The sequence below is a fragment of the Cervus elaphus genome, chromosome 27 (genome assembly GCF_910594005.1).
Source record: "Cervus elaphus chromosome 27, mCerEla1.1, whole genome shotgun sequence".
Classification (NCBI taxonomy): Eukaryota; Metazoa; Chordata; class Mammalia; order Artiodactyla; family Cervidae; genus Cervus; species Cervus elaphus.
This window is the reverse complement of record NC_057841.1, coordinates 57,418,310-57,540,205: the sequence shown is the minus strand read 5'-3', so window position 1 is coordinate 57,540,205 and position 121,896 is coordinate 57,418,310. Positions and strand designations below refer to the sequence as shown.

Genomic DNA, 121,896 nt, shown 5'->3' with positions numbered 1-121,896 from the left:
ATTTAAAAAAAAAGTAAAATGCAGCCTCTTCCAGCCCAAAGGGCACAGATTAATTTTATGGCGAGTACAGTTTCAAAGGGGACCCTTCCACTCTCTTGATGACTTTTTCCAATGAAATGGTGTGAACTCCCTCTCAGGAGATGAATCAATTTGTAATTATTACGTATTTTGCATAAACTGCTATAAATCAACCTAGTCAGCAAGGCCTTACATGCAAAAGTTTCCCCTTCTCTATTTTCTTCCCAAGTTTCAGAAACCAAAGGAATGGAACATGAATGAAAAAAAAATATTCATGCTGTAATTTTTTTTTAATTGCTATACAGGCAAAACAGGTGCTGAAATGTGAAACCCTTTGGAGGAATTTTCTCCATATAACAAATCAGGGCTCACACTAACCTAACATGAAGTTGGCTTTAATGTGGAATGTTGTACAAAAGCAGTGCCTAGTGACATAAGATCCATAGATGACTGTCCCAAAAAGACAAAAAAAAAAAAGTATACTGTCACTTTAAGAAAAAATAAACTAAAATATGAACTACCAAAAACCCTGCCATTTCCAGCCTGGGCTTGATTAATGATTTTTCTATCTAATAAAAGGTTCACAAACCATCTGTTTTTCTCCCTAATGCCTTGCCCAAAGGTTTTTCGTTCCTATTTCAGGCTCGGGGCCAAATGACATTCCACTCTCTTTTTTTTTCCCAGCCTTGTAAACAAACCCTTCTCTCTTTTTAATCTTCCAGTGCTGTTTCCTACCCATCGTTATGCATATTCATTGCGAGTAAACATTTTTAGTGTCTACACTTAATCTCTTCCACTGGCAATTACTGTTCTATGCTGTTTTGTAATGCAGAAGGGCCAACGCTTTCCGTTCTAATAACAGCTGGGCCGCAGATGGGGCCTGCAGTCATTCTAGAAAATAAAAATTTACAAGATGCCAGTGGAATTTATTTCAGTTTTATGGAGTCACAGGAGGAACCTTTCTGTTATCCGCCTTCAGTGAAATCTGTAGGCACAAGGCAAGCTTTTGACATTTAATCAAAGGGGGGTTCAGGTAGGGTCTGGAACAACGGAGGGAAGAAAGCAGGTGGATCGTATTAGGCAGTGCCATGGTTAATTTATTTAGAAGTGATTGGCTTAGATGTGTGCAGCCAATATTTGACATCATGTATATATCTTGTTTAGCATCATGCCTCTAAATTGTTACCACCGGAGAGACAGTGAACTGTCACTGTGGACCGAACCAGGTGTTTGGTCGGGTTGCTACTTAAGAGGTGCTGATGGAGACAGGGCTGTACTTACCAAAGACGGAGCGTTCTGTGTGGTTTCTAAAAGTTGATTCATTTTTACTTCACGGCACCGGTCTCTGAACTGCTGTAAGTGCTTCTTCGGGTATACAAATGGGCTTTTGAATACGGGTGGCAACGTTTAATGGAACGCTGTGGTTTAACTGGGAGCTTTCTGCTCTGTGACTTGAGGATGTGAAAGTGGCTCTATCTGAAAGACATAAAGGTCCAATGGACAGGGTTAGGCTGATGCGAGGCGGGATTCAAATGGTGCCTGGGAGGTACCAACCAGGCAGCCCAAGGGGTTTAGAGCTAACTGCGACCCTCGAGATGGAAAATAAATTGTCACACACGCACACCCCAAACCTGCAACCCAAGTCAAGCACAGGGCTTTTTCGGGAAACGTTCACTATGGTTCTTGAGCCCATTCCGCTGGATCCTCCACTCTATCCCTTCCTGACCCTCAATCCTATCCCCAAAAATGCAAAAAGGGAAGCCATCAAAGTGACCCAAGGATATCCCACCATTAATTAGATAATTGAGCTTGGGCTTCTAGACTAGGTGAAACCTATGCCAAAGGTGCTTATGCTTTTACATTTGGGGTCCTCTCTTGCCACACACCTTCAGCTGGTTGCCTAGCAACCAGGAGAGACCCACTGAGCATGCTCACTGAGAAACCTAATTGCTATCACAATTTACTTTTGTTGTTGTTTTTTTTAAGCCCATTAACCAAAACAGGATGTTTTCCTTTTTGAAGGACAAGTAGAGTCTGCATGAATTTGAATGGCAAGAGAGTATATTTCGATACCAAAACAATTCATTAAATGCCGATGCCAGACATGTACGCGAGTACACATAACAAACATAAAATTTGGAGCAGATTGGCATTAAATAAAGTATAAATTCCTATTTATTCAGATTTTTATAGACTCATTTCTTTTATTCGCTTTATCTTTTTTGGTTGTGTTTTTTTTCCCCTAAGAAACTCCTTGAGTAAGGAGGTGTATATTTAAATTGTATGCCATATGATCAAGTATATTAGGAAACTTCATTAAAAATTTAGACTGATTTATACATTAGACAGGGCGCTTCTATTCCATGCTTTTCTTTCCTTCCTTCCTTTTCTTCTTCTTCTTTTTTAAAATCTCCTAATGGCTCCAAGTCTGAAGCTAAGACTTAACTCTGTTAATCTTTCCACAAAGGGCGAAAACTTATTTTGTGTACCTCAGAGAAAAAGGCAGTTTTTCCTGACTTCAAGACAAAAACACACTTTATGTTAGGTTAACGTAATCCATCCATTTATGGAAACCTTCCATAGTTGCCTGATTTTTCCTAATGTCTAGATTTGTAGCTAAAATATACTTAGAAGTTTAAGTAGCTGTTGAACCAGTTTTATTACTAAATGGAATGTGTTTTTAAATAAAAATTTATATATTATACATTTTCAAAATTCTCCCTAAATTTTTTCTATTAAATTTTCTAACTCATTTTGAAAAATCAACTCAGCAGTTTTCACTTGATGCATTTTGAATAAATAACCATATATTCCCGTGAATCGAGCGATTCTAAGAAGCAGACACATCTTTTAACTAATTCCATGACCCAGTCTCAAGCCCAGTTCCACATGTGGAAAGAAATGTGACCAATTTATTTGTACCAAATTGCGCTCATGCTGGGGGACACTCACAGGATAAAGCACCGCCCCCTTCCGCCTCCCCTTTAGAAACTAGCAGATAGCAGCAAGCAGAGGAGATGAAATAAACTCACGAGGTGGGACTTGTATGCTTCTAACCAAGCCTCGGCTCTAACATAGCTGGCATCTCCTCCTCCAGCCCCCTGGCCCCCACCCCTACCCCAGGCTTTTATACCCCGGGGATCATGGCACTCTGGGTAGAAAATGTTATGCAGATGGTGCTTCTGTGGTCGAAAGGGTACAGAACTAACTCTCATTTCACTGGTACTGTTTTTCTAGGGGTGTGTGTGGGGGTGTGTATGTGCACCTTCCCAAACAGTCCTTGTTTCCGTGTGAGCCAGTGATCTTCCCGTCCCCTCGGAGAAGCCAGCAGAGGGAGCACAGTGGAGCAGATGAGCAGCATTCCCTGACGCCCTCACGTCAGAAGGAAGTCTGGAGGACATACTGTATAAGCAATGAACAGAACCAGAAGATTTCATCTCATTACGATTAACCCTATTATGCATGGAAGCAGGTCAAGCAATGGGGGTAATGAAAAGCTAAACAAGGCTAATTGGTGGAGTCAGGAGGCTTGGGGCCAGGGGCTGCACATTCGATGATATCACTGGTGAAACAACGCTGATTTCCTTTTCCTTACCAAAAAACGATAACAATAAAACGCAGCCACAAGCACACATACACAGGTATACAGAGTAGTGTGTGTGTGGGTTTAATTACACAGCTAGAAATACTTAGGTTCCATTTATATAGTTTTACATATGTTCCTTAATATGTGAATATATGGATGTTCCTAAGGGAACTCTTTCTTCAATTTCACTCATCATAACAACTTTCTTCTCTCTCTCCTCTCTCCTACTCATCCGTTTCATTGGTCTCTCTCTCCTCTCTCTCTTTTTCTCTCTCTTTCACACACCATACACACACACACACACACACACACACACACACACACACAGACTCTGCAACACTTTGAGTCCTTGATGCTTTGAAGTTACCAACACGTTCTGAGCGGAAGGTAATTTTTTTTCTGCTTTACCACCCAGCCTCACAGGTGACTGGCCTAAAGGGAGTTTGTTCTCCGTCCCCTGCTTAATGTGGCTGGCTTACCACAGCCCGAGCTTCTCGGAATTTAAATCCCATCCGGACATGTGGGAGGAGTGAGAGCTTTCACGAATGGAAAGAACTGAAGCCATTGTCTCGTCTTCCTCCTCTGCCTCTCAAAGTGGGCTCAGAATTGATTGTTTCTTCTCACCTGTAGTCATTTTCTTATTTTAGTGCATTGATAATATCTAGACCCATGTTGTGTTCAAGTTTTCTCAACCTTAATCCCTAGAAATCCTGTAGAGTGTGTCAAATTAGAACTCCATTCCCGCAAACACTTCACGTTGCTGTGCAGTGAATTCAATACATTCCTTAGAATTTAAGGCTCTTAAACATTTTTGCTGAACTGGATCGATTTCCTCCTTGCCCCCCGCTTTTGGCTTTCCTCTGCTTCTTCCTTCCCACCCCACTCTCCTGATATATTTCAAATCCTTATACTCTACATTCCCCCAAATTCTATTGGTTTCAATTTATGAAAGATCTCTGTAACATGACCCCCCTGGAGAAGGAAATGGCAACCCACTCCAGTGTTCTTGCCTGAGAAATCCCACGAACAGAGGAGCCTGGCGGGCTATAGTCCATGGAGTCACAAAGAGTTGGACACGACTCAGCGACCAAAACAACAACAATGACAACAATAACATGGCTACCCTCTTTTATACAAAACCTGATGTTTTGGCTTTGGATGCTGTAAAACTTGGACACCACGAAGTATGCAGAAATCCAAAGTCTAACAAAAAAAAGTTACTAGATGTTGGTATATAGTATGCTCTTCTGTTGGTTATGAAAGAAAATTATTTCCTTTTCTTTGCAGATTCTACCCAAAATAGCACAGATAGCAAACAATGTGAAATGATCAAATTTCCACATACGTAGGTATGTTTCTGACTGCATGCAGGCAAATTAAGTCAGAATTTCTTAATTAATGCTTTGTTTTTGAAATCTCCAAATACAGCAAGCAGCTTTTCTTACCAAAGTGCATTTGAGCCAGTCCTAAGACTGTCTAGCACCCTTATTCATAGAAACCCCAAAATCTCTAAATAATTGGCAAACATTTCCTTTTACTAAAAAGGGAAATATGTATGCATGCCTACTGGTTTATGACAACTGACATTCCTTGAGGATATGGAAGGCATGTAATAAATATGGTTGTATAATCATCAAAGCCACAGTTCTAAGAATCTCCTACCGACATGATGGATAACACGGATTTTCAAAGATTTGGGTAAAAAGCTGCATGTATTTTCTTTCTGTAGGAACAAACATCTACATGCAAATTTCGCTAAAATAGAAAGAAGAGAGCTTAAGCTGGGAGAGATGGAGTCGGATGGCTTCTTTTTTTATTATTATTATGGTTTTGAACGCTATAGAATTGTTTACCAGATCAGTTTGGGGGTTTCTTTAGTAGGAAAAAACCCACAAAATATTTTAAATAATGCATACCTAACGTTTATTTTCTTATTAGTAATTGTTATGAAACCAGAATGCTTTGCCAGCCTATCTGACTGCACCTGTTACTAGACATTTCCAAGAGACTTACACACCAATTTTGCCTGAGTGCACTGGGTATATTTCCCGTTTTTTTGATGTTTCAGTCAGGGCACAGGCAGTTTGCATTCAAACAAGAGGGCACATTTTATTCAAAGAGGGAAAGTGATGTCCTTGGAACTTCAACCTCCACAAAACATTTTTCAAAAGGACATACTGATTGGAATGGGGAAAGAGCCAAAGAGAGGCGGCCAGAGAGAGGCGGGGGGGAGAGAGAAGAAAGGAAAATGGATTAGATCAGCAAACCAAAACGATAGGCTCCCAAGAGACTTCTAAAAAATCTGTATGAAGTCATTACAGGCACACAGCATAATCTTGCGGAATAGATGCACACTCTGGAGTGCAAAAGAAAGTTTGCCCTCCAAGCTGAGTTTCTGCAGAATGAATTCTAAATATTCCCTGCAGTCTTCAGAGTTGCTCAGTCCCAAATTGCTCAAATGATGATGAGTTGAAGTTCCTCTGACTAATTTTGGCAGAAGTAACATTTCTAGCGGGTTGATTTGGGCAACAAAACGCACCAGTGTCTTCGGACATCTGTACTATAGAGACACCCTTCTGCTACAAACCCGACTCCCAGCACTCCCCTTGCAAAAATAGCACATTTCCGTTCATGCAGAACGGTGATTAGACTTTCCCAACACAACTCATACTTTTTAAAAGGCGCGTCAGAATTTTAAAGTGCATTAAATAAAGGGCATTGGCACATTAATGCAGCTCTGTTTGAAGAAAAGATGCCGTATAATTTCCGCTGAACCGGCACACAAACCTTCCATAAAGAAAAGTTCTTGAGAAAGGGAAAAAAAAAAAATACACACAGGCACACATTCTCGATGGGGAGAAGAGTGTCCTTGGGAATTAAACAACTTACATGTATATAAAACTCAGCCCTTTTAAGGTGCTTTGTTTAACATACTTAAGGCGGAGCCAGGGCCCCCAGGGGGCTGCTGTTTTGCTAACTTATTTAAAATATTCTGTTTTCTCCGCAGCTGTTGCCTGCATGGTAGGACAACAGGGGATATGCTACTCCGTGATTTTTTTTTTTTTTTTTGGAAAATAGATGTCACTTTCCCTGACATCTAAACATGCATTTATAAGAAACAAACGGTTTACTGTACAAAGGGCTTTCGAAATGACCCTGATGCTGTCGACAGGCGGGAGAGTGGCAGGAGCAGTGTGACAGGTGGATTTGTTCCCTCTTCGCTTTGGCTCTTGCCCGCTTATCTCTGGCAGAGGTGCTGGTGGAGTTTATGCCACGGAAGATGAGGGTTTTGTGCATACAGCGTACCGGCGTGATGTGGGAGACACGGTATAGAGCTCTATGCCATGATCCACATGTCTGCTAAAAGCGACCATGAAAATACAAAACGGGGTGGCGCGCAAACCCAGCCCCAAAGCAGGCAGCTTTTCAAGGCTGGAAGAGACTTAATTGAATGGCTGCAAAACCATCCTGAGCAGCTGGAGAGACTTGTTCGGTAGTTTTCACTCCGTGGTGGAGCATATTTCCAAGTTTAAATTCTTCAGAAAAAAAAGAAAAAAGAAACTTAGAAGATAGGAAAAACAATTCCTTTGGAGGTGGGGGGAGAATTGTGGCAACCAAGCACCTTAAGAGATTTCAGAGCCGGTCTGGATCGGAAAGAAGTATCTGCTTGGGTCCTACATCTTTTTCCTATTTCCTAAGCTGATGTCAGTTACACTTACTGTCAGTTTGGAACACGGAGAAGACAAAACAAAAGAACTTCGCTGTGAGCAGCGTTAATAACGACACTGGCCTTCTGGACGGTGGATCTGCTCCCAGCAGAAAGATCTGGTAGCTAAGCCTGCCCAGATGATTAAGCTGGAAGTTACTGAAGTTCATAGTTTAAGTAATGGCTTTCACCTGTAGGCCTTGAGCCACAATCAATAATTTTGCCAAGAGAAACTCACAAAGTGCTCAACGGCACAGAAGTAAGCCTCCTTCCTAAATCACAGGTGGTACCATCATGCCTGGCCACTGATGTGCTTTTATGCCAGATACTTTCACTGGCTTCTTGCTCTTGCGAGCTGCCACCTCTTCGCTCTCCTCCTGTTTATCCCATTTCACTCGTCCACTATAACTGATCCCGATTTTCCACTAAACTCGCAAACTGCCCCCAAACTAGACCAACCAAGATAGGGTGAGAACAGATGAGGTCACCAGAAATATTTACCAGGCCACTAATAGTTTCCAGTCCCGGTTTTGTTTTTTGTTTTTTTTTTTTTTAAGTCAAAAATTTTTTTCTAGTCAAAATTCAGGCATCAAAGACCAAAACTGTTTAACCTCTCAGGGAACAGGCATCTCCCCTCACCACTGAGGCATTGAACAAAAGCAATGTGGAAGAGCTTTTCTTGTCATAAAACATGGCAATTTATAAATAAACAGAGGCTATGTAGGCCTCACGTGCTGAGGTGATGTGCAGAATTTGGTCGGTATTGAATTCACAACATCACAAAAGAAAGGACTATATCTATTTTTCAGCATGTTCCAATGAAAAGGAGATGTATTTAAAAAAATAAAAAATAAAACATACTACTCAAATACTTACCACCAGAAAGAGATTCTTGGGAGCAAGTCCTTAGAGAGGTCAGAGACCAAGGCTCAGTTTTCCTTCCATGAGAAAATGAACTGTGCATTTATCTCAAGGGACAGAGAACAGATGATAAAATCCTGGTAGAACAACTATAGCACAGCCTCAGCGCCCCACATGCATATGTTACTGTGTAGGGGGAAATGAGATGTATAAGTCCCATTAATAATAGCAGTTGCATGCTTAATTTCACGTGCACTGCACTGAAAAATTACTTCTTACTATCTAAAATAAGATTCAGGAAGAGCCTGGGAAATCAGGAGCTCTTCCAACATACCTTTGAGGTCCCTATGTGAAATGGGAGCTGGTGACTCAAGTCATTTAGCAGACAAATAGTGAAAGCATCACTAATGATATATCCTCAGGGCGGAATTGATGGGAACAACCCTAAGATCAAGACCCTTCCCCCAACAAAGGGAGAAAAGTATTATCCAAAAAGGATACAAATGAACTTATTTACCAAACAGAAATAGACTCACAGACAGAAATAAATTTACCCCTACCAAAGGAGAAAGGAGAGGGTTACATTTAGGAGTTTGGGATTAACAGATACACATTATCGTATATAAAATAAACAAGGACCTACTGTATAGCACAGGATACTATATTCAATATCTTGTGATCTCCTATAATAGAAAAGATTCTGAAAAAGAATATATGCATATATATTCTGCATCCCTTTTCGCATCTGAAACTAACACAACTTTGAAAATCAACTATACTTCAAGTAAAAAAAAAAAAAAAAACAACTTGCATTTTTTTATACCCAAGCAAAGGGAACCCTGTGGTTTTACAGAACTTTCTGACTGTGAAATACACAAGGCAGGAGGCTACCAATATGTTGGTCTCCAAAATGAACTCTTTCCTTGTGGCCTTCACAAGCACATATGATTTCCACATGGTACATATGATTAGTTAAGGACTGGTTAGTGATCTTGGCTGGATACATAGATTCATAGAATTTTAGATCTGAAAGGTATTGTTGAGCTAATTGTCCTACTTTCAGACTTTATAAATCTAAATCTTGTGTTAACTAGCCCTAAATCAACTTTTAGTAGTCATTTAAATTTAATAATTACTTTACTGGTATATTTAGATAAATAAATCTCTGGAAAAGAAAATGGCAACCCACTCCAGTATTCTTTCCTGGAGAATTCCATGGACAGAGGAGCCTGGTGGGCTACAGTCCATGAGAGTAGCAAAGAGTCGGACATGACTGAGAGTCTAACACATTTAGATAAAATATGAACTATTTTAATTTTATAAAAGCAAAACCTGTTTCTCCTTTAAGTGACCAACTCTTGTAGGAACTTTTGACTGGGAATGTCTTGGTCTTGGGATTCCCAGGTGACTCAGAATGGTAAAGAATCTGCCAGCAATGCAGGAGACGCAAGAAACATGGGTTCGACCCCTGGGTCAGGAAGATCACCTTGAGTAGGAAATGGCAACGCACTCCAGTATTCTTATCTGGAAAATTTCATGGACAGAGAGGCCTGGCAGGCTACAGTCCATGGAGTCACAAAGAGTTGGACACAACTGAGCCAGCAGAGCAGCAGACGTCTTGGTCTTAGTGATGAAGTCCTGGCTTCTGGGAAACCCCTCCATGCCAGGCAAACCGGGATGGTTGATCACCCTCTATCACCCCCTGAATCTTCCACTTCTATCAATGGCACTAGATTATCTCGGGACTCCAAATCTCAAAACTGGCCTCCTGTCCAAACTCATCCAAACACTCAAGAGTTTCTGTCTCTTATTTCTGAAGATGCTCTTTCCTCTACCTGCTCCTTCTCACTGCCCAGGGACAGCTCAAGCCCCCTTGATCGCACCACTCTGAACTGCCAGGAGCCCCTCCCTTTTCCCGTCAGTCCCATCTCTCCTTCAGCCCCTGGTCCACCAGCAAACCTCTGGAAACAAAGTCACTGCATGGAAAGCCTGTCACTCTGTGACTCAGTTTAGTGACTCAGTCTGGCATTCAGCCCCTCACCATACCTCTCCAATCTATTTTGTAGCTTTTTATAATATAGAAAATATAGAAAGCTGCAAGGAGAAGAGAGAAAAACTGGGTCCCGGTTCACCACTCTCCATCACTGGCCAATAAAAGCATGCCACTTAACCCCTCTTGGCTTCAGTCAACCCAGCTGTGCAATACTGTCATCTTCTTAAAGGAGAAGGCTAGGCTAAGTGATCTGGTCAAGTTCTGATTTGAAAAGCTGTGATTCTATGGCCCACTCTCTCCTGGTTTGTAGACTTGGTGGATAGTTGGGTAGCATCTCATTCTAGGAATAAGCCCTGAGTTTTCTCAGCTGAGTGCATTTTTTGTATGCAGTTCTGTCTGTCCTTAAACCTCCCCTCATCTGTCTAGGGACCCCTCCTGGTGATGGCCTATCCATTGCACCTCCTTCCCCAGCCTCAGTTAAATCTGTTCACCTTCTCAGAATTTCCATGGCTCAATGTTGTTTTCACCATCTTTTGTGACACTGATCAGATTATTCTAGTCTGTATGGTTGCTATTGCTCATGCACATGCCTTATTTCCTATGTTCCTGTGAGCTTCCAGAGACAAAGATTGCATCTCTCTTATAAGAAGTCACCATGATGGGACTTTCCCAGTGGTCCAGTGGCTAAGGTTCCATGCTCCCAATGCAGGGGGCCTGAGTTCAATCCCTGGTCAGGGAACTAGATCCCACATGCCACAACTAAAAGTTTGCATGGTGCAACTAAAGATCCCACATGCCACAGCTAAGACCCAGAACAGCTAAGTAAACAAACAAATAATATTTTAAAAGGAAAAAGATGACACTATGGCTTGGTGGTTAAGAGTCATTATGGGTTGAATTGTGTCTCCCGAAAGAGACTGTATTGAAGTCCTAACCCCCAATACCTGCAATGTGACCTTCCTTGTCCATGGGGTCACTGCAGATACGGTCAATTTCAATGAGGAGTAGGGTGGTGCTGTGCGTTGCGCTCAGTTGATCAGTCGTGTCTGACTCTTTGTAACCCTACGAACTGTAGCCCTCCAGGCTCATCTGTCTATGGGATTCTCCAAGCAAGAATACTAGAGTGGGCAGCCATCCCCTTCTCCAGGGGATCGTCCTGACCCAGGGACTGAACCCACATCTCTTATGTCTCCTGCACTGGCAGGCAGGTTCTTTACCCACTGAGCCACCTGGAAAGCAGAAGGAATAGGGTGGTGCTGTAATCCAATATGAGCTTCCCAGCTGGTGCTAATGGTAAAGAACTCAGCTGCCAGTGTGGGAGAGGCAAGAGATGCAGGTTCGATTCCTGGGTTAGGAAAATCCCCTTGAGTAGGAAATGGCATCCCACTCCAATACTTTTTGCCAGGAAAATCCCAAGAACAGAGGAACCTGGTGGGCTATAGTCCATGGGTTCACAAAGAGACACGACTGACAAAATCCGCACACATGAATGCATGATCCAATAGAGCTAGTCTGCTTACAAGAAGATAGCCCGGTAAGACAGGAACACACAGGGAGGAGGTTTTGTGATGAAGACGGCAGAGACTGGAGTGTGAAGCAGCTGGGAGTGAAGGAATGCTAAGGATTGCCAGATGCCACCAGGAGCTAGAGAGAGGTAAGGAGGGACCCTGCTATCGGCTTCAGAGGGAACATGTCTCTGCTGACACCCGACTTCTGGCCTCCAGAGCAGGGAGACAATCAACTTCATTTTGTTTTAAGCCACACTGTTTGTGGTTCTTTGTTATGGCAGCCTTGGAAACAATTAGAGAGTCAAAATGCCTGGATTTAACACCTTGTTCTTTTTTTTTTTTTTTCATTTACTTTTATTAGTCGGAGGCTAATTACTTTACAATATTAAAGTGGGTTTTGTCATACATTGACATGAATCAGCCATGGAGTTACATGTATTTCCCATCCCAATCCCCCCTCCCACCGCCCTCTCCACCCGATTCTTGCTTACAGATCTGTGTGAGCTTCAGCAATTTACTTAAACCTCTGATGCCTCCATTTCCATCTATGATATGATCATAATCATAAAACCAATATCCTAGCATTATTGCAAGGATTCGAGGAATTCATTCAAGGAATTAATACATATGACAATAAATGTAGACTTTTTTTTACCTTTTCATTTTTAATCCTTCAATATTATACATATAGTTGGTATTCAATAACTGGTTTTATTGAATGAAAGAAATACATAAGTTTATTAAGGAAAATGTGAATCTATCCAGATATTTAGGTTACTTTTGATGACTTGATAAAATGATTCAACATGGCAAAATGCTTTGCTTGTTATTCCCTTTATGTGAAAGTACTAAGAGTGTGGGTTTGAAGCCAGGTCCAGACACGAGATCTTCAGCTTCTTAGATGGATCACTTTGTATAAGTTCACTTGGAATCGATGACTTTCAGTTTTCTCCACTTTGAAATGGGGGAATCCTAGAGTTTTCATGAAGATTAAGAGGACGCCTAAGAAGCTTGACTTTCATAAAAATCCAGTTACTACTATTATTTCATTTTTATTTATTTTAAAGTACCTTTCTTTCAGTGTTTTTCTGAAGTTTTAAATCAGTATTATAAGTGACTTGCATGTTTCAAAGGTGCTAATAGAGCAGCATATAGAAGGAATTAACTCTAGTTGGCTGGGTCACAATTTCTCGATCTCTGTGACAGTACTTTCATTTAGGGGCAAATTTGACAACCCCTTGCCCACAGGGGCCTTTTGGCTTTTAATAGTCATGATCACATGGGGTGGGGTGGAGATGGACATTTACTACTGGTATCCGGTGGATGAGCCTGGTAGGTTGCTGCCAGTCAACTGCAATACACAGAACAGGCCCCAGCAACAACAAATTATCTAGCCCAAAATGTCAATACAGTGCCAAAATTGAGAAACCCAGCTCTAAAACGAAGTGATTGGGCCAAGTGATGAGACCAAGTGAACTTTTCCACTCCTTCTAGTTCAAAAATTTCCTAAGTCTCTTATTTCCATAATGCATGATAAATGCCATGCTCTCGGGTTGTTCAATTATTTTTTATCACTGTCTATGTTTTTTAAGCTACATCCCCCCCTCCCCCAAACATCAAGACAGTAATTATTTAAGATAATCTAAGCTCTCTTAGACTTTAACCCAATTCTCACTGCTGCACCTTCTGGATTGCTTAATCCAAATGTTTCTATAAAAGCTCTTGGTTCACTGTTTTAGTTAGAATACAGGCTTAGCACATGTGACAGGAATCCAAAATAACAGTGGCTTGAGCAAGATAAAAGATGATCTTTCTTTCCCATTTATTTCTCTCTCCCATCCTTGTGACGAGGTGGTTCTGCTCTGGGAGACTGCCAGAACCAACAGCTGTCACAAGGCTACACAGAGTCGGGTCCCCAGGTCCCTTCTTTCCTGCTGTGTGGTCATCATTAAGACTTTGCCCTCAACTGAAGCACTCAGAATGAGGCTTCACAGTGTCTACCTTCCAGCCTACAGAATAGGAGGAAGGGAGAGCATGACTCAGAGCGTGTCCACCCAAGATCCATTCGAGCCCCAGAGACCAAAACCTACATGGTCACACCTAGCTGTCAAGAAGACTTGAAAATATAGTCTTTATGTTCTATGTCTGGGCACTCAGCAAAACAACAAAAACAAAAGCAAACGCTTACTAGATAACGGAGATGGTACCTTCTGTTATTGTCTCCAAGGTTGCTTCTGCTGCTGCTGCTGCTGCTAAGTCGCTTCAGTCATGTCCGACTCTGTGCGACCCCATAGACCGCAGCCCACCAGGCTCCCCCATCCCTGGGATTCTCCAGGCAAGAACACTGGAGCGGGTTGCCATTTCCTTCTCCAATGCATGAAAGTGAAAATGAAGTCGCTCAGTCATGTCCGACTCTTAGCGACCCCATGGACTGCAGCCTACCAGGCTCCTCCGTCCATGGGATTTTCCAGGCAAGAGGACTGGAGTGGGGTGCCATTGCCTTCTCCATCTCCAAGGTTAAAACATCAAAATACTGAGATCATGTTCGAAGACAGCCATCTACTATCATATTCCTGGTTCATATCAAAAAGTAGATAGGGGCCTCCCTGGGTGGTCCAGGGGTTAAGAATCTGCCTTGCAATCCAGGGGACATCGATTTGATCCCTGGTCTGGGAAGATCCCACATGCCACAGAGCAAGGAAACCCGAGTGCCAGAACGACTGGGTCCGTGTGCACAACTGCTGAAGCCCACCACCACGGAGGCCGTGCCCTACAGCAAGCCACTGCAATGAGAAGCCCTCACCGCCAGCAGAGGAGGCCCGTGTGCAGCAATGAAGACCGAGCGCAGCCAAAAATAAAATAAATAAGTAAACACTTTCTTAAAGTAGATAGGAATGAGACAAGGTATTGGGATGATGACTCTAGACAAAGCTGTCTGATTTGCCCACTTCACAGGGGCTGAACCTAAGCTTTGCTGGAGAATCAAAGCACGTGAAGAAGATACAGATCCAAGACTGACGTTCAGTACAGAAAGACCAGGTTGCCGCCCTCGTGGGCAGGTGCTGGGGAGAATCCATTAATGCACGGGTCAGCTTCTACCCTTGCACGGATCTACCCTTGCATGGACGTCTGTTGTTCTAGGATCCCGGCAGCTGACGCCTCTTATGGAAACAGAACTCTTGCCTCCGCCGGGATTGGCCACTTTCTTGCACCACATGGTTTCTTCTGCCTTAAGCACAAGTCTGCTGCCCTCACAGCACAGGTAGAGACGATGCCACAAGAGCAGGAGGATGTCCGCGTCCGATGGCGACATGGGACACAGGGGGAGGAGCAGAGTGTTAGGAGTGTTGATAACGGAATGCTGTTTTTTAATCAAGGTGTAGTTGATTTGCAATACTGTGTTATTTCGGTGTACAGCAAAATGATTCAGTTACATATGCTTTTTCAGATTATTTTCCATTATAGATTATTACAAGGCATTGAATATAAGTCCCTGTGCTATACAGGAAAGCCGTGTCACTCATCCATTTTATGTATAGTAGTGTGCATCTTTTAATCCTCTACTATTTTATCCCTCCCCTCTATTTACCCTTTGCTAACCATAAGTTTACTTTCTAAGTCTGTAAGTCAGCTACTCTTTTGTAAATAGATTTATTTATATTATTTTTTTAGATTCCACGTATAAGTGATATTATATAATATTTGTCATTTTCTGTCTGATTTTGCCTAATATGGTATTCTCTAGTTTAATTCTCTTTCAGGCTGAGTAGTAGTCCATTGTCTGTGTGTGTGTGTGTGTATACACATCTTCTTAAACCAATCGTCTGTTGATAGGCACTTGAGTCACTTCCAGGTCTTGGCTGTTGCAAACAGTGCTGCCGTGAACATTGGGGTGCATGTATCTTTTTGAATTAGAGTTTTCTCCAGATATATGCCCAGGAGTGAGATTGCTGGATCATATAGCAACTTTATTTTTCATTTTTAAAAGGAACATCCATACTGTTTTCCAGAGCGGCCACACCAATTTACATTCCCTCCAACAGTACGGGAGCATTCTGATAAGGTAATGGTGTTAATGATAGATCAGGGAATCAAAGTTTGGGATCAGTCACTGGAAAGGGCTCTGATTGGCCTTCCTGAGTCAAATCTCCTCCTCCCCTCTCCTCCCCCTGCCCTTGGACATCCAAACTGCATCCCTATCTGATCATTCCTCCCCATCTCTCAGCTACTAAGCCAGCCTGAGCCTAATAACTAAGCATTAAGAGTGATGGAGGCCTGAAGTAGCTGGAAGCTGTCCTTGACAAAATGTGGAGCAACACTATCTAAGCAAAATCCAACACGGAAGAAATAAGATTTCAGAGAGGGAGCAAGAGAGCCTGAGCCTTCAAAGGCATTGTTTGCACCCCCAAACCCAGAAAAGCTCAGGGATACCCAGTCCTCAAACTTCCTAGTAGAGCCAATAAATTCCCTTTTTGTCTCAAGCTGGTTTAAATTGCATCTCTGTCACTTGCACCCAGAGCTTTCAGATAATTCTCATCCTAATGGTGGCATCCAAATGGTGGAACCAACTGGTTGAAAACTGGGAAAGAAGTATGTCAAGGCTGTATATTGTCACCTTGCTTTTTTAAACTTTTATGCAGAGTCCATCATACTAAATGCCATCACAAGCTGGAATCAAGATTGCCGGGAGAAATATCAACAACCTCAGACAGGCAGATGATACCACCCTTATGGCAGAAAGCAAAGAGGAACTAAAGAGCCTCTTGATGAGGGTGAAAGAGGAGAGTGAAAAAGCTGGCTTAAAACTCAACATTCAGAAAACTAAGATCATGGTAGACAGTCCCATCACTTCATGGCAAATCGATGGAGAAAAGTGGAAACAGTGGCAGATTTAATTTTCTTAGGATCCAAAATCACTGCAGACGGTAACTGCAGCCACAAAATTAAAAGATTCTCCAAGGAAGAAAAGCTATGACAAACCTAGACAACGTATTAAAAAGCAGAGACATCACCCTTGGCTGGCAAAGGTCCATTTAATCAAAGTTATGGTTTTTCCAGTAGTCACGTACGGATGTGCGAGTTGGACCATAAAGAAGGCTTAGCCTCAAAGAACTGATGCAGAACTGATGAAGAATTATTAACTGTCAACCAATTCTACATAAGGCCAGGCCCCTCTTTTCCATTACTGAGCCAGAAAACAAACATTTTCAGGGGAAAAAAATGGTAGACTTTCTGTCCTTTTAAGAAAACTAAACATTCAACTTTGCTTCATACACTGATAATAGATACTAATGCTAGCATAAATAGATGCTAATATTGGTATCCAACATGTCATAGGCTAATCTGTTTTCAAATTCTTTGAAATTTCCATTTTTAAATGAAACGGGTCGAGATGACTTTCCTTTTGTTTAAGAAAACTGATTAAATTTCAGAAAGAAAATATCTTTCTTGCAACTAAGATGCATGAAAGGACCATGTCCGTTGCATTCTTGGATGGCCTTGAATCAAAGGTGACTCCATCAAGGCAGAATTAATGCAGCTAAGGTTGTTCTGAATACCTCATTTAAGGCTTCTGCTTTAGTGCCAAGGGCAGAATTCCACAGCCTTAGGCCTTGGCTCAAGAATGTCTTCTTTTCCGGGTGAGCCAAGACCAGCTTAGGTGCTTGAAGAAGAACTTTCTGAAAACAGACAGTACGTTTCAGGTTTAGGGCCTGGACAACTCAAGGCCTTGTTCACACTTGAAAGTGGATACAGTGCTAAGTCTTCAGCTGGTTTGAAAGGGCTTATCAGAGTCCATGAGAGGAATTTTGGACCCAGTACAGATGCTAAATTTTGGGTCCATGAGCATGGAAGACTGAGCTGGCCTGCGGAAAATCATCAGACCAGTCTTGCCAATGCGAAAGCACTCAAGGGCGGCGCCAGGACCTCTGGGCTGGCGGAAACGTCCCTGGCCATCCCCTCGTGCTGGCTCCTCCCGAGCGGAGCGTGCCACGACTGTGATGTTCAGCTGTAAGCCTGCGGGCAGCCTGCTGGGCCAGCCACAAGCTGGAGCCTACGTAAACAGTTTCCCTTTCCAAACCCATACGCCATGCTCCACAGCAGTTGACTGCCCACCCCTCCAAGCTGGGACCTGGGGGTCTTCCGCAGAGTTTCCCTGCCCTTTTTCCTCTCTGTCCAATTTATCAGCATACACAGCACCCCATCCCCCCTCCCAGTAACACACCTCACATCTGACCTCCCTCCCTCCCTCCTCTGTCCATTTTCCAGCCATCTGCTAGGGCCGGGGAAACAGTTCCTTTGCTGTATTTGCTGCCAGGGTGGGTTTGATGCATTGAGGGAATCCAAGGCTACCCCTTTGCAGTCTGATTTGAAGGATGCACCCACGCTTGCAGGAAGCCAGTCTACTATCATCGCCGCTCAGCCAGGCCTGATGTTTTTGCCAACACTACTAATAACAACTTGCATAAACATTTACTACAAGTCTGGTGCTATTCTAAGAGGTGGGGTGCAAATTCACTCACTTAACCCTTGCATGGCAAAATTAGAGGTGAGGTGTAAAGGGTCAAAATGATTGGGAGAGGTTCTCCTGGCTTAAGTTCATACTACAGTGTCCATGGCTAACAGCAAACGGGTTCTCAGGTGGCACTAGCAGTAAAGAACCCACCCGCCAATGCAAGAGACTTAAGAGACAAGGGTTTGATCCTTGGCCGGGAAGACCTCCAGTAGGAGGGCGTGGCAACCCGTGCAGTATTCTTGCCTGGAGAATCCCATGGACTTAGGAGCCAGGCAGGCAACAGTCCATGGGCTCACAAAGATTGACGTGACTCAGCACTCAGGCACACGTAAAGGGTCGAAATGATTGACAGAGGTCATCCTGGCCTAAGTTCACACTAAAGTACTTATGACTGATGGCAAGTGGGTTCCTGTTAGAACCTTTTCTGAAAGTGCAGAAAAGATGAACTGAGAAAGATGAAGATAAAGGCATGTCAAAGGGAAGTTGTGTGGCCCTGTGGGGAGAAGAGGGCTGAGAAAGGGGAGACTTGGCCCAGAAACAATAGTCAACAGAGGGCATCACCCACCATGTTCCAGGCCTGCTCTCCGTCACTTACAGGTCTGAGTAAGTTAAAAAGACTGCTTTGGGGCCTGTTAGAATCCCCTTTCCATTCTCTCTTCCCATCTTCCTGTAATGGTTTCCCATGAACCCTAGAAATAATCGACACTTTCACCAACTTCCGGCAGCCTGGTGTGAATTTCTCTTTTCTCATGTGCTCTTACCTTCCTGAACTTATTTTATTCATCTGCACTTATTTTCTTCATCTTTCCTGCTTGCCAACCCATGCAAAACAGAAACCAGAAAGTGGTTTCAGGCAGCAAACCCTATGCCTGATATAGAGTTCACCGAACAAAAAATAAATATAATGTGTAAGTTAAAAATGCATTACCTCTATACAGAAGACAAATATTAACTTGATATTACACCACTGTCTTCAGGATGCTTTATAGGAATTAATTACATGATGTCTGCAAAGCAGTTTGAGAACATCCGGGAAAGGTGCTATATAAATACAAGGTATGATTATTTTTAGGAGCTTCCACTGCTGACATTCAGCATAGCATGAAAGAATGAAAAATTATCTCCATGTTCCCCGTCGTGGTAACAACTTCAGCTTGAGGTTTAGAAAACCCATTTATAGAAACTGCTAAAATTAAAAAAAAAAATGCATTCCTTACATGAGCTCATCCATGGAGCTTCATCTATGAGAGAAGAAATCTTTCTAGGCACAAACTGCTTTTCACTTTAAAGACGATGACTCTGTAGACCTAAGTCAGAAATTTAGAAGTGTAAAATCTTTCACTAAGGTTCTCGGGCCTCCTGGCTCCAGTCCAATTCCTGGCCTCCACGAAGACTCTATGTTTGGATGAATGTCGACTTGGTCACTCCTAAAGCTCTCCAGGGAAGAGAGTTCTCAGTCAACTTTAGCCACCTGCTTCTCCTTAACAACCATGCTCTTGGGAAGTTCTTCCTGGTATCTTACTTAAACCCCTGCCCTGGAAATGGCTCAGGTTTCCTCCTACTTATCCTCAGGGAACCCGGAGCACCGCCAGTCAGGATACCTCTATGTCATTAACTTGTAGTCTTCCTATTATAATCCTTCATGTTTGCTGATAACTCTGCCACCCTTTCCAACTCCAGGAAGAAATGATTCTGCTCTCAGCATCATTTCCTCTAAAGGTCACTCTTCATTACTAGTTCCTCCACATATATTCTTTTTTATTTTTTAAGATTCTCTGATGCGGACAATTTTTAAAGTCTTTATTGACTTTGTTACAATATTGTTTCTGTTTTATGCTTTGGGCTTTTGGCCATGAGACATGTGGGATCTTAGCTGCCCAACCTGGGACTGAACTTGAATCCCCTGCACTGGAAGGTGAAATTGTAACCACTGGACCACCAGGGAAGGCTCATCCTCTACGTGTATTTTTATGAACCTACTGATCTCATGGAATAAAAGCTCCATGAAGGCAGGGACTTTTTTTCCGCCCCGTTTCCTGTTAGATGCCCTTTGTGCAGACCAGTGCCTGGAACAGAGGACACAGTCTTTAGCATCCACCAAGTAAACGAATCCAGTTGTTATGATGGTTAATTGAAGTACTGACAGCTTAGCACTTAAGCACGGGATGTGTGAGGCCTGGCTGGATACTGACTTGTTTCCAAGTCCCCGACTATACTGTTTACTTAGTATCCTGACCCTGGGAATCGTGCCCCAAAGGTCCTATAACGGCATCTCTTGACCCTTACACTTAGATGATCATTTCTAAGCTCCTACCATGTTTTAAAATTTTAAATAGTTTGCAAAAGTTTTGAAAGTGGAATCTTGTACTTAAAACACAGATTTCTGTTCCCTCCTGAAAACTCAGAAGACCTGGCGATAAGAAGAGCCCTGTCCCCCATGAGCAGAGTGGCCTGGGGCTCAGCATCAGCGTGCTCCTTAAGGGGGACACTGCTGTCCATCTCTACCAGCTCTGCCGCCTCACACGCTCCACTCACCTGAGCCTGCAGGTGGGTGAGGCGAGAGCGCGGGTGGGGATAAAACAACCGGATGATCAACTGAGAGGTCCATTTCTTGGCCAGATATGGTACCATTTAGGCACACCTACTATCAGCTCATCTAATCCTCCCAGCACCTCTAGAAGATAGGCACCATCATCATCATCACGTCACAGATAATTAAAGGACATGCAGACATAAACTGAAGTTCACACAAGCGCCCTGTAGGGAACCTTCCCAGTCTTCGAACTCCCTCTGCAGAGGTCAGCAAATTAGACTTAGGGGCCAAACCTTCCCACCCTCCCCAGTGGTATTGCACGTGGCCATGCCCACTCATTTCCATATTGTCTGCTGCTGCTACCGCTGCTTCTGAACTATCCATTGTAGAACCGCCTAGCTGTGTGACAGACTATGCAGCCTGTTAAGACTGAAATACTTATTAGCTGGCTCTTTACAGGAAAAGTTTGCCAACCCCTGGCCTGAGCCTTTGTACACTTGAATATTTGAAAGGGGCTTTAACATGCCATCCACCATCTCCTCCTCCTAGAAAGGATGAAATATAAACAATACCACACTGATCGTTATCCAGTGAATTCAGAAGCATGCTGTCATCAGGAAACTTTACCCTAGCATACAGTGTGACCATGTTGTGATTCTAGTAATTCTATAAACGACAAACTCAGAATAGATGCAGGATTTAGCCTAAGGAATCCGATCTAAACTGGGACACAGAAAAAAAAAAAAATATATATATATATATATACATGTGTCACACATACACACACACACATACAGTATGTGTATATACATTACATGAATACAAAAATTAGACTGAATAAATCTAAAAGGGCGGGAAAAGATTGGCAGAGAAAGACTGGGATTAGGGAACTCCTTCTAAAGAACGTGATGCCTTTCAGCTGTGTGTGTGTGTGTGTGTGTGTGTGTGTGTGAGTGTGTATGCACATGTGCATGTGTGTATAAGTAAATCTATCTTGGTATGTGGGATGATCTCCTAGATGGCACTAGTGTTAAAAAACCTGCCTGCCAATGCAGGAGACTTAAGAGATGCAGGTTCAATCCCTGGGTCAGGAAGGAGGAGGGCATGGCAACCCACTCCAGTATTCTTGCCTGGAGAATCCCTGTCCCGTGGACAGAGGAGCCTGGCGGGCTACAGCCCATAGGGTCTCAAAAGAGTCAGACGTGACTGAAGCGACTTAGCACACATACACACATGTGGGATGGCAAATACCAGGTACATGAGTTGCCACAGACAACTCTACTTATCCTCTTGTCTACAACAGGATAGCTAATCCAGTTACTGCCCTTTTGACAGCTGAGCCTTAATGTGGCTGCAGAATCCTACTTAACACAGTTCTCCAGTCAACTGTGTTCCACCCACTAAGCAGAGCTGCCACACTAAATAAAACCTTTAATACATCTTGAGGATAGAGACTAGTTAGCAATGGGAAGCAAGACATTTCTTTCCCATCTCAATATTATTTTTAGAACCTAAGTCATTTAGACTATTTTTATCCCATGCTAGAGTGTGGGTAAAAGGAGAACAAAATAGTTACTGAGTTCTTGATATGTTAAACATATTGAAAATTGTACAGTATTATTTTCATGGTGTAGTACTTAATGATCATCAAATTGAGAGAAATAAAACATCAGATGCTACAGAAGAAAGGCTATCCCCAAATAAATAAAAACTTAGGTGGACATTTCCCAGAATGAATACCTGTTATAGATTTGAACCATTATATTTTTCTGATTCAAAAAAACAAAAAAGTAACTGCTTGGGTTCAAGAAAACGGTAAAGTCAGGCACTGGAGGAAGATGAGGCTATTGGTGAGGTTGAATTTAAACTCTCTAGAGTTCATTCAAGACACATTTATAGAACACTTACCACTGGGAAGATACACAATGCCTATTGCTTTTGAAAATACAATGATGTATAAAGAGGCATTGGCGGTCAAAACCTTTTTTGAAATAAAGTGGTATGATGGTATGAGTTTGGAATTGAGTTCAGCAGCTGGCTAGACTGCAATACAGTGGATTAAACACACAAGAGTGTATTTTTGTTATGTAACTAAAGGTCTGTGTCAACAATTTTAATGTTAGTTCAGTTAATGGTTCAAAGTGTCAGGGTCAAAGGCCCTCTGATTTTCTTGACCTTTCTCTTATGATCCCAAAACAGCTGCTATAGCTCCAGCCAATACATTCAAATTCAGGCAAGATGAAATAAAAAGAGGAAATGAAAAATACCTGCCTGCCACCTGAGTTAAGGAACTTTCCCAGAAGTTCTACCCAATAACTCCAACTTTTTTCATGGCTTCATCGTCTACAAGAATGTCTGGGAAATAGAGTGTCTTTGGTTTTTAAAAAAGTTTTTTAAACTGGGATTATTGCTGTCTAATAGCATTCTTTATTGAGAAGGAAGGGGAGAATGGATACTCAGTAGTAATTAGCAATCGCAACCACTCATGCAAATTAACTTAAAATACAATGCTAGTTGTTGCAGGACATTGATCTTTCTTTCAAAGAGCTCCACTCTAATAGGAGAAATAAGATATACACAACTTAGAACAATAGAAACCAATTTATCATCTAGATAAACTGCAAACTATCCAAAGGATACAAAACTGTATTGCATACACATCAAACTGTCACCAGCGCTTTTCACTAGGTAAAGGCACGGCAGTTAATTTTTATTTCCTTCCATATAATTTTTGAGGGGTTTCCAAATGTCCCACAACGAATATTTGCTGAGGTATTGAGAGGAGGCACTCTAAAGGAGGGATGGCATGAATCTGTTTCACATCTATTACTTCATTTTATCATTGTAACTGTGGCGTTTAGAAAAATGGGGGGCATAATTAGACATAATGAACACTTTGATAATGAACCCACATGAACTCAGGGTTTTGGAAAAGAGGTTATAAGAGCTGAATGCGTCAACTGTGTGCTGGGCTCAACTGTGATGATAATTCTCTGCACCCCAAACATACAGAATCATACAATGTCATGTGGGCTCTGAAAAGCAATGACAGTCGTGGGCTGTCATTCATGCTTCTGAGTCCAGTTCGTTTCCCATTTTCTAAAGAAAGTCATTAGTAGAATAATGCCAGAAACTGATTAACAGCGAGAGAAGGTGAGGATCCGGCACAACCTAAGTAAGCTTTGTCATTCCAAGACTCTGGGTGCCAGCTCCTACCCAGGGCCCCATGACGTCCGTCCATGGAACAGCTTCAAATACCACAGTCTGACCTGTCCAAATGGCTAATCTGCACGAACTCACACAACTGTAAGTTACGGTTCTCTTGGGTTTCCTGGTACTTTAAAAAATACATGGGGAGTAGCAAGGAGAGTGTTGGGGACAAAGGTCCCTGGGAATCCTATTCTCAAGTGCCTCAGCTTCCTGAAAGCATCGGGGGATTACACACGCTGTCAGGGAGAACTACTTTTCTTAATTTTTTGGATATGAACCATTTTTAAAGTCTTTATTGAATATATTACAGTATTCTTTTGGTTTTGGTTTGGGGACTGCAAAGCCTGTGTGATCTTTGCTCCCTGACGGGGGATCAAACCCCTGCATTGGAAGGCAGAGTCTTAACCCCGGGATGGCCAGGGAGGTCCCGAGAACTCCCTCCGGTGGAGATGAAATGTCCCAAGAGGTGAGCCACTTCCGTTTCTCTCCTTGATGACATTACCTCTGGTTTTTTGGTCCCCTTTTGGCACCCCACCCAGCTGGCAGAGCATCATCCTCTTGATTGTGAAACAACAGAGCCTCCAACGACTGCTGCCCTCCTTCTCCTTTTCCTGCGAGCTCTGTCCTGCAGCTCATCATTATGGCTATGCACTGGGAGATCTGATGCCTGAAGACTCCGATGCCCATTTCTGTTGGAAGAAGCCTCCCTATGTCATCATCCTTCCTCATTTGACCTACCTACACTGGTGCTATGCAGGCTGAAAAAATGACAAAAATAAATAAATAAAGGGCCAGCAATATATATTATTAGTGAAAAAGAGGAAAAAGTTTAGAAGTCACCATGAAATGCCCTCAACGTGAGCACAGAATTTTAAAAGTGAATTTATATGGCAAAAGAACTAAAATATCCCCCAAACCAGAGCCTAATTATCCTTCATTCACACAATGACAAGCCACTTAGACAAAATGTGGAAGGCTCAGTAAGTGGCTATCCATACACATGACATGGAATATCCAGTGTCTTCCCAAGATTCAGTCCATAAGAATACTCCCCATCTCCCAACTTCATCCTCTTAATTTCTGGCTCCAATGTTTGACCTCTCCTCTCCTGAATTCCCAATGCATGTTACATCTGAAGAAACATGTTAATAATACCGATACACTGTCTTAAACACTTTTGTTTTCTTCTTTAACCTTCAGTTCAGTTCAGTCGCTCAGTCGTGTCCAACTCTTTGCAACCCTGTGAATCGCAGCACGACAGGCCTCCCTGTCCATCACCAACTCCCGGCATTTACTCAAACTTATGTCCGTCAAGTCGGTGATGCCATCCAGCCATCTCATCCTCTGTCGTCCCCTTCTCCTCCTGCCCCCTATCCCTCCCAGCATCATTAGCCTTACTTCCTCTTAAATATGGCAAGCTCATGAAAACAGGATCTACCTCTGATTCCCTCACTGTGAAAACTGTATTTTCATGTAACATTCCAAGAAAACAAAATTATAATTGCTTCCACTAGCAAAAGAAAGAAGCAAGGACTAAAATAATAATGTTATAGAAATTGAACCTTTCTCCATAAATCCATAGATGTGCTTAAATTCATCAACTTTCAGAGGCATTTCAGGATTAAGAATCATCAGTAGTATCAAATGATGGCAGTAACCTAGGGTGCATGCATCCATGCTAAGTCACTTCAGTTGTGTCTGACTCTTTGAGACCCCACAGACTGTAGTCCACCAGGCTCTTCTGTTCATGGGATTCTCCAGGCAAGAATACTGGACTAGGTTGCCATGCCCTTCTCCAAGGGGTTTTCTCAACCCAGGGATTTAATCCAGGTCTTTTGCATTGTGGGCCAATTCTTTACCATCTGAGCCACAAGGGAAGCTCAGTTACTACTGGGATGACATGTATCAGACACCCAAGTGGGGCATCCACTGTCGCGTGGGTACATGAGCTTAGGAAAGAGTCTGCACTGGGGCTCTAAGAACCTAGCTCATTGTCGGGTTCAGTTCAGTCGCTCAGTCGTGTCCAATTCCTTTCAACCCCATGGACTGCAGCATGCCAGGCCTCCCTGTCCATCACCAACTCCCAGAGCTTACTCAAGCTCATGTCCATTGAGTCGATGATGCCATCCAACCATCTCATCCTCTGTTGTCCCCTTCTTCTCCCGCCTTCAATCTTTCCCAGCATCAGGGTCTTTTCCAATGAGTCAGTTTTTCGCATCAGGTGGCCAAAGTACTGGAGTTTCAGCTTCAGCATCAGTCCTTCCAATGAATATTCAGGACTGATTTCCTTTAGGATGGACTTCTTGGATCTCTTTGCAGTCCAAGGGACTCTCAAGAGTCTTCTCCAACACCACAGTTCAAAAGCATCAGTTCTTCAGTGCTCAGCTTTCTTTATAGTCCAACTCTCACATCCATACATGACTACTGAAAAAACCATAACTTTGACTAGATGGACCTTTGTTGGCAAAGTAATGTCTCTGCTTTTTAATATGCTCTCTAGGTTGGTCATAATTTTTCTTCCAAAGAGCAAGCGTCTTTTCATTTCATGGCTACAGTCACCATCTACAGTGATTTTGGAGCCCAAAAAAATAGTCTGTCACTGTTTCCACTGTTCCCCATCTATTTGCCATGAAGTGATGGGACAGATGCCATGATCTTAGTTTTCTGAATGTTGAGTTTTAAGCTAACTTTTTCACTCTCCTCTTCCACTTTCATCAAGAGGCTCTTTAGTTCTTCTTCACTTTCTGCCATAGGGTGGTGTCATCTGCATATCTGAGGTTATTGCTATTTCTCCCAGAAATCTTGATTCCAGCTTGTGCTTCATCCAGCCCAGCAATTCTCAAGATGTACTCTGCATATAAGTTAAATAAGCAGGGTGACAATATACAGCTTTAATGTACTCCTTTCTCAATTTGGAAGCAGTCTGTTGTTCCATGTCCAGTTATAATTGTTGCTTCCTGATCTGCATACAGATTTCTCAGGAGGCAGGTCAGGTGGTCTGGCATTCCCATCTCTTGAAGAATTTTCCAGCTTGTGATCCACACAGTCAAAGGCTTCGGCTAGTTGTCAGAACTGCCAAATGGAGACTACTTTGTGCTTGGTCGCTCAGTCGTGTCCGACTCTTTGCGACCCCATGGACGAGCCCACCAGGCTCCTCTGTCCATGGGGATTCTCCAGGCAAGAACAGTGGAGTGGGTTGCCATTTCCTCCTCCAGGGGATCTTCCCAACCCAGGGACTGAACCCAGGTCTCCGGCATTATAGGTGACTTCTTTACCGTCTGAGCCACCAGGGAAACCCTTACCTAACAAATGTTTTACAAAGGATGTTTCTTTTCTTTCTTTGGTTCCCATTAATCTATGTTATCAGATAGACTGTGTCATTTAGATTTTTATAAACCTTTATTTGAATTTTCAGGAAAAGACTTGGGTCACACCTGATGATCCTGAAGAAATGGTTCTAAAGATTATTCCTGAGACATAACCAGGAATAAGGAAGTGAGAGTATTACCGTTAGCTACTATTATGATTGTCATCATCTGTGTAGAAAAATTGAAAAAAAGGATATTATCATTAGTTGGCTGAGCATTGGGAAACTGACAAGGTAAAATATGACACACATGAGAAATCCTGAATAATTACATTTTAAATTATCCAAGGAGGAAATTTTGCATTAACTTTCCCTGGGCTTTTTCACATAAGCATCAAATAAGGTTAAGCTCTGATGGAACTGAGTTTTATTTTGTAGAAATAACATCCTACCCAAATGCAGCGTCCTTTCCAAGTTTTAATTATTATACTAATACAATGTGTCCCACAATATAATTCATCAAGAACTAACTCTAGAAACATCGATGGCAAAGAAGAGGACAATGCTACAAAGAGAAGAAATCTATGAATCTTATTTACTATCATCTACTAAAGGCTGGTAGCTGCAAACTATGAGCTGTGAGTTGAATCCAGCCACCCCCTGTTTTTGGAAATAAAGTTTTATTGGAAAACAACCATGCTCACTCACTTATGTATTGTCTACGGCTGTTTTCATGTTTTTACTGTCATTACAGTGAAAACCCAACCGTGGAAATAAGTACTTTTGAGAGAGACCAGTTGGCCTGCAAAAGTATAAACTATTTACTCTTTGATCCTTTAAAGAAAAGGTTGGCCAACCCATGATCTAATGTAAAGAGCTCAGAGGATGCAATGAATCTTTACTGTTTCCGCAAAGTAGATCAAAGTGGGGAAAACTTCACATCAGACTCACCCTACTTTATGTGCAGTAGATTGCTATGTGACTTTCTAAGGACAGGAAAAAGAGACTTTTATATGCTCCTTCCTTGTCCTTCTGCCCCAGGCAGCTACTCTCCTATTGAGCAACAGTCAGGAAGGGGCTGTAATAATTCCATATCCTCCAGAGACTGAAATTGGCAATGGAAAGAGAAGAGAGGTAACTGCCCTTCTTTCAATGGCTGGGTGTCTTGGAAGACCCACAGCTGTCACATGGACCATGCGCCCTCATCACTGAAGGAGGTGAGGAAAGAGAAGTCTTAGCAGAAAACCTCAAACCTGTTCTGTACCATTGCTCCCATGGTATATCCACAGGGCTTTAGCCCTGAAAGCCAAGGGAAAGCAAAACTGCTCAAACGCTCTGGTTAAACTATGTTCCAGGCTTATAAAATTCTATACAGGTTTTGAATGTTACTGTAGTGAAATGGTAATTAGAGGTAATGAGAAGCCTCCTGGGGAAACAGTAAAAATGACATTTTGTGAACCATCAGGTATTTCTACAACCCCAAATCCCTGCATTTATTATAACAAAGGTGGTTAAGCCTAAACTCCACTTCCCAGCATGTCTCATCCTCAGTTCCAGGATGAGGAGGACCAGGGTGATGGATGCCCTAATGTGCCCTGGACAATGGACAGCAAGCTGATTCGATTCACCACCCACCTGATTTGGAGAGATTTTCCCAAAGATCTCCCAGCTTTGAGGATCCACTGAAATGTCCTGGAGGAGAAAATAACAGCACATCTTATTTTAAGGAGTCCCCAAAGGGGTCCAGAGAGAGGTCAGTGAGCCTGCCTTGCCAATTTCATTGTTCAAAGCACGCCTTAAACTATACTGGGCACACTCTGAGTTTGCTTTCAGCTTTTCAGGAGCACTTCAGCCAATTTCCAGTCCTAACAGACTTGGGAGTTTTTCATGATCCCTGTAAAAATATTCCATCATTGCCAATCATTTCTTTGTCATAAATATGTCTTGCCAATTGGTTTAAAATGTAATAGAGGGCTTCCCTGGTGGCTCAGTAGTTAAAAAAAAATCCACTTGCCAATGCAAGGAACGTATATTGGCCCCTGATCAATCCCTGATCCGGGAAGATCCCACACCCCGCAGAGCAACTAAGCCCCTGTGCCACAGCGATTGAGCCTGTGCGCTGGAGCCCAGGGACCACAACTATTGAGCCCACAGGCTGAAACCACTGAAGCCCACGCACCCTACAGGCCATGCTAGGCAACAGGAGAAGCCTCCGCAATGAGAAGCCCCCGCACCACAACTAGAGAGCAGCTCCCCCGGCCGCTCCTAGAGAAAAGCCTGTATAGCAATGAAGACCCAGCGCAGCCAAAAATAAATAAATTATTTTTTTAATGTGGTGTGTGTGTGGAATATTACTCAGCCAGTTGCAGCAAAATGAATGGACCAGAGAATATTATACTTATCAAAGTAAAACAAAGATAAATACTAAACACTTATACATGGAATCAAAAATATAATATGAACAAATCTATCTTCAAAACAGAATTATAGCCATTGAAAAACAAACTTATGGTTAGCAAGGAAGAAAGGGACAAATTACAATGGGATTAACAGACACAAACTACTACACACAAGATAGATAAGCAACAAGGATTTAGCGTGGAACAGAAGGGATTATGCTCGCTATCTTCTAAGAACCTAATGTGGAATATAGTCAGGAAAATATAATCAGAATATAATCAGAATCCCCTGGTGGTCCAGTGGGTAGGACTTGTGTTCACTGCCGCGGCCCAGGTTCACTCCCTGGTTAGGAATCTAAAATCCTGCAAGCCACACAGCACGAACAGTATTTAAAAGAAATAAAGTGTACAACGTTTTGACATAAGGATACACCCATGACATCACCTCCAATACCAGATAATGAAAACACCCATCACCTCCCCCAAATTTTTTTATACTTTCTAAGAATCCATCTCAATAACGTCAGATATGCAGATGACACCACCCTTATGGCAGAAAGTGAAGAAGAACTAAAGAGCCTCTTGATGAAAGTGAAAGAGGAGAGTGAAAAAGTTGGGTTAAGCTCAACATTCAGAAAACTAAGATCATGGCATCTGGTCCCATCACTTCATTGAAGATAGATGGGGAAACAGTGGAAACAGTGGCTGACTTTATTTTTCTGGGTTCCAAAATCACTGCAGATGGTGATTGCAACAATGAAATTAAAAGATGCTTGCTCCTTGGAAGGAAAGTTATGACCAACCTAGAGAGCATATTAAAAAGCAGAGACATTACTTTGCCAACAAAGGTCCATCTAGTCAAGGCTATGGTTTTTCCAGTGGTCACGTATGGATGTGAGAGTTGGACTATAAAGAAAGCTGAGCACCAAAGAATTGATGCTTTTGAACTGTGGTGTTGGAGAAGACTCTGGAGAGTCCTTTGGACTGCAAGGAGATCCAACCAGTCCATCCTGAAGATCAGTCGTGGGTGTTCATTGGAAGGACTGATGCTGAAGCTGAAACTCCAGTACTTTGGCCACCTGATGCGAAAAACTGACTCATTGGAAAAGACCCTGATGCTGGGAAAGATTGAGGGCAGGAGGAAAGGGGGCGACAGAGGATGAGACGGTTGGATGGCATCACTGAGTCGATAGACATGGGTTTGGGTGGACGCTGGGAGTTGGTGATGGACAGGGAGGCCTGGCGTGCTGCAGTTCATGAGGTTGCAAAGAGTCGGACATGACTGAGTGACTGAACCGAACTGAAGAATCCATCCCTCCACCTCTTACTATAGATTGGCTCGAATTTTCTATACTTTTACATAAACTGATTCTTGCAGGGTTATGGGATGAATCTTGTTTCTCCAAGCGTTCTCACCCCAAGTACCTCAGAATGAGACCGTATTCAAATCCTTAAAGAGATCATTAAATTAAAATGAGGTCATTAGGGTGGGCCCCAATCCTACATGATTGGTGTCTTTCTAAAAAGAGGGGATTTGGACACAGACATAGAGGGAGGACAGAGGGAGAAGACGGCCACCTGCAAGCCAAGGAGAGGGGCTCAGAAGAAAACAACTGTGCCGACACCTAGAGATCAGCTTTCTAAACTCCAGATCTGCGGGAAAATAAATTTCTATGGTTTAAGTAGCTCAGCCTGTGGTGCCCACCTTAGCAAACCAATATATACAGTATGTACTCTTGGTTTTGTTTTTTGGTTTCTTTCATTCAGTATAACTATGACATGGTAAACATCCATATTCTTTTTCATTGCTGTGTTTCATCAGATGGGCTTCCCTGGTGGCTCAGTGGTAAAGAATCCACCTGTCAATGCAGGAGACTCGGGTTCAATCCCTGGGTCAGAAAGAGCCCGTGAAGAAGGAAATGGCAACCCACTCTAGTATTCTTGCCTGGAAAATCCCATGGACAGAGGAACCTGGTGGGCTATAGTCCACGGGGTTACAAAGAGTCTGAGCACACATGTTCAACTATTTTAAATGGACCTTTTAGATCAGGATAAAGAGTTGGATTTTTATTCTATTTGCAGAAGGAAACCACTGGTAGATTTTGAGCACCAGAGTAACATGGTAAGAGTTCATGGTAAAATTTCTTTCTAGATCACCTTCACAGCAGTGGTTAACAGAAGTGAGAGTGGGTCGAGGGGTCAGTTAAGGAGGGCAGTGTAAATGAGGGCAGATGAGAACTAGGGAAAAGGTGGAGATGGCAGAGACAGGGCAGAGTGAGGGTCCAGTTCCAAAGGTATTTGCAAGGAGAGTCAGGACTTGGTGACTAACAGACTCACCAGTTGGTGCGGGGTGAGAGAGAAAGAGGGGTTAGGATGGCCCTGTGGGTTTCTGGCTTGGGTAGTAATAAGCAGTCTGATAGGAGTGGGTCATTCCCAGGGAATTTAGGACAGGGATTAATCACACTGGTGGTGCCAACTCCAAGATTTTGACTGAGTCAAAGCAAGGGCATGTGCAGAAGATGGCTAAAACGTTGGTGAAAGGAAGAGCTAAGTAACCCCATTTTTTTTTTTTTTAGACCTACCACCCTCTTCTCATCACTTGCCAATTTCATGAGTCACTGTCTTCCCACCAGCCTGGCTGAGCTAAAGGCCCCTCCTTGGAGTCAAGGTCTTCTCAGGCAAGGCTCTGTCCCTCTGGTTAATACTTTATATCAAACTTTTTGTTTCCCACACTAAGCAGTGAGCATCTCAAGGTCAAGAACCCAGTGTTTTTTTGTCTCCTCTCAATGTGCGGCAATGTCCCTGGCAATGGGCAGACACTCAGCTGACTGTGTTGATGTAAATTAAAGACGGATCTCCCTGGTGGTGCAGTGGTTAATGGAGAAGGCAATGGCAACCCACTCCAGTGTTCTTTCCTGGAGAATCCCAGGGATGGAGGAGCCTGATGGGCTGCCGTCTATGGGGTCGCATAGAGTCGGACACAACTGAAGTGACTTAGCAGCAGCAGCAGCAGCAGCAGTGGTTAAGAAATCACCTGCCACTGCAGGGACATGGGTTCGATCCCTGGTCCAGGAAGACCCCCACCTGCTGTGGAGCAGCTACAACCCCTCCCGCCCACCACAACTAGAGAATCCTTGCACCACAGTTAAAGGTCCCATGTGATGCCCCAAAGACCCCATGTGCCACAACTAAGCCCTGATGCAGTCAAGTAAGTAAATATTTTAAAAATCAATTAATTAATGGACGTGCAGTAAGGGAACCACACAATGAACAGTGACTAACCTTTCCTAACTCATACTGTGTTATGGAGACCCAGCCACCATCCCAGCTGCCCGTGGTGGGGGGCAGTTTTGAGGAAACGGCGCAAAGCTGAAGAGTTAACAGACTGCTTCAGCTTTCCTCCACCCCCAGGAGAAAATCAGAGGCCCACCACCCACCAGCCGCCTGCGGATCTGAGTCATGGACCGCTCCCCCTGCCAGGAACCAGCCCCACACGGCCAGAGACGTGTCCGGGGCTTCCCAATGCCCCCTGTAGCCCAGTTCTCCGGCCTTCTCATCTCTCAGCTCATCCTTGGTCTTAGAGCAGTTCATTCAGAGGCAGCGAGGAGCCAGCGTGGGCCCTGGCAGGCCCTGCGGCATTTCTGGCTCCTGGGGCCAGCGTTCAGGCCTCGCGCCATGCTGTGGTGAGCGGGAGCGCTCACCAGTGTCTGCCGGGACGCTGGAGGCTGACTTCTGTTCCAGACTGGTGGGCTGGGGAGACAAGACGGAACTAAGTGACACAACTCCAGCAGAATACTGCTAACAGTTTCCAGCCCCTTTTCCCTCCCCCTTCTTTGCAGAGCTTCAAGAAAACTCCTTCCTCTTGCGTCCTCCTCCTATGCTCTCATCCATCCATGAGATCTCAGGAGTGTGTCTTGCTTTTGGAGCTGGAGAGTGTGGAGAGGTATCTGCAAAGTGGCCGTGACGTCCCAAGTTCTCACTCTCTTCATGATCTCTTCTAATCTTCCAAAGACCCTCCTCTCCCTTCCAACCTTTCTGTCTGGATTTCCATCTCATGATTTAAAACATATATTCTATCTCGCTCACCCCACATCCCTTTCCTCCCCATAGACAAAGCATAGATGGACGGTAGGCTTAGTGACATCAAAAGGGATTTTTCATTTCAGAATACACATTTTTCCTTGGAAGAGAAAGTCAAAAATTTACTGGCAAAATAACATGGATGATGTGGATGCTCATTTCCAGTAATTACGGTGCCACTGTCCTTGTTCCCTAATTAAGGCAAAAACTAGTACTCTTTGGGGGGCCCTAATTTCTTCCCTTTCTCATGTTGTCAAAAAGGAGTCCACCAACAGCTCCTTTTGAACCGAAAATTATTAAGCTTTAGTCTCAAGCCAAAAAAAAATTTATTTTGGAAAGTTTGAATCAAATTTTCTGAGTTACTCATGAAAGAAAAGGTCATGAAAATGCAATATTTCTGACTTTTTTTTTTAACTTCCTCAGCTTTTGGAATTCTCTCCATTCAAAAATCTTTTTTTTTTTTTTTTTCAAATAAACCTGAACTTTTTATGCCCTCAGATTCTCATAACAAACTAGTCACAAGTTGTACTTGAAAGAGTGATATTTAAAATGTTAAAGTACATGAATAAGCTCTCTGCTTAGGTACCAATGAATTCCTAATACTAATTGGCCATCTCTTAGATATGCATATGATTGTCTGGGGATGCAAATAATATAAAGAGTGGGAGGTTCCACAGTCCTGTTTATTCTTGGAGTATCTTAACTTCTAGAAATTTATAATTCTTCAAAAAAATGATGGGGCCATGTTACAAAAATGAGCTCCATAATGCATTTCATCATTTTCTAAATATTCTACGTTAGGAATAAATTAATGGACCTTATTTAAAAGCTGACTCAAGGAATACAGTAAAAGCACCCCCTTGCTGTCTGTATTTCTGTCTTCTACACTATTGCACTGACTGCATGATGGAAATGAGCAGAAGAGACAAATTATGAACCAGACATGTGCTTTAGTAATCTAGCAGTATTTGTAATTCCACATTCCCTAAGGTTGCAGGAACTAATTAAGTGTTTTCGCTTAAAAGGCCACCTGGGGGCTGCATGGGGTCCAGAAGTAAATTGTGAATAGAGCCATCAAATGACATGATTGGATTGTTTAATTCTATCAAAAAAGAATTTAAAATATGCATCACTGAAGGTAATTCGCCATGAGAAAAATCTACTTAGAGAAAATCAAAAATAGGTTTGCCCAGCTCTGTCTCTCTATAAATCTTGATGTCTGTGTCACTCAGTTTGACTTTAAGAGCTGCCCCAGGCACCCAGGGGAGGCAGACGTGGCCCGGTGAGAGGCTCGGAACCAGGATGGCTCGCTCCTACTTCCAAAGCTGCCTGAGGACATGTACCTCCCACCCGGAGCACTTCCTCCCAGACCGTCCCAGCTCTGCGACCGCCGGCAACACACCCGTCTCCTCCTAAAACGAAGCGGTTAAAGGATGACTGAAGTAGAAACACAGTCTCTAGCTGAAAACCTCCAATTCTCCAAGCAGAGAATTAGGCTGAAAGACTAGCTGATGATGGACTGGCTTGGTTCTTCTTTTCTTTTCTAACGCGTATTTCATTTGATTGAGGAGCCAGTGAGTTTAAAGAGTTTTGAATTTTACTGAAGAACGTTGACGGTTTCTACACTCTGAGAGAATCTTTTTGCCTCAGAACCACCCCCTTGAATAATTACTCTAAATGACTGTTGATACACCCGAAATCGGAATTGCTCTTGAATACATGTTAAGGCCGAGCCAGTTCTTTAACGAGTTCTCCCTGGGACTCCCCTGCAATCCAAGGGTTAAGACTCTGCACTTCCAATGCAAGGGGCTTGGGTTGGCTTCCTGGTTGGGGAGCTGGGTTCCTGCACACCATGCCGTGCAGCGAAAAATTTAAAAAAAAAATAAACAAAACCAGTAAGTTCTCCCCAAATGATGTAGCCCGCAACAAAAATTCTTTCCTCCGAACCCCTACACCACGTACCATCTGTAACACTTGTTTGGCACATACATGCTGCTGTATATTATTACTGCTCATTAACACATGTGTCCCAGTTTCTCAGCTAAATCATAATTACCCTGAAGGCCAGAACCATTACAAGATAGATTCTTACTTGGAAGACACTTTAAAAGTATGATGGGGAAATTAAACTTCTTTATATCCCACAAGGTCTTCACTGATGTTTCTAACCTATGTGCCAGTTTACTAAGTCATTCTGGCGTTGTTTATATGGACTGTGGCATTCTATATTTAACACCTTGTGATACCACTGCCTATAACAAGGGATATTTGAATACAGACCACTGACTGACTCTATCCTTCACTGAGTCCTCATTTTCAACAAGGAGTAAGCTAAAGTCCTTACCTTCTCCAGGAAAGCTGAGCACCAAAGAATTGATGCTTTTGAACTGTGGTGTTGGCAAAGACTCTTGAGAGTCTCTTGGACTGCAAGGAGATCCAACCAGTCCATCCTAAAGGAGATCAGTCCTGAGTATTCATGGGAAGGACTGATGCTGAAGCTGAAACTCCAATACTTTGGCCACCTCATGCAAAGAAGTGACTCATTGGAAAAGACCCTGATGCTGGGAAAGATTGAAGATGGGAGGAGAAGGGGATGTCAGAGGATAGATGGCTGGATGGCATCACCAACTCAATGGACATGAGTGTGAACAAGCTCCAGGAGCTGATGATGGACACGGAGGCCTGGCATGCTGCAGTCCAAGGGGCTGCAAAGAGTTGGACACGACTGAGTGACTAAACTGAACTCTCCAAGGGAAATGGTGAGTGGGCGAGTATTTCCCAGATCCAATCCCACAGATCAAGCCAACCAAAAACCAGGATGTTTCTGGAATCACTGGCTCCGTTCTGAATGGACTGACCAGTCACAGAAAGCCAAAGTCAAGCCCACTGATATTTAAGTCAGAGCAGACTAGAGCAATCAGGTGCAGCAAAGCATAGCAGGGCAGAGAGGAATTCACCCAGAACCACCCCCAGACGCCCTGTATCTGACTGCACGCCAGTCCAGGCGCTTGTGTAAATCCCACAGTCACAGCCTGGCATTTCATAGGCATGCATAACCCCATCATGACAAGATGAATAAACGACCTAGAAGAGTTACAAGCTCGGAAGACCAACGAGACTGACCAGGTAACAAAAAACAAGAGAAACGGGCCCATCCTAAGGCAGGCAACAGGGGGCGGTGGGGCCTGGATCAGCCGGAAGACACGCACCCCACCTAAAGGAAGCAGTTGGTTCTTGTTCCTGCCAGCTGACACCTTGCAGAAGCTCAGGCCCAATGCTGCCAGAATCTTCTTTTTCCAAAGAACTTAAAAAAAAAAAAAAAAAAAAAGATCTTAATTTTAATGTGAATGCTCCAAGTTTTACATGTTGGTAGCCAATAGGAATTTTTTTGGAAGAGTGGGTAAATCAAAGAAAACACAACTGTATACCAGATGTGGCTCAAGGGCCAACAGTCTGCAGTGTCCAATTTATATAATTCATTGTAACTAAATATAGCCTATGTTCCCCAATACACCAAATATTATTTTTAATCTGTTTTTACAAGAGAGCTCAAGGTTTTTATTTTCCTGCCTCAACTAAACATTATTTCTGTTTTTCTTCATGTTGCCCTCCCAAGTCTAGTTCCAAGTTTTTAATTTGTGGGTTTTGATCCTCCGTTCTTGGTTACATCCTCTTAGCAGTTGGAAGAGTGCTTCTTACTGTTTTACAACATAGTCTTCCACTTTTAAAAACAACAAAAATATTTTTTACTCCTTGTTTTTCCTGGGTTTAAGGTAAAAAAAAAAAAACAAAAAAAAAAAACCCTCTTCATTTTCTTTCCTGACAATGACCAGCATCATGACTGATGTCAAAAGAGCCGAGGGGCGGGGCGGGGCGGGGTGGGGGGGGGGGCGGGATTAAACTAAATTTATTTTGATGCTTAGTCTTTTTACAGAGAGAATATTCTGAAAAATGTAAAGTCGTTCAAAAAAATACAGAAAGAATGTTGTTGTTGGTTCAACACCAGGCGCTTTGGTGAAACGATAAGATTTTTAAAAAGCAAAGCTTTTCACCAGGTGTATGACACCATTTCACATAGCCATTTGGGTTTAAATGGAATGAAACTGGGAAAAGAATGCATTTTGCATTTGTAATTCAGTTAAATAGCTACAACACATGAATTGGTCTGCTGGTAGTTCCCCGTATGTTCTTTTAGTTATTTCAACATTTTCTCCACAACCACTAAAAATGATCCCTTTTCTAGGAGGCATAACTTCTTATTCTTAAATCTAATAGTGAGGTTTTGTTTTTTTTTTTTTTTTGGCCTTTGGATCAATCATTACTATTACCAGGGTAGGTATAAACACCATTCTGAAAATCAATGATCAAGTACTCATCATCATTAAATAATACTCATATGCACCTGGGGGTATATTACTCTCCCATGACAGCACCCAAAATCTTACATACCATGCAAATTTTCATTTAAGAAAGAGAAAGGCAACTTCTTCTTTCTGAGATACACACTAAACTCTAATAATGATGTTGTTTCTTACTCAGATCACCAAGTCATGAAGGAAAAATGACTATTCCTGAGGAGAATCTCTTTTATCTTTTATTTCAATCATGTATGGCTTTATTTGAAAAGCTCAGTTATTGATATTATGATAAGATATCTAACTTATTACCTATTATATTTTTCAACACAGTTATATATCAGACACAATCTCATAAATGTCAACATTACTTCTGGCCCTTGGACCTACTTTCTCAGAACCTAAAAAAACAAAACAAAACAAAAACAAGTAATTCCATTGGAACAGTCAGCCAAGATTCATTATATAGCTAGTATTTCAGTTCCATGTGTTTGGAACTCACATGAGTTCCAATCAGTTCCATGTAATTGGTCTTCCCAATCACAAAGTTGAACACCTTGAAGTTAAAGATTCAAATCTTCTCTTCCTTACTTCCCACACCCAACCAGCGGCCAAAAGTACCAACTCTACTTTCACAGTATTTGATGCATGTATATCTCCTGCCTTCCTCCATTAACTTTTCAGCCCACTAATCCAGAATTCCAGTTACCAGTTAAGGATGGAATCTGTGAGTATAAGGTCATTGGCTATGTCTGGATACAATCAGGAGCCCGAAGCCAGGTTCTAACCTCAAGTCAAGACTAAGTGCTAGGGATCGGAGTCATTATCAAGGCATCTCCAGGCTGAGAGTCAGATAATGATCCGAAAACTCCTCAAGGCACTCTGGAGTGGCTGTCAGTCTTAAGGAATGTCTGAATAAGAAATTTCATTTTCACCGAGACCTGCCCTGGATGACCTCATCCTCTAAGAGGATCAAACAGGCTTAGACCAACTACTAGAGTACGACAGGGATAATTTTCATCTGAATTCCCTGGGGGCAGGTTCTGGCAAATTGAAGAGAGTATCAAGGGCAGGGCATTTTGTCCTGAACCCCATTTCAGACTACCTGTAGTGAAATCAACCTGTGGATCCAACATGTATGATGCCCAGAAGTTTCTGAAGCTCTTCCAAATGGGGTTGAAAGCTTGGTGTAGAAGAGTGGAACGCCCAGGGACCAGCCATGATGAGATAGAAATTGACTTTGCAGTGGAGGCTGGGAGTGACTACCAATCAGAAACCAAAAGCAAGATATGGCAGAGACACAATGGATCTTGGTATCATTGAGACCCAAAGGATGACCATACCAGCAAGCTGGGATTGTAGACGCCTAGCTAGGCTGAGGCACACTGAACCACAGATTAAGTCAACCACCAATTCCATTCCCGGGGTTTCCTTCATAGCTCAGTTGGTAAAGAATCCACCTGCAATGCAGGAGACCCCAGTTTGATTCCTGGGTCAGGAAGATCTGCTGGAGAAGAGATAGGCTACCCACTCCAGTATTCTTGGGCTTCCCTTGTGGCTCAGCTCGTAAAGAATCTGCCTGCAACATGGGTGACCTGGGTTCAATCCCTGGGTTGGGAAGATCCCCTGGAGAAGGGAAAGGCTACCCACACAACTGAGCAACTTTCACTTTCACTTTCAATTCCATTCCCAGCTTAGGGATAAACAGACATCATCCCAAAGACCAAGAAGAGCAGTAAGACTCCCACAACTCCCCCCCACCAGTAAAGAGTGAACCAAACACTTTCTCCACTAGTATCCCATGCCATTTTGAAAAAGAGTCAAGGACAGAGCAGAAATAATAATATGAATATGAGGTAATACTTTCTGAGAACTTAACAAAGCCAGGTCCCATTCTAAGTACTTACGCTAATTCACTGAATTCTCTCAACAACCTTCGAAGATTTTATTAAATATTATTATCTCACATTAGTAGAAATTGAGAAAGAGTAAATAACTTGTGTAAGGACACAGTTACTAAGTGGCAGAAAACAGACCGCTTGACTCTATAGCCCTCACATCACCTCTATGACAATGTTTCTCTTTAAGAAAGAAGAAATCCCTGCCCCGTGGAAACTTACAAGATGGTACAGGAAATAAAACTTTTAAAAAACTAATAACCAGGAAGTGAAGTAAACCTACTCTTCTGCAGTAGACCCAGCTGCCATTTTGAAGAAGCGTTAGGAAAGGAGAGAAGCATAGAAATAATGGTGCTGATAGATATATTGACCCTTTTCTACAGGCCGGGCATGGTTTTAAGCACTTTAGATCTATTAACTCATTTACTCCTCATTACAACCCTTCAACATGGCTTCCCTGGTGGCGCCGTCGTCAAGAATCCGCCTGTCAACGCAGGAGACACGGGTTCAGTCCCTGGGTCGGGAAGATTCCCCTGGAGAAGGAAATGGCAACCCACTCCAGTATTCTTGCCTGGGAAATCCCATGGAAAAAGGAGCGTGGCGGGCTACAGTCCATGGGGTTGCAAAAGAGTAGGGCACAACAACAACAACCCTTTGATATAGAATGGAACTTTATGCTAGAAACATTCTACTTTCTCTTCTCCAATACAGTAGCCACTAACTAGATGTTGTCCATTAAGCCTTTGAAATGTGGCTGGTACAAATGAAGAAATAAATTGTTACCCTCACTTAATTTTAATTAAATTTAAATTATCATACAGGGCTAGTGTACACTGAATTGGATGGCACAGAAGTAGATATTTTTCCTAGTTTACACATGAGGACACTGAGGCAGAGTAGCTACGTAATTTGTCCAAAGTCACTGAGCAAAGTCATTGTTTGAACCCAGGAAGTATAACTCTGGAGCACAGATTTTTAACTCTTAACATTTCCCTGACAAATTCTGAACAATTATCCCAGAACACTGAGCACTGGATGAAACCTTTTTTTTTTTTTTTTTCCCCTAAACAGTTGGGGCCGGATCTATAACTTGACAAAATAAAGACATTAATTTTCTCCTTAGAGTTTCTCAAGTGCGCCGTCTGTTCTCCGGTAAATATAGTGTGTTTCAGTGTGGCTGAGGCCGTCCCATTTGGCTTGGTTGCACCTGAATCCCTTGCATCCAGACAACTGCCCAATTATGGTTACCAGAAAAGGTCTAAACCAAGAAGGGCATGGCAAGCATAGTGGAGAGCCGAGCCCGTCAAATCAAGGCTGCCAGGATGGCAGCTCACAGGTGCAAGGACCCTGCGGTCAAGAGGAACAGATGAGGGTGAGGGGTCATTGTCAGTAATAACAGTAAGGGTGCTACGCAACTGTAAACCAGAGCCATGAGGCCAGGGAGAAACACTAATTTAGAGAGTTGAATTGGAAGGACTTTCTTAAACCAGAGGCATATCCTTAAAATCGGCAAATGCTCAGAACAGATACACCATAAACTTCATAGTCTGCTCAGCCCCCAGTGACATCTTGATTGAGTTCAAGAAAAGTTTAGGACTTCCAGGGTGGTCGAATGGTTAGGACTCTGGCACTTCCAGTGCAGGGGGCATGAGTTTGATCCCTGGTCATGGAACTAGGATCCCACATGCTACGCAGCATGGCCAATAAATAAATAAAATTTAATTAAAAAAAGAGAAAAGTTTACCTCTCCCTAGTTTAACGTTCATCTGTGATCCACTGACAATAACATCCCTCCCCTCATTCTAAAGTTTTTAAAGACCTCATTTTTGTTTTTAAAGAGCTCTTAGCTACCCGTGAAGGAAACACTGAAAGATATACCAAGAAGCACTTTTATTGGAATTAAGCACTCTTATACTTTTTTAGATGCTATAATTCATGCACAAAAAGAATGAAACGTGCCCAGTTTTTCTCTGAATTCAACTCCCTGTGTCTCACTCTGATTTCAGGGTGGTGAATCTGAGAGACTGGTTTCTGTGGGTTCCATCTTGAAAAATGGTTTTTGCTGGAAATTAAATCAGGGAATCTTTGTCTGAGGGAACAGTTGGGCTTGAAATAAAGCTGCTTTCTCTTTGGAATAAAAGATCACATTAAATTTTTGAGAAAGGGAAAATCATCAGAACACCCTGGAAACCAAGGACTTTTAAGTGCAAGTTTTATCAAAGCAAAAGCAAGTCTACCCACTAAAATGCCCCCGTAGGAAGAACGATGGTTAAAGATTTATTGTGAAGAACAAAAACCTGGGGAAAACTGTGTGCCAAGGGGGTGAATTTTGCAATTGAAAATGTGTGTGTGTGCGGGTGTGTGTGACATTTGTGAAATTTCACAAAATGTTTCCGCTTTGCCAGGCAGTGTTCACAAAGCCAAACCTTGGAGCTCTACACAGCACCTAGGCCAAAAGCAATCAGCAGCCGGAGCCCACACAACAGCACATTAGCAAACATGCCAGCTTCCCTCACATCACGCAGTCAGAGGATGGAAATCGCAGTGCTGAATTGCACAACTCCCAGAACATGAGAGAAAAACAAGACTGAAAAAAGGAAATAATTTAAAGAGCAAGTGATTATTAACAACAGTACAAGACGGAGAGGTAAGCTTCCACACTTTCTGTATAACACACAGGCCAACCGAGTTTCCGAACTTGTTATTAATCTCATCAGCCACCCTAAGGAAGTCAAGATTTGGTGTTTTAACCTACCTTCATGGTCGTGGAGGTGTACTAACAGAAGCGCTGATTCATGCTGACGCGTGTTCTAGACCAGAGTCAGAAAATGTTCTCTGTAAAGAGCCAGACAGTAAATATTTCAGACTTCGGAAGACTCGTAATCTTTGTTGCAAATACTCAATTCTGCCACCATATTATGAAAGCAGCCACAGACAGCACAGAAATCAATGAACATAGCTGTTGCAATGAACATAGCTGTCGCAATATATTTATTTCCTCGATTCTATGCAGTTCTAATCTAGTCCAGATTTATCTAATCAAATTCCATGTAACATTTTTATACAAGAACCAGAATATGGACTAGATAAGATTATAAATTCTCTAACAAAAATGTTTGCTTCCGTGTCACTATCCAGTGTAAATGTGTCCCCTGCAAAAGAAATTATTTTAAGCAAATTCAGTTACTTGATTCCTCTTCTTTCCACAGACAATCACTTATAGATCAGTATTACCTTCTCTAAATTTCTGTAGCCTAATATTGTGCCTAAAACATAAGAGTAGATGCAGGACTAAACAACTGACTGGACAGCTTTTCATTCTTTCACTTGAAAAATAATCAAAAGCGGAATCCTAAAATATAGTGGAAAAATATCTTCAAAGTTAGAAGGAAAAAAATTGGGGCTATTGATTCTTAAGCCGAATAACTCAATAAAGCCATTTACAGATATTCCATAAATCAGTACCACCCACAAAGCCTTTTTTAAAAAGTTACTCAAGAGTTTTGTGTCAGAAAAATTAAAAACAAATCCAAGGAGAAGAAAGATGTGAGCTTCAAGAAGTGATGATTAAGTTAAGGACCACAAAAAATTTCCAACTACAGCAAAATAATTTTTCATAATGGTGTTTTGAAGCTTAATTCAATTATTAGGAAATAATCCTTACAAAATAAAGGCAAAATTTAAAGACAAACATGAAAATGAAATGGTATTCTTATCAAATTAGAGGAGGAACTAAAGAAGAAAAGAGGTAAGAGGCCAAGCTTCACACTTTTATCTTGTTTAAGGAGGAGGTGAGAGACACTAACTCATGTTAGAAAATGACAAAATGGAATATGTTCAAACATGTTATTAAGAAATAAGCATAAGCCCTAGATAACAGTGGTAGTATGTGTATCTTTCAAACCAGTAAACAAAAAAATAACAGTAAAGAAAATGAAATCACTCCAGGAAAAAGTAAAAACACTAATTTACATAAAAATAGGAAACCAACCAGGGATATCAGAGTGAGACCAAATGTTTCCATTTTCCTGGTAAATGGCGACAGATAAATTTCCCAATTCAAAGACAAAATTTCAGATTAGGTTTTTAAGCAAAACCCAGGTATATCTGTTTCCAAGAGATATGCCTAGAACAAAACGATTCAGAAAGATCAAATATAAAGTGATCGACAAAGATATAGTAGGCAAATACTAACAATATAAAGCAGGAGGAGTAACAATTTAGTTAGTCAAGGCAAGCAGCAGTAAATAAGACAAATGCAGTCCACTCCACAAGGGAAAGTCAGTACATCTAACAGCTAACTATCAAACTACATTTAAAAAAAAAATCTGTCTGAATACAAAAAGCAATTGACAAATGTAATATCATAATGGAAAATTTAATACTTCTCAGAAACTGATAGGAAAAAACACACCAAAAAAGAGAGAGAATTTGAATAGCACAATTAACATGATTGATTTAGTAAATATATGGAAAATTTTGTAATAAAGGAAGCAGACTAAACATCCTTTCCAAACACCATTTATAACACTGATGATATATTTGGCCACAAAAATATTCTCAGAAGAGTTTTTAATAGTAGAAATCACGCAAACCATATCCCACAGCTATGATGCAACAAAGCTAAACATTAAAAACAAAAAAAACGGTCAAATTAAAGTCTATCCACTAGAAATTTTTTAATGTTTTCTAATTAGTCATGGATTAAAAAGAAATTGATGATTTATATTGCAGACTATTTATAAAGTGGTAATACTGAGAGCACCACACATCAAAATTTAGGGGTTCATAGAATCTTATGGAAAACAAGAAAGGACTGAAAATAAGTGAACTAAAGCACTCATACTAACAGCTAAATAAAGAACAAATGAGCCTCCCCACATGCACAAAAAAGGATAAAAACCAGATGTGAGTATATAAATAGAAATAGAGATATAAAATAGAAAAGAAAATAATTAGTTTACTTGGTCAATAAAAGCAAAGAAGTGTTGCTTAAAGAGTAAGCAGGGCAAATATAATCAGGAAAAAATGAAAATACAAACAGCAGTAGAAATAAGAGGTACTTAGCTATAGAAATAATAAATGTTAAAACCTTAGGAAAACACTTTATAAAATTTATGCACACATACTTGAAAATGTAGGTGAAATGGATAATTTTCTAAGACAGTGTGAATGCTCAAACTTGAGTCAAGAAAGACTAAAAAAAAAAAAAACCTGACTAAATCAATAACCAAAAAATAAATGGAAAATTTAGTCAAAGATTAATCCTCCTCCAGTTTTGTTGTTCAAACTTTAAAAACTAGATGATTTCTGTTATTTAATACTCACATGTGCTAAGTCACTTTAGTTGTATTCAACTCTTTGTGACTCTATCGACTATAGCCCACCGGGTTCCTATGTCCAAGAGATTCTCCAGGCAAGAATACTGGAGAGAACTGCCATGCCCTTCTCTGGGGGATCCTCCTGACCCAGGGAAAACATCCACACCTTTTGTCTCCTGCATTGGCAGGTGGGTTCTTTAACACTAGCACCACTGGGAAGCTAAAAATGAAAGTATTAAAACATATCACAAGGTAAGAAACTCCCAGTATCAAAATTAAGAAAGAAAACTAGACATCAGTTAACTCATGAATATAAATGAAAAAGTTCTAAACAGCACATTGCTAAATTGAACCTAACAAGGTATTAAAACAGAAAACAAAGTATACCTAGAAAGGTTTATCCCAGAAGCATGAGGATAATTCAAAATTAAGACAATGAGAACATAATTTAGCATCTTAATAAATTAAAAATAAATAATGATTATTTCAATCTATGCCAATACATTATATACTAAAGTTCAATATCTTTTTCCAAATGTAGAAAAACACTTCCTTAACTTATGAAGGTGATCAATCAGAAACCTATAGCTGTTATTACTCTTGATAATAAATATTAGACACACTGGCATTCAAAAATAAAACAAAAATATTTGCCATGACTACTATCACAGAATACAATGCACTGGGCACCAGAAGACAATAAGATATAAAAGCAACAAATGATACAAATAATAGAATATTGAAAAAGTAAAATTTCATTACTTGTGGACAATATGATTATCTAACCTACCGAGAGAGAGAGAGAGAGAGAGAGAGAGAGAAACAATGGAATAATATTAAAACAAGTAAGAGAGTTCAATTATCAGATAAAACAACAAAATTCAAAAATAATCTGTTCTCAAAAAAAAAAAAATCTGTTCTCAACACTAACAATAACCAATAAAAAAATGTAATGGAAAAAATTCCATTAAAAACCAACAGAACTAAGAAAGATAAAATTAAGACGAACTCATACATGAAATAAAACTAATAAGAAATATGCAAGACAAGGATGCAAATTAAAATTTTTATTCAGAGCCAAAAAATAATCTCACTAAAAGGAGAAACTACCATAATTGTGAATGGTAAAAACCAATATTGTAAAACTAAAACTCTGTTATTTTCAAATTAGTCTACACATTAATGCTCAAAATATCAATTGAGACAGTACTCCACACTTCAATCTGAAGGGAAAGTGAGCAAGAAAAGGCATGATACTTTTGGAAAATAAATAAATTTTAATAACAAGATAAAAACTTACTGTAAAGCTATGGTAATCAAAACTGAGTGGCACTGGCATAAAGATAGACATGCAGACCAATGGAATGGAATACAGAGCCCAGAAATAAATACTCACAGATATGGTCAAATGATTTTTTATAAGGTGCCAAGATTGAACCTGGGTCTCTCACATTGCAGGCAGACTCTTTATTATCTGAACCACCACAGAAGCCCATGGGCATCATGCTAAGTGAGTAAGCCAGTCACTAAAGGACAAATACTGTATGAGTTCATTTATGTGAGTTCATTTATATGAGTTCCTTAGAATAGTAAGGTTTCCCTGGTGGCTCAGTGGCAGAGAATCCGCTTGCAGTGCAGGAGACCCAGGTTTGATCCCTGAGTTGGGAAGATCCCCTGGAGAAGGAAATGGCAACCCACTCCAGTATTCTTGCCTGGAGAATCCCATGGACAGAGGACTTTGGAGGGCTGCAGTCCATGGGGTCACAAAGAGTTGGACACAACCGAGTGACTAAATAACAGCAACAAGAGTAGTCAAATTATTTTATAGAGAAAGAAAGCAGAATGACAGCTGCCAACGGCTGGGGGGAGGGGGAAATCGGGGAGTTAGTGATTAATGAGGACAGAGTTTCAGTTGGGAAAGATGAGAAAGTTCTGGCAATGAACAGTGGTGATGGTTGCACAACAATGTGAATGTCTTAAGGCTACTGAACTTTACAATTAAAAATGTAAAATGATCGATTTTGTATTATGTGCATTTTGAAGCAATAGAAGAAAAGAGCAACTTGTTTTACTAGATATAGAAATTTATTATAAAGCTATAAGAGTTAAACAGTGTGGTAACACTCAGTGTGGTAACGGCAGAGGTGAAAATAACCAGTGTAATATAATTAAATGATCAGAAACAAACACTGCTATTATGGAAATAAAGTATGTGATAAAGATCATATTTAAATCTATGGGAACATGATCGGTTATACAATAGTTTGTGCCAACTGGTTTTCCATTTGAAGAAAATAGAATTAGGCTTTTATTTCACATCATACATAAAGTCTAGACTAAAGATATATGTATATATATGTGAGTATATATATATATATATATATATACAAATATAACACAAAAAACTATAGTGACTATTTTATGATATTAGGATATCTTTGCACATATATGATGTTAGCATAGTGCTGCCGCTGCTGCTAAGTCACTTCAGTCGTGTCCGACTCTGTGAGACCCCATAGACGGCAGCCCACCAGGTTCTCCCCCGTCCCTGGAATTCTCCAGGCAAGAACACTGGAGTGGGTTGCCATTTCCTTCTCCAATGCATTAAAGTGAGAAGTGAAAGTGAAGTCGCTCCGTCGTGTCCGACTCTTATCGACCCCATGGACTGCAGCCTACCAGGCTCCTCCGTCCATGGGATTTTCCAGGCAAGAACTCTGGACTGGGGTGCCATCGCCTTCTCCGTTAGCGTACTAGATCCTATTAAATAATTAAGATGATTACTAACAACTTTTACTGGCAAAATCATGGGGAAATAAGCACTCATACCTCGTTGATGTCACATTATTAAAACATCTAAAGAAATACAGCAGCAATTTTTAGATTAAAAAATATTTTACCTTTCTCTTAGCCATCCCATTTTGAATCCAACAGAAATAAGAATACTATTAAGTAAATAAGAGTACAGTTGGCTCTCTGTATCCTTGGGTTTTACACTCAGGGATTCAACCAAACATGGATTGGAAATATGAAAAAAACAATTTCAGAAAATTCCAAAATGCAAAACTTGAATTTGCCATTGGTGGCAAATATTTACACAGCATGTATATTGTATTAGATGTTATAAATACTCTAGAGATGATTTAAAGGAGACAGGAGGATGTGAGGAGGTTACATGTAAATACTATGTAACATTTTATATAAGGATTTCAACATTCACAGGTTTATCTGAGAAGAGGTGGATACCAAGTGGTGAGTATACAAGTACTGAAGCTATATGTACACAGGTGTTCACTGTCGCACTGTTTGCCATGACAAAAAGTTAGAAACAATAGGAATGTTGATCAAAAGAGGGGGAGGAAAGGTTGGATGAATAATTACACAGCCAATTTTAAAAATTACAAGGTCAATTCAAATGAGTTAAGTTCCAAAAGCATCTACCACATCTTTGTTAAATGAAAAAAAAAAAAAAAAATCGGAGTAATGCATTACTTGGGGGCAGAGTGTAAAGTAAAATTCCACTCACGAATCTACAGTTTCTACAGAATCTACAGCTGATGTAACGTGACATCAGCAAAGCGGGGTCTTGATTGAAGACGGGGGAGAAGAAGTTGTCTTACTGTAGACACTTTCATATTATTAATATTTAAATGGCTACCATTTAGCTTATATTTTATACATTAAACAAGTGTTATAACAAGTTAGAAAAAAACAAGGGAGTGGGCAATGGAGATGCTCTGCAAATGACACAAATATCCTTCATCGGTTCTGCTGCTTAGTGATTTCTGGGAGAAAGGGAAAAACAACACGGAGGTCTGGGGTACTCCCTGGGGTTGGTCCCCGAGTCTCCCCCTGCATAAGCGTCTCCTCTGGTGCCTTGAAGAAGCATTCTCTTTCTTGTATGATGATGGGCTAGGACCTGGCATGTGAAGATAGCAATCTTCAAATTAATCTCTCACACCCTCTTTAACTCTTCACCTTTAACCCCATGTTTACCCCAGCATCACTTTTCTCCCCCAGAACTTCTCAGCCTCAGCACTGCTGACATTTAATGAGTGAATTCTTCGTTGTGAGAGCCATGCTGCGGGACACTCAGTGGTCTCCCTTGCCTCTTCCCACCAGATGGAGGAGCGTCCTCTGCCAATATTATCACAAATGAACCACACTGCCGAGTGTCCCCCTGGGATCAGGGGAGCAAAACTACCCCAGCAGAGGCCACCAGGCTCAATCAGCAGGACCAGGGATCTCAACCAGGTAAACTAGTGATTCTAGTTAACAGGCTTCCATTCAAGGACCTAATGTGTATGCTGCGCTCAGTCACTCAGCCATGGCTTGACTCTGGGTGACCCCACGGACTACAGCCCGCCAGGCCCTCTGTCCATGGGATTTTCCCGGCAAGAATATTGGAGTGCCATTTCCTCCTCCAGGGGATCTTCCCGACCCAGGGATCGAATCCCCGTCTCCTGCATCTCCTGCACGGGCAGGTAGATCCTTTACCACTGAGTCACCTGTCAAGTGGAGAAGGCAGTGGCCCCCACTCCAGTCCTCTCACCTGGAGAACCCCATGGACGGAGGAGCCTGGTGGGCTGCAGTCCATGGGGTCGCAAAGAGTCGGACACGACTGAGCGACTTCACTTTCACTTTTCACTTTCATGCATTGGAGAAGGAGATGGCACCCCACTCCAGTCCTCTTGCCTGGAGAATCCCAGGGACGGGGGAGCCTGGTGGGCTGCCGTCTATGGGGTCACACAGAGTCGGACACGACTGAAGTGACTTAGCAGCAGCAGCAGCACCTGTGGCATCCCAACTATCTATTGAGTATTAAGCTATGAAAGAGTCCCTGGACACGTATCAAATCCCATAATGTGTAAAAATGTTCTGGATTCTCTTTTTCCACCATTTCACATATTATCTTTTTTTTTTTTTACTTTTGACTGTTACAGATTTTTTTTGGCTGTGCCATGCGGCATGTAGGGGTCTTCACTGCCCAACTAGGGATCAAACACGTACACCCTACACCGCAAGCATGGAGTCTTAACCACTAGACTTCCAGGGAAGTCCCTCCCATTTTATCTTCAGAAATAAAATTGTAAAAAATAAGTAAATAAGTAAAATCTTAAAGGAGATAAACTGCATTATTTGTGTTAGAAGTGAGAGGAGAAATCCATCACCCCTTTGGATGTCACCAACCTGCTCCCACGGCACAAGAAGGACTTGCTGAAGGGAAAACTTTTGAATCTACTGCAGCGGAAAAAAGGAAATCTGCTGTGGCTAAGAAAGAGAACACATATAAAGGCCTGAAAACTCAGAGGTAATATTTATTACATGCATCGGCTTTGTAGATTGCTTCCTGTCCTGGGTCAAATCTTTAGGAAATCACAGAAGAATTTAGAAGGTAAAGTCCAAGCTGTTGTGACTTACAACATATAACAAACACATAGAAACAAAGAGTCACACGCATTTTTCTAAAGCCCCTCTGAGTACCGAAGTGTTTTAAAGAGTTGGTTTTCTGTTGTTTTTGGTTTTGTTTTTTAATCACAAAGCAGAGTGTGCCTTCTTCCCCAGACAGCAGTACGTGCTCCAGCTTCAGAACCCCCTCTAAAGATCTAGGACAAGTTGTTTATTTATTTCTTAAAACCAACGCAACGTATTCTGAAAAACAGAGAGAAGTGCTATGAACTTTACAGGGCTATAGACCAAAGTCGGGGTGGTGCGGAGGGGATGAGGGTAACATTTCTCAGTATTAGAGAATGGTGATAAGGTCACTCAGACTTACGGGAAGTCACAAGTTGTTTTTAAGCCCCAAATGGCAGCTGTTTTGGTTTTAGGGGTTTATTGAAAGTGGACATTATTTACACCATGTTCATACAAAAACACAAGCAGTGTTTCCCCAGCACCTGTGGCAGATGTTTAAGGGGAAAAATTGAACTCACATAGCCTCAAGAATCATAAACATGCCAACCTTTCCCAAAATAATACCTCTCTTTATGGCAGGTCCAGCCTCCCATTTCATGCAGGGCTCTTATCATGATTTGAACTTTGATGAACTGCCTTTTAACCCACCTTTTGGCTATGAAACTGTCAGGACTTGTGAGCTAAATAGGTTCCATCCTCGTCAGCGCCCCAGTGGACATGCTCCAAAGAAAATCACAGCGTTGTCTTACAAAGCAGTGGCTCAGAAAGAGGCCTGTGAGCCTCTGTTCTGGTTCAGAACCCAAGTTTCTGGCTTCTGGAAGAAGACGTTACAAAGCAGAGCTGCAGGTGGCCCTGTCTGGGCAAATACCTTGCTTTCAGCGGAGAGTTCTCCAAGCATTAATACATTCCTAAGGATTCTCGAGATAACATGCAGATTCTTGACATCTTGGGTTTTGTAATATGTCAGTGCCTCTAGTTTGGTTCCTGGCCTGAAATGATGATTTACCTGCTGAATCCTTCTTCACTCTCTCTCTTTTTAAACATCGTTTTCTTTTCATTTACTTAAAGGAATTTGGTCTTGGTCTGATTGATTGCATTAGATGATTGTACTCGGGTGATTAGGAGTCAAGACCGGGAGAGGGAATTCTATGGGTCTTGAAGGAGCAAGGGGGTGCTGTGGAGGGTGGCTTGGATGAGCTGAGGTGGTCTGCAGGTCAACACATGTGAAGGTCATTTCTTGAAGGCAGCAGAACAATGACATTCATAGGGTGAAAGCACCGAAGGGTCGTCCTGTGGCCTGTGAGACCCTTCTTATATGATACAATGTAACGTGCCTTCCACCATGTAGGAGCACCATGATGGTATCATGGTACCGATACATTCCTCTTCTAGGCTCTATTCTGTTTTTAAGATTTTTTTTTAACATGGACCATTTTTTGAAGACTTTATTGAATTTTTTACAATAGTGCCTCTTGGTTTTTTTCCTATGTTTTGATTTTTTTTTGGGGGGGTGGGCCACAAGGCATGTAGGATCTTAGCTTCCCGACCACAGGCTGAGCCCATACCCCCTGCATATTGGAAGGTGGAGTTTTTTTAATATGTAATTTATTTGTTTGTTTGGCAGTGGTGGGTCTTCTCTAGTCACGGTGCGCGGGTCTCTCGCCGTGGTGGTGTCTCTTGTTGTGCGGCATGGGCTCTAGGGTGCTCGGGCTCAGTCGTTGTGGCATGTGGACTCAGTAGTTGTGACACAAGAGCTTAGTTGCTCCACAGCACGTGGATTCTCCCGGACCAGGGATCGAACCCATGTCTCCTGCAGTGGCAGGGAGATTCTATACCACTGAGCCACCAGGGAAGCCCCAGAAGGTGAAGCCTTAACCCCTGGACCGCCAGGGAAGTCCCTTCTAGGCTCTATACTTCAGTAAAACCCCGCTCCCTAGATTTCCCTCCTCAGAATTCTTTGGTCTCTACAGGCCCACATCTGGGCACAGAAACTATTCCCTTGGTCCACATTAAAAGGAACACATTTTCTTCCACTGAAAAGGGGGAGCTCCCCTCTGGCCGTTTTAGGATACGTCTGACTGCAATTCAGGAAACACTCGCCTCGAACAAGAGGAGACTGAAGTTGGAAGGGATTCTAGAATCAGCTGATGCCTAAGGAAGCTGGAGGGTGGACGGGCCAACTTCACAAGCTAACTGGTGTTGGAGCCAAGGTGAGAATTTCCCCTCGCCTGGCTCCCAGAGCGGTTGCTAACTGCATCCTATCTGGAGGATGCTCATGAAGGAAACACACTTTCCAGTCCACCTTTCTCCATCACAGACATGTGAAGGCCGGTAAGGAAGGCTTTATGCACTAGTCTTACTAAAGGTTTAGTGCCCTTGATATAAACGTCTTTCTAAATGATTATTTCTCCTCTGATTTATCCCTTAGTGGAGGTTATTCCCTTCCTGCAGGCCTTGGGGAGTATTCTTCCCTCTATGTGTTTGTGGTGGAGGCTGAAATGGAGAGGAATGGCCTGGCAGTCACCCTCTCAGAATCCTGCATGCATGCTAAGTCACTTCAGTGGTGTTCCACTCTTTGCAACCCTACAAACTGTACACTGCCAGGCTCCTCTGTCCACGGTATTCTCTAGGCAAGAATACTGGGAGTGGGTTGCCATGCCCCACTCCAGGGGATCTTCCCAACCCAGGGATCGAGCCCAAGTCTCTTACATCTGTGGCATCGGCAGGCAGGTTTTTTTTACCACAGGCACCACCTGGGAAGCCCCTCTCAGAAGCCTACTTCAACACAACTCATGCTAGAAAGGAAAAACATCTGTGGACTCAAACTGCATGTAATGGATAGGTTATCTCTAAACAATGTCTAAAGAAACATCAAAAACAAATCAAAGAAACAAAATAATCAAGCACCTCATTAGAGTTTGACAATCACTAAAAGAAAGAAAGCTGAGCACTGAAGAATTGATGCTTTTGATCTGTGGGGTTGGAGAAGACGCTTGAGAGTCCCCTGGACTGCAAGGAGATTCAACCAGTCCCTCCTATGGGAGATGAGTCCTGGGTGTTCATTGGAAGGACTGATGCTGAAGCTGAAACTTCAAACTTTGGCCACCTCATGTGAAGAAGAGATTCATTGGGAAAGACCCTGATGCTGGAAAAGATTGAGGGCAGGAGGAGAAGGGAACAACACAGAACAAGATGGTTGGATGGCATCACTGACTCAGTGGACATGACTTTGAGCAAACTCCAGGAGATGGTGAAGGACAGGGAGGCCTGGTGTGCTGCAGTCCATGGGGTCACAAAGAGTTGGACACAACTGAGCAACTGAACTGACTAAACCACTAAAACTGAAAAAAATATATTTAGATTCCTAATAACTTAAGTGAAATTAAGGAAAGTAGCCAAGAATTATTCTCAAAGGAAGCTGGTGGCTGAGAAGAAGGTGGCCTTGGCAACTCTAAAGCTTGGTGAAGCCCCCAGTCACACTAAGGAGAATGGTTGCACTCTCCCTTCACATTTTCCCCATTTCCCCTTCAAGGCTGCCCCTGGTCTTCTCTGGGACCTGATTTTGCCTTAATATAATTGCCAAGGGAAGAAGGGTAGAGCCCTTCACAGTCCCTAGAGATGGCCTTGGGCATCACAGTTCAAGTTAGTAATGTACAATTAATCCTTTGCCATGGTCTGCTTGCCAAGGTAGGAGACTCAAGAGATTACGGGGCTTCGATCCTGGGTCGGAAAGATCCCCTGGAGTAGGCAACAGCAACCCCCTCCTGTATTCTTGCCTGGAAAATCCCATGGACAGAGGAGCCTGGCCGGCTACAGTCCATGGGGTCACAACAGTCAGACTTGACTGAACAACTGAGCACATCAGTTGCAATGATGTGGGGCAATGGCCCTAAGTCACTAGCTTTTTAACTTTTTTGGTCTCACTTTAAACTTCTCGCCTAATTACGCTTGATTTGCTGGAAAGGAAGTCAGAGGCAGAGACCTCTGCCACTAAAGAACAAGAACCAATGGGCACCATCTGAGAGCAGCCCTCCTCCTCTTCTTTTTCATCATCTTTCTCAAAGGGAGTAGGTGGTAACTCTGAAGGCCTTCATGACTGTGCACAAGAAGGCACAAGATTCCCTCTGATCTATCACACACATTTTCATCAGCTGATCTGAATTTACTTTCCAGTTGGCCCCAGAGCTGAACTGCAAACTATAAGGAACTGCTACCTGAAGGAGAAAACAGTTACATGGGGAAAAAAGGCAGATCCACAGACCTCAAAGGCCAGTGAAATATCGAGTCAAATTACACCCCATGAATTATTTACAGTATTCCTCGCTACTAAATCTAAGCAAACATTCCACTTGCATCAAATCTACTCCAGGAGTTTTAACTGTTTATTGTAAAATCAAGTGCACACTAGTTCTTTCATTAAACATTTAGCTATATCTTTAGCGCTAACAAATATCACACACATATTATGAATGCTTCCTTATTATAAAGCTAAACATTCCGCGCGTGAAACTTTAAGCTCTGTATTCCAAATCATTATGAACAAGATGTTTCCTCTTAGGCAATTTATTCTGGTGATGTGGAATCTTTGAATAAATAGTGACGCTAGTATTTTTAATAGCTGTTTCCCATCACATCTTGCAAAGGAAACATTAACAAGGGCTGAATTCATAACTCAGCATTGTACACGTCCCAGATTTCACAACATTCATGGTGAACTATAAATTATTTTATATGCGAATGTTCTGCCACTTGGCTAATTTCACTTGGCTACATGTTCTGCACCTTATCATTTTGAACAGAAACGATATCCTGTCTATGAAACATCCTCGAGAACTACAGGATATTCTAATAGAACCACTTCAGAGGATGGGATGGCACATGTCTGTAATCATTTTACCAAGCCCTTTTTTTTCCCCTTTGATAAAATGTGTTTCTGAGATAACGGTGGCAATGAGGCTCCAGTAAATATTCATTCTCCCCCTTCTTCCCTTTCTATTCCCTTTGATATGCTTGACTTCCAGTCTAGCAAGAACCCATTCTTGTTTCATGCTTTTCTCCAAATATTTTTTAATACTCTGAAGGAGTATTTGTCCTTCTGATTATCTTTTTCTGATAGTCTGATCTCAACAAAGTCTTCCAACAAAGGAGATCATTAAATTTTACCATTTTTCTTTCAACGGTGGAAATAAATTGTACTTTATAAAATCTCTGTACGTTAGCTATGAAGTCCTGAACTGCAAACATATATTTTTTTAAATTAATTCCTGTAGTGCACGTTTGCCCTCACAAAATGTTTGTTACTTTCTTATCTGAGGATATCAATACAGTAGAGACTGTCAAGGTCCAGTGAGTCTCAGCCAGGGAAAGCTTTTTAAAATACACGTGCTAGTTTCTTGCCCATAGACTCAGGCTTAGCTCTGTGTGTGTGTGTGTGTGTGTGTGTGTGTGTGTGTGTGCGTGCGCGCACGTGCCTGGCAGGTTGGGGGGGCGAGTAGTGGAAGATCAGGAATCTAATTTTTCTTCTGTTTAAAAATCTAGTCTTGGAACTTCCCTGGTGGTCCAGCGGTTAAGAGGAGACTTGGGTTCCATCCCTGATCCAGGAACTAAAATCCTACATGCCATGGGGCACAGCCACCCCACCAAAAAAAAAAAAATCTAGTCTTGAGGGATGCCTTTCTGAGCGAGTCACAAAAGTCTGAAATATAAGAGAAATTTGGTATCATTTGGTGCCATAGAAATTAGCAATTAATATGAACAAAGACATCAGCATAAAGTCAAAAGAAAAAACGATAAACTGGAGAGAATGTTTGCAAAAGCCTTTGCACACAACAGATAAAAAGCTCTTACAAATCAGTAACAAAGTGAATTTCCACCTGAACTTATTCACAAGAGTTGTTCATGAAAACAGTAAAATGATACATATCTCATTAGCAAAGACTGAGAAGTGGCAGTTCCCATCTGCAGTCTCCTTCACTGCAACGCATGTTCGTGCTACCACTTTGGAAGATGATTCCCAATATCTGCAATGGAGAGCATTTTTATATAAATGGCACTGCCAGACTAAAGGATCCCCACACACATATCTAACAAAATGAGCAATAAGAACTCTCAAAACAAAGATTAAAAAAAAAGTATCATTAGCAAACAGCCAAGGAAATGGAATAAGGACTTCATACCATAATCTTCAAAACGTTGTGGCCAACGAAGTAAATAAACGTCGCTGATGCTGCCCTCACCACTTATCACCACTCTTTCAAGGCCCAGAAATGAAACTAGGGGAAAATGCTAGAGGACAAAAATTTTTTTTAATCTCATGAATATTTCCCAGTTTAGAGAGAAACATATTGAGGGGGTGGGTAAGCAGACTGGGGAAACAGTGAGAACAAAACCCCATGATAACAAAAGCTCCTCTGCTTTCCAATGGAATTCCAGTAATGGAAAGATAGGCACCATCTCTAGTAAGTAGAATGAACTGGGGTATTTGAATTTAATAAAAGACATTTAAAATTCCTTGTGGGGAAAAAACCACAATGAGATGAAGAAGAAAACTCAATAAGAATATGAATTAATTTCAACAAGAGTGAAAAGGAAAAATATAACAAAACATACAAAATGAAGAGTAAGGGGAATGTACATAGTTGGGGGAAAAACCTGAGAACCAAAAAGCAGCATTACAGATTTAATAGAAATATTAGAAACAGCAAGAGAAAAATCTACATGCCTGAAAAATCAAATTGCTGGTGATAAAAACTACAGACAAACTGCACAGGAAACAGAGATTAGAGAGAAGACAGTAGATGCGAAGGACCAAAAAATGAGTCAACATAATTATGTTAAATTAGAAAATTTTTACCAATGAAAGAGAAAAGTATTGCAAAATACAATGTAAGAAAAGCTTCCCTGGAATGAAGGAAGAAGTAGATGTGCAAATCTTCCAGGTACATCAAATTCTCAGAAAATTTCACAGAAGAAAAATTACATCAAGACATATTCAAAGTTTTAAATTTTAGTGTGGAAAAAAAAAAAAAGCTCAGGTATGTACACAGAAAAAGCAAGTCATTTTCATGGTAAAGAGTAAAGGGGAAGTCAGACCATTTCCACTGCAACCCTCTAGTCTGTAAGAGAGTAATGCCCAGAAAATTCTGAGGGAAAATGAGGAACGTAAGAATAATACACTTGGCCAATTTGTCCTGTGTTTATAAAAACAACTCAGTCATGTTCTCAAACATTCAAGCACCTAGAAAAATAGTAATTTGACTCCTTCTTGAAAAAGTAATAATGCCAATTAAATCCAGGTAATCAAGAAATAAATCAAAAAAGAAAACCCCAAAATAGAAAAGCCATGGTTTTTAAAAATATGAGTTCTGAACCCATTAAATATAAAAATATGACCAAAAGTGAGGTAATGATTATTACAGACTAGACTGTGAAGTTACAGAACTCAACAAAATTTTTTTAAACAACAAATTCTGGAGCCAGGTGCCTCTGAGGAAGCAAAATGGAATACCATGTTCAGAGTCGAGTCCATCCGCAGTGTTTCTGGAATCTTCCTTTTTAACTTTAGGGAGAATTTTAAGAAACTAATATCTCTCGTGGTAATGAAACAATTATCTAATATGTAGAAATTCCTTCAGTTTTACCTCACTTTTATTTTATTCTGTTAGATTCAAATAAAAACTGCAGGCAACACATTTTTAAAGTTAGCACATATATCATGGTCCTTTTCAATTAAATTTTATCTATCTAGCTTTCTACATAAACATTAATAAATATCTGTTATTCAACTAATGTAAAAAACAGTAATTTCTAAATGGTTGTGAATTAGAACAACTTGTTTTCTTATTTTATTCTTGTTTATTTGAATTTTTATAAATTTGTGAATTTTTTTCAAAAGAGGTTATTATGTTTAAAAAAATCTGTTGTGTAATATCCTACCATCATTTTTTGAAAGAATTTGAACCAGTAATTTTATTTCTAGAAGTCCATTTTATGTATCCTTTTGCCTTTGTAATCTTGCAGTATCATATATAGAAGAATGCCCACTGTGGCAAACTTAAATGTCCATCAGTAGAAAACTAATTAAATAAATCAAGGCATATCCACAAAGACATAGTATGCAATCACTAAAAGTAACAGAATATATCTAAATATGATGATATGGAAATATCTTCAAGACGTATGCCATTTTACAAAATTGGGATGAACCGTGAGTACAGTATATTCCCATTTGAGATTAAAAAGAGAAAAAAACAGTGCAGAGCACACACATATGACTATACGCCATATGTGTATATATTTGTATAGGCATAGAAAATATGCATCAACACACTCACAATCTGTTAATAGTGGTTGCATCAAAAAAGGGCTAGGAGACCAGACTGGAAGAATTATTTTTTTATCGTGTTTCTTCTGTATGATTTAAATTTTTTTTTCATTACATTATTACCTTTTCCCTTGGGGGAAAAAATAATTTAAAAATGGAAACTTCCTTTGGTGATGCTGTTGTTCAATTTCTTTATTTTGTGGAAGAAAAAGCCAAGATTAGGAATCGAGGGTTAAGTGACTTGACTGAGTTCACGTAACTACTTTGAAATTATAATTTATATTTTCTAGAGCTGATTCCAGTAATTCCTAGGCAGTGCTTCACTCTTAAAGTTGTCACTAAGACAAGAGCAACCCTAAGTATCATCATAGCGCACAATGTTATAGCCTCTCAGTGGGATGCTTACAGACTTAATAATTCCAAAAGGAGCAACTCACAACCCAGCTAAGCAAAACTCCCTGGGGAAACCTGTGGCTTGTTTGATGAAACTAAATTGCCGGGAGTGGAAATGAATGTGATCACAGTCTCCACTACTGTCACCCAAACCTAACACGCTTGCGGGTGATGGTAAATGCACAGATGGTTTCCACCTAGCTGAATTCTCAGCTGGATTTTAAGATCAATTTGTCACTGCCTTTCCCAATTGGGAAATCGGGAAAGGAGTATGTCAAAGTAGTATATTGTCACCCTGCTTATTTAACTTATATGCAGATTACATCATGAGAAATGCTGGGCTGGATGAAGCACAAGCTGGAATCAAGATTGCTGGGAGAAATAGCAATAACCTCAGATATGCAGATGACACCACCCTTATGGCAGAAAGTGAAGAAGAACTAAAGAGCCTCTTGATGAAAGTGGAAGAGGAGAGTGAAAAAGTTGGCTTAAAACTCAACATTCAGACAACTAAGATCAGGGCATCTGGTCCCATCACTTCATGGGAAATAGATGGGGAAACAATGGAAACAGTGACAGACTTTATTTTCTTGGGCTCCAAAATCACTGCAGATGGTGATTGCAGCCATGAAATTAAAAGACGTTTGCTCCTTGGAAGAAAAGTTATGACCAACCTAGACAGCATATTAAAAAGCAGAGACATTACTTTGCCAAAAAGGTCTATCTAGTCAAGCTATTTTTTTTCCAGTAGTCATATATGGATGTGAGAGTTGGACTATAAAGAAAGCTGAGTACTGAAGAATTAATGCTTTTGAACTGTGGTGTTAGAGAAGACTCTGAGAGTCCCTAGGACTGCAAGAAGATCCAACCAGTCAATGCTAAAGGAAATCAGTCCTGGGTGTTCATTGGAAGGACTGATGCTGAAGCTGAAACTCCAATACTTTGGCCACCTGATGCAAAGAACTGACTCATTGGAAAAGACCCTGATGCTGGGAAAGATTGAAGGCAGGAGGAGAAGGGGACAACAGAGGATGAGATGGTTAGATGGCATCACCAACTCAATGGACAAGAGTTTGAGTAAACACCAGGAGTTGGTGATGGACAGGGAGGCCTGGTGTGCTGCAGTTCATGGGGTCACAAAGAGTCGGACACAACTGAGCGACTGAACTGACTGAACTGATCACTGTCTTTAAAAAAAAATCAAGAGCCCACATAGAGAGAAATAATTTCACAACGTGATTTCAGAATGCTTCCCTTTGAAGTCTATCTTTACATGTCAGCAAATCTGGAGACATCACGAAACTCTAGCATGGAGTGTGTTCAAGTGTCATGTTCTGAGAAGCATTTTAACACATGGACTTCACCCACACTACTAAATAAACCAATTTTTTTTTAAGTTCACAACTTTCTAGATTCCTGTGAATTTCCTGCAAAATCTTTGCTTGAAAATAAACAACAGAGTATCATTAAAATCAATAACCAAAAGAGGATGGTTTTATTGAATTCTGGCTCTGCCATTTCCTAATTAAACAATCTTGGGCATGTTGGTTTATCGCCATCAGTTTTTCATCTTTAGAATAAGAACTCCAGCTTCCCAATATTAGACACAGAATCAAATGAGATAATATGTGTCAAGTGCCAAAAACAGTCTGTGTCAAAAGGAGATACAAAATGAGTGTTAATTTCTTTTCTCCTTCCCTAGACAAAAACAAGTTTAAAGGAATGTGGACATGTATGCTTAAGGAAAAATTATGTATATTGATTCAAATTGGAAAGAAATCATCCTGAAATGGAAATGAACACGAATTATGAATGTGGTCATTCAGCAGATTGAAATTAAATACACTTCATCAGTGCTATCAACAGAGAGAAGGAAAAAATGCATGACTGCACTGCTCATGTACTTCTTGTTCTTATATTTGCTTCTTTGCTTATAATTATCAAATACTAATGAGGAAAAGTGATTTGGAGTTGTGTAATTAAAACGAAAAACAAGGTAATTTTAGGCAAAGTATGCAGAAAATGTTTTCATAATGAGGTTGAGAGAAACAAGCATTTTCTAGAGAAAATTGAATTCTTTTAATTCGAGAAACAAAAATTAAAGGATCTCTATCAGATGTAGGCTATACGTATTAGAACTAATATTCTGATATTATTTTCTAACATGAAGCAGGTAACAGTCAGTGAGACCTTAGCATTTTTACATTCAAATTTTGTATATAATTTCACACATATCGGGCACTAGCTAAAATCATATACACATCACATTGTTAATATGTGATGGTCCATGCTCACTCAGTAAACCAAAGTGTGAAAGCGTGCATGTCTCAGAAAATAGAGTTCTTATAATTTTATTGTATTATTTCTAATTGTATATACAAAACACTGTACTAAAGGGCTAATAAAAGCCTTACTTCTGTAGAGCTGACAATCTAGTGAGAAATACACACATCTCACAGCATAAATATGGACAGAAATAAAAGTAAGGAAGGAGTTTCCCTGATGGCTCAATTGGTAAAGAATCCACTTGCAATGTAGGAGATGTGAGTTCAATCCACAGGTCAGAAAGATCCCCTGGAGAAGGTAATGGCAACTCACTCCAGTATTCTTGCCTGGGAAATCCCATGGACAGAAGAGCCTGGTGGGCTACAGTCCATGGGGTCACAAAAGAGGTGGACACAACTTAGGACACAAAAGAGGTGGAAAGAACAACAACATATCAAATTAGTGATGTGATACATGATATGTGACACCAAATGGTAATATAGAGATAACACAGACTATGCCACATAAGGCTTGTTTTCAATCTTAGCTGAAAGGTCAACACTAGACTTTGGTTCTGAAGTCGAAGAACCCAGCTGGAAGGAAAGAGGACTTTTCAATGACAAGATGTTAAGTCAGGCAGTAATATCTTCAGCAACACTTTATTTGGCATTAAGTCAAGGAAATTCACTTTTATCACTTGTTATAAGACAGAAAATGGCAGGGGGGAAGGGGGGAATCACAGTAAACAATACTTGATGCCCACAGCACTAAGTCATAAAGAGCTATGATAGAGGTGGACAAAGTCAAAAGTTTCATGAGAGGTATGAACAAATTACTCTCAGAATTCAGAGAAGGATGGGGATACTTTATAAAACGAGATCCAGCAGGGCATCAGGAAAGACATTCAGTTTTGTCTTGATCACAAAGATAGGAAGATTGTTACTATGTAACTAGAGAAAATCTAGTAGAAAAAGTTATATAAAGAGGTAAACGAAGGGAAGTAATGGCAGATGAAAGCAAAAGAGCAGAGCATAAAGTCGCTTTAACACCAACATTAAAAAAAAAAACTGCCTAATTACTCTGCTACCAAGTAGAGTCACTGAAGATTTTAAATGAGATTTAAAAATCACAATTAGAAGAGTTCCAAGAAGATCATTCTGGCAAAGGGAGTGACAGTGGGATTGGGAGATGGAGTCCAGAAGTAGGAAGACGAGGTAAAGATTTTTTTGATTACTGAGGAAGCAAGTACCTGTGGACTGAAGCAATAGGAAGGAGGTGGCTGGTGGGAGGAATTGCAGTGATATGACTTGGGAGGGAATACAAACAACACAGATGTGGAGGTAAGAGAAAAAAAAAAATCAAAGATGACACAGAACTTTTAAGTTCCAACCATAAGAAGGTCAGAGGGTCCAGATTTACTGTCCTGCCATAAACAACCAGAACATTGAAAAAAATATGAGACAGCTGTCTGAGGACACCAGCTAAGTGGCAGCAGAGGACTGTGACCCCTGGGGGCAGGGGGGAGAGAAAATAAGGTGGGTCTTTCAACTACTCGGAAAGTGTGAAAGTCGCTCAGTCGTGTCTGACTCTTTGCGACCCCATGGACTATTCATTCCATGGAATTCTCCAGGCCAGAATACTGGAGTGGGTAGCCTTTCCCTTCTCCAGGGGATCTTTTGAACCCAGGTCTCCCGCATTGCAGGCGGATTCTTTACCGGCTGAGCCACAAGGGAAGCCCAGGAACACTGGAGTGGGCACCTGGAGGTAATTTGTAACCCTGAAGTCCAGAGAGTGAGAGCTCAAGAAGAGCTTCGTAGCATTGCTGAGTTGGAGAGAGTTCAGAGTCACAGATCAGCTAAAATTTTCAAGGGAGGAAATCAGAGAAAAGAAAGCTACACAGAGAAAGGGCTCCAGACATATGAATAGGTGTCTTGAGCCTTTAGCTGAATGCTAACCATTTGTATATATGATAAAACTCCACAATTTGGGGGAGGAACAACATGTGGAGAAATAAACAGTTACCAGGGAGTTGTAAGATTAAAAAATTCCCAGTGCTCACAAAGGGCCAGGACTAATTTTTCCCCTCATTGGTTACAGTGGAAACATGTCATTGAATATCAGTAAAGACTCAAGAAGGGTGTCCTAGGTGGCACTAGTGGTAAAGAACCTGCCTGCTAATGCAGGAGATGCAAGAGACGTGGGTTCAATCCCTGGGTCAGGAAGATTTCCTGAAGGAGAGCATGGCAACCCACTCCAGTATTCTTGCCTGGAGAATCCCTCAGACAGAGGAGCCTGAAGGCTACAGTCCGTGGGGTCGTAAGAGTCAGACACAACTTAGCAACTAAACCACCACCACCCACAATGAAAATGATAAATTTGTTGGGAAATATAAAGAACTATTTTTTCCTGATTTAAAAAAAAATTAAAAAAACTTTAAAGCAGAAACAACAAAAACTCATGATGGAGTTTAGAACAATGAAGAAATATTAAGTATGATAACAGTAGCACAAAGGATAAGTGATAGGGGACAGAAATATATCGTTGTAAAATCGTTGCATTATATGATGAACCTAGTAGAGAATGAACCTGTGGACACAGTGTGGGAAGGTGAGGGTGGGACAAATTGAGAAAGTGGCACTGACATATACACACTCTCACGTGTAAAATAGCGGGAAGTTGCTAAATAACACTGGGAGCCCAGCCTGGTGATCTGTGAAGACCTACAGGGGTGGGGTGGTGGGGAGTGGAAAGAGGCTCAGGAGAGAAGGAATAAATATATATAACTATGACTGATTCACGCTGCTGTAAGGCAGAAGCCAACACGAAACTGTAAAGCAATTCTCCACCAATTAAAAAATACATAAAAAATTTTTTTAAAAACAAATATAAGGTTATATAATATATACTATATTATATATAGTATAATATAATAATCAATATTATTATTTACAGGATAAAAATGAAAACATAGCTATTTCAGTAGATGCAGTTAAGTTTTTCACAAAATTCATGACAAATACTTTCAAAAACTATAAATACAAAAGAAGCTCCTCAGGACTTGCCTGGTGGTCTAGTGGCTAAGACTCCATGCTCCCAAAGCAGGGCACGCAGGTTTGATCCCGCCTTGGGGAACTAGATCCCACGTGCTGCAACTAAAGAGTTTGCATGTGGCAACTAAAGTCCCTCGTGTTGCAACTAAGACTGGCACAGCCAAATAAATAAATAAATATAAATAATATTTTTTTTTAAAAAGAAAAGGAAAAAAAAGAAGCTCCTTGATCTGATGATAGACATCCACACAAAACCTAAAGCGAATATCATAACATCATTAACAACGAAAGATTAAGGGCTGTCTTCACTTCTAGTGTTAGAACCCAACATGTGTGGGGTTTGACCAATGGCAGAAGTGAAGTGAAGTCGCTCAGTCGTGTCCGACTCTCTGCGACCCCATGGACTGTAGCCTACCACACTCCTCCGTCCATGGGATTTTCCAGGCAAGAGTACTGGAGTGGGTTGCCATTTCCTTCTCCAGAGGATCTTCCCGACCCAGGGATTGAACCCAGGTCTCCCGCATTGTAGGCAGATGCTCTATCATCTGAGCCACCAGGGAAGCCCTTGACCGATGGGAGGCATTGGCAAAAGACTGGACAACAGGAAAAGAGTAAGGTCAGGGCATTGCCTCATCCTAGTTTCCATCCTTCTAGAACACGGGTCTGCTCCATCTTCTACCCAAGACCACAGCTGCTCCAGAGCAGCTCCTTCCTGAGATAAAGTCACTTCCGCTGGCTAGTGACTGTTCACCCTTTACTCCCTTAGGACGAGGCTCCTCCGTGCCCCTTCACCCCCAGTTAGGTTTCACATAATACCGCCGAAATATCTGTAAACTCCTTTGATAAACTCAGGTCAATTTCCTGGGTGGAAGCGTGCCATCCAGCTCCCACCAAGCCCTTGAATGACCCATGTCCTCACTTGACATCCACCACCATATTAAACAAACTCTTCTTTAACAGAAAGTTTATATCACTTTCACTTTGACCTTATTTTTACATTTTATTTAATTTCTCCTGGAATTGTATCTTAACGAAGATGCTTGAAAGTCTTTTACTGGTCGTTGACTCACACTTCTCTGCAACAAGAATATGCATTTATCAATACATATTTCATATGAATATGAAAAATTTAAATTGTTCTTGTTTCATGAAAGAAAAATTGTTGTTGCTGTTTGGTTGCAACCCCAGGGACTGCAACTTGCCAGGTGTCCCTGTTCTTCACCATCTCCTGGAGTTGGCACAAACTCATGTCCATCGAGTCAGTGATGCCATCCACCCATCTCATCCTCTGTCATCCCCTTCTCCTCCCGCCTTCAATCTTTCCCAGCATCAGGGCCTTTTCCAATGAGTCAGTTCTTCGCATCAGGGGGCCAAAGTATTGGAGCTTCAGTTTCAGCATCAGTCTTTCCAATTGAATATTCAGGACTGATTTCCTTTAGAACTGACTGGTTTGATCTCCTTGCTTTCCAAGGAACTCTCAAGAGTCTTCTCCAACACCACAGTTTGAAAACATCAATTCTTTGGCATCCAGCCTTCCTTATAGTCCAAATCTCAGATTATTACCAAAATTTTTTCTGGATTGAATTAATTATCATTAGAGTTAGTAAGCCACAATTGTTCAAATAATGTAACTATATCTTACATTTTGATGTTAAAATTACTGAATGTAACAAATAAACTTCTCATTGGAAATGCATCTTTTAATGACAATAGAGTTTTTCTCCCAATTAGCTTATATTTCCATGGATGAATATAATTTATGGCTAGAATGATATTGGGTTCAGAGGACATCATAATACAGAGCTCAGAGGAAAAAATAAAAAATGATTGGGGCCACAGGACGTTCAGAGCTTACAAAAGGTGCATTAATTCCTGTTGTTAATTTTCTTAAGAGTGGCACTTACAAGCCATTCCTGTAATAAGCACACGGCAAAAATAAATGAGCAGAAAAGAGTTTACCAGTGAGCAAGACATTTGTGTTTACGTTTAACACAGACAATATATAATCATCTGGCAAAAGTTAATGAAAATTTTTTTTTCTGCAACTCTGAATAAATGGTCAAGGAATATAAACACTAACTTAGCTAAAATACAACACTAAATACCAGGTTCATTTCCAGAAAATGTAATACTGCTATTATGGAAGTAAACATGAAGTTTTCACCTCTTGGAAAATGTGTGAAACAGGCAGCTGGGACACAGAGGGAAGGCCTGGTTTCAGTGGGCTTCCAAGGTGGCGCTAACAGAACCGGCCTGCTGATGCAGGAGATGTAAGAGTTGTGGGTTCAACCCCTGGGTGGGCATGGCAGCCCACTCCAGTACTCTTGTCTGTAGAATCCCATGGACAGAGGAGCCTGCTGCACTGCAGTCTGTGGGGTCCCAAAGACTCGGAAATGACTGAAGCTACAGCACTGCAAGATCCCAACAATCCTTTTCTTTAAAGTGCTGGGGGGTGGGGGGCGGGCGGTCTTCATGCCCTGCAGCTGCGTTCTTCAGTGAGGTAATGATGAGTAAGAGGTAAGATTTTCTTTTACAAATGGAAGGAGGGCTTAAGAATGGAGTGATATCCAAGGAGAACCAGACCCGTTCTTAGAACAGTCAGCTTCAGAAAAGAATGGATATTGAAAGCTGATGATCTGCAGGGCCCTTCCCACTCTGTAAGCCCCAATTCCTGCGCCCCAGGCCCCCTGACAAACCTTTGCTGGCTCCCAGGAAGAGATCTCAAAGTGTGACAAAATTAAGCACAGTATTGTCGGAGAAAGGAGAGAAAGGTCACCCCTTGAACAAATCATTCAGATTGACACGGTTCTACTTTGCCTCAGACATGACTTCTTTGTCAAAGCTGCTAACACCAAATAGCTAAAGAAGCATGAGACACAGCTCAGAACATGAAACTGGATCTTTTGTATATTCTAAGATTGAGTCTACACAAGAGCGAAGTGTCGGATGTTTTGTCTCCACGTTGCCAGACATATGGATTGAATGAAGATTCAGCTAAACGGACTTGATGTTCGTCTTGTTCCCTGTCTTGAGGTTGGCTGGGACTCCTCCTGGCTGTGAAAGCACCCTTTGATATTAGGAGCAGATCTGAGCATGAAATCAACGGTCTGCACAGAAGAACAGAAAGGAAGCTTTGCTCATTCTTTCCATGAATATCCTTTCTTCTTTCCTTTCCTTTCTTCATCTAAGCCCTCTCAGAGACTGTGAGGCACAGGCCACGTTGCTCCAAATTAATCCATCCGAAAAGGACAAGGAAGGTGGCCCCTATGTCTGCCGCTTGATATAGGTCTCCAGTTCCCACTTGGGTGCATCCTCTTTCCTGCTCACTCTTCTTCCTCGAGATGGCAGAGCCCCACTCTGGGTAATGTCTTGACCCCTGTGGTCTCTCCCTTAGTTAAAGGAAAGCAGGCTCTGTCTATCTCCGAGCAACAAAGCAACATAATGAGCTGCGTCTTGTTGAGGGCTCTCCAGGTCCCCTAAAATCTTTCTCAAATGTGATTGTTTATAAAATGTTTGATAAAAATAAATGATGCTTTCAATTTAAACAAAATTTCACACTGTTACTGGTTTTAATAACAGTTTTGACAGATGAGATTTTCATCATCTGTTTTTTCTTTGTGAAGCCTTCTTCAATAAACTAAAAATGCTTTAAACTAACAGATGTGACTATAAAGTAAGGCTTGAGTGTGAGACATCAGGAACGGAGGCTTGTCAAATGTTTCAACATAGAAATTTATTCCTCGAGCAAGCATCTCCTGGGTATCAGGAAAGTCACCAACCTAATGATTGCCGGCTAACGTGTGAAGCTTGTTTCAGCAGCGAGATGCCGCTATCCTGGACTGGGAACGCATCTTTGCCGACTCCTCCCCTTTTAGCAATTTCCACCGCTCCAGCTTTCAGAAACCTATTGAAAAGTCAACCCAGGTTTGTTTGAGCTGATGTTGATGTTTGACAAACTGATGATTTGCAATTCTTTTTTTCTATCAGCTCAAAAATTTGCATTTTCAATGATGCTCTGTTGACGATAAATAAGTTATTTTTGCCTACTTTAAAAAATATATATGTATATATTCGAATTTTTTTTAACAGACTTGAAGGCTGGAAATAAAGACTGCAGTACTCTGATTTCAAAAAAGCTGACCATTTTTCTCCAAAATATAAGTTTGAAGGGTTTCCCCTCCTTATCTGTGATATCTCTATATATTTTAGTTATTCTTGCAGAGAGAAATACAACCTTATGAGGCAAATTGACAAATCAGTTTAACAACAAAGTCATCTAAAATGTTTTGTTAAATTAAGGAGTGATATTATATAAAGAACATTTTTTAAACCTTGTCATATTTCAAGTGAAATATCTTCTCACACCAGAAAGTCTACTATGTCAGAATTTATTAATGTGATCTGGGGATTAACGTAAGAGATGGAGAAATACTGATTTCCTTTTCCAACTCATCCACTAACACTATATATATACATATTCTATCAAGTCATTGAACCCACAGTTTTACACTTTCCTGTGAAGCGGGCACAGAGCTTTTGGCTTCTTTAATGAATCGGTCCATGTCGAGTCTTATCCCACTGGACTTCCTTTAGTCCTCAGGGTGAAACCTGCAAATGGCCGTATAGTAGGTCCAGGATCTGGGCTAGCCCCAGCAGAAGCAGGAACTCCTTCCTCCCTTCTGAAGTGCATCCAAAGGAAGTTTTTCTGCCGAAAGAGGTATTCACGAGCATCATGGCAGTACAGGGCCTGTGGTAGAGCATGGCGGGAGGGGCTGTCTTGAGCCCCTTTTGACCTGAATCTTGCCAGCAGACCTTGAAACAAGATATTACACGAAAGGGGGTAGCTGCCAGGAGGAAGGGAGAAGAAGATCTGAGCCAACACCAAGAGCAGCCCCCAAGGAAGGGGTCAGCTAGTTCAAGGTGTGTGCAAAGGCCATGGCGAGAAGAGGTGTGGCTGGGGCAGCCGTGGGAACCACGTGGTAATGGGCCAAAGGCCAGAGGAGGAAACGGGGTCTAGCTATGGCTGCTGGGGCGGAGGCAAGATTGAAGCTCATGGGAGACTGGAAAAAACCAAGGAGAGCTTCAGAGCTCCCCTCCTTCCTAGAGTTTGGGGTTCCACTGAAGGGCCCAGACAAGGGCAGCCTAGGTGGAAAAGGAGGCAGTCAATCCAATGTCTTGGGTTGAGATGGCTCAGGAGAGGGTAGGAAGGGGTCAGAAATGCTATGTCTCATGTGTCAACATTGACACGGCCACATGGCCCCTAAATATACATTCAGGAGTTTGGTTCCCCTGCTAGGCTGAGAACTCCTTTTTTATCGATCTTCGGTACCCACAAAGCATCTCTTTGAGGGCTTAATTTATGCCTCTGAATGAGTGAATGAACGAACCAGAGTGAAAAATTAGTGAATGAATAAATGGGAACTTGCTTGAAGGTGTGTGTGTATGTGTTAGTCATGTTCAACTCTGCAACCCCATGGACTGTAGCCCGCTAGGCTTCTCTGTCCATGGGATTTACCAGGGAAGAGTATCGCAGTGGACTGACATTCCCTTCTCCAGGGATCACACTTGGGTCTCCTGTACCGCAGGCAGATTCTCTACCAGCATCTGTGTGCTATGTCGCTTCAGTCGTGTCCGACTCTTTGCGACCCTGTGGACTGTACCCTGCCAGGCTAGGAACACACACTTATACCTGGCATTTGGAACATGCTCTCACAGCAAATTCTGTTCTCAGAGGATAAACAGAATGATATGAGGATGCCAGTAACATGCTTTTATAAATATGAATACAGAAACACTTAAAATATGACCCCACGACTTTATCTTTTATAGACTCTTAGACCATCTTGATAATTCTTAACTGTCAACGCTACTAGACAAACATTATGGCCAGAACTAGAACTATGAAGCAGATAAGTTTAGTGTTACCTATGGCTATTAAAGAAAAAAAAAATGTTAAACCCAACGTATCAGAGGCTCACCATTTATCATCTCATCCCTTTTACCAGGCTCCAAAAGAACTTGGATTTATCTATAATCCTTCTTCTCCCAGTCACTCTCAGCTCTGTTCAAATAATCATCCTTGCCTCTTTAAGCATCTTCAAAGAGTCAGACAGGACTGAGCAACTAACACACACACCAGTCTCCCCTCTCTCTTTCTCTGTCTCTCTGATTTCTTTTGATGTCTACTTCTAAACATTTTTCTCTTATTTTATCCATCAATCAGCCATTCACTCATTTACTCATTCAACAAACATGAATCAAGCTCTGTGCCAAGAATTATTTCACGTATCAAGTATGCAGAGGTTAAAAAAAAGAGAGACGATCTTTGCCCTCAAGGATTTACCAGTAGAGCGGAGAAGACGAGTTCATGAACACCTACACTGCAGGGCAGTGGGCTCAACACGTCTTTCATTTTGTGGAAGATGTCCATCCAGTTCCAACTAATGGCACCGGGAAAGAAGGAGGAGGTCCCTCTGCCTGTTACTGCCACTTGAGGTCCCACCACGTAGGCTTATAATCAATCAGATGAGGCCTGGAAAAAACTTTGAGGAACACACCAACCAACTCTGCAGCAGTACCTTCCCAAAGAGGCCCTCCCCGGTTGGCAGTGAGGACCACTGGGTGCTGAGTGGACCTCCGTGCCCCCCAGCGGAGAGGGGGGACAGAGAGCTCCTGCCCCAGTGGAGACCTGGGGCTTCTTCACCTCCTGCTCTCCTTTTCCCTGGTACCTTCTCCCCCTGCCCTGACCTGCCCTTGGGAATCTAGAATCAAAGTTCTGAACTAGATTAAGTCTCTGAAGACAGAAAAACTTGCTCAACAAGCACGTATCCAAATCTTTCTGACTTACACTAAGACCGGAGGATTTTCAAGTATGTTCAGCCTTTGTTTGGGGTGATTCACTGTCTGGCTGTCTATTTCCGTGGGAGGGTGGCGGTGGGGACGAGGAGAGGAAGGCTGCAGAGAGCAGGAGATGGGGGCGGCATCCTCAGAGAACAAGTGAGAAAATGTACTTACCTCGGGACCCAGAAACATCTTCAATGTGTTAAATATATTAATATATTAAAATACAATGCCTCTAGCTTTTTAACATAAACTGCCAAGTAACATACTGCGTTAAATAAGAGAGAGAGGAACTGGGGTTGGAAGACACAGAGGTTGAACCTTTGGTCCAGTCTAGTGGGAGAAGGTGCCTCGATCCTGCCAAAAGTTCTACTTCCATTTCTTTCCATAGTCCCACTTCTGCATTGCCTGCATTGTCGGCACTCTCTCCTTACCCATTCCTTCCTTAATCCCTGCAACTCAGCTTCCATATTCACTGTGGAACTGGAGCAACGCTCTTGGCAAGATCACCATTCCTTTCTAGCCGGCAAATCCAAGGAACATTCAACAGTCCTCACTTTCCTTTGTGTCTCTGAAGCTCTAATCACTATGTCACATGGGCACTGGTACCACCCACCACAGTTGTTTACTCACTAACTGAGAAAATTCTCAACAGAATTTTCAAAGAAAATTTCAAAGAATTTTCTTTGAAAATTCTGTTTGGCAGTTTGATCATGAAAACAATAGGTACTTAGAATGATCTAACTATGACTTTTCAAGCTATGTTCTCATCCCCCTCGTTATGATCTGCCATTCTGGTGGGGGCAGAGGGATGGGAAAGTTGCTTCCCTATCTGAGGATCAGTGGTCTGCCGAAAAAAAATTCCTGGAGCCTGAAGACCTGTATTCTAATCTTGGATCTCTTATCTGCTAGTCCACAAAGCCTGGGCAAATTACTCAGCGGTTTCATTTTTAAGAAAGAGGTGTTCATGGAGATGAATAGATGGAGCCTACGTGGGTGGTGCTCAGCAGGCCTGACGCACCCATGCACTGCACCAGGGCATCTGGACTAGGGGGAGCCCAACAACCGTCTCCGGGATAAGCCACACCAGCCAAGGACAAACCAACACACGGCACGCCCGAGTGCCTTAGGGGCCGCGATGATGACTCTTCACTGGATACCACGAGGCACCCAAGGAAAGGCTGGCGATCGGAACAAAAGGAGAAGCCGGAAATGAAGAGGCAGGCCTGGTGGGGCAGCACCCTCCACGGAGACTTCAGTCTCCTGTGACATCCACTGCGGTCTGTGAGAGCGAGCTGGCAGCGTGAAAGGGCAGCGTCTATGGTCCCCGGGACGATACAGGTTCCCCACATGAAGGCTTGAGAAACCTCCACTGGCAGGACAGAGGCTTCACTTTCAATTCTTGGGTAAACTCGCTTCCACCACTGCAGAAATCACGGCATGGCCCGATTTTTCCCAATACTTTTCTCCTTAATTAAACAGACCCACTCCTCTGGCTCACCAAGAAGAAAAAGGACTCCTTCTGAGCTGAACACAGCTGACTCACTGAAAGCTTCCATTGGGGTTCATTTTTTGTATTAACCCATCAGTGAACATATGAGGAAATAATTTCACAAAAATCCAAAGCACTTGAAAGTGAAAGTCTCCCAGTTGTGTCCAACTTTGCGACCCCATGGACAATACAGTCCATGGAATTCTCCAGGCCAGAATACTGGAGTGGGTAGCCATTTCCATCTCCAGCGGATCTTCCCAACTGAGGGATCGAACCCAGGTCTCCCATATTGCAGGTGGATTCTTTACCAGCTGAGCCACCAGGGAAGCCCAAGAATACTGGAGTGGGTGGCCTATCACTTCTCCAGGGGATCTTCCTGACCCAGGAATCGAACCAGGGTCTCCTGCATTACAGACAGATTCTTTACCAACTGAGCCACCAGGGAAGCCCACCAAAAGCACTTAGATGTTCCTAATAACCAACAAATGTCAACTCGTTTGCCTTCCATTGCATATAAATTTTTTCTTTCTTGACTACCACTTCTCATTTTGCCTCCTGAGCTGTAACAAGAATATCCCACAAGTCTAATTCAGTGCTCAGAGTTTTCCTGTCTGTGCTCAGCAGTGCAGTCCCCTCCTGCTCAGAACTTGTGGTCCGACCTGCACAATGTTGGGGGCGGGGGAGGCATCCAAGACACTCACCCTTATCACCCAATGACACCCCAGTCTTTGGAGCCCAGGACATTCAGGACTCCATGACTTCACTTGAGTCGAGGCTCTCATTTAATTCAGCTCCGTAGGAGGAGGAAGGAAACGGAAAGGAGCGTCAGGAAATGGTCTGCCCTGGACCAGAGTCTGTGCTGATGTTCACATATGCTAATCCTCGCCACAATCCATCTGGAAAGACATCCTCATCCCCATTTTTCAAGTGACAGAACTGAGGCACAGAACAATGACCTTACCAAAGATCCCCCAGCTAATCATGTACGAAGAACCTGTGTGGCCATATTACTCCCTGGGATGTGACTGGGATGTGATGCGATCTGACTCCCTTACCCACAAAATTTTCCACCATGCTACTTCCCTTGCAAATTAAGCTTAAGATCCTTTCTTGGTTTTCACTCAAAAAATGGGATCTATTTCTTTGCCTTAAATTCAAAGCTCACATTTTTTTTAAATAATTAAAAGAGTTTGAAAACTTGCTGATTGATGTCCAAGACTAACTTGCAATTTTAGTGGAAATGTTTTGAGCACTTACCCAGTATTGTTAGCGATTACAGGTCCTAGCTGGCAAAAATAATCTAGCATACCTCTAGTCATCAAAGAGATTATCATCTTTTTCCTGATTCCAAGCTCTCCAACACATAGTCTGCACCACTAAAATTTGATTTTTATATTAAATAAACTTTTTTATGCACCTACTGTGTGCCGTGATGTGTGACCTAGACTTGAGCTAGCAAAGACAGTTAGCCACCTCTAACCTCAAGGAACTCACATTCAACTTGTTCCCTGGTATAAAAACCATCACTGGCTACCGGATATAAACCTATTTCAAACCCAAGGCTCATCCGTGGCTCAGCAGTAAAGAACCTGCCTACGATACAGAAGACACAGGAGACACAGGTTGGATGCTTGGCTTGGGAAGATTCCCTGGAGGAAGGTATGCAACCCACTCCAGTATTCTTGCCTGGAGAATCCCATGGACACAGGAGCCTGGGGTTGCAAAGAGTCGGACATGACTAAAGTAACTTAGCACACACGCACACACACAGCTCAAAACCAACCTTCTCCACACAGCACTTACTCTGATGCTCCATCATCTTTCTCTACTGTAAGCTTACAGACTAGAAGCGCCATATTGTTTAGTTGGTCTAATGGTCTCTTACGTCTTCATTTTATCTTGGCAATGACACTATAATCTACTTAAGAGCAGGGATCACTGCTCACAATCACTCTTTTTGGTCACCCCCGAGACAGGGGATTACTTCTTAGGCTTTAAATTCAAAGAGGTCTTTCATCTTGTGATGATTTAAAGGACTTTAAATGACTTGTTGATTGATTTCAAGGATTAAATCCAACACCAGAGAATTTTCCTCTTAGTTAAAAATTCCACTTAGCTCTTTAATACAAAAATCATCACTGAGATTAATGATAAAAATTGAGTTTTAAGAAAGATGTGTGAGTGGAAAGAGGAGAGAAAACATCTTTAGTCACACGGCATCTGAAGTTTAATCTCGGCTCTTCTTAATCATCAGCTATCATTTTTATTTTTCTTTCACCCAGTTGCATCTGTCATTTTGCCAATCAGGCCAAGATTGTGTTCCCATTATCTTGCTACTTTCGAGAAATGTAAGGCCAAACCCTTGTGCAACTCTCTTATAAAACTATATTCTATGGTCATATTACTTACCTTTTGAGTATGAAAGAAAGGAAGTGTCTCACTTTTGGCAAGGCTGTAGAGTAGGGAGGTAGTTTTTCCTGCCACATGGCCAAACATGAATCATCAACATGCAGTAAACGGAGCCGACTGAGAAGACCCAGGACTAGACCGGTGCCTGTCCACCGGGGCAGGGAGGCAGCCAGTGATAAGCTGAGTGACTGAGAAGCTCAATACGTCCTGCAGAATACAGATCTGATGGGGAAGACAATGAATCCCACACTGGCAGGAAGAGACAGTATCTACTTTCTAACACACAGTCACGGATGAACTGAACTAATAGATGGTCTAGGAACTGATGAAAATAGAATTTCAGAGAGGTATCTGGCCAGTTGGTGGGCAGGACCTAGTCCCTGGGCTACTGGTTTAAAGACTTGGAAGTATAAGACACACCTTCAGTCCTAAGTGGTCTGGAAAACCAGTGAGTCACCAGATCAGCCGAGACTGACCCACAGGAACATGCTAAAAAAGTCCAATTAAACAAAACAAGGACTGCATGAAGAGTAATTTGGGGCTCCAATAATCCCTGGAAGATGAAGCAAGGCTGTCCTGTAGATAAGGCTAAGGGGCCTTCAGAAATCCAGGCAGATACGGACTCCAGCTTCACTCTAGGTATTTCTAATTCACACTGAAACAATAATAGGGACTTAAGAGTTAATTCAAGACTCCACTCCACAAGTATATTACGTTCTAAGAGGAGCCTTCCAAAATCTCCAACAACGATGTTTAGGGTCAAGTGCCAAGGTTGGAGGTAGTTTCTAAGGCCCTTAGTTCACATTGGTTTTGCCTTCTCAGAGGATTCACCGAGGATGGAGACCTAAAGCTAGCTGCACTTAGTGGGTTTTCTTTGCACTGAGGAGGCTGGCAGAATAGCTCAGTGCAGGAGTCAGCAAATTACAGACATAGGAGAAATCTGGCCTACCACCTGTTTTTTTCAAACAAAGCTTTATCGGAATGGAGCCACACAATTCATTTACATATTATGTAGAACTGCTTCTGCACAACAGCAGATGTGAGTAGCTGTGATAGACAATGTATGCCCTGCAAAGCCTAAGGTCCATTAATTGGCCCCTTAAAGATAGTGGATAGCAGGGTTGTACTACTGCAATTCAGTCCCTACCTTCACTATTTACCAAGCAGGTGCTGTGGTCTGATGTTCCAGAATTCATATGTTGAAACCTAACCCCAATGTGATGGTATCAGGAGGTGAGGATCTTTGGAAGGGGACAGGTCATGAGGGTGGAGCCCTCAACAATGAGATTAGTGCCCTTATAAAAGCAGCTGAGACAGTACCCTTCGTTGTAAATTCCACCATGTGATGTTATAACCAGCAAATACTGTTTGCAAACCAGAATGAGGGCTCTCACCAGACACGGAATCTGTCGGCGCCTTGATCTTGGACTTCCCAGCCTCCAGAACTGTGAGGAATAAACTTCTGTTGTTTACAAGCTGTCCAGTCTATGGTATTTTGTGACAGCAGTCCGAAGAGATTAAGACAGCAGGAAACTTTGGGAAAATCACTTTTAACTCTGTATGCCTCAACTTTCTTCATCCTTTTTTTTTTTTTTTTTTAGTGATGCTTAGTGTTAGTCGCTCAGTCGTGTCTGACTCTTTGCAACCCCATGGACTGTAGTCCGCCAGGCTCCCTCTGTGCATGGGATTCTCCAGGCAAGAATACTGGAGTGGGTAGCCACTTCCTTCTCCAGGGGATCTTCCCAACCCAGGGACTGAACCCAAGTCGCCTACATTGCAGGCAGATTCTTCACCTTCTGAGCCACCAGAAGAGTGGTAATCATGTATCTTCCTCATATAGTAGCTATAAAATTCTAGTGTAATGATCAATGGAATAAACCCAGTGCAGTGTCTGGTACGTAATAATCATGCAGTGGTCATGTACGGATGTGAAAAGCTGGACTGTGAAGAATGCTGAGCGCCGAAAAATTGATGCTTTTGAGCTGTGTGTGTTGGAGAAGACTCTTGAGAGTCCCTTGGACTGCAAGGAGATCCAACCAGTCCATCCTAAAGGAGATCAGTCGTGGGTGTTCATTGGAAGGACTGATGCTGAAGCTGAAACTCCAATTCTCGGGCCACCTCAAGTGACTTATTGGAAAAGACCCTGATGCTGGGAGGGGTTGGGGGCAGGAGGAGAAGGGGACGACAGAGGGTGAGATGGCTGGATGGCGTCACCGACTTGATGGACATGGGTTTGAGTAAACTCCTGGAGTTGGTGATGGACAGGGAGGCCTGGCGTGCTGCAGTCCATGGGGTTGCAAAGAGTCAGACACGACTGAGCAACTGAACTGAACTGAAATATTATGCTGTCCATCAAGTAAGAGAACTGTATTCAAGTAAAATTTGTTTCTAATACAGAGCCTATAAAGTAAAAGGGCACTCTTGATAAAGGTACCAGTACAGACACCAGCCAAAACCAGCTCAATCCGGATAAGGCACTTGGTTTAATATTGTCAATATAAAAATTTTTAACAAGATCACTAATCATTCTTTATTGCTGGGAATCTCTACAATATCTTGTAAATTGCTTTAAACGGGTACTTAAAGGATCCTGTAGGACTCTGTTACATCCAGATAAGGGCCGTGAAGGAATAATTTACATTTCATCGGTATTAACAATTTATTAAAACTCATGAAAATGTACATTATTGTACTTTTTGAGTGATGTTTTATGTTACAATCTCTGGAACATACTTGGAAAAAACTCATTCCATTGTTGCAGCTTAAATCTTAAAACATCTCGAATTCTCTCTTCAACTCAGAATGCCATTCATTAAATTTCTTCTTCTAAGGAACCATAAATGCGGTAATCTAGACCCTGATAAAGGCTTTAAAGTTGTCCCTCTGGGTACTCAGGGTGGAGAAAGATGGAACATTAGTGTCAAAGAAGCATATTATTTGATTCTCAATATAATTAATAAACTCTTTCTCTCCCCCACAGGAATCTGCTAAATCTCCAATTCTTACTTGTGTTGAAGCAAAAGATTTAGTTACCTACCTAATAGAAAAGGGGGAAAAAAAAGATCTGAAAAAAAGGCTTTAGGTATTTAGTAGTTTAAACCCTGTATAAATTGGAGATTTGAATAAAAAATCAGCCCTGGTATTTTTCTATGAAAATGGTGAACAGAAGGAATATATGTGCTCAGAGGAATAGCGTTTTATGCCAAACATCAATCAACCCGGCTTTAGAAGCCTATTTATAATACTGTGGGAGACCTGGACAGTGCGCTTGACACTGTGAGGACCAATCCATGGCATTAGATAGTGAACAATCAAAGTCTTCACAAATAATTAAAACTCTGTTTGAAAATGGAGATGTTTGCCACAGCTTTTCCGTGTATGCACGACATCATCGATATTCAAGAGTGTAAATATTGACTAGTTATTGCTGGTAGCCAGAAGGAGCAAAATCCCCCTTGAAATAATAATGTGGAGTGTGTGTATATAACATATACATATGTATGCACACACATATGCATAGAGATGTTAAATATATAGTCATATAGGGAGAGAAAATATAGATTTCACTTTATATGACAGTTGAATAGCTATACTTTAAACAACCCATGTTCACTGCCAGTACAGTTCTCGTGTGAGTGTGTATGTGTGTGTGTGTGCTATGCAAAGAAGACGCAAAAATATTTCTGAAATGTTGTATCTGTGATTTTTTTTTCCTTAACATGAAAATGAGAGATATTAGAAAGTGCACCTTTTACCTTAAAAAAAAAAATTTCTCCATTGTTTAAATTGGGACCCAGGACTATGTGATTTTAGAGCTTGCAGGGACAGAATTAATAATCTTGTCTAGTTTTCCTAATATTTTAAGCCCACCTTAAATCCTTTTGGGGTGGAGGCAAAGCACAACTAATACATAAATTAAAATCCTGGAAATGGCTCCTTAATTTGACAATTTTTCATGTAAGAGACATGGGATTTAAGAATTTTTTAAGATTAAAAAAAATCCCTCAGGATTATTATTTCACTTTACTCATTGAACAGAGCACTCCTTAAATAAATCGGCGCCCTTGGGTAGCGTGATGATACAGAAGAAACAAGAGCCATTACCATCCGGTTCAGGGCCAGGAGTAACATACACCGGAGGTTTTGGAGACCAGGGAAGGGGCTGTCCGCAAGAGGAGCTCATTTCGGGGTGCAAACAAAAAGTGCAGAAAGAGTTAGGAGAGCAATTTGTGCAGGTGAGAACTGTCAGGAAAGAGGTGCGCCTCACTCTAAAGTAGACACTGGGAATTCCGCTGGAGGTCCAGTGGCTAAGACTCCGTGCTCCCAACTCAGGGGGCCCCAGTTCAATCCCTGGCTGGGGAACTAGATCCCACAAGCCGAAACTAAGCATTCGCATACAGCATCTAAAGATCCTGCATGCTGCAACTGAGACCAGCACAGCCAAACAGATAAATAAGTACTTTTTAAAATGCAGGCACTGGATGGCTTGGAGGCAGGGCGGAGGAAAGCAGCCAAACAAGAGGAAGAGCCCAGCAAAGGGGAGTGAGCCTGGTGCGTTGGGAGAAATAAAAGCCAGAGAGGAGAATGCATTTAAGATCATAAAGAATTGATAGATCAATAAAAGCTTGCCACCGTCTTCTGAGTTGGGCTTCAGGGCTCCGTGATTAAGCTCGGAATAAAGGAGAAGCCCAGGAGCCGCCAGGAGAGCTGGGGTCTTCAGGTCCATTTTCGGCTTGGTAAGACCCTCATGCAGCCAGAATCACACACAGAAAACTAAATGCACCCAAAGCTCTGCCTTGACTTACGAGGTCAATGAATCTTAATAATCTATTTTCATGAACTCTGAAGTTTGTCCCTTAGCTAATCTAACCAGTTCTCAGTAGGGATTATATTCCTACATCTTTTATACTCCCCATAAGTAGAAGTGTTAGTCGCTCAGTTGTGTTTGATTCTTTGCGAACCCCTGGACTATATAGCCTGCCAGGCTCCTCTGTCCATGGAATTCTCCAGGCAAGAATACCAAAGTAGGCAGTCATTCCCTTCTCCAGGGGATCTTCCCAACCCAGGGATTGAACCCAGGTCTCCCGCATTGCAGGTGGATTCTTTACCATCTGAGCCAGCAGGGAAGCCTTATACTCCCCATCAGTTCAGTCAGTCAGTTCAGTCGCTCAGTCGTGTCTGACTCTGCAACCCCATGAATCGAAGCACGCCAGGCCTCCCTGTCCATTCCCAACTCCCAGAGTCTACTCAGACTCACGTCCATTGAGTCGGTGATGCCATCCAGCCATCTCATCCTCTGTCGTCCCCTTCTCCTCCTGCCCCCAACCCCTCCCAGCATCAGGGTCTTTTCCAGTGAGTCAACTCTTCACATGAGGTGGCCAAAATATTGGAGTTTCAGCCTCAGCATCAGTCCTTCCAATGAACACCCACGACTGATTTCCCTTAGGATGGACTGGTTGGATCTCCTTGCAGTCCAAGGGACTCTCAAGAGTCTTCTCCAGCACCATAGTTCAAAAGCATCAATTCTTAGGCGCTCAGCTTTCTTCACAGTCCAACTCTCACATCCATACGTGACCACTGGAAAAACCATAGCCTTGACTAGATGCACTTTGTTGGCAAAGTAATGTCTCTGCTTTTTAATATGCTGTCTAGGTTGGTCATAACTTTCCTTCCAAGGAGTAAGTGTCTTTAAATTTCTTGGCTGCAATCACCATCTGCAGTGATTTTGGAGCCCCCCAAAATTAAGTCTGCCACTGTTTCCACTGTTTCCCCATCTATTTCCCATGAGGTGATGGGACCAGATGCCATGATCTTAGTTTTCTGAATGTTGAGCTTCAAGCCAACTTTTCCACTCTCCTCTTTCACTTTCATCAAGAGGCTTTTTAGTTTCTCTTCACTTTCTGCCATAAGGGTGGTGTCATCGGCGTATCTGAGGTTATTGATATTTCTCCCCGAAATCTTGATTCCAGCTTGTGCTTCTTCCAGCCCAGTGTTTCTCATACTCCCCATAGTGTGGACCAAATGCAGGACTAATTAAACACACGTTGACAAATTGTTGAAGGCCACTGTGATGGATTTATCCAGTAGACCGCATGGAACTGCCTCCACCACCTTTACTGGCAACCAGAGCCCTCGGAGGTCTCTGACTTCAGGTGCTTAAAAAGTTCTTAAAAGTAAGGACATTACTGGGATTGGAGACATGGTCTAGAATTAAAGGACTTACTGATCAAGGTGGTTTGCACCAGAGCCCCATGATATCTTTGTGATATCTACTTGCGTGCACAAACACACACACAAATTAATGTGTGAAAATTATTCATCCAAAAAGAGAACAATCCTGGACAAAAAAGTAATCCAATTTGATTCCAAGAGCAATCCCATCTACAGCTGCCAAATTCCCACTTCAAGTTGTGCTATGACAAGGCATGGATTCTCTTCCAACTCTTGACAGAAATGACATTACCTAACAAAGGCAGGTCTACAAGGACAGTGTGACATAAAGGGTCTAAGAGAATCCAAGCCTGGAGACCTTGATGTAGACTCTGAAATGTTCGGCCAGTGAGCGGGGAAGCGGGCCACTTACAAAGAAATAACCCAGATCATTGACTTTTCCTTCTGCTTGTGTAGACGGGTGCTCCTGACAATTCTTTTCAATCCGCCTGAATACAGACGAGCACCAGGGGGAGCTCACACATCTTCCTTCTTTTCCTCCCCCTCTCAGAAGGTTGCCCTGGCATCCTAGGGAAACGGTGGGTCGGAACAACATACACGAAATAATTCAGTCACGCACACACACAGGTGATTTATCCTGTAGCAAATAGTCTAGCTTCTTTCGGAGGGCTCTGCAGTCCATTCCTCATACTGGCTCCCCTAAAGTCAGCGTTCAGTCGTCTCAGCTGCCTTTGAGAGGTGGCTTCTTAAAAACTCTCCAGTCAGAAAAACATCCCTAAGCTGCTCCCATGTCTCCCTTAAAAGAGAGAGAGAGAGAAAGAGGCAAAGAAGGTGGGGGAGAAGGAGAGAAAGAGATTCTGCTTCCTTGCAATCTGAAATGACATTTTTTTTTAAAGAACACTTCAATTTTAATCACAGTGGAGGGTAATGGAACGGATTTGGGCCTTTGGTTTTCCACATTGATCAATGCGATTGATTTTTTTTTTTTTTTTTTTTTGGTATTTTAAAGATGAGAACTAGTTGCCTTTCTCTCCCCCTCTCTCTCTTTTTCAGTCTCCCTCCCTCCAGGACTGAAAACATGAAAGGAGGAGAAGTTCAAAATACACAAAAGACACAATTAAATATTCTACTATCAGTATGAGCGGAGAGAATCAATGGCACAAAGGATCTTACAGGACTAACCTGTAATCCTTGCAGGACAGACCTGTCATCCTCAGGTCTGACTCCCCGATTCCGTGTTTGTGACACAGGCAGACACTGAGTGTGGAGAGCCCCATGCCCCAGCTGGTGAGAGGGAGAGAGAAAGACGCCCTGCTTCTGACACTTAACTGCACAGAAAATGCTCTTTACTCACCGCTTAAAAGAAAATGATATCTTTCTAATCCTACATTTCAAATCTACAGATCGCAAAAGCATTAGCGATCCCTGCAAGATCCTTCACGAGGTCATCTCACCAACCCTCTACTTGAAGGCAGGTGAGATAAAAATGATTTAAATTTTACTTTACAGATGAAGTATAGTTGAGATTCAGAGAAGAAAATGAAGAGCCTGGGGTCATGCAGTGGAACGACTTTTGTCAGTAAATTAAAAACCCACTCAGCATCCCCCTGTAAAACTGTAAGTTAACATTTTTTTTTAACATGCCAGGTCCAAACTTGGAACCATCCACAACCTTAAAGAGGAAAGAAAAGAAGGAATCATACGGAATGCAGAAAAGTTACAAACTGAGGCAGCTAACACCTGGGGGAAACGCTGCGATTGATCAAAGATCCTATCAAATTGGAGATGTCTCGCGGGTGGGAGGCGGCGGAACCGCGCGGAAAGCGCGGGACCAGCGGAGGAGCCGGCGCCTTCCGGGTGCCCCGCGAGTTGCGCCGCAGCGCGATCGGCGGACAAGGCCCGGCCAGGCAGTCGCACGGAGCGCCCGGGCGGAGGCACAGCGGGGCGAGGCCGGCGGCGGGAACCGGGCGGGGCGACCGGCGGCCGCGAGGACCGGGCGGGGCGACCGGCGGCCGCGAGGACCGCGCTCCGAGCCCGACTTGCGCGAAGACCGCGTGGCGCTAGGCCGGCGCCCCGGGAGCGCGCGGGGCGCACGTAAGGGACGCACCCGCCGCGGCGCGGGGCTGCGGACACCGTCGGCCGGGTGGGGTCAGGGGTGCCCGCCCCCGCGCCCGCCCCGACCCCCACGGCCGGCGGAACCCGCCCGGCCCCCGCCGCCGAGCCGGTGCAGACCACGCGAGCAGATGGCGCAGACGCAGCCCGCGGAGGAAGGCTCGGGCCGCGAGGTGCCAGTCCGAGGCCCTCCGTCGGTTTGGACGGAGGGCTGGCGACAGAGGGGCCGGGGCTTTAATCGCCACAGTCGCCCCGGGTGTGGTTGACTTCTTTTTTTTTTTTTTCTGTCCACCAGGGTCGAAACACCCGAGATTTAATTGCCTGCGACTCACGTGTCGGTGCGGCAGCTTCCCTGCGACTTCGGGGCGGGAGGCCGAGCACCTGTGCGCCGCGCCTCTCGCGGGGACAGCTGCGCGCATCCCTCGGCCCGCCGACCGCACCATCTGACCTGCCCGGAACGAAATCCGAGCCTCGGAACTCGACCGGCCCCGCGCACCTCCCTTCTCAGATAAATCTCGTGGGAGACGATCGTTCCTCTCCACTCAGAGATTATTTAGGGAGATGTCCTGGGCGGGATAGGTAGACATATGACGGCCCAAGGAAGATATGTGAAACGTTAAATTGTAGACACTTAAGCACCAACTGTCTAGAGCCCTGAAGGAAAGGGAGAAAGAAAAAAAAAAAAAGATGATCCATCATCAGAAACTTCCAGAGCCCCTGGGACTTTCTAAATCAGTGGATGTACTAACCAGGAAGTGTGGGAAGATTTCTGAACACAATTCATATTCCTTAAGCGCGGGAAGTGGGAGTTCCATCTCTCTTCCAGCTATAAAATCTTAGGTTCCTTATTCCTTGGTTTCGACCACCAGGAAGAGATTCCTTATCATCAAGTCAGCAAAAGCATTTCCATTAAATATTACTGGGTGGGAAATATTTCGTTCCCCCGGCTCACTGTATCATAATCACCATAAACATTTCTGTGATCCTCGATGTTTAATACTGGGCCTGCTTTCCGCGGAGCTGGGGCCAGGTGTTAAACGGCCCCACAGCACCTTGCCCTTGTGCAGAGAAGGGATTCCTACAGCTGCTGCTGACAGAGGATGACTAGGAAGTTGGTTAGGAAAAGCATGTTTTTCTTTTTTCTTCCTTTCAAGCTACCCTTTTGCCAAACATTCTTTCTTTGGCCACCAAAAGAAGATCATTTAATTGATAACTTTGAAGGCCTCCTTCCTCTGCCACTCTGGGTTTTTTGGTTGTTGTTGCTTGGTGGGGAGGGTTTTGGGGGGGAGACAAAGAGGGGCTAAAGTGAAAAGGGAACTGGAAAAGAGATTTGTGTCTGGCTTTATCCAAACCCTGTTAGGTCTTGTATTTCACGTGATGTGGAATGGAGAGGTTGCAGTAAGTACACGATTGGAAAAGAAGCTCTCTTGGAAAAGAATTAAGGGGTAGGAATTTAGTATCCTGGAGGAAAAAAAAAAAGGTTAAGAAAACCTTCAGGAGGACACAGTGACTGTTACACAGAGAAAATATCAAGATACAAAGGAGAGGGGGGAGTGGAGTGAGGAAGTGAACCTTCCTGGGCCACCTATCTATCCAGAACTTCACTGGCATTATCTCATTTAATTCTTTCCACAGCTTTAGGAGAAGGGTATGAGTTTTAATCCAATCCTCCTTTTCCAGAGGAGAAATCTGTGGCAGTGACCCAAGGTAAGTTGCCTGAGGGCCTATAGCTAGTGAGGAGCAGAATTATAGTTGATTAAGGGGTAAGGAAGAATTTCTTGAGAATTAGTGTTTTCAAATCTTGATTAGTTACAGAGAGAAATGGGACATTAATAACCTTCTGGGATGACCTTTAGATTCCAGGGGGGAAATGATGTTAAGAAAGACAAGCCCATGAATGTTCTTGTTTCCCTATTATGTGGCTTCAGGGAAGGTGTGACAATTTGAGACAACTCAGTGCTGCCCAAATCCATAGTAAGGTTCTTTTCAACTAATGGATCTATTAGCTATAATTAAGCACATGTCCTCCTTCTTTAGGAAATTCCTACTATTCCGAGGAGCAAACTGTAAAGCGTTAGACTCTTTCTAATTTAAGAACAATTGGAATTTTAGTTGGGAAACAGATAAAACTATCTGTAAAATCGAATTTTAAAAGCTTAGAAAAGGGTCCTGAGAGTCCAGAGTGCTGGCCCCAACTGCGGATCGGCACGGCTCTTGAATCAACCTAAGCTGTGTGTGAACGTGAGCTCTGGCTAGCTGTGAACCACAAGCGGTTTTCTTAGCCTCTCTGGGCATCAGCATCCTCCTCCGTAAAATGAGGCAAATAAACCTTTGCAAGGTTATCGTGAGGCTAAAATAAAGTATTATGGGCGAAAGCCTTTAACAGGATGCCTGGTATAGAGTAGATGCTCAGAAGCGTTAGCGTAGCTTAGTGTGATTAAAGCATGTGAGAGCAGATTTTGAGAGGGTGGGAACACACCAGACGTGGGGCTGCAGAAGGGAAGTGCCACTAACTTCAGCTCCTTGACAAATCTGCCTGGGGCTGGCTCTGGGGGAAAGACTTGGGTTGTCACTCCTGTGTGAATCTACTGAGACTCTGGGAAGGGGACAGATAACTATAAAAGCAAGCCAGGGAGGTCTGAGAAGGTGGAGACTGATTATGAAAAGCTTGGAGCAAGTTTTTTCCACGTCGTAAATCGTCTTGATCTTGAGATCAAACAATACTTTCAGAAACTGCAAGAAATGAAGACTGAAACAAAATGCCACTGTGAAATTTTTACACTAGTTAGTAATGATGGCATAAGGGAAAAATGTTTGTGTTCTTACTTAAACCTTGAGCAGTTAAGGACATTTTATTCTTCAGTTTTTTAACAGAGATATTTTAAACATTTTTGTAAAAACTAATTATATACAGTTTTTGCCTAGTTATTATTTACTACTGCTCTGCAAAAAAAAGGGGGGGGGGTATTACTTTGGGTTTGAATAGAACTGTGAAATTCTTCTTTAAAGAATGTTACAAAACAATTCATCAATATGGTTTCCTCTGATATTTTCTGCCAGGTAAAATCTATAATTCTAGAGATTTTTCTTTTAAAATAATGATGTCTTTTCTGATTATGAAAGTAACACATGCTCATTGTAGACAGTATAAAATGAGAGAATACACTATAAAGAAGAAAATAAGTATTTATTCCCACCAATAAGAGTTAACCACTGTTGATACTTTGGTGTTTTCCTGCCAGTCTTGTTACCTTTTTTTAATAACCTTAGCTGGGACTATTGTTTATAAAATTTTACATTCTGCTTTTTCTACTTATTTTCCCCATGTCACTGAAAATCATTTGTTACTTCATTTTTTAGTTGTTTTTATTTCTTATTATTATTTATTGAAATAGATTTACAATGTTGTGTTAGTTTCAGGTTAGTTTCACAGCAAAGTGATCATATACACAAAATATAATATATATACACATGTATATACACATATATATGTATACATGTATACATATACATATATATATACACACTTCTTTTTCAGAGTCTTTCTTTTTCTCGGGTATTACAAAATATTAAGTATAGTTCCCTGTGTTATACAGTAGGTTCTTGTTGGTTATCTCTTTCATACAGAATAGTGTGTATATGTTAATCCCAAACTCCTAATTTACTTCATTTTTAATGACTGCTAATTTTGCATCCTACCAGTGTAACCTACCTCTCTTGCTGAATGTTTGTAGATTCTGGTTTCTGCTATTGTAAATTATGCTAAAATGAAAATCTGTGTGCATAAATCTTTGAGTTGAAGACTATTTTGTAGGGTAGACTTCTATATTTAGAACTACTAGATCCATATATATAAATCTTTTTTAAGGCTCTTAAAATATATGATCAAATTGATTTTTAGGAGCAGTTACAGAAATTTTCAGTCTCAGCAGCAACACCTGAGGAATGCTGCCTCCTGAAAATGTCCCTAGTAACGACTAGTATCATTGCCCAAAAAATCTTTTCTAATGTGATAAGTTTGTTGTTCTATTTTCATTTATTTGGGACTACTGTCATTAAAGAGCTTTTTCAGATTTCCCCAGCCATTTCCTCTTCTGTGAATTGCCTATTAATGTCCTTTGCCCATTTTTCTATTGAGACCTTAATGCTTTTATAACCTCTTTATATAAACCCTTTATACCAGTCCTTTATTGTAATTGTGGGGAACAGTCTCCTCCCCATTTTACTCTTTGCGTCTTAATTTTATGATTTTTGAGACATAAAAATTTACATTTTTATTTAGATAAATGTATCATGCATTTCTTGATGGTTATTTCCTTTGTTTTCTGTTGCTGTACAGAAAATCAGGTCATCACCTATTTTCTTTCTACTTCTATTTTTATATATTTTTAAAAATATTTAATACTTTACTGCTTCTGTAATTTATTGTGCTGGGAGATGAATATATGATGTTTTCCCCCTAATATTAGGCCGATTTTCCAGTACCATCAGTTCAACATCCATCCCTTTCCCTTTGATTCACTGTGAGTCTGCGTCAAAGACCTCTTTTGATTAATACAGATACGGAGATGCTAGTCAGAATAGAGTAGTAAACTGCCAGGACTCCAGGGGCACCAATCAATGGGAACAGACACCAATTATCATGAGCTTCAGGTTTGGCCAGTGATGTATCCCAGCGGAGGACCAGCCCTACAAAAAAGACCTTTGAAACTCCCACATGAACAACAACAGCAAAAAGTTTCCTTTCAAAGAATTGAATTGATCTTCTTTAACTTTTCTCTTTTTAACTTTTTTATTATGGAAAATTTCAAACACACACAAAAGTGAAAGGAGTAGTGTAATAAAATCCCCGTGAATCCATCTGTTAGTTTCAAGAATTATCAACACATGGCCAATCTGGTCTCACGTATTATCATTCTCTTGCCCCTTGTCCATTTTTTTTTTTTTAAATACAGGAAGTCCTTGTTGGTAATTTACTGTAAATATAGCGGTGTGTACATGTCCATCCCAAGCTCCCAAAATATCCCTCCCCTCTTTGTTTAACAGGTTTAAGACTGTTGTGTGACTTTCATTTGGAATGCTTGTAGTTTAAACTAACCTAACCCCACTGTGTTCATTCAACACAGCCTCTACTATGGCAGACACTATTTTAGAATGTCTCTCTCTCTAGTCTATTATTGTCAAAAAATGCCCTGAACTCAGTGAAATTCATCAGTAGTAGTATCAATTTCCTGGGTTGTTTTTTTTTTTTTTTAAATGACAGATCTTTCTCCCTCCATCAAAATAACTGTCACTGTTTTTTGAGATATGATCTTGGTCAGCTCACTCTCTTCTAATATGACACAAATCACATTTGCCAGTCATTTGGTTAGCTTATTTAAAAGGTTGACAAACTTGGGTCGTTCCTTTGCCCATCTGTTCCCACAGTTCGCTCCTTAAAGAATTTGATATTTGCCACTTTTGAAGTGGATTCACATTTCTTGTCTGGATTTTCTTTTTCATGATAACTCTAACGGAAGACTGTCCCAGTTTTATATTCTACCTTTCCTTTTGCTTTAAAATAATTTAAATAGCTTCCAGAGAAACTGATGCAGAAATTTGATTTTTATCAAACTTTCTGTGCAGTTAGGGCTATTGAACTTTCTGAAATTAAGGAAGGAAACCAGATTTTGTGATTTCCCCCAACATACCCTGTGCTCAGTCACTCAGTCGTGTCTGACTCTTGGCAACCCTGTGGACTGTATGTAGCTCACCAGGCTCCTCTGTCCACAGGGATTCTCTAGGCAAGAAGACTGGAGTGGGTTGCCATGCCCTCCTCCAGGGGATCTTCCCAACCGGGGATTGAAACCAGGTCTTCTGCATTGCAGGCAGATTCTTTACCGTCTATTAAACTCCATTACTGCGTAAGAATGAGACGGCAATAGGACAGTTGTTGTCATAAAGGAAGACTTGTTGCTTTACTCAAGCCCACACAGAGGAGACAAGGAGGTGAGGGAATCATGATCCAGCCAGGATCTGACATCTGGGATGACGTGCTCCCTGGAGGAGGACAAAGGCCTGACTTTGGAGAGGCGTCCAGAGCATCACAGGATAGAACAAGTGGGGAGGAATTCAAGGGGCAGTTAGGACCACAGGGTTTGGCAAGTGAATGCCAACCATGAGGCTGCCAACAGGGCAAGACTCTCTCAGAAAGAAGGATAGGACAGAATCAAGTATCCTCACCATGGGGCATGGGAGAGAAACAGTCCCTGAAGTGTCTGAAAATAGACCCAAAATGAGTTTTTTTTTAAAAAAGTGATCCAGTAAACAAAGATTAACCAGACTGCATCTTCTGCCACTAGATAAAATGGTGATTCAAGGTAAAAATTTTAATTTAGTAGAGAAATAGATGGCAACCCACTCCAGCATTCTTGCCTGGAGAATCCCATGGACTGTAGCCTACAAGGCTCCTCTGTCCATGGGGTCGCTGAGAGTCGGACACGACTTAGCAACTAAAGCACCACCACCAGAGACATAGACGTTGGACACTTCTTACCATCCTGGTTATGACAGAGACACGAGGACAGGCCCTGGGCATGGGCATTCTTGTGGAGTGTAAGCCTTCCTGTGTTCCATAGCGTGTCTCCAGGACTGGACTCCTGCCATGCCCTGAGCAGGGAACCTGCTCTTGCCAGAGACTGAGCCCTTTCCCAAAGCTTATTCCAAAAATAGCATGTCAGCTACAGTCACGGAGCAGTCACTTGCCTCTCTCTAATCATCCCCTTGAAAGTCTGAATGCCCCCTTCCCCAGACTGGATTCCTTTGGAGTTAAACACTGGCCTTGATTCAACTTGAGTGTACCATTCTTCATTCAACACCATGGTTCAGACTTCTAGCTACTTTCACTTTCAAAAGAGAAAGCTGCCAAGAAGGGGGTTAGAACCCTAATGTTAAAAAAAAATTGTTTTCAGGCATCCCCAGCGACGGTGGATTTGTGTTGATATACAATATAGTCAGCCCCTGGTGCCTTTCTGGATGACTGGGCCCAGTCATTTGTACCAGCTTCCGACCCCTTTTAACAACCTCATGCCACTTGTGAAAACACACCACATCCTCTCTACAGAGTATAGTGTGGCATCTTTAGTCCCACAGATATAGACTGTGGAAGGACTGTTATTGTGCTCTGTTCCACACAATGTAATATTACATTTTATCCTTAAGCAGCTTTAGCATTTGTTGACTTTGAGCTTGTGGTTCACTATGAACCCCGGGTCTTTCTCACAAGGAGAGTTGTGAAGTTTTATTTCCTGGACCTTGTACTTCTGTAAACTTTCCAATATTTATTCAATTATTTCAAAAACTATTATTTTGTCTCTGATCATAAGGCCATATATGCTTACTGTAGAAAAACTAGCAACAGAAAAACATAAAGAGAAAAATAAAAATAAGTCATCCATCTGTCCAGAGACACCTTGTTCACATTTTAATATACTATATTTCCTTTCAACATCTTCACTTGCATACATCTTTTTAACATTTTCAAATATACTGCATATATTACGGGGTAGTCTACTTCTTCAATTAACAATATATCACATTAGTACATATTCTCCTAAAGAATCACTGTGTTTGTTTAGAATTTTAGGCCAAAAATTCCCTTTCTAGGAAATTACCTAATAGATAACTATTGTATAGCAAAGATTTAGCAACAAAGAAATTTACTGCAGTGTCATTTATAATAAGGAAAAATTGGAATAACACAAAATATTAAAAAAGACTGAGTAAATATCCATCTATACCACAGAGCTATTATTTTTAAAAGGATATTCTATAAAATGGAAAAGTTTTCTTAAGGATTCCTAAGAGGAAAAGCAAACTATATGGCTGTATGTATAGCATGATTTAATTTTTAAACAAAATGAAATTCTATTTAAAAAGATTAAATGACACAACAGATACTACAACAGAAGTTATAATGGTTGTATCTGGCTGATGGAATTATGGGTGATTTTAGTTTTGTTTAATTTTGAGGCTATTTTTCAAATGTCAAATGATGTGTATGTATCATACATATAATATTAAAAATAAATTTGTATTCACTATTTTAACATAATATTTCACCAGTAAGGTATCGTAATTTATTTAATTCCCTCAAGCTTGTTCATACAGGAAGTTTATAATTGAATAATGCCATATTGAATTAAAAATACCACCTTCACCTCTGGAGATGAAGGAGGGCAAAGGCATGAGGAGAAGGATATACAGAGAGTTTCACCTCTTTTTTTTTTAACTTTTTATTTTGCATTGGAGTATAGTTAATTCTAAATGAAATCAACCCTGAAGAGTCACTGGAAAGACTGATGCGGAAGCTGAAATACTCTGGCCACCTGATGCAAAGAGCCGACTCATTGGAAAAGACCTTGATGCTGGGAAAGACTGAGGGCAGGAAGAGAAGGGGGCAATAAGGGATGAGATGATTGGATGGCATCACCAACTCAGTGGACATGACTTTGAGCAAATTCTGGAAGATAGTGAAGCCTGGAGTGCTGCAATACATGGGGTTGCAAAGAGTCGGACGTAACTCAGCCACTGAACAGCGATAGCCAGTTAATGTTGTGATAGTTTCAGGTGAACGGCAAAGGGACTCAGCCAAATGACTGTACTGATAGCAATTTATTTCTTCATCAGCAGATAAAGAATGGATGTTGGGTACATGGGTGTTCACTGCATTAATCTTCATGCCTTCTGTATCTTTTAAATGCTTCATAATAAATTTTAAAAATAATACTACAGTAAGCAATTCATACATTCATATATATCTGATTCTTTCTTTGGAATGATTTGCTAAAAATAGAACTCCTAGGTATAAATGAGAAAACATATTTAAATTTTTTGATATATACTGCTTTACTGTCCTCCAGGAAGTCTGAAACAATTTATTTTCCCACTAGAAGCATACAAGTAATTGTTTCACCTTGCCCTTGCCAACAATGCCATCAGCATTTTTTAAATCTTTGCAAAATTAGGTAAAAACAGGTTGTATCTCCCTATTGTATTAGCTTGAGTTCTTTTGATTGGCAAAGAGAAAAACATTTTCACCTTAATTGGTCATTTGTCTTTCGTTTTCAAATATATTGTCTTGCCCATTTTAATTTTGGCTAGGCACCTAATAATTAACCTTTATATAGTAAGAATATTTTTCCAAGCTGGTAATCTGCTTTTTATTTGTGCTTATGGTATTTTGATGTTTGGAATTTTTACTTTTTATATAATATAAATTATATAAAATTTTCTTTTGTGATTTTTTTCCTTTACCTAAATATTTAGAGTGGCTCTATCTTCTATAAAGTCAAATACACACTTATTTACAATTTTTTTCTAGTTTATTGTTTTCTTACGTTTTACTCTTATTTAACTTACTCTTATTTACCTCTCTGTGCTATCCATGAGTATGGTGCAAAGCTCTAACTAAATTTTTACCAAAATAACTGGATCAAAATATTCCAGTCCCCCATCCCGTTTTTAAAATAATGTATATTTTCCTCATTGGTGTGAAGTGCCCTTTTATCAGTTACTAACCACTAGAGACTATTTCTTGGCTTTTTGTTCCATATACTTATCTGTCTCTCTTTGAAGACCTCACCCTGCTACTTTATTTATTCTACCTTTATGATGTATTTTGATCTCTTGTAGGTCAAGTCCCTTTCAAAATCCTCCTTTTTCCAATTTTCCTTGGTTAAATTTCAGATTTCAAATCTTTCACATGAAATTTCAAATCATTTTGTACATTTCCAAAATAGTCTATTTTTGTTTGAAGGGCATTAATTATATATTTGGGCTTCCCAGGTCAAGCAGTGGTAAATGCAGGAGACACAGAGATGCAGGTTCTATCCTTGGGCCAGGAAGATCCCTTAGAGAAGAAAATAGCAACCCACTCCCATATTCTTGCCTGGGAAATTCCATGGACAGAGAAGCCAGGCGGGCTACAGGTGGTGGCAAACAGTCACGACCGAGCACACTGGCATGCAACTCTATATATGAACTTGGAAATAATGGGAATCTATATGATATTTATCCTTCCAGTTTAGAAATAGAACTCTCCATTTACTCCAATTTCATGAATTGCTTTTCAGTTGTTTTATAATTTTCTTCATATATGTCCTATAAGTTTATAATAAAATTTACTTCTAGATATATGAAACTTTAACACATTATAAAACGGGCATTTCTATAAGTATCAGAAAAATGCCTAAACACTGAGGTAGGGAAAAACATGTATTCATCTCATACCACTCATGAATGCAAAACTCAAATGAATTTAGCATTAAACGAAAAAAATGAAGAAGAAGGAAAGGATACTACAAGAAAATATATGAAGAGGTATTTTAATCTGATTGTAGGGAAGACTTTTTATAACATGATACAAAGGTTACAAATCACAGAGTAGAAAAACTGGAATAAATTTTAAACCTACAAATTTTTAAAACTAAGAGAAAACACACTAAAAACAATAGTAACAGGTAAATAGCAAACTGAGGCAATTATCTTTAATGTGGAAAGTATTTCTGCAAATCAGCAAGATAGGACAAAACAGGACAAGAAAATGCAACAATGGAAAAAGGGGTGGAAAATAGCCAAAAGGCATTTGAAAGATAATTTTACTTATAAAGAAATACTATTAAAACTACAATTAAAAACTACTTCCCTTCTATCATCTCATTATTAAAGGCTTTGTTTTTTTAAATCATAATCATCAGGATCAGGCAAACTTATGAAAAAACAGGCACTTCCACACACTGCCAGGAGATGTGAATTGACACTGCCTTCTGGTTGGACAAATGGTCAGATTTAACCAAATGGAATAAGCGTGTGAGTGCATGTGGATCTACCAATCCCATTTTTAAAAATTATAAGTAGGAACTGTCCTCAGAGATGTACAAAGATGTTTACTGCACTACTGTCTGTAAACTTACTGCAGCACTGCTTTTCATTTTGAAGAATGAAAACCAAGGAAAAAAAAAAAAGCCTGAGTCAAGAGAGAAGACAAACTGGACTATGATATTAAACCATCTTTGCATTTTCAATAATTCCTATTCTGGTCAATATTCCTTTACTAAACTACTGGATTAAATTTGTTGGTATTTTATTTGGTAAACTTCCTCACCTGTACTTAAAACTGAGATTGGTTATCATTTTTAGACTTGTTTTAATAGAAAATCAAGATGACATTCATTTTGGTGATTTCACTTTGTTAGTTTTTGTCCTATTTCAGCCTGTTAAGATGGCAAAGTTTATTGTTTGGGTGGGTGGTTGCTCGATTGGTGTTGGAGGTAAAACAGCACTGCGCTTAGCCCCTCCAAAAAATTAATATTCCCCAGCTTCTCTTTCAGCTAAGTGACTAAGTTAAAGCCCATGAGTTAAAAGTGAAAGTGTGTAGAAGCTTCTAGGATGACTTTTTAAAGGAAACTAAAGCAGCTGGGAGGTATACTCATTTTCCCTTTATTTGTCTTTCTTCCGCTTGCCTAAAACATGAACGTTGTGGTTGAAGCTCCAGCCGTCACCTTGAGAATGGAAAGCAAAATGGTCCGTGTGTACGTGCAAAGTCACTTCAGTCGTGTCCGACTCTGTGTGACCGGCCCTATGGACACAGAAAAATAGAAGGGAGCCCCAGTCCTCGATGACTGTGGAGACACGTCTTAGTACTTCTTGCACAGGTGCAATGCTTCTGAGCTTTCGTTTGGCTTTATATAATGTTCACTCTCTCTCTCTGTCTTATGTCGTCTGGAAATTTGATAGGCATATCTTCTGTGGCCCAATTTAATTTTTATTTCTCCAGGTTAATCCATTACATAATATCCTTTGGATATAATTATTTAACTATTAATTCCATTGATTATATCATTACCCATCCAACATTTCTATATATTTTCCACCAAGATGGAAAGATAGTCTGCCAACTGTCTTGCTAAAAAAGTAAAGGTACCTTCTTCTTTTTGTTGTTTAGTCACTAAGTCAAATCCGACTCTTGACGACCCCATGGACTGTAGCCCACCAGGCTCCTCTCTCCGTGGGATTTCCCAGGCAAGAATACTGGAGTGGGTGGTCATTTCCTTCTCCAGGGGATCTTCCAGACCCAGGGAACTCAAGTCTCCGCTTGGCAGGTGGATTTTTTTACCCTTTTTACCCTTGAATCTCCTGGAAAGCCCATTAGTGAAACTCTCCCTGTCTACCCACAGTATAATAAGGAATTTTTCTGGGCATTGTCAAAGCCCTTGGAATCTCTTGAGCCACAGGAGTGTCCTTGTTATGCTAATGAGGTCAACTCAGCAGACCTCCAGATAGCTTCAGGATGAGGGCGGGTCACCAGAAAGACTGACCACACAACTGGCCTTTTTTGTGCTTTGGGGTTTAAGAGGGAGATTCTTCTAACACACGCTATCCTCACTTAATTTAAGAAGATAGCATTATGTTAAAAAGAGTGGGGATGATTCTATGGGCAGCAGAGTACGTTGTTATGTCACACACACATATTTTTAGGAAGGACCAAGATACCACCGAAAGTACAGCCTGCGGAGGAAAGGGTGGAGCTGGTCTCCTTCGCCCAAGCGTTCCTGGCTGCGTGAGGGGAAGAGCTATTTCAGAACTCGCTGATGGTGGCGTCCTTTTGTTCCACCAGTCTCACCAAGGACCTCTGTCAGACTGCCAAGGAATAAAGACGGTAACCACAAATCTAAACGAGCTTTCTAGAAAGCTGGTGTTGGCGGAGGAGGTAACCGTCAGATCTCAGTGGAAGCACTGAGACTGAGGAAGGAGCAGAGAACATCCCAGAGGCTAAGAGCTTGCAGCTGACCCATGTCCCCTGACCACGACCATCAGATCCGTCCACTGCAGAGCAGTCTGCTGAAGACAGAGAACCACCAGGCCAGTCCCTGGAGTCATGGAAAAGGAAAAGGCAAGTCCCCAAGGAAGCCGGTGTGGCTCAATTGGTAAAGAATCCGCCTGCAATGCAGGAAGCCTGGACTTGATCCCGGGTCAGGAGGATCCCCTGGAGAAGGGCATGTCAACCCACTCCAGTCTTCTTGCCTGGAGAATCCCGGACAGAGGAGGCTGGGAGGCGACAGTCCGTGGGGTTGCAAACAGTCGGACACCACTGAGCGACTAACACTTTTGCTTTCAGGGTTGTATTTGTAAGCACGGTGAGCTCTCCTAAGAGGGGGGAGTTTGACATTTTTGAAGGATCTCCGGAATTCCTCCAGTCACACAGGAGGACGAGCTGGGGAAACAGTGAGACCCAGGGAAACAGATTGCAGTTGTTAAGAGTATCTAAAACAGCTGGGCTTCCCTCCATCTGAGCTACTGTACAGAAGAATCCAGTCAACTCCATCTCAATCAGTCAATGGAGCCTACAGCAGCTCAAAGGAAATATTCTTTTTATGAACATATAAAGGACGACAATTATTCCAAAGTTAATTCAAGGATTCACACACATACCAGTAATTAACTGGATGATTTTTCTTTTCTTTTTTTTTTTTTTCCCTTTGCAAGGTCTGAAATTTTCACACAAGATTGCAAGTTATTAAGTCAAACCTCTGTTGACATCCAGGAATTAATTGCAGGGCCCCCAAGTGAAACATACTACCTAATGACGTGAACTTGAAGTCAAGCTGCAGTTTAACCTACAGACAGGAAATGGTTAGAAATCAAAGCATTGATTGCTGGCAGCTATTAAGTCATCTCTCTCTCCTGAGAATTTCCTTAGACTATATCCTCCTAGCCCTGTCTAGGTGGTATTTGAATTATAATTCATTCTTTGTAAATTAGAGGATAATTGCTTTACAATATTGTGTTGGTTTCTTCTATGAAAGTGAAAGTCGCTCAGTTCTGATCCGACTCTTTGCGACCCCATGGACTATAAAGTCCATGGAATTTTCCAGGACAGAACACTGGAGTGGGTAGCCGTTCCCTTCTCCAGGGAATCTTCCCAACCCAGGGACTGAACCCAGGTCTCCGGCATTACATCAACATGAATCAGCCACAGATGTACATATGTCCCCTCCCTTTTGAACCTCTCTCCCACCTCCAACTCCATCCCACCCCTCGTTCTCATCTCCTCACTCATGCCTTATTAAGGGAGCACATTAAGGGCAGATCCCTGAACTGAATGTCCTTGTATCCCCTTTCAGGTGAGGAGTCCAAATTGTTTACAACCAACAGAATATAGCATCTTTTGGTTCACTGGACATTTATCAGTGTTGGCCATGTTTATATGAGATCAACACATCTCTCAACACAGTCAGCAAAAAAATTAAGTCAAATCATTTTATATGGACCACATATCCAACTCAAATGATGTCGTTTCTTTCACTTATCAACTATTTCTATTGTGACTAGGCTTTTATTAAACTGGATTCTTTAAAATGCACATCAGACTTTCTCAGTGATAGTAAATCAGTTTGAGAGCTTTTATTGATAGCGATCACTATTCTATGCTTTTATTGATAGTGGTCATTATTCTATTTTTATAGAAGGGGAAAGATCGCTGCAGGACGGTGGCTTTATTGGGCTATTCACAAAATAACTTTAACTTTATTTCTATATCATCCATCTGGTTAAACATAGCCATTCAAGGTCTCCCAAGCTCCTTTTGTTTTTTTGTTTGTTTTATAAGATTTTTTTAAATGTGGGCCATTTTTAAAGTCTTTATTGAATTTGTTACTATATTGCTTCTGTTTTATGTTTTGGTTTTTTGAGGCCACAAGGCATGTGGGATCTTAACTCCCCAACCAGGGATCAAACCTACACCCCCTGCACTGGAAGGCAAAGTCTTAACCACTGGACCACCAGGGAAGTCCCCGCCAAGCTCTTTTTGACCTGGGCATTGTGGTCACCAGGATTCCACAGCATGGTATGTCTTCCCACCCTCCAAGACCAATTTCAAGTTCCACCTACATGAAACCCCTCTCCCCCTACTCCAGACTACACTAAGTTGTCCCTTCCCTGAAATCTTGATCAGTTCTCTTACTGTTCCATGCTATGGTTGATGCTGGAGTAGGAAATGGCAACCCACTCCAGTATTCTTACCTGGAAAATCCCACGGACAGAGGAGTCTGATGGGCTACAGTCCATAGGGTCGCCAAGAGTTGGATACAACTGAGCAATTGAGTGTGAGCATGGCTGATGTTGTCTCCCCAAATGGATCATAAAACTTTCTGGTACCAATCTGCTGCACATCCTAGCAAAACACCGGACTTCCTTTGGTGGTGGTGGTGGTTTAGTCCCTAAGCCGTGTCCGACTCTTGCGACCCCATGGACTTGGAGCCAGACGGGCTTCCTTGTCCGTGGGACTTTCCAGGCAAGAATACCCGAGCGGGTTGCCGGACTCCCTTCAGTGCCCCCCAAATGTCTGTCCGTTGACTGGGGAGTTCACAAGCCACCAGTACACAGCTGACTCAGGAGAAGACTGAAAAGCAGCAGGCAGACCTCAGAGCTGGCCAAATGCAAATTCAATCTAAACCTTTACGTTTCTTTAAAACTGAGCACCCCAGGGGCTCTTCCTTGGTGGTCCAGTGGTTAAGAGAGGGACTCCAGTCCGATCCCTGATTGGGAAACTAAAGATCCCATATGCCGTGGAGTGACTAAGCCTGCGCCCATGACTGAGCCTGTGCGCCATAACTAGGCAGTCCACGAGTGATCTCCTGTGCCAACACGAAGACCCAACGCAGCCAAACAAATATTTTTTTTTTTAATGAGCACCCCAGTGTCTGGCCCTGGAGCCAGGAGATGGTTCTGCTGAGCCTCAGAATCCAGGATGTGAGTGCTTTTTTGGCTTTCCTAGGATGTAACTGGGAAGATGGATGACAGTGTGCCCTTAATACACTCCACAGCCTATTGATTTTATATGTCATCAATGTATATTGTATGTCTACACCATTACCGGGAGAAGCAGGAGGTGCGTGTAGTTATACCGCGGCTGCAGCCCGTCGTCCCATGCTGGGCCCTATGGGAAGCCACTGATTCCTACACTTGGAGCTGGGACAATGCAACTTAATCAGACTGACAGGAAGCAGGCAGCAATTACAGTGTGCGGCTACATCTGCTGGGTTCCACTTCACTGAAGGAAGAGTTATCTCAATTTTAATGTACATCCCTTTTTCATGTTTCATTTAACCTCTGCTGTATTATTAAACACATCAAAATATAATGACACTCGTTAAAGAAGAAAAAGAGGACGGTTGGGATATTTGGGCCTGGATCTCCTATATTTGTAACTTAATTGTATCATTTTTGCTTCTCTTCAGCATCTCCCCCTGGTGAATAACTAATTCAGGATATAGGTATTTAAATAGCGAGCTGGGAACTGGCTGTTTAAACACCTACATCAACACGGAGTTGAGCTACAGTGAAATGTCCCTCAATCATTTGTCTGTTTTTACTACTGAGTGTTTCTCTTTTCAAAAACATTCTTTCGCAATGTGTCAAAATAGCTAGTTTATCCATTACTGCAGCGCACATAAACTGCTTTTAAAGCCGCGCAATGAAATTCCCCAGGAATGTATTAGGAATATGACTCACGAGACCTTTAGAACTTAAACTAGCAGGTTGCTTGTGAGCTGGCTTACCCTAAAAACAGCCAGAGCCCCATCAACCAGCCAAGCTTGCTGACCTGAGATGTAGGACCCATTAAACCATTCATTTCTGCAAGACAAATGTGATAACACAACAGGCTGAGCTGTTTATCTCAAAGGTTGTTGCTTTTTCCTTTCCACTTTGATTCTTTGACCCCCTATCTTTCTTTCAGCTGCAATTTTATAACTGTATCTGAAGTATTGAATGTTTGGTAAATCTTTCTGAGAATTAAGTGCCCGTCAGAGACTAATTGTGACCTCCCGATGCAGACTTTTCCCTTGCACAAGTTTCCAGAGAAGTAACAGAGACAGGATATTGGACTTTCACTTAAGCTCTTAAAATATTATTTGACCAGGAAGAAATTGCAGATGTTTGAGGGTGGAGGTTGTTGGGGAAATGGAGAAAAATGGCAACATTTAATGATGTGCTTCTATATAAACAGAAGTTTAGGCCAAACCCCTAATGCCTTTTTATTTTTATTCTTAGTTCTTTTTTCTTTAAAGAATGAAAGAAACTGAAAGTGTTAGTTGCTCAGAGGTGTACAGCTCTTTGCGACCCCATGAACTATAGCTGGCCAGGCTCCTCTTGTCCATGGAATTCTCCAGATAAGAACACTGGAGTGGGTTGGCATTCCCTTTTCCAGGGGATCTTCCCGACCCAGGGGTCGAACCCAGGTCTCCCTCATTGCAGGGAGAATCTTTACCATGTGAGCCCTAAAGAATAATCCAATAGAAATGTTACAGGCATGTCCATTCTCAATAACAAACAGGCTGCTGGGAACTAAGGTGACCTGTGACACAAAGTGATACAAGAAAGAGTCTGTTTTCAATGAGCTCACAATGTGACTGCAGAATTAAAAACAAATACAGAAAAAGATAAGCCAGAGCTCCAACAGGTTCCTATCAGCGTTGTTAGTGGAACTAACTACAGGGCAACACTCATAAGGCTGAGGCCCGCAGCTCTATGAGAACCAGAGAGAGCTGTGGCCTCTGAGATCTGCTGGGAGATAAAAGTAGTGTGCTGTCCAACCAGGCAGACCTAAATAGGTCTCCCGGGCTTGTGTCACCATCGTGCACGCCTGAGTGCTCAGCTGCTTCGGTCGTGTCCAACTCTTTGCGACCCCACGGACTGTAGCCCACCAGGCCCCTCTGTCCATGGGATTCTCCAGGCAAGAACACTGGAGGGGGTTGCCGTGCCCTCCTCCAGGGGATCTTCCTGACCTAGGCATCAAACCCCACGTCTCTTACGTCTCCTGCTTTGGCAGGTGGGTTCTTTACCACTAGCACCCCTGGAAAGTTCCTATCACCAGCATCCATTCTAATTATTGTTCATTTTCCTGCCACATGCTTGAGAATAGGTTAACTAATACTCCTGGATAAAAGAGTTTAATAAAAGCAACACTATTTAACTCCTGCTTTACTCCTGTGCTCATTATAGGACCATGATCATCATTAAAAAGACAGAATTCATCTGATTAAGAGAGAAGAGTACCCAAGCTTGGAGCAATGATTGCAAGCAGCCATGCTGACTGTAAAGTGAATTCTCTCCTGGATGCCCACAGTACTTGCAAGTGTAATTGCAAAGGTCAAAAGGCTTTGAAAAATAGCCAAGAGGAGGAGGAGGAGAGATACCAAATCAGTACAAGAAAATACTGTCCTGTCTTTCAGGGAAAGAAGGAAGACACAGGAGAGGGAGAATAAAAAGGCAAATTTCAGGAACTGCCAGACTGCTAAGTTTAATGTTTATTGTCACTGCTGGAGCAGCCGTGAAGAGATACCCCACGTCCAAGGTAAGAGAAACCCAAGTAAGATGGTAGGTGTTGCGAGAGGGCATCAGAGGGCAGACACATTAAAACCATAATCACAGAAAACTAGCCAATCTGATCACAGGATCACAGTCTTGTCTAACTCAATGAAACTAAGCCATGCCGTGTGGGGCCACGCAAGACGGACGGGTCATGGTGGAGAGGTCTACAGAATGTGGTCCACTGGAGAAGGGAATGGCAAACCACTTCAGTATTCTTGCCTTGAGAACCCCATGAACAGTATGAGAAGGCAAAATGATAGGATACTGAAAGAGGAACTCCCCAGGTTGGTAGGTGCCCAATATGCTGCTGGAGATCAGTGGAGAAATAACTCCAGAAAGAATGAAGGGATGGAGCCAAAGCAAAAACAAGACCCAGTTGTGGATGGGACTGGTGATAGAAGCAAGGTCCGATGCTGTAAAGAGCAATATTGCATAGGAACCTGGAATGTTAGGTCCATGAATCAAGGCAAATTGGAAGTGGTCAAACAGGAGATGGCAAGAGTGAATGTCGACATTCTAGGAATCAGCGAACTAAAATGGACTGGAATGGGTGAATTTAACTCAGATGACCATTATATCTATTACTGTGGGCAGGAATCCCTTAGAAGAAATGGAGTAGCCATCATAGTCAGCGAAAGAGTCTGAAATGCAGTACTTGGATGCAATCTCAAAAACGACAGAATGATCTCTGTTCGTTTCCAAGCCAAACCATTCAATATCACAGTAATCCAAGCCTATGCCCCAACCAGTAACGTTGAAGAAGCTGAAGTTGAACAGTTCTATGAAGACCTACAAGACCTTTTAGAACTAACACCCATAAAGATGTCCTTTTCATTATAGGGGACTGGAATGCAAAAGTAGGAAGTCAAGAAACACCTGGAGTAACAGGGAAATTTGGCCTTGGAGTACAGAATGAAGCAGGGCAAAGGCTAATAGAGTTTTGCCAAGAGAACGCACTGGTCATAGCAAACACCCTCTTCCAACAACACAAGAGAAGACTCTACACATGGACATCACCAGATGGTCAACACTGAAATCAGATTGATTATATTCTTTGCAGCCAAAGATGCAGAAGCTCTATACAGTCAGCAAAAAACAAGACCGGGAGTTGACTGTGGCTCAGATCATGAACTCCTTATTGCCAAATTCAGATTTAAACTGAAGAAAGTAGGGAAAACCACTCGACCATTCAGGTATGACCTAAATCAAATCCCTTATGACTATGCAGTAGAAGTGAGAAATAGATTTAAGGGACTAGATCTGATAGACAGAGAGCCTGATGAACTATGGACGGAGGTTTGTGACATTGTACAGGAGACAGGGATCAAGACCATCCCCATGGAAAAGAAATGCAAAAAGGCAAAATGGTTGTCTGAGGAGGCCTTACAAATAGTTGTGAAACGAAGAGAAGTGAAAAGCAAGGGAGAAAAGGAAAGATATTCCATTTGAATGCAGAGTTCCAAAGAATAGCCAGGAGAGATAAGAAAGCCTTCCTCAGCGATCAATGCAAAGAAATAGAGGAAAACAACAGAATGGGAAAGACTAGAGATCTCTTCAAGAAAATTAGAGATACCAAGGGAATATTTCATGCAAAAATGGGCTCAATAAAGGACAGAAATGGTATGGACCTAACAGAAGCAGAAGATATTAAGAAGAGGTGGCAAGAATACACAGAAGAACTGTACAAAAAAGATCTTCATGACCCAGGTAATCACAATGGTGTGATCACTCACCTAGAGCCAGACATCCTGGAATGTGAAGTCATGGGCCTTAGAAAGCATCACTACGAACAAAGCTAGTGGACGTGATGGAATTCCAGTTGAGCTATTTCAAATCCTGAAAGATGATGCTGTGAAAGTGCTGCACTCAATATGCCAGCAGATTTGGAAAACTCAGCAGTGGCCACAGGACTGGAAAAGGTCTGTTTTCATTCCAGTCCCTAAGAAAGGCAATCCGAAAGAATGTTCAAACTACCGCACAATTGCACTCATCTCACACGCTAGTAAGGTAATGCTCAAAATTCTCCAAGCCAGGCTTCAGCAATACGTGAACCGAGAACTTCCAGATGTTCAAGCTGGTTTTAGAAAAGGCAGAGGAACCAGAGATCAAATTGCCAATATCCGCTGGATCATGGAAAAAGCAAGAGAGTTCCAGAAAAACATCTATTTCTGCTTTATTGACTACGCCAAAGCCTTTGACTGTGTGGATCACAATAAACTGTGGAAAATTCTGAAGGAGATGGGAATACCAGACCACCTGACCTGCCTCTTGAGAAACCTGTACGGAGGTCAGGAAGCAACAGTTAGAACTGGACATGGAACAACAGACTGGTTCCAAATAGGAAAAGGAGTACGTCAAGGCTGCATATTGTCACCCTGCTTATTTAACTTATATGCAGAGTACATCATGAGAAACACTGGGCTGGAAGAAGCACAAGCTGGAATTAAGATTGCCGGGAGAAATATCAATAACCTCAGATATGCAGATGACTCCACCCTTATGGCAGAAAGTGAAGAGGAACTAAAAAGCCTCTTAATGAAAGTGAAAGAGGAGAGTGGAAAAGTTGTCTTAAAGCTTAACATTCAGAAAACTAAGATCATGGCATCTGGCCCCATCACCTCATAGGAAATAGATGGGGAGACAGTGGAAACAGTGTCAGACTTTATTTTTGGGGCTCCAAAATCACTTTAGATGGTGACTGCAGCCATGAAATTAAAAGACGCTTACTCCTTGGAAGGAAAATTATGACCAACCTAGATAGCATATTAAAAAGCAGAAACATTACTTTGCCAACAAAAGTCCATCTGGTCAAGGCTATGGTTTTTCCAGGGGTCATGTATGGATGTGAGAGTTGGACTGTGAAGAAAGCTGAGTGCCGAAAATTTGATGCTTTTGAACTGTGGTGTTGGAGAAGACTCTTGAGAGTCCCTTGGACTGCAAGGAGATCCAACCAGTCCATCCTAAAGGAGATCAGTCCTGGGTGTTCATTGGAAGGACTGATGCTGAAGCTGAAACTCCAATACTTGGGCCACCTCATGAGAAGAGTTGACTCATTGGAAAAGATCCTGATGCTGGGAGGGATTGGGGGCAGGAGGAGAAGGGGACGACAGAGGATGAGATGGCTGGATGGCATCACGGACTCGATGGGCATGAGTTTGAGCAAACTCTGGGAGTTTGTGATGGACAGGGAGGCCTGGCATGCTGCGATTCATGGGGTCGAAAAGAGTCGGACACGACTGAGCAACTGAACTGAACTGAACTGAACTGAACTGAACTGAATACTATCTAATGGGCTTGCCTGGTGGCTCAGGGGTAAAGACTCCACCTGCCAATGCAAGGGATTTGTTTTCAATCCCCAGGTCAGGAAAATCTGCTGGAGAAGGAAATGGCAACCCCAACACTCCAGTATTCTTGCCTGGGAAATCCCATGATCAGAGGAGGCTGGCAGGCTACAGACTATGGGGCCGCAAAAGTCAGACACCACTTAGCAACTAAACCACAGCCATGAATTTATTAAAAGTTGATTTGAAGAGAATAATTTTAAAGAGCAGTAATTACTGGGGCTAAGCTGGGTTCACTAAGAATACGTAAATCCAAGGATGAGATGCTAACTTCACACCTGTCAGAATGGCCAAAATATGGAATACTAAAAACAGCAAATTCTGGCAAAGGTCCAGACTGACCGGAACTCTCACACAGCTGAGTGGGAGTGCAAAATGGTACAGCCAACCTGGAAGACAGTCTGGCAGTTTCTCACAAAACTCCACATACTCTTCCTTTATGATCTAGTACCTGTGCTCCTTGGTATTGATCCACAGAAACTGACAACTTACGTCCACATAAGAACCTGCCCATGGAAGTTGACAGCAGCTTTAGTCATCATTACCCAAACTAGGAAGCCACCAAGATCTCCCAGAGTAGGTGAATGGGTAAGTAATCCCTGGAACATCCAGACAGGGGAATATTATTCAGCACTAAAAAGAAACGAGCCAAGAAGCCATGAAAAGACACAGAGGGACTTTAAATGTGAAAGGAGCCTATCTGAAAACGCCACACATGGTTTGATTCTAATGCCGTGGCATTCTGGAAAAGGCAAAACTATGGAGATGATAAAAAGATGAATGGTTTCCAGGGATGGAGGAAGGGGAGAGAGATAAATAAGCAGAAGTGAAGTGAAAGCCGCTCAGTCCTGTCCAACTCTTTGAGACCCCCATGGACTATATAGTCCATGGAATTCTCCAGGCCAGAGTACTGGAGTGGGTAGCCTTTCCTTTCTTCAGGGGATCTTCCCAACCCAGGGATCTAACCCAGGTCTCCCGCATTGCAGGCGGAGTCTTTACCAGCTGAGCCACCAGGGAAGCCCAAAATAAAGTAGAACACAGATGATTTTTTCAGACAGTGAAACCACCCTGCATGATATGATACAGGTGGAGACATGTCATTACACCTTTTTCCAAACCCACAGGATGTACGACAAGAGTGGATTCTCATGTAAAGGATGGACTTGGAGTGATTCTGATGTGACAATGTGGGTCCACTATCACAGATGTACCACTCTAGTGGGGGTGTGGCTAATGGGGGAGCCTGTGTGTGTAGGTAGGGGGGCAGGGGAGGAGTTCCCATAACTCTGTACTTTCCTCTCAATTTTGCTGTGAACCTAAAACTGCTCTAAAAAAGAAAGTGAAAGAAGGAAGGAGTGTATAATGAACATAGGGAAAGAGGAGAGGAAAGGAGTTAAAGAAGAGAGAAAGAAAGAAGGGCAAGAACAGGGCGTCTTCCCCCAGCCTTTCTTTGCTCTCTGATTTTTTTTGTTTTCTTCTGCTTAATTCTTACCTTTGATTTGTAGATTGTCTATGCTGTGTGCATGTGACGGTGCCTGTGCGTTAGGCCTCTCTTCTCCTCTGTAAACTCCCTCTCGCTATTTATCTGCATGCACCCTAACAACAGATGGCCTCCTGCTGTGACGTTCCAGGTTCATGCATTTTCTTTTCATGCACCCACATGTTTATGCAAAAGACAAGACTCGTCATCTGTGTTCTCCTTACCTCCATCATCCATGGTTGGCAGAAATCTGCCTTGAGAACCAGTGTTTTCCTGCAACCATATCCATTCCCTCTGACTGGTGCTCATTCTCTTCCACACTCTCTCTACTCCGTGATTTCTGCCACATCTCTTATGTTTCAGTTTTCTTTTTAAGAAACAGTAATTTTTCCTTCCCTCATTTATCCCTGACCCTGCCAAAAGTAATCTAAAAAATGTTATTTCCTGGCACATGTTACTTCTTTTTTTTTTTCATGGTATAAAGAGGTTTATTTTTAAATAATTCATAGAGAAAACAATGTCCAGTTACAATTCAACTTAAATTTTTTCAGGGGGTAATGCATTCATATTGCTCAAAAGTCTAAAGTTAAGAAAAGGTATAGGGACTTTGGGCTTCCCAGGTGGCGCAGTGGTGAAGAATCTGGCTGCCAATGCAGGAGACAAGAGACACAGGTTCAGTCCCTGCGTGGGGAAGATCCTCTGCAATAGGAAATGACAACCCACTCCAGTTATCTTACTTGGAAAATCCCATGGACAGAGGAGCCTGGCGGGCTACAGTCTATGGAGTCGCAAGAGTTGGACGACAACTTAGCGACTAAACCACCAAGACCACCCATGTGTTTATTTACTCAGTCCCCAGTCAGAGGATATCCGGCTGTCTACATATTGCTTCTTTGCATTTAACCTTTCTCCCACCTCCTCTTGCTCACATTTCTGATTCTGATCTGAATTTTGGCAGTTTTGTCACAGTTCCAAAATAGGCCATTAAAGGCAAAAAGCCAATACAATGCTATCCACACCTGGTTTTTCTATCTTTCCTTCTCCCCTTGGCCCTCTAGCTTCCAATCTGTGGGACGAGTTGTCCTGTTCTCATTCCTATCGCCCTCTCCTCTCGGACCCCACGATAACAGGCAATCCACCCCGCGCCCAGATACCCTCCATCCTGTACTTGTTACAAATGGGAGGCAAAATCAATTCAGTTTGTCTCAACCAGCATCACTTCAAATTTTAAAAAAAGTAGCATATAATATAAAGGAATAGAAATGAAAAAGAAAGCATCAGAGTATGTCACAAGAGGTAAATACCATCCCATGGAAGACTGTTTTAGTTACTTACATGCAGGTTGTGGGCTGTGCCTTAATGGTGCAAAAATTATTTCCTGATATAGATCACAGGCAAAACTAAAAACATTATCCAACACTATACTCTTATCTTCAGAAAGTGAAGAAGAACTAAAGAGCCTCTTGATAAAAGTGAAAGAGGAGAGTGAAAAAGTTGGCTTAAAACTCAACATTCAGAAAACTAAGATCATGGCATCTGGTCCCATCACTTCATGGGAAATAGATGGGGAAACAGTAGAAATAGTGACAGACTTTATTTTGGGGGACTCCAAAATCACTGCAGATGTTGACTGCAGCCATGAAATTAAAAGATGCTTGCTCCTTGGAAGGAAAGTTATGACCAACCTAGACAGCATATTAAAAAACAGAAACATTACTTTGCCAACAAAGTTCTGTCTAGTCAAAGCTATGGTTTTTCCAGTAGTCATGTGTGGATGTGAGAACTGGACTATAAAGCTGAGCACTGAAGAATTGATGCTTTTGAACTGTGGTGTTGGAGAAGACTCTTGAGAGTCCCTTGGACTGCAAGGAGATCCAACCAGTCCATCCTAAAGGAGATCAGTCCTGGGTGTTCATTGGAAGGACTGATGCTGAAGCTGAAACTCCAATACTTGGGCTACCTCATGCGAAGAGTTGACTTATTGGAAAAGACCCTGATGCTGGGAAAGATTGAATGCAGGAGGAGAAGGGGACAACAGAGGATGAGACGGCTGGATGGCATCACTGACTCGATGGACATGGGTTTGAGTAAACTCCAGGAGTTGGTGATGGACAGGGAGGCCTGGCGTGCTGCAATCCATGGGCTCGCAAAGAGTCGGACACGACTGAGTGACTGAACTGAACCAAACTGATACTCTTATCTGATCTAAGCCCATTCTTGTTGTTTTCCGTTTCCTTCCCCCTTTTACATCTCAGATGTCTCCATTTTGTTGCAGTCTGCCCACTGAGTTCACTGTCAATGTCCTTGAGCCGTCTTTCTCGTTCCCACGCTCCTCACTGCTGAGAAGGACCAAGGGTTCTGCAGCAACAGCACAGCGTGGCATGGAGTAGACGCCCAGTAAGTGCTTGGACAGAGTGAAGGAAAATAAATGAGTGGGTGAAGGTAGCAGTGGACTTACAGCAGAGCAGATGAAGCTTAAAACTTCAAGGTCTCTCACTTGGAGCAATTCCTTCTAAGGTCCTATAACCTACATTATGTTTGCACTTTGGGTTATTTTTCTAATAGAAGGTGCTCGCAACTTTCTGTAAGTCTCAGGTCCCCTAAAACCTGGTCCCGGTGCCAGGTAGATGAACAAAATTTCTGCAATAAAGCAAAAGATTCTCAAAATCAATCTATATGAGAATATTTGAATCAGCTGGACAAAGCAATAGCATCCTCAAAAGGGAGGATTTACAGCAAAGTAGATAAACTTCAAGGTCTCTCACTTGTAGCAATTCCTCTAAGATCCTATAACCTACATGATATTCATACTTTGTATTATTTTTCTAGAAGTGCTCCCAACTTTCTGTAAGCTTCAGGTCCCCTGAAAACCTGGTTCCATTTCGGAGCAGAGAAGCAAAGTCCCTGGAATAAAGCAAAAGATTCTCAAATTCAATCTGTACAGGAACATGTGAATCAGCTGGAGAAAGCAGAGTGGCCGCATCACTCTCAGGAGGGAAGATTCCAGGCTCTGCATCTTTTCTGTTTTGCAAGCAATGTGCTGGGGTGGGGGTGGGGGTCCCCACCCTGCCTTCGGGTAGGGGGGCACTCCTTCTGCCGTAAAGAAGGGACAGGACAGGACTCATGAGCAGGGCGAGCTGAGAAGCTGGCAGTGAGGCATCTAGTGCTCCTGAGTTCTCGTCTCTGTGCTCCCAGGACCCATTCAGTCTGAGGGTTTGAGAAATGTCTCCTCTGAACCAAAAAGTGGGAGCTGTGTCTGAGGATGAAGCAGGGGTCCCTGCAAAGAGAGAAAGCCGACCCCCAGCGAGGCCATGACTGGTCCCCACTCCCTTTTGGAGAGACACCAGGCATCTGATGTGATCAGCTTAGAATTCGGCTCGAAAGGCATTTGAGCTGGAGGGAAACTTTAGAGACTGTCCAGGCCACCCCCCTGTTTTACAGGTGAGAAGACCCAGGCCAGGACATTTAAGAAACTTGCTCAAGATCTCACATGTTCGGGAGTCCAAGACCAGCGAAACCATATCTCTTCTGCCTGACTCACTATTATTGCCCCGGCCTGAGGTCCTCAAAGCGGCCCCCAGACCAGTACCATCAATGTCCCCTGGGAAAGTGTTAGAAATGCAAATTCTCCCCCCATCTCAAATGCCCTTCAGCAAAAACTTAGGGGTGCAGCCCAGGATTCATCCTGATGCTTCCTCCAGTTTAAGAATGACTGCATTGCATAAGCTTCCCACTCTTTAAAGAACCGACTGCCTGATAATGGAATTCCTGATACTGTAACTGACCAAACAGACGTGATTTTTTTAGCTTAAGCAATTCTTTTAATATCATCCTTATGTTAAAAATTTCCCGCAACACTAATTTCTTTGACACTGGGATTTCTACACTTAGAGAATAATTTCTTTAGTTAAAATAGGTTACTCTAAAATTTTCTGTTTAAAGTCATTAGTAAGGCAGTAAACAGTAAAAAATTTTGAGAATCAATAAAATAAAAATAACAACTGTTACTGAATTCTTAGCAAGAGCCAGGCCAGGGACTTCCCTGGTGGCTCAGTGGTTGAGATTCCATATTCCCAATGCAAGGGGCCTGGGATCGATCCTTGGTCAGGGAACTAGATCCTGCATTCCCCAACTAAGAGTTCACATGCTGTAAGTAAAGATCCCTCATGCTGTAACTGAGACTCAACAAGTCCAAATTAAAAAAAAAAAAAAAGACCCAGACCACACACAATGGATATTATATATATATATAGTATATATATATATATATATACACACACACACACACACACATATACATATATACATGTATATATATACACACACACATATATAACAAAAAACAAATAAATATATAACAAATAAAATGTCAGTCACTGGAATTTCCCACTTCAGAGAAAATGATTTTTCATGATAGTTCAAACTTTTATAAAGCCAACATGTAAAGGACAGATAAGGATGTATGAAACAAGACAAGGTTAAGGATCACACAAAGAGCTGATTTCCAATCCCTGCCCAGAGGGCCAAGAAGCCATGGGAAGTTCCCTAAGACAGGGTCTGGGCCACCAGGAAGCAAGAGGAGGGCTGAGGAAGTCAGTGGAAGATGCTCAGAGAGCATCTGGGGTACAGAAACTGCAGGTGGAGGACAGCTGCTATGTATGGTTGTGTAGGTTGCACACTGCACAATTCCAGAGGACAGCAACCACCTAGACAAGAGGCACAGTGCTGATGCGGAGGCAAAATTCCAGGTACTCCAAACATTCCCAGCTGCTGGCTCTTCCCTTAGGACCGAGCCCTGCAGTTGGAATGTCATGAGTGTTGATGGTACGGCAGGGTTCTGGTCACTGCAGTCTCACTCAGGGTAAGAGATGTGGGGGAAAACTGATGGTGTGAGGTTTGTTGATTTTCTACATTCTTCATAAAGAAAAAGGCTGAAAGCTGATACTCCCAACCTTTCTGTCCCTAAGCCTGGCCACTTGCACTCATGGAATGACTGAAATCTTTCCTGCAGTCTCTGAAAAGATATAAGACTCCTGAATCAACCAGAAATAACCTGGATATCAAAGATCCAGTCTGGCAATTGCCATGAACTCAAGGCAAACACATCAGCTACCTTGGATGAGATGTGGGTACCATCCACTTGAAGCTCAGAATTACAGATTTATTATATTTTAGTTTTTGAAATAACCCGTAAAGTGCTGTTATTTCTTTATATGAGTGTCATCTTCCTCTAAGTTAGAAGCATAGGGGATTTCATTTGTTCAGACAGGCTCTGAAACATTCTGATTTCGGCAGACCCCAAGTCAGATGTTTGTGCTGAGGTCAGAGCTGGAAAAACATAGCTAGTTCTAGATTCGGAAGAAAGAAAACAATGCAGAGAAAGGGCCAAAAAGATGTATAAGGAAACAAAGGTGAAAAGTCAGAAAAAGAATCTGGGGAGACTAGATCCCAAAGAAAGATGTGCTAAATGAGGAGATGCATGCATGCGTGCTTAGTCGTGTCCGACTCTTTGTGACCCTATAGACTGTAGCCCACCAAGCTCCTCTGTCCATGGGATTCTCCAGGCAAGAATACCAGAGTGGGTTGCCATGCCCTCCTCCAGGAGAACTTCCTGACACAAGAATCCAACCCATGTCTCCTGTATCTCCTGAATTGCTGGCAGATCCTTTACTGCCTGGGAAGCCCCTACAGTACCATACATCGAGTTATAATTTTCTTCAAAAATGTTTACTATTTTTCTTAATAGACTGGAGGCAATTCATAGGCTAGACACTTAATCATTAACTCTTAACTATTTGAAGTATTGAGGCTTCCTAGATGGCTCAGTGGTAAAGAATCCACCTGCAATGCAGGAGATTGCAGGTTTGATCCCTGGGTCGGGTCTATCCCCTGGAGGAGGACATGGCAACCCACTCTAGTCTTCTTGCCTGGAAAATCCCATGGACAGAGGAGCCTAGCAGGCTACAGGCCACAGGGTTGCAAACAGCTGGACTTAGCAACCAAGGAACAACAAATTTGAGGTATTCAGGAGTCAAGTTATTTTACAAAGTAATGCGTGGCACATTGCCTGTTGTGCCTTTTAAAATTTACAGTTACATAAATCTGCTTAAGGAAGTGGATATTTTGCATGTATTTCAAGCATTTGAGGAATGGCCTATGTCTGAAATTTGCTAAGGTGTCTGAAAAATCTATGGTAAAATCACTTGGTAAAATTATTATGCTGAACTTAAACTCAATCCAAAATAAGCCAAATTAAACCTAAAGCTTAAAGAACAAAATCCCATCAGAGACTTCCCTGGTGGTCCAGCGGCTAAGAGTCTGGGCTCTCAGTGAAGGGGGCCCGATTCAGTCCCCAGTCTGGGAACCAGATCCTGCGTGCTGCAACTGAAGATGCTGCTGGCCTCAACTAAGTCCTGGGGCAGCCAAATAAATAAATAAAAATAAAACATTTTTTAAAAATTCCACCAAATCCTGTGATTTTCTTGAATTTTATAAAATGCAAAAAAAAATGGTCTCTAATAAGGAATAGTTGGGATACAATGACCTTCTAAGAATATGTAAGGAAATACGACTTGAAAGAAAATTGAATCTGTTCAAAGGAATTGAAGCCCCTTTTACTATAAAGATTCATATAATATTATTTCAAATTTTGATACACATTAATGATTGTAGAATTAACAAAAAAAACACTAAAAGTATGCTTTAAAATCCAAAAAGTGTTAAACAATGTGTAAAACAAACAAACAAAATCCAAACTTTAAAAATTAAAAAATAAACTAAAAAGGCATTGGAGCATATTGTTTGAAAAGTTGACAAAAGAAACCTAAAAAAAGGCAAAAGTGTTGGCACAGTAAAAACATATTTTTTAAAGATCCTAAAGGAGTCAATGGATTTCCCAGGTGGCGCAGTGGTAAAGAATACATCTGCCAACACAGGAGACACAGGAGACGCAGGTTCAATGCCTGAGTCAGGAAGATCCCCTGGAGAAGGAAATGAGTACCCACTCCAATATTCCTGCCTGGAAAATTCCATGGACAAAGGAGCTTGGTGAGTTGCAGTCCATAGGGTCACAAGGAGTCGGACATGACTGAGTGACTGAGCTTGCCTTCACGCAAAGGAGTCCATGCTAACTGAATGACTATATATTTGAAATACAGAAATTTGGTTCCTAATAAATATATTTTATGAATACTAAATAATTCATAAGAACATTAAACCACCCTATGTCTATTAGCAATCTACACTTAGAATATTCCTTGAACTACTGCTATGAAGATGGAATGAAAACCAATCAACTGAAATTTAACAGAATCTGTTAAAACCATCCCATTCAATATGAACTGCTATGCTACTGCTACTGCTAAGTCACTTCAGTCATGTCCGACTCTGTGCGACTCCATCCCTGGGATTCTCCAGGCAAGAACACTGGAGTGGGTTGCCATTTCCTTCTCCAATGCATTAAAGTGAAAAGTGAAAGTGAAGTCGCTCAGTCATGTCCGACTCTTCGCGACCCCATGGACTGCAGCCTACCAGGCTCCTCCGTCCATGGGATTTTCCAGGCAAGAGTACTGGAGTGGGGTGCCATTGCCTTCTCCATGAACTGCTATAAATGAGTTAAAAGAAATATTTTTGCTGAATATCTTAAGTTCAGCAATTTGATCACGGAGCAACCTGATTTGGGGCATTTTGACCTAGAATCAAAAGAGACCCTTTCTAGTTCTAGTTCACTCTAACATTTCTTCAGCATTCTCTCCTGGTCATTGCAACCCTAATCCAAATTCTCTCATTCTTTTCCTCTTGACACAACTCTGTGGCCCCAAGAATTAAAGAGTTTGAATTTCACCCCCAAAACAGAAGGACAGAGGCTTGGACTTGGATTTGTCTTGATTTAAAAAAAAATTTATATATAACCACTTCACATTCACTAAGGGGACCATAATCAAAAAGGCGCACAATAACAGCTACAGAGGATGTGGAAAAATTGGAACTCTCGTTCATTGTTGGTGGGGAAGATAAAACCGTGCAGCCACTTTGGAAAATAGACTGGGAGAGTCTCAAAATCTTAAACATAGAGTTACCATTTGATTCAACATCTACACTCCCAACTATATACTCAAGAGAATGGAAAACGTATGTCCACACCACACGTCGTACCTGAATATTTATAGCACCATTGTTCACAATAGCCTCAAACTGCAAACAACCCAAATGCCCAACTAATGAACGGATAAACCAAATGTGGTAAATACATATTATGGAATGTTACTCAGCCATAAAAAGGAATGAGGTATTGATCCATGATACAGCATAGAGAAAACTTGAAAACATTAAACTAAGTGAGAGAAGTTAGTCACGCTCTATGAGTCCCTTCACAAGAAATGTCCAGAATTGACAAATCCTAAGAGATAGGAAATAGATTGATGGCTGCCAGAGGCTGAGACTGGCGGGGTGAGGAGCAGCTGTTACTGGGCACAGAGCTTCTGTCAGGATTAATGCGATCAGAGTTTCTTTTAGAAAGTGTCCTAAAATCAAATAGTGGTAATTGTACAATCCTGTGAATATATTAGAAACATTGAGTCAGACACCTTACAATGATTAACTCTCTGATATGTGAACTACAACTCAACAATTCTGTGATACATATGTACACACATATATATATACATATGATTATTTCTTTCATATTTGAAAGGATCTTAGGGATTAAGATATATTTATACATATAATTTGATGGAAATGAGACTATACTAGTCACCCTTTTTTCTAACATGGCATTTCATTTCACTCAAAAATATGTCTTGGATATTTTTCCCTATTTATACATATAATTTGATGGAAATGAGACTATACTAGTCACCCTTTTTTCTAACATGGCATTTCATTTCACTCAAAAATATGTCTTGGATATTTTTCCCTGTTGATGAATATATATAGATATAAAGATATATAAAATATTATATATGTGTATAAAACATCAAATATAAACCATCATATATATAAAACATCACTTAAAATACCTCTGCAGTATACTATTGTGTAATCTTACCTTGCTTACTTATGCATTTAAATCATTCCCAGTGTTTCAGTACTATAACAACACAGTAATGGATACACACACACGCGTGTGAATATACACATAAATATTCTGTGTACATTTCATTGATTATCTGTTCAGGAAAGAATCTCCTAGATAAATTTCTACCAGTGAGATCTGTCATTATTTTCATTACACAAAAACACACCGTATTTGTTGTTTGATTTTTTCTTTTCACCTTTTGACCCCCTTCACTCATTTCTTCCATCCCTTACCCCCTGCCTGCGGCAATTACCAATCTGTTCTCAGTATCTAGGAGCCTCTTCTCCTTTTTTAGGTCCCACATGTAAGAGAGATTACATGGTTTTGTCTTTCTGACTTTTTTCACTTAGCACAATGCCTTTGAGGTCCATCCATGTTGTAAATGTCAAGATTTCAATCTTTCTATGGCTGAGAAATATTCCACTGTATATTTATATGCAACAATCTTTATCTACCCATCCATCATGGACACTTATGTTGCTTCCACATTGTCACTATAGTAAATAATGCTGCAATTAAAAATGGCGGTCCATGTATCTTTTCAAGTTGGTGCTTTCGTTTTCTTTGGATAAATATCAAACAGTGGGTAATTCATATGGTAGCTCTATTTTTAATTCTTTGAGGAACCTTCATACTGTTCTCCATAGTGACTGTACCAATTTACACTCCCACCAACAGTGCACCAGGGTTTCCTTTTATTCATATCCTTGCCAATACTTGCTATTTCTTGTCTTTTTGATAATAGCCATCTAACAGATGTAAGGTTATATCTTATTGTGGTTTCAATTTGCATCTCCCTGCTGATTAGTGATGCTGAGCACCTTTTCATGTGCCTGTTGGCCACTTACATCTCCTTTGATGGTTTCCTTTGCTGTGCAGAAACTGTTTGGTTTGCTACAGTCCCACTTGTTGATTTTTGCTTTTGTTGCTTTTGCTTTTTCATCTTTATTTCTTTTATTTTTGCTCTATCTTATTCCCTTTTATATTAACTTTAGGCTGTTTCTTCTTCTTTTTCTCGTTTCTTGAGGTGTATGAAGTTAGGTTGTTTACTTGAGACTTTTCTTTTCTTTCTTCCTTTTTGAGGAAGGCATTCATTGCTATGAACTTCCCTCTTAGAACTGCCTTTGCTGCATCCCACAAGTTTTGGCATGTCATATTTTCATTTTTGTCTCAAGATATTTTTTATTTCTCTTTTAAAACATTTAGTAGCATGTTGTTTACCTCCGAAATTTGTGGATTTTGCAATTTTGTTCATGTAATTAACTTCTAGTTTCATACCACTGTGGTCAGAAAAGAACCTTGATATGATTTTAATCCTCTTAAATTTATTAAGAATTGTCTTGTGGCCTAACATATGATTTATCATGCAAAATGTTCTATGTGCATTTGAGAAGAATGTGTGTTCTGTTGCTTTTGAATGCAATATTCTATATTTATCTGTTTAGTCCATCTGGTCTCAGTTCAGTTCAGTTCAGCCACTCAGTCGTGTCTGAATCTTTGCGCCCCCATGAACTGCAGCACGCCAGGCCTCCCTGTCCATCACCCACTCCCAGAGTCCACCCAAACCCATGTCCATTGAGTCGGTGATGCCATCCAACCATCTCATCCTCTGTCGTCCCCTTCTCCTCCTGCCCCCAATCCCTCCCAGCATCAGGATCTTTTCCAATGAGTCAGCTCTTTGCATGAGGTGGCCAAGGTATTGGGAGTTTCAGCTTCAACATCAGTCCTTCCAATGAACACCAGACTGATCTCCTTTAGGATGAACTGGTTGGATCTCCTTGCAGTCCAAGGGACTCTCAAAGAGTCTTCTCCAACACCACAGTTCAAAAGCATCAATCCATCTGGTCTAACATGTCACTTAAGGTTAATGTTTCCTTAATGATTTTCTGTCTGGATGATTGCTCACCAATCTTATATTCTGAAGTTGTTTTTGGTCAATTCTATAGTCAGCCATGCTAGGTTTGATTATTTCTGGCACAACCTCTCCAAGATTCAACTTCTTCATTGGTAAAATGGAAGAAGAATTGAATAAAACAATTCATCTGAAGGGTCTAGCACTGTGCCCAGAACACCCAAAGGCCTGAAAAATGTCTATTTCCTATCTTTGGTCATCCTTCTGCCTCCCCCCCCCCCAACCACACAATCTTTTCAACCTGCATATAATAGACATATGATAAATATCTGATGGTTGGGCAAGTTAAGTCTAGTCATATTTAAGTGTGCATAGTCCTGTAGGCTCAGTTAATGAAACAGCATTTAATGTATTCACCAATGTCCCTTCATCACCTACCATTCTGGAGCAATTGGTAACTGATGCATCAGAGGCAACATTAAGCTTTGTGTTGACAGACACACAGTCCGCACAATCAGTGCAAGACTTGAGCAGCAATGTCAGCACTAGACACCCAAGATGACAATTAGGAACAAGAAGAAACAACTCCAGGGGAAAGGGGTCCTTACAAGTGGTGAGCAGCAGCATAAACAAGCAAGTGGCTATAAAGGATCAATCACTCAATCACCGCCGATAGCTGGCACTGTCAGGGGATATTATCTGTTGGATGCAGCTGTGAAGAGGTGAGCTCAAGGCCTGTTTTGAATTACCAGGTCAGTCTCAGACCCTTTCTCTAGTCTAAAGAAAAATGATTTCACCTCCTTTTTGCTTTCAGCCCCGTTAATAACAGCTCACCATTACTGAACACTTACTATGTGCCAGACATGGTTTGATTTTAATGTTAGCTCTAAAAGGGAGGTAATATTAAGTGTTCCAATGGTATATAGGAGGGAACTGAGTCACAGGGAAGTTAAGGACCTTGCTCGAAGCTAGGTTTGAAATCAGGACAGCTTATTTGCAGGGCTCATATGCATAAACCCTCAGATTTATTGTCTCTCTCGCTCTAGAAGGATGAGTAAAACTGAAGCCAATGTATTACTGAATGTTTGGAATCATGTTCAGATACCTTTCTTTAAAGGCTGAACAATGTTATACTTCTCATGTGTCAGGTGTAGAATAACTTCCTCAAATGCCTCCAAGTGAAAGCACATTCTCGATGCATTTCAATCTGTTAGATGAAGTGACCTAACATTTTCATAATGCTAGCTTGAAAATTATATGTCGGGGATTCATAATGACCATACATGGCTCATCTCGAGCTGGCAACTGCCCAGAACAGTTTTCTATATTCTCACAAGGCTAGAAGCTAATGGAGCCAGCCCTCCTCTACCCAGGAGAACACGGAAGCTTCAAGGCTAGGTACAACACCAGTGCACACCTGCATGTCATCAGCGAAGTCATTAAGTGAGCAGACAAGAGCAGCCTGCCATCAGGCCTGCTCACCGTCAACAGCAAAGGGGTATTGACAGTGTTGAGACAGGCTGTCACTGGGGGAAGCTGAGACCGAGTCAACAGCCAGCAGACCATCACCCAGATGGAACCCGTTCTTGAGGGGCTACATCAAAAAAAAAAAACATACGGAGGGTCTAACACAGTTGCAGTTCTCCACCCAGCTTGCTCAGACACAAATGATGTGGGTTCTGTACAAAGCAGGTAGAGTCTTGCATGGCTACACTGGCGAAGAAATGACTTGAAAACTGAGTTTGAAGTTAGAATAGAAGTGACTCACAGACATAGAGCACAAACTTATGCTTACCAAAGGCGAAGGGGGAAGAGAGGGATAAATTAGAGGACTGTGGGATGAACAGACACACATTATCACACATAAACAGATAAACAACAAAGACCTACTATCTAACACAGGAACTATACTCAATATCCTGCACTAACCTATAATGGAAAAAGAAGATCCAAAAAAGAAAATATAGACAGAGACTTTCCTGGTGGCACAGTGGTAAAAAAAAATCCCCCTGTAATGCAGGAGACAATGGTTTCGATCCCTGGGTCAGGAAGATGCCCTATAGTAGGAAATGGCAACCCATTCCAGTATTCTTGCCTGGGAAATCCCATGGACAGAGGACCCTGTACATGAATCACTTTGCTGTACATCTGAAACTAACACAACACTGTAAATCAACTGGACCTCAATTTTACAAAAAATACTGTAAGTATCTATTTTGTAAGGGATAACTGAATCTCAGTCCTCTAAGATAAATAGAAGACACTAAAAAGCCATATCATACCCTTGCCGAAAGATCAGCCCATCTCTTTTCATTGAGAACATAAGAATGTGCAGCATTTTGGGAAGACGCCAAGTCTAACTCATAGGAAGATTGTGTTAATTATGTGGCATATATTTAAGGAATTAATCCCAATGAAACACCAACATTCTTATTGACATCAGTGACTTGGTGGATCATAGAATGAGAAATATAAGTTCATAGCATCTGAGGATTCAAGTTGTGTGAAAGAAGGAAAAAACAGAATTTATTTTAAAATCTGGGCAAAGTATGAGACGAGAAAGTGACACAAACAGAGAGAAAGAGAGACAGACACAAGAGGAGGGAGTGTGTGTGTGTGTGTGTGTGCATACACACACACACACATGCATGTTTCATCTGTTCCTGAAATTTGGTCCATGTTCACTCAGAGTTCCAATTGCTTGGGAGGATCCATAGTAGATGCGTCTGTTCCGGGCCTCATGGTTCCCTTCTCCATTGTTTGGAATTAGACTCCACCAGGGATGGAGGAAAACTTTTAAACACAATTAAACTATCAAGATGTATAGTGAATGAGTCAAAGGCCTGGACTAGCCTGGCCTGAGACAATAGAATCAGAGGCAGATCATAAATCTCCAGCTGCCTTAGAGTGGTTGCCACAATGCCGAATGTGGCCCTGTTTTCAACAGCATCCCTGACGGGTAATGGATGAGCCAGACTGACCTCAAAACAGGTGGGAATATTCCAAGGAATATCAGCAAGAAGCTTGATGAAAGAGCCCCAGCAAGTAAGCCCATGGGAAAGGCTTCATCCAAGTCATAAAAGACTCTATAGACATCTTTCCATTTGACAAGTTAAAAAAAGGCAGGCCATACTTGAACTGGTAACCTCAAAGTCTTCTCCATAAGTTCATGAGATACTGTATTATTATTAGAACTAAAACTTGACCTTTGCTTTTTCTCAAAAAATTGGGTGAATAGGTGTATATTATCTGAACTCTAGTCAATCACAAATTGCTCTCACTTAACTCCATCACCACGATTCACAAAGTTGTTATTGATCATCATCTTTCAAAGAAGAGGGATGACTTATGCTGATGTGATCTGTTTGATGTCTGGAGAAAGGTTAAGCCAGAAGATGAAGTTAAACAACCCCAGAGGCCATGGGGATGATTCCTGGAACCCTATCCTGGCTCTCTGCCCCCTCTTTTCTTCCCCTCCCCTACCCACCTCCCTCCCTCCCTTCCTCGGTTACCCTCCTCCCCTCCACTTCCCTCTCTTCTTCCTTCTGTCCTTCCTTTCCTTCTCTTTTCCATCTTTCCCCCACTTCCCTCTCAATCACATTCAGTCATCTAGTCCTCCCCTTCCCAGCTCATTTGCCCTAAATTCTAACTACCTACCACACTCCTGTGGGCACCACTTTGGGTCTCTGGTATCACTCAGGGCTCAAGTTATGACTGAGCATTTAACGGCCCCACATTTCCTCACGTAGAGAGATCCACCTACCCTGGGACCAGAAACTCATGCTTTCTGCGGGGCTGCTCATCTGAGATGGGGCTAAGGAAGGATGGGAGCGACTATCCTAGATTCTGACCTCATCCACATGGAAATGGTAGGAAAATACTGAAAGAATGATAGGTCAAACTGCTAAAGTTAAGAAGAATGTTTAATAAACAGAAGCGGGCTATGTCCTAGGGTTGATGTTTTTTTTTTTTTTTTCCCT

The 121,896-nt window shown here is 41.8% G+C and overlaps 1 long non-coding RNA gene across 1 annotated transcript; it reads right to left on the bottom strand.

Moving 5' to 3' along the window:
* Window positions 1-1,394: 1,394 nt before the first annotated feature.
* LOC122685045 lies at window positions 1,395-84,190 on the bottom strand. The gene is made up of 3 exons (XR_006338234.1): window positions 84,089-84,190; window positions 42,724-42,803; window positions 1,395-1,494 (listed from the first exon to the last, which is right to left on the bottom strand). It is a non-coding gene; the product is annotated as an uncharacterized LOC122685045 (long non-coding RNA).
* Between the last annotated feature and the right edge of the window lie 37,706 nt (window positions 84,191-121,896).